Source organism: Cupressus sempervirens, chromosome 8, assembly GCF_028749045.1.
Source record: "Cupressus sempervirens isolate cs-2001-9-10 chromosome 8, ASM2874904v1, whole genome shotgun sequence".
Classification (NCBI taxonomy): Eukaryota; Viridiplantae; Streptophyta; class Pinopsida; order Cupressales; family Cupressaceae; genus Cupressus; species Cupressus sempervirens.
The window spans coordinates 805676179-805820357 of record NC_143125.1 but is presented as its reverse complement, the minus strand read 5'-3'; the positions used below and the strand labels follow the sequence as shown (position 1 = coordinate 805820357).

Genomic DNA, 144179 nt, shown 5'->3' with positions numbered 1-144179 from the left:
AATCTCATTCATGGGTAATGCATCCATGTACATGCTAATCTCATATATGGGAAACATATACAATCTTTCCACATCCCATACACGCGTAGTACATTTTTATAGGACCATTCCATGGTGATACAAATGAATTTTGATCTATGAATGAAATTTTGATGGGTTCACTAGTGGGTTACCACCATGTTAGACCATTCAATGTCATATTTTACAAGTAAATCTTCTAGTGATTCACAGTAGGGTGGCCACTCTACTAGGCAAGGTAATCACTCTTCTGTGCCTTATATCTCTTTTTCTTTCATGTTAGTAGAGATGGATCATGAATCTATTCTACTAATGATATTTCTCTTGCATTTCTTATGTCATCATTTATCCTCTTGTAATAGCTTTCCAAATATAATATTAATGGGTGAGACATTTCTTTAGTCGAGGTCTTTTTCACTGATTGATTTGGGTTTGTACTAACCCCTTATTGTTTCTTTGTTTCTATGCATGGATATGGAGTTAGGACCCTTAGTCTTGGGGGCTTATTCCCTTTGACTAAGTGATGTTTTATCTCATTGTGATTCGCTAAATGCATTTCTTCTTCTCTCTACTTTACCACGAGTGTGGGTTGATCCGCACTCTTGCTAAAGTGGGGGCTAAATGTATTGTCTTAAATTAGAAGTACCTCAATTTAATGATGATTTAGCACCCATTTAGTGTGAAGTCATAATTCATTTGCAGCTCTCCTCCTTCCCTTTTTACCCCTTTCTCCTAGGTGGAATTGGGGTAAGACCTAATTGATCCTCTTTAAAACTCCTATTTTCATGGCATAAAGCTTGAGGTAGTATCTAACCACTTAGGCTCCCTTTTTCTTTCATAATCACTTATAATCTCTTATCTGCATCGTAATAGCTTTATCTTGATTTTTCAGGATCTAGGACATCTTTTGGGACCCTGAGCGAATCTTAGGGAATCTGGATCCTAGTTGATAAGGATGTAGTGTGTCCCTACTAGGATAATTAGGGAAACATTACATCCCTATTGGGCCAATCAAGGACACAATTCATCCTTTCTTGGGCCTTATTTTGGGTCCCTTACTTGGGTCCTGAATTTGAGGTAGTTTCAAGGTGTTAATCCCTAAGTGCGCCAACCTATAAGAGTTAGTCAATTTTGAGCCCATTATAAACCACTCATTTTCTTCATTCTCATCCACAATCTACAAGCATACATGATCCATCAAATTCTTGTCCAAGTGTGTGCACTCAAGCTCTCAAGTTTTCAATAATTTCTTCAAGCATTCAAGGCATTCAAGCAATCTCTCCATTGAAAACTAAGGATTTGTGCATTCAAGATATTGAAGGAGATTAAGTTAGATATTATATTGCATTTTCAACATTCAAATATCTCCCTTCATAGATTCAAAATCCTTTGGTTGCATCTTTACATTCATCCTTTGAAGATTTATATTCATTCCTAAGGTGAATTTCAAGCACATCCATTCATGAAAGTTTTGGTTTCACTTTGATTTCATTTCTAGGATTTAGGAAGTAGAGTCAAATCTATTGCATCTACATACTTGATTACATTTCAAATTCAAGATCATATTCATGGATTTACATTGATTCATGTTAGATCTATCAATGCTACTTGTTAGCGTTCTATCTTTATTTCAATTAGAGGTTAATTCCTAAACTGGGGTTTGACTGAGGCAAACCCCCCAAACAAAAAATAACAAAACCCATTGTTTTGTAGGTTTCAAATCTTGGATTGGTGAATAGGTTGCAAATTTGGAAGCACTTTTCAATATTCTTCAAAATTAAAAAATTAGAATCAATGTCATTCTAATTCTTGCAAGGTTGACTGAGTCACCCTTGATCATCCAGTTTAGCCCTGGTAGATCACCAAACGATTCTTGGGTTTTGTCCATCCCATAGTTTTTGGCCTAAATCCCAAACTATAGCATTTTTTGAACTTATTTGATAACACATTTTTAGGTTTTTATTTCACAAGGTATATCATCTTCCCCTTTTCCATTTCAACATTACATTATTTATCTTCTTTCTTCAAATCTTGTTAAGGTGGAGGATAAGCCTGAGTTATTCACTCCTTTTGCATTAGGTTTATGCATTGATACTTCCTTTTGTGCCGAAAGAATCTAAAATAAAGGGGTGAATATTGGTCTCCCCATTTTTAAATGTGTTAGGGTGGTTGATTCTATTTTACCGGTTACATAATACTAAAAGTATACTCTTATAATTTTATGAAGTCTACGTCATTCTATTAAACTTTGAAGTCTAAATCGTTCTATTGTGCTTTGTGCAAAATAAGAGCTAGAGTTTAAAATTATGTATCAACAGGAGACCTCAATGCAGGTAAAGTTGGAAATATATTTGTAGGTTACATAATGGTTATCTACATAACAACACTAGATAAAATATATTATTATCTTCATGACCAAATCATCCCTGATGGCTTAACCCATAATGAAAAATGCCAACTCATTCATAATGCTTCTCATTATACCCTCATCTCCAGTGACTTGTTTAGGAGGGGTCTAGATGAAATACTTCTTAGGTGCCTAGAGAAAGATGATTCTGAACACGCACTAGATAAAGTCCATGAGGGCATCTATGGGTCTCACTCTAATAGTCTTTCATTAGATTAGAAGTTGCTAAGGGCTGGTTAATATTGGCCTACTATGCAAACAAATATCCTTAGGTATGCCAAATCTTGTAAGAAATGTCAGATACATGACAATCTAGTCCATGCTCCAGAAAAGGAGAATATACCATCAGTTACACATTAGCCTTTTCAATAGTGGGCATTTGAATTAGTAGGTCAAATTCACCCCAACTTATTAGAAGGTCATAATTTAATAATATATTTGTTTCTGGATTTGATTGTATAGAGATTTCTACCATCAAATCTCTACACAATCAAATCCAGAAACAAATATATTATGTAATGGATTGTGGAAATCTGATCTCTTTAATTAAGGTCATAATTTTATCATCATTGTTACATAATATTTTATGAAATGGGTTGAGGTTGTACCATTATCTATTACTATAGGAAAACAAGTCTCTTTGTTTATCCTAAATTCTATCATATGTTTTGGGTTAAGGGCAAAAATAGGTTTTGAAGGGACCTGAAACCCTTTACACCAAATTACATCATATGTTAGTATGGTGTTCCATCCTCCATAATTATTGATAACAAATATCAATAAAAAAATAAAGATCTAAAACAACTATGTAAGAAGTTTAGGATCAAACAACACTAGTCATCCATATATTATTCATATGGGAATGGACAAGTTGAAGCATTAAAAAAAACATAATTGAAAATATTATACGGAATGATTAACAAGTTAGGTAGAGATTGTCATCTTTGAATTAATCATGTACCATGGGCTTACAAAACTGGCATACACACACCTATGAGAGAAATTCCTTTTCACTTGTCTATGGATTGGAGGTTGTTTTACCTCTTGAGGTTGGGATTACTTCATTTAGGGTAGCTCTAATAAGTCTTATGATAGAGGAGTGTTACAAAATTATCCATCTACAAGGGTTGGAACTTCTGGATGAGTATAGACAAGCTGCCTTCAATCATGTGAGGGTTCATTAGAAATGAATGTCATAAAGTTACAATAAGAAAGTTCATCCCAAAGAGTTTAATATTGGAGATATATAATTACATGAGAATCCAAAGAATCAACAAAATAGAGCTCAAAAAGGAGAGTTTGAACGTAATTGGTTGGTTTTGTATATCACTACTGCTACCTTTGAATCTAGTGCTAATCAACTTTCTACATCTAAGGGAGATCAACTCCATGACCCTATCAATGTTCTCGATCACAAGAAGTTATATGCATGACATCTTAGCATTCAAAGTTATTTTGTACATATCTCATGGTTGTGAAAAAATCCAAAAAAATTCATAAATCATTTGGAAAAAATTCCTAAATTGAATAAAATGTCTTAAAAAATGACCATCTTAGTGAATACCTAGCAATAGGTGCTTTGATGAATCACACAAAAAGATTAGAGAAAAAAATCATAGAAAATCCTAGAAAAAAATAAAATCCTTTCAAGTGGCAAAAACCTAGAAACAAGTGGTACTTGAGACCTATGTGCCTCTATCTATTACTTTATAGTCTTCACACTTAACCATTTCACTCTATCTCATGCTTGTCTTTTGGTCTAGAATGGGTCTTTGTCTAGGTCTAGGGAGCACAAATAGTGTCATCTTTGGTCTCTAGGATGCACTCGTATTATGTGACACCACCCAAACAATGTTTTTCAACACTTCCCTTGACATTTGAGTATTTCTTAACACTTATAAGATAGTCTTCATAGGACTTACACTTTGTTAGCAATCTAATTGTGTGATATATCTCGCTTGTATGCATAGATCTGAAGAAGTGAGAAATGTTATTTTTTCTATGATTTTGCACACCATGCTTAAAATAAAATGTCTAAGACTTGTTTGTTGATTTTCTTTGTGTGTGTTGGTGTAAATAAGTATTTACTATTTACACTTTACCTAAGTTTACTTAGGATAATGCATATTCATATGAGTTGTCATGTAGACACCTAGGAGTTTGCATATTCATATGAGATGTCATGTAGACAACACAGTAGTTTGCACTCCAATTAAGCACATGTTGTCTACTACATCTCTTTATGAGATACACCTTTGCATTATTATCCTCTCATTGTGGTACGTACATTCATGCATAATGGAGGATAATCCACTCTTGATGGACATGTGCTTAGTGGTTATTCTCATCTCTTTGCTAATGGAGGATAATCCACTCTTGATGGACATGTGCTTAGTTGTTATTCTCATCTCTTTGCTAACTCCTACTCATATTAGTTGCCTTTATATACAAGGCACTTCTATGTTGTATTTATCCAATTATCTGATTAATCCATTCTCATTTGATATGATATCTTGTCTCTCTTGTGCTATCTCTTGAGCTTCTAGATCTTGACATTTCATTCTTGCCTTAGGCAAAATTCTTACATGGTATCAAAGCTATACCAAATTCTTACATGGTATTAGAGCCAGAGGAGTTTCATTGCATAGCCATTGGAGAGATTTTATTTTGCAAGTCAAGATTAGAGCTTGTTGGTGCAAATCAAATGTTGACATCACATTCAAAAGGTCAAAAAACCCTCAAATCCACTTTTGTTTCATCAAATTTAGACATTATAGGTGAAATCTAGAGTCATTTGATTTTTGAAGGTGTGACGATGATGATTCAAGAAAAATAATTACAGAGTTGATTTTCAAACAACGATATCTCCCTTATACAGACTCCTTTTTTCGAGCATTTTTTTTGTTCTGGGTTAGAATTTTGTGATCTACACATTGGTCTAGATTGTTTGAGATCTTTGTTCCTGAATTTTTTGAAAAAAATGTCAATCCTAATTTTCACAACTTCAAAGGCTTCATTGGGCTCATATGGACACATAGTCAGGTGCTATTTTTTTTGAAAGTGCATAATTTATTGTCTACTTACCATATCTAATATTAGTTTGGAGTAACTTTGAGTAGACATAGTACTTTCAGCATTTGGTCATTTTTGGTCTATTTTGGCACTTGTAATTAAGTAGATCCTTGAGAGGTCTTGTGTCTTATCTTGTTGAGTCATATGTAGCTTCATATTTGCTATTGTAACCATCAAATCAGAAGTCCACTTTGGTTCATTTTGACAAGTGGCAATTGTACAAACATTTAGTATAAAGTGCCAAAAATCTATTTAGGGGGGGTTGCATTGATTAGTACATCATGGATGAGGAAGATTTAATTGCCTTGACAACACAAAACTATAAGCAATGGAGTGAATTATTTCTCACTTATCTTAGTGAGCATAATGCATTGCCATATGTGAAAGGACTTTCATACAATAGTGACACTGTTACAATCATTTATCGTGCACTCTTTCTACATATGGATATGGAGGTTATGGATTCACTTGATGACATGAAGTCAACTGATTTTTATGATATTTGGATCTATCTTTGGGAGATGTTTGGAGATCTGCATGTTCCTCCATTCCCAAAAGACCTTTTACCTCTAGTTGCAGCTACTAATTCTCCTATTGATATTGCATCTACTATTGTTTCTAACGATGCTTGTTCACAGAGTTGTAGATTCACATGATTCAGTGTAGCAAGATATTCATTGTCTTCCAGAGTCATCTCCTTGGGATAACTTCTTAACAAACATTGCAGGTTTGTTTGTGGAGTCCTACATTGAGGATATGGGAGACACTATTGATGATATCCATCTTCTCTTTATTGAGGATGTTCCTTCTTCAATTATTGAGAGGGAACACTCTAATACTCATGATTCTCCACTTGATCTTTCTTTCGAGTCTAATATGTTTGTGGATACTTTCTCACAATATTTGCAGGAGGTCCCTTTCACTTCAAAGAATACATTTGAGTCTTTGGATATTGCTTTACATGAATCTCAAACTTCACTTGAATTGTCATATTGCATGGTTGATCATACTCGTGTGTTGCAAATTCCTATGCAGTTTCCTAAGATAGATTATATTCCGAGAGTTCTTCCTATTGATTTGCAAGGATTCTTTTGTACACCCATGCCACCATTTCTTCCTCAAGGGAGAAATATCATTTAGTTTTCATTGTGTAGCTTCTACATTGATCTAGGAGCATATTTCATGGGTGCATATTCTACAATGAGGGGGAGCTTCTTTGTTTCTCTTCCTACTTATTCTTTTGAGGAGGCATCTTGGTCTTTGGAGTTTGATCCACATTCCTATACGAAGCAGTTACCATTGGTTCCTTGTCTATCACCATCTTCTATTGGACTTGATCTTTGATTGGTTCATGACATCTTCATTATTCAAGGACATGGTGACACATCTTCAGACTTCAGAGACAACATACTTCATATGGATTCCCCTTTCATTTTCCTTCCACAATAGGAAGCCTTCTTGCATTTATATTTGGTGTGTCTTCTTCCTAAAGGGAGAAATGTTGTTTGTAGGCATTGGATTCTCTTTTGTCTTCAAGCACTCATCATTCTTGTAGGAGATCATTCACTATGGGGGGAATTTCAGTTCTCTGTATTTCCTTCTTATGGAGGGATTCTCTATTGTATATGCATGATGCATGTCATAATAGGGGGGTCTTGATTACTCCATCCATACATGCATCTTACTTTATTCTCTCTTTTTGGAGGGGGTTTTTTGCCATGTGGTTTTCCCTCTTTCTCCACTTTATGAGAGATTGCATTGCATGTCACTTGAACTTGTATATTGTACATGGGTACCTAACATGGCCTAGTTGTCGGGACCCATCTTGCATTATTATCTAGCTTTTGTGAGCTTAAGTACATTTCCCTAAGTTGTACTTGGGGGGGGGTGTTGGTGTCAATAAGTATTTACTAATTACACTTTACTTAAGTTTACTTAGGATAATGCATATTCATATGAGTTGTCATGTAGACAACACAGTAGTTTGCACTCCAATTGAGCATATGTTTTCTACTACATCTCTTTATGAGGTACACCTTTTCATTCTTGTACTCTCATTGTTGCACATACATTCATGCACAATGGAGGATAATCCATTCTTGGTGGACATGTGCTTAGTTGTTATGCTTATCTCTTTGCTGACTCCTAGTCATATCAGTTGCCTTTATATACAAGGCACTTCAATGTTGTATTTATCCAATTTTTTGATTAATCTATTCTCCTTTGATCATATCTTGTCTCTCTTCTACTATCTCTTGAGCTTCTAGATCTTGGCATTTCATTCTTTCCTTAGGCAAATTCTTACTCTTGCCTTAGGCAAATTCTTACATGGTATTAGAGCTATACCAAATTCTTATAGTGTGCTTCTTGTTATTGATGTTCCCTACTTAGTTATTTTGGGATGTTACTTGACTAGAGGATTGGGGGCAAGGGGCATATTTTGTTTCTTTTATGCTTATGGGTACAGTTTTGATGACCCTAAGTGTCTTAAGCATATATCTTGCTCTGAACCCTTGGAAAATTTGGTGATATGGAACTATGTCCTTGATTTTTTTATTGGGTTTTCTTTGCAAGACCATACTTATGGTCATCTCGACATTTTGTGTCTCAATGCAAGCAAAAACTTGCTACATTAACTTGGAATCTAACTGCACTATCATCTTGACCTCTCTTAGGTTAGATTCCTACACTACTATCGAATATGGATCATATGCATATCTTCATAGTTGCACTTGTGCTAGTAACTATTTTGCGATTGCAAGATGTCTGTTAATAAGGCTCAATGATAAAAACAAGGACCTCCTTAAATGACCCGTGTCAACCGCACTTTGCATTTTCATCCTAGGTTGAATTTTTAGGCTTTGTAATTTGCATTCAAAGGAGGAGAGAGTCTCCATTATTATCAAATGTGTCATCAACTGTGTTCATTATCATATCCTTTCTTCTCTTCTCAATCATATGTTAGCCTTTTACTCATCACCATTCTTCTATCTAATCTATCCAAATGCTAAGCTTTTAAATTATTTGTAGTTGTCTTGGATTTTTGCAAAAACCTAATTTCAATGTTGTTGATCCATTTTTAGGATCAAAATTGAAATCTAGATTCACCTTGACCTTCAAAATCATGATTTAAAATTTCCTTCTTCTCTATACAATTGACTAACCCTTTTGAGGCAAATCTTTCACATCTTTTGAGGCAATCAACATTTATTTATCATTTCTACCCCTTAATCCTCTCTTCTTTATCATTTCATCCCATTTATTCTTTGTTTGATCTAATTCTACTATTTCATCATCTCAGTCAACCTCGCTTCATCTATCATCATGCACCCTATCTTAGATGATTTAATCAAATCTATCTTGTTTCAACATCTCTTCTATATCACTTTAATTTTGATCTTGAGGGGTTAGGACTACATATTTTTCAATTTAAATTGATTTTCAATTTTGATCGTGAGGGACTAGGACTATGTATTTTTCAATTCTACGGATTGATTATGTTATATCTATCTACTTCTCTTGGGGCAGATGCTTGAAATAATCTATTTTTCTCTTCAGGCATATCAATTATCATCACATCATATCAATTATAATATTGTCTTATCTATCAATATCTATTTTAGTGTTTAATTTTTGCTTCAAAGTATGCATTAAAATTATCTTGCTACCTTGCTAACCTTTGTTCATTGCTAGTTTAGGGTTAGTTGTCTCACTGCACTTCTTTCACTACTAGTTTAGAGTCAGATCTCTTATTAAATTGGCATCATTATTCTTTGACTTAATTTGTTCCTAGATCTCTCACACATTAATCAAAGAGGGGCAAATGTAATTTCCTAAAAATGGTCTAGTAAGCTATGAGCTCCCCTCCTTTTTAGCATTTAAAAAAAAATTCTATACTAGACTACATCTTATGTTTAACCAATGGTGCGTAATTTATCAATCATTTATCCTTTGTCAAAAAACCATTTATCATTTATTTGATTTTATTGAATATTTTGAGCACTTGTCCTAAGTTTTATTTAATTAGAAGAACATTCTCCCTTTTAATTAAATAAAATCCCATTTATCTTATGTGTGCACATAAAAAAGGAATTTCCTAATTAAAAAATAAAAGAAAAATACTTTTTCTCTACATGTTGAAAGCACACTTTCCAAGGTAAGTGGAATTTATTTTGCGTCTTAATATCCTCCACTCATTCTTTTGCCTCTTACCTCTTGAGAATTTTGAGCTCAAAGTTAAAATGAGAATAATTCTCCACCTTTTATTTTGCATCTTAATCTCCAATGGTTCACATCTCTTTAAAAGGAGGTTCTCTCCTCACCCTCTCATATCTTATACTTTCGTAATATTGTTGTTCTTTCATTTAAATTCTTGATCATCTGAGCACCCACTTGTACTCTTTCATTCTTCCATATTAGACTAGTATTTCCCTTCTTACATTTAGCATAAATCTCATTAATTAATTAGAAGGACTTATAATCTTGATCTTTTTAGATTAGCTTTGATTTCTTTGCATTTGCATTTCATCATATATTAGCTCTTACATTATCATCTCAGTTTACTCTCATTTGCATTTGCATTCTCATTTGAAAATTCTTGGGTATTTGCATCTCATTTCTCATACTCCATCTTACAGTTCACCTTGCAAGGGTCACTTATCTTGGTTCATTTGAGAGCCACAAGCACAATATCTCGTTCATTTTCCTTGCACGTTACAAGTAGGAAGTTATAAGCCACTTCTTGAGACTCCCTACTTCATGGATTCTCTCAAGTGTAATGTTTATAGAAGCATACCCCATTTTTGGTAGACAATGAACACCCAAGAGTCCTTCTTGATTATTAGATTTGTCCAATGGATTGGATGTGTGCTCAATATCTTTGCTTAAAGCTTCAAAGAATGGAGTTTGCTTCAAAGATAGAGGATGAATGGTTTGAAGCTATGGAGAGGTGGAGGAAATTTGGCATTATGATGATACTTTGGCTATTATGTGGAGACAAAATGGCATGATAACAATGCAATGTAATGGGGAGAGGGTTCAATAGATAGGTAGAGGGTGGATGAAATGGATGATCAAGATGCAAACTTGGAAACTCCTTCAGGGTGGCCAAGATGCAAGAAAAGGCATAGCCTTGTGACAAGTGTCACAAGGAGAGAGCGTGAGAGGGAATTAGGGTTTTGGAAAGAATGTGATGGCTTTGGGGGATATTAAGGTGACAAACATGTAAGATATGGTTGTAGTATGTAAGAGAGATGTAAGAGTATTTAAGTTTAATGCATTTGGTTGGGTAGTGGGAAGATTTGACATGAGGACTATCTTGGGTTGGGTTAGGATTTATTAATCCTTGTGCTTAAAGTTATGTAAATGACTAGGGCTTTTTAAGACTTGGATTAAGGGGTGATTAGGATGTTAGTGAGAATGTTAGGAGAATACAAGTGGGTCACTTTATTAACTAGGTTTAATTAGTTAAATAAGTGGGCCTAGTATGGGTTAAGGGGTTGGTTTGAGTATGAATTTAGAGGTTAGGATTGGGTTAAGGGTTAGGCTAGGGTCAAGGTTGATTAAAGGGGAAATTAAGAGAGATTTTGGGAAATTTAGTTAAATATGTTTTGTGCAATTATTTATAGTAGAAAAAGGGGGATTTAGTCAATAACCCATTGATTATCACGTTGATTTATTAATTGGACTATGGTCAATTAATTAGATTAATTAAATAGGTGATGACATAACTTGATATGAATATTTAATTAATGATGTCATAGAAGAGAGCTAAATCGGATTATAATTTATGTAATTAGATTTGGGTTCTACACCTCTAGGTTCCTTAATAGACTCTCCTAAGTCTATAGGATATCTTTTAAAGTGTTGACCTATGCAAACTAAGACAGTTAGTCTCATGGAGACTAAAGTCATGAACATTGCATCCCAAATGTGACCTATGTGAAGTGTTCTTGTGAAAGTGATGAAGTCTTGTAAACCTAGTGATTGGTGAGATTGAGTCCATTAGCTTCCTATGCAACTTTGCATCACTCACATTTCAACCATTCCCACATCCTTCTCAACTCCTTCAAGCAATTCAGTGTCAACCAATTATCTTTCCTCTTCTCAATCCCCACCATTAGATTATGCCACCCAGGCTAGGGGTCTCAAAAAATCTAAAAATGGAGCTTCATTTCATGCATTTGTTAATTAGAATTCTTAGTAATCTTTAAGAAACTTAGACATCTTAAGCATTTTATCATAGTAATCAAGCAATTAGCATATAATTTTAAGATTATGATCAAGTCATATTTAACATTCTAAGATTTACATTCTAGTTATTGCATTTGGAATCACATAATCTTCAACACTTTGAAGCATCTTGAATAAGCCAGTTAAATCTAAAAGCTTACCAAATAAAGCACTCAAAGCTAAGAGGACAATGTAGAGAAGTTGCAATGGGTAAGTGAAGGTAAAAATTGTATTCTTAGTTTCTTTTACTTATGTAATCTTCATTGTGTATGCATGTTAGCTTAGATTTAAATGTTTATAACATTTTAGGAATTGATATGCATTTTTGCATACGTGTGTGTAAGCAAAACTACAAGAGACAATGATAAGGGCCAGATAAGCTATCACCTTTACAAGGTGGAATCATATGTCCACCAAAGGTGGATCATCCTCCATTATGCAATGAAGTATGTATTATAATGTTGATAATAATGTGAGTGTTAAAAACTACAATTGATATGCTATAATTAAAGTCAAACCTTATTGGTAAGACATTTACTAACAATGTAGAGTGTCATATCAGTTGATTGATGAAGAGGATTTGAAAATAAGAGATAATAAGGTGAGCTAGTAGAGTTTTTGAGAAAAGAGGAGTAAGTATGATGGGCACTTGATCAGTTAGTCTTTGACAAGATAATATGTTGTTTGATCATTGCATTAAGAAAAGAAGAAAGTTGAGTTGATGTCTAGAAAAGATGATTGGTGAAATACAAGAAGAAGAGTAAAATATTAAGCTTGACTAAGTGATAGTTTTGTTAATGAAGGAGTTGAAGCAAAAGATCAAGGAACTTAAGTAATAGCTAAGAAAAATAGTATTAGTCGAGTGATAAAATGACCAAGCAAGATAAAGAGAAAACTAAAGTAGTGATTGAGCAAAATGAGGGCCGAGCGAGCAAGTGTAAGTTGAGCGAGATAAAATAGTAGAGATCAAGCTACCTAATAATGACCAAGTTGGAGAACATAGTGATGAATGAGTATCGAAAAAATAATGGTCCGTGAAAGAATTAATATTTAAGGTTAATATAGTTAAGTTTACAAATTGATCAAAATGCGTAAATGATAAGGATTGATGAGATGGGGTATTTAATGCATGGATTGAGTTTGTTAAGCGATTTAAGGCAAGTATTTAATGAGAATTTTTCCAAAAGTTTTAAGGAGTAGAAGGAAAAAATGATGGACAAATTCAATGGATTTGATCAAACTCTAAGATCTACGGTGATTTTTAAGTGGTAAAATATCAAAGCTACCTATTTAAGGAGGTACACGATATGTTTTATGTTGTTAATTGATTTGAGAACTTATGAAGAACCTATGGGGAACAGAGTAGTAGAATAAAATTGGGAAGTTGGTTATGAGTGATTTCTTGAAGGGTTGCTAAGCATATTAGAGATGAAGTATATGATGAGGTCCAGTCAATGAACTAGGAATGAATTGAATGGAGACCTAAATTTGTATAGTGAGTTGCATTTTATCATATCAAACCTACTTATTACTTTCTAACCATTGTGGCATTAAAATGCTTTAATAAAGATTGACCTAATAGTCATATTGTAAATCCTTTAATCAAGGCAAAATTCTAATGGAATAATCAAAATTCCTCTAACAAGGCCACTCCTAATAGGGTGATTAAATCCTTTCACAGGGTCACACTTAACAGTGTGTTTTGTAACCTTTAATAAAGTTGGCTCTTAAGCGAGCTCACTTCATAAGATTGAAGAAGTGGCAGTAGGTTACTTGGTGGTTTTTCCCAAATTGGCTTTCCACATTAAATCCTGGTGTCATACATGTGTGAATGTTAATTTTATGTTGCATGTTATTTACAGTTATATTTCTTTTATTCGACATATACTAAATAGAGAACTATGTGTTGGATGAATTAGTTAAATTGTTGACGAGTTATTATATTGGCTGAGTGGATTTATGAGGTTGAATAAGTTGGTTGAAGTTTTAAAATCTCAAATTGGTACATCTGAAGATAAGGATAATTGCTTCACCCCTCCCCCTCACAATTATTCTAATTATTCTAACAATTGGTATTAGAGCCTGTGGTACTTGTTAAGGAAAGTTTGAAGGGATTTAAGCTAAAGACCAAGGTGTATAAGAGAGAGGTACCTAAGCTAAAAAGAGAGAACTTCTTAGCATGAAAACACTTGATGATATTGCATCTATCTAAAGTTGGAGATTATGTACTATACTACATAGACAACTAATACATTGAAGTACCCAAAGCCATGACTATTGAACAAATAAAGGAGAAATAGGAGCACAATCAAATGATGATAGATTTGAAATGCTAAGTTATGTTGAATTTAATAATGTGAAGGATTGCACTAGTGCAAAGTAAATGTGGGATAAGTTGTCAAAAATTGATGGAGGAGACAAAAATGTGTTGAGCGCTAAAGTATAAAGTTTGAGAGATAGGTTTGATGACATGAGAATGAAAGAAGGAGAAATTGTTGCACAGTATTGTGCCCAAATTAAAGAGGTTGTAAATACAATTAGAGGTGATGGATGAGAGATATTTGATGAGACTATGATCAACAAGGTATAGAGGAACTTACTTCATATATATGCAATTAGAGTATTTGTTATACAAGAACTAAGACGTACACCTAGTAATTATCTGACCTTGGATAGTCTAATTGGTAGATTCACTTCATTTGAATTGTCAAAATTTGATAATTATACACTTTCTAGTGTTGAATGTGCTTTCAAGACTCAACTAACCCTTGATGGATCCAAAAGAAGGAAAAGTTCAAAAAGTAAGCCTGTGGACTATGATAGTGAATTAGATGATGATCTTGATGATCTTGAAGCATTATTGGCTACAAGGCTACCAAGAGGAAAAGACAAATACAAAGGTAAACTTCCTATACTTTATTTCGCATGCAACAAAATTGGTCATATTGTTGCAAGATGTCCTAACAGAGATGAGAAGGAGGAAATGAAAGACAACAAATACCAAGGAGGGAGAGACAGCTAAGACAACTAAGGTAACAGAGACTACAAAGGAAAATGTAAAAAAATCTTGTTACATTGTTGAAGAAGATGGTTCTTAAAGTGATTCTAATGAACATGATGTAAAAGTTGTTTATGTTGCAAAGAAAGATGAATCTAATGAAGATTAAAAACTTGATCTAAAATTTCTCTAATAGCACATGTCAGTTGGAATGATAAATGGGTAATTTATAGTGGTTGATCAGATCATATGAATGGTGATACAAGTAAGTTAATATTTAAGGTTAATATAGTTAAGTTTACAAATTGATCAAAATGCGTAAATGATAATAATGGTCCGTGAAAGAATTAATATTTAAGGTTAATATAGTTAAGTTTACAAATTGATCAAAATGCGTAAATGATAAGGATTGATGAGATGGGGTATTTAATGCATGGATTGAGTTTGTTAAGCGATTTAAGGCAAGTATTTAATGAGAATTTTTCCAAAAGTTTTAAGGAGTAGAAGGAAAAAATGATGGACAAATTCAATGGATTTGATCAAACTCTAAGATCTACGGTGATTTTTAAGTGGTAAAATATCAAAGCTACCTATTTAAGGAGGTACACGATATGTTTTATGTTGTTAATTGATTTGAGAACTTATGAAGAACCTATGGGGAACAGAGTAGTAGAATAAAATTGGGAAGTTGGTTATGAGTGATTTCTTGAAGGGTTGCTAAGCATATTAGAGATGAAGTATATGATGAGGTCCAGTCAATGAACTAGGAATGAATTGAATGGAGACCTAAATTTGTATAGTGAGTTGCATTTTATCATATCAAACCTACTTATTACTTTCTAACCATTGTGGCATTAAAATGCTTTAATAAAGATTGACCTAATAGTCATATTGTAAATCCTTTAATCAAGGCAAAATTCTAATGGAATAATCAAAATTCCTCTAACAAGGCCACTCCTAATAGGGTGATTAAATCCTTTCACAGGGTCACACTTAACAGTGTGTTTTGTAACCTTTAATAAAGTTGGCTCTTAAGCGAGCTCACTTCATAAGATTGAAGAAGTGGCAGTAGGTTACTTGGTGGTTTTTCCCAAATTGGCTTTCCACATTAAATCCTGGTGTCATACATGTGTGAATGTTAATTTTATGTTGCATGTTATTTACAGTTATATTTCTTTTATTCGACATATACTAAATAGAGAACTATGTGTTGGATGAATTAGTTAAATTGTTGACGAGTTATTATATTGGCTGAGTGGATTTATGAGGTTGAATAAGTTGGTTGAAGTTTTAAAATCTCAAATTGGTACATCTGAAGATAAGGATAATTGCTTCACCCCTCCCCCTCACAATTATTCTAATTATTCTAACAATTGGTATTAGAGCCTGTGGTACTTGTTAAGGAAAGTTTGAAGGGATTTAAGCTAAAGACCAAGGTGTATAAGAGAGAGGTACCTAAGCTAAAAAGAGAGAACTTCTTAGCATGAAAACACTTGATGATATTGCATCTATCTAAAGTTGGAGATTATGTACTATACTACATAGACAACTAATACATTGAAGTACCCAAAGCCATGACTATTGAACAAATAAAGGAGAAATAGGAGCACAATCAAATGATGATAGATTTGAAATGCTAAGTTATGTTGAATTTAATAATGTGAAGGATTGCACTAGTGCAAAGTAAATGTGGGATAAGTTGTCAAAAATTGATGGAGGAGACAAAAATGTGTTGAGCGCTAAAGTATAAAGTTTGAGAGATAGGTTTGATGACATGAGAATGAAAGAAGGAGAAATTGTTGCACAGTATTGTGCCCAAATTAAAGAGGTTGTAAATACAATTAGAGGTGATGGATGAGAGATATTTGATGAGACTATGATCAACAAGGTATAGAGGAACTTACTTCATATATATGCAATTAGAGTATTTGTTATACAAGAACTAAGACGTACACCTAGTAATTATCTGACCTTGGATAGTCTAATTGGTAGATTCACTTCATTTGAATTGTCAAAATTTGATAATTATACACTTTCTAGTGTTGAATGTGCTTTCAAGACTCAACTAACCCTTGATGGATCCAAAAGAAGGAAAAGTTCAAAAAGTAAGCCTGTGGACTATGATAGTGAATTAGATGATGATCTTGATGATCTTGAAGCATTATTGGCTACAAGGCTACCAAGAGGAAAAGACAAATACAAAGGTAAACTTCCTATACTTTATTTCGCATGCAACAAAATTGGTCATATTGTTGCAAGATGTCCTAACAGAGATGAGAAGGAGGAAATGAAAGACAACAAATACCAAGGAGGGAGAGACAGCTAAGACAACTAAGGTAACAGAGACTACAAAGGAAAATGTAAAAAAATCTTGTTACATTGTTGAAGAAGATGGTTCTTAAAGTGATTCTAATGAACATGATGTAAAAGTTGTTTATGTTGCAAAGAAAGATGAATCTAATGAAGATTAAAAACTTGATCTAAAATTTCTCTAATATCACATGTCAGTTGGAATGATAAATGGGTAATTTATAGTGGTTGATCAGATCATATGAATGGTGATACAAGTAAGTTTGAAAATCTAGAACACTGTAATGGTAATTGTGTTAAGTTTGGAAATGATGCACCATTTGTGTGAAAGGTAAAAGATCAATTATATTGAATGATAAGATTAGATGTGACAATGCATATTGGGTTGATGGATTGAAATATAATTTGTTGAGTGTGGCACAACTAAATAGTTTAGGCTACAAAGTTCAATTCCAAAACTAGAAGGCAAATATCTATGATTCTATTGGTAAATTGGTTAGAAGTGGAGATAAAACAAGAGGTAACTTGTTCTATCTATACCTATCTAAAAATACTTGTCTATTTGCACAATTTGAGGATGTTTGGCTATGGCATAAGAGGCTATGTCATGTGAAATCTGATATTCTGGTAAGCATTAGTAAGATGGAGAGAGCAAGAGGATTGCCAAGATCGAGACAAACTAATAAAGTGATGTGCAAATAATGTAAATGGGAAAAATGACTTAGTCTAGTTTCAAGAAAAAGACCTATTCTTCTTATAGTGTTTTGGAGTTGGTTCATACTCATTGATGTGGTCCTATTGGAGTGCAAAGCTATAATGGTGACAAATACTTTATCCTATTTGTTGATTATTTCTCTAGAATAATGTCTGCGATGTTTCTTAAAGAAAAATCAGATGCTTTTCAAATGTTTAAGTGGTATTTGGCTAAAGTTGAAAAGGAAACATGTAAGAGTCTAAAATGCTTGAGATCAAATAGAGGAGGTGAATTTGTATCTAAAGAGTTTACTATATTCTGGAATGATATAGGAATCAAAAGACAAATGTCAATGCCAAGGACTCCACCTCAAAATGAGATAGATGAAGGAAGGAATAGATCAATCTTGAATTGTGCAAGAACATTGATGATGGAAAATAATGTTTCACAAAAGTATTGGAGAGAAGTTGTAAGCATTGTTGTTTATACATTGAATCGAGTTCAACTCAAGAAAGGTACGAAAAAAAAAAACCTTTTGAATGATGAAATGGTTATGCACCTAATGTCAAATACTTCAAATTTTTTGGAAGCAAATGTAATATATTGAAGGATGTGAAAAAAGGAAAACTTGATGCAAAGAGTGATGAAGGTGTATTCTTAGGATATTCCACTAAAAGCAAGGCATACAAGTGTTTGAATTCTAACACTAACAAAACTGTAGAAAGCGAAAATGCCAGAGTTGATGAATTTGCATAAAAGAATGAAGAATATTGCAAGAAATAACCTAAAGATCACAAAAAATCAGCATACACCTATGAAGGAGAACCTAGTACCTTACTTGAACTAGAGAAGGAGACTGTCGAGCATCAACAAACTAGCATTGTCGAGCATTAACAAAAAAGGTCTACCAAGTCTCAACATGTTGTTGAGCATCAGGCTATAGAAGCTGAGTCACATAAAGTGGAGACCAAACACTAGATAGATAATGTCAAGTTACAACATGAGACACCAGCAAAAAATGTGCAAGATGAACCAAGTGAATTAGCTCAAGGAGAAAGAAGATCTGAACCTGTCTTAGCAAAATATGTGAGAAGACACCATACACTAGATCAAATCATCGGAGTCAAAGATTTAGGAGTCATGATAAGAAACAAGTTGAAGAATGATACATGTTTACTATGTGAGTTTGAGTCAATAATAGTTTTAAAATCCTTTGGAGAATGAAAAGTGAATTAAACAAATGAATGAGGAAATTGATCAAATAGAAAATAAAAAGACATGGACATTGGTACCAAGGCAAAAGGATAAGAATGTAATTGAAACAAAGCGAGTATTTAGAAACAATCTAAATGAGAAAGGTCAAGTTATAAGGAATAGAGAAAGATTGGTTTGCAAGGGATATACATAAGAGGAAGGAATTGACTATGTAGAAACTTTTGCCCCAGTTGCAAGGTTAGAAGGAGTAAGAACATTACTTGCATGTGTTTCTTACAAAGGTTTCAAGATATATCAAATGGATGTCAAATCCACCATTTTGAATGGAATCTTAGAAGAATTCTACATTGAACAACCTAAAAAAATTGTTGAACCTAGCAACATGAACAGAGTATGTAGGTTGCACAAAGCATTGCTCCTAAAGCATGGTATGAAATGTTACACACATTTTTGGTGAAAATTAGTTTTGAAAGAACTAATGATAACAACAATCTATACTTGAAGAGTGAGTTTGAAAATAAGATATTGCTAGCTTAAAAAATGGTTGATGATATCATATTTGGAGGACATGATTTGATGTCTAAATCATTTGCTAAAGAGATGAATAAATAATTTGAGATGTCAATGTTTGGAGATATTCAATTCTTTATTGGTTTTCAAGTTTATCAAATGAAAGGAGGTATACACATTACTCAATCAAAGTATATCAAGGAAATATTGAAGACCTTTGAAATTGAAGATTTAAGACCAGTTGGAACACCTATGGCCATTAGACATAAACTCTTAAAGAATGATGATTCAGCTAAAGTATATAAGACATTATATATATATATATATATATATATATATATATATATATATATATATATATATATATATATATATATATATATATATATATATATATATATATATATATATATATATATATATGTATGTATGAATGATTGGCAAACGGCAATATGTTGTTCATAGCAGACCTGACATTGCATTAGTTGTTGATATTTTGCAATATTTTTGCTAATCCTAATGAAAATCACATGAGGGGTGTGAAAAGGATACTATGATTTCTAAAAGGAACAAAAGACTATGGTTTATGGTATAAGAAGAATGACAAGTTTGAACTGAAAGTTTGTAGAGATGTTGATTGGGTTGGAAACATTGATGACATAAAAAGTACAAGTGGAGGAGCATTCTTTCTAAGAAACAGATTGATTTCATGGACAAGCAAGAAGCAAAATTGTATCACAATCTACAACAAAAGCTGAGTACGTTGCAGCAACAATGAATTGTTCGAACATTGTGTGGATCAAGCAATTGTTAGAAGGAATGAAGGAAGGGATTACTGAACTTGTAGTGATATATTGTGATAACATAAGTGATCTATGTTAGAGTGGGGTTGTCATTGCACCAAAAGACCAATCTATTAATGCCCGATACAACCACTCAACTTATAGTACATAGGAGGTGGTTAAGTCCTTGTCACGAATCCCAAGGGGAGCATTAAACAAATTTTCAACAATCTCCCCCTCAACATTACCTGAGGGTCTAAGAATTCAAACTTGTGACCAAGCTCTGATACCACTCATTAGAGTGGGGTTGTCGTTGCACCAAAAGATCGATTTGTCAATGCCTGATACAACCACTCAACTTATAGTACACAGGAAGTAGTAAAGCCCTTGTCATGAATCCCAAGGGGAGTGCTGAATAAATTTCCAGCAATATAAACATATCCAAGAATCCTGTGATGCACACAAAGACAAATCATATTTCAATCAAGTATCATTACCTAAGGGAATTAGTACAAGACAAAGAAGTGAGACTAGAATATGTAAATTTAAAGGAGAAGATAATTGATATATTCACTAAGGCATTGCCTAAGGATGCATTTGAGTATCTAAGAGGTAAGTTAGGGGTTATTTTCCTATCTGAAGCAAACTGAGAAGAGATCAACATTGCATCAAGTGTTATGATCAAAATATCTTATAGATTGATGCAGGAGGTCACACTTCAGGAGTTGCCTAAAACTATGAAAAGTAGGATATAAGTATGAGATGATAAGGATGCAAGTAGAAGATGATAAAGGAGAGATAATTTAGAAGATCAACCAATATAGAAGATGATGAAACAAGAGTTTGTACATGATGATTATAATTTCGATGATGTCTTTGGTATTGTTGTCAAAAAGGGGGAAAATATATGATAGTTACCATCCAATATTAAGAGGGAAAATATGTGTTACCATTCAATACAAGTTGTACATCAAAGAGGGAGAAGATGAATACTTGAAGATGTGTAAATGTAAGAGGGAGTCATTATAGATGGAGTCAGCATGAAGAATCACAATTGGTATCATAGAGGGAGAAATGCGAAGAAAACATATCAAACGTTGCATGGATGAGAATCACAGTGAAAATAAGGATATTAATGAAGATTTGGTATACAATACAAAGGAAACTGATAGTGAAGATCACGAGAAATTTTTTGCCATTGTATGGTAACTAAAGGTGTTCTCATTAATGCCAAAGAAGGAGATTGTTGGAACAATCATTAAGTTGTCATTGATGTCAAATCTTATTGGCAAGACATTTACTAATAGTGTAGAGTGTTATATTAGTTGATTGATGAAGAGGATTTGAAAACAAGAGATAGCTAGATGAGCTAGTAAAGTCGTTGATAAAAGAGGAGTAAGCATGATGGAATTACAATGGGCACTTGATCAGTTAGTCTTTGAAAAGATAATGTGTTGTTTGATCATTGTATTAAGCAAAGAAGAAAGTTGAGCTGATGCCTAGAAAAGATGATTGATGAAATACAAAGAGGAGAGTAAAACACTAAGCATGACTGAGTGATAGTTTTACTAGGTCAATGAAGGAGTTGAAGCAGAAGATTAAGGAACTTAAGTAATAGCCAGCAAAACAATATTAGCTGAGTGATAGTTACGACCAAGCAAGATAAAGATAAAATTGAAGTAGCGACCGAGTGCAGTGAAGGCTGAGTGAGCAAGTGCAGGCCAAGCGAGACAAAACAATAGAGACCAAGATACCAGTGATGATCAAGTTGTAGAACATAGTGATGATAGAGTGAGCAAAATAACAGTTTGTGAAAGAATCAAGATTTGGAGCCGACAATTGAATTTACAAATTGGTCAATTTATGTAAATGATAAGGATTGATGAGCTAGCGCATTTAATGCATGAATTGAGTTTGTTAAGAGATTTAAGACAAGGATTTAATGAGAAGTTTTCCAGAATTTTCAAGGAGTAGAAGAACAAAATGATGGACATATTCAATGCATTTGATCAAACCCTAAGGCCTACAATGGTGTTTAAGCGACAAAAGATCAAAGCTACCTATTTAAGGAGGCACAAGAGATGTTTTATGTTGTTGATTGATTGGCAAACTTATGAAGAAAATGTGAAGAACAAAGTAGTAGAAGAAAAGTGAGAAGTTTGTGAAGAGTGATTGCTTTAAGGGTTGCCAAGTAGATAAGAGATGAAGTATATCATTTGAAGTCCAATCAATGAACCAAGAACGAGTTGAATGGAGATCTAAATTTGCAAAGTGAGTTGTGTTTTATCAAATCAAACCTAGTTGTTACTTTCTAACTATTGTGGCAATAAAATCATTCAATCAAGGTTGACTCAATAGTCATATTATAAATCCTTTAATCAAGGTGACATTCCAATGAAATGATCTAAAGTCCTCTAGCAAGACCACTCCTAATAGGGTGATTATATCATTTGACAAGATCACACCTAATAGTGTGTTTTGTAACCTTTAATTGTGTTGCCTCTTAACCGAGCTCACTTCAGAAGAGTGAAAAAGTGGTAGCATGTTACTTGACGATTTTCCCAAATTAGGTTTCCACATTAAATCTTGGTGTCATACATGTGTGAATGTTGTTTTTACGTTGATGTTATTTACAGATATATTTTTGTTATTTAACATATACTAAACAAAGAACTAAGTGTTGGATGAATTGCTATATTGGCCGAGTGGATGATTTACAACTTTGAATAAGTTGGTTGAAGTTGTTAAATGTCAAATTGGTACATCTAGCCCTGAGAACTGTTTCACCCCCCTCCTTTGAGTTATTCTAAATATTCTAATAGTGAGATGTGCACTAAAGGTGGATCTCACACATAAATTGGAATGATATAACAACCATCACCACCTAGCATATAATTCTCCAACACCATTTGTTTAATTGAGATGCAAACTATTAGATATATCAATATGAAACTACAATACAAGACATTATCCTAAATAAGCTTAAATAAAATATAATTAGTAATTTAATTACACCAACACATATAATACAAACCTCGCCATAATGTTTTAAAAAAAAAATATTTAAAAAATATTTATCTCATAAAATGTTAAAAGAGAAAATTATGTTAAATCATATAATTGATTTTCTAACTTTATTAAACTTTATTGATTTTCCTTCATCCTCATAATTATTATCATAGAGATGTTGCATAATTTTTTTTTTTTTTTGATGGAGGGTTCAAACCTGCGAGGCACGAAGCCTGCGAGCTACCAACCAGCGAAGGCCACCATTAACTCACCATTAACTTTTAGGTACTCGATCCGAGCCCACACGTGCTTGAATACTGAACAACCAAAGACTGAGGAGCATCCATGCTGCCAAATGCGCCTCTTATGATGTCTATGAGCCTTGCACTCAGCAAGACTTGATCTCTGGTGGGCTCTTTGTGAGCCATTCAACTTCACCAATAGACCAAAGGCCCAACTTCACCAATAGACCAAAGGCCCGTTGTTGCATAATTTTAACTTGAGTAATATAGCTTAAATTCCCACGCGTAACAAATTTACGAGCACCGTCAGTAGGATACGATATATCTTTATAGATTTCCGAGAGCTAAAATAAATTATAAACAAATTTTCAACAATAAATAAAAACCTATATCCCCGACACAGGCGAATATCGAAATTCATTGGAACTGCAACTCATCATCCTTACTCGCGAACGAAGGCCTTCTCTATCTTTAGGGCACAAATTTCATTACTTTGTTCGCTTAGGTCTACGGAATTGTCAGTTTCTTCTTTTTCGGTCACTCAGATCCCCATGTTACTCAATCTATAGGATAACGAATTTCACTTTCTAATGCCTGATTCTTGAGGTGTTGCTGCTACTTTGGTGGATACCAGGAGGAGCTACAGTGGACAATTTAGCTTTAATATCAGGTAAGATGTTTTTCTGAGTTCAGCACACTTAAACCCATACCTACAGAAACGGATGGAATTTTGTAATCGTGTTAGTTGGCTTTACATTTATTTATTCATGTTGGACTGATATTTCTCTTGTGGCTATTGTCATTCAATCCTAAATATAACAGTTTTTCCAAGTTTTTAGTTGAGGCGCCTGGTCTGGGTGTAATGTAGACCAAGTTGGTCATCCATGTTTACAAAAATTAAGAAGGCATTTCTGTTTGTTGCACATTGAATCGTTGAATGAAATTTTTTTGTTTGATGGGTTTATGCTTAGTCATGGCTGGGGATTATATAGGTGATCAATCTTTTCTTGTTGGTATTGCCATTAAGTTTGTAAATACAGAGATTTCGAGTCTGTAATTGATGGGTCTGTTGCGTGTTTTGTGAGAGACATGCGTACCGAGTTTCCTCTGGCGATTAGGATTTTAATTCTGCAAGAAGAACCTTTAATTTTATACTCCTCGTATAAGTCGTTTGGTCCTGTACTGGTTGTTTCCGAATTATTTGTGGTTGGCCACCCTCAAATTCAAAGTTTCAAATATATATATAAAATAATAGAAAGAAATTCCTGACGCCTGAGGTTTTTTGGTTGTCTACCTGGATAGTCTTCCTTCGTCGGCGCGGCTTTGCAGAGTTCTCCCCATGCTCATCTTTTTATAATCGTACTATCTTTTTTGTTTGTTTGAGGAAACTTGAGTTTCTAGCTTGGCTGGAGCCCAAAGAGATCTCTTCCTACAGGGCCACTTTTGGGGGGGTGGCGGGGTGTCTGTCTTCGCTCATTTTTGGCTTGCCTTTGGCGCCCAACTTTTGAAATTTTTAAAATCAAGTTTATGGGAGGGCCCTTCCTAACCCTACCTTGAGCCCCCCTAGGGAAAGGGGCCAGGGCATTCGTCTGGTCCACCCTCAACATTCGGCCCCTACCCCTACTATGGCAAAGGGCCCCCTGCATTTGCCGGCCACAGATTATTGGTTGGGTTTTGATTGGTTCCACATTCTCCTCTAAGAGCGAGGGATAGAACAACTATAGTTGTGGCACGGCCCCAACCCCAACCTGCTAATCTTTATTGCCAGATTCCCTATCCCTATCAAATTGTAGGGTAGGGGGTAACATGCCAACAATAATATACCTCAATTATATAGCCGGGGGGGCCGTGCAGCCCCCCCTTTCAGATTATTGTAGGGCCTTTCTCTAGAATAGTAGGGGCCACCCTACAATAACAACTATGATGGCCCAGTTGTTGTTGTTGTTGTTCATATTGTGCATGGGCATGTCACGTATAGAATCGATCCGCCTCTTTATAGATTATGCTCAATTTTCCTAATGTCTGTATCAGTTTTTGATGACAATTACTTTGTAAGTTGACATCTTATAGAAGAGGCAGTAGTGAAAGTTGTGGAACTTGAACTCTGAAACTCAAAGTTTATGGTTCGAAGTTCACATCCACTGATTCAAAAGTGCAGGTCCAGGTCCAGGTCTAATACCAGAATTCGGTGGTTCAGAACTTGATGTTCTGATTAAATTCATAGATACAGTTCAAAAACACATGTTCAAATTCAAAGCACAGTCCACGGGTTCATAAGTGCAGACCTAGTTCAAAGGTGCAGTTTATAAAGTTCGTCTGTTCAAGTTTGTTGGTTCTCAGCATTCAAAGGATGGGAGTTTGATACATGTCCTTCATTAGTAAACAATCTGTTGTTCTCTGATTCATGAAGCTTGAAACCACAGATGCTTCTGAGGCAATAGCGAACAGAACTATTAATTAAGGAAGAAGACTTACATCTGAAATGAATGTCTCTTTTTGCCTGTAATGACCCATAAAGCATACACAATCATTTCACTTATAACATTACATACACAGCCTGGCTGGCATAAGTAAATCCGAAGTGGTAAGGGCAGGTATAAAAGTCATTATTGGGAGGCATGAAATCATAGAATGTCAAACTCACCAGTTCCCCATTCTGCCCCTTGTGATTGATTTGGTGAAAGCATGCTCACCAACTGTCTCATTAATGGCAATGTTTTAACATTGTTGCTAGATGTGTTGACACCAATTCTAATTTGCATGATAGTGGATACATTAAGCATCGGGCACGACATGATCTTGACAAAGGTCGAGGTTGATGTAATTGAGTTTTCTTAATGGTTCTAGAATTCACAATTCATCTCGTACCTCATGGTAATGATTGTTAATATGTCAGGTTAATGTATGGAAGGAACAAGCATATTGTTTGACAAAATGTCGGCCCAATCATTTACGGAGGCAAATGCAGAGTCTTCCTATGATATGTCTCAATGCGAGTTGTTGAAGATCGTGTTTGAATAAATACCATGGCTCTGTGTGTGTAATATCAAAATGATGCAGATCTAAGTGTCGATGACCACATGTTTGTCGGACTCGGTGGAGGATCCCTTCGGACACACTTGCAACCCGCATTAGTAGGCTCTCTCACTTGTAACCTGAGGAGATATATGGACAGTGGGCACATGTGTAGCTCGGTGAAAATCATTGTAGTCAAAGGTCTTAGAAGAAACAGTGAAATAAATTTCAGTAAACTACGAAAGGGATGATACTGCACATCGATGAATATAAATAAAGAAAGGATTTCAGCTTCCTTGCATGACACAGAGCGGAATACAGGGAAGATGAAAGGTTGAGAACCATTTACATTAAGAGGCCAACATATATTGCTTAACCCATGCCCAATCCTCAATTGGCGTATTTTGGAAATCAAATTCGCAACTTCACCAAGCTATTCTAATAATTGATTTAGCTCGATATGATGGTACATGACTGACAGTCATGGCCATTGAGCATTGTGTATTAGGGAAAGTCATTTCATCTCAAAATGTCGACTTTCCCCTTACAATTCTTGATTCATTACTGATAGCTAAACCTGTTCAACAATCAATGATTCAACATCGGATTCTTGAACCTTGAAATTCCACAATCTCAGATGGAAAATTTAGGAGCAGAGGCGAGTTTTTTTTATTTTGTTTGTTTGACACAATCCATTGAACATGAGCATCCACCTACAAGTTTGGAAGGCATGAGCCTCATAGAGAGTTCCTCTGTAGTCAAATGCAAACAGGCCAAGTGCAAAGGGATGCCTGCAAGTTGTTTGTCATTATGTCAATAATATCAAAGGCATCATTATCTGTTTTTGGAGTTAATTGCAGTGCAATGGAAATGAGCCCTGCACATATAGAGTAAATTCACAGGCCCCACAAAGACATAGTTTGCACTTGCCTAGTCATAAGATATGGTACCCGACAGAAAATTTCGAAGTTGATGGTTGTTAAAACCTCATACATCATCATATACCCCCAAAATTTTTGTTGGTATTGAATATTGAAACTGTTTATGGTTCATTGCAAGACCTACCAGCTGTCACTCTGGCAGTTTATATGAAATCATAGGGAAGTGAGTCAGTGACACATCACATAATCATTAGCTACTAGTAACTACAAAGGGAGTTGCGACATTTGGGCCTGGGCTAGCTTCTAGTTAAATTTCCAATCTCAAAAATAGAGGCTCAACTATCACTTTTGGTTGGGGGCAAATATATACTGTTTGATGTGCCCCGGAAATATCTAATCAGTGGCACGAGAATGTAGTGCATTCTCACAGAAGATTGGAGACCATAAAGCCTTAGAATTGATTGTGAATCCCGATTCATCACTACTGAAGTGGGTTTTTTGCAGAATGTATTAGTAGCATAGGATAATATCATGTAAGCACACCAGCCCAGCAAAGGCACAAGGCCTGCAAGCTCAGTGGCCTAGCAGGTTTTTGAACCTTGGTGGCTTTTTCATCAACAAAATTACTTTAGCATGGCACTATGCCTCAATCGACATTATTGTACTCGTTCGAGAGTTTTTCCATGGGTAGGGTTGGTTTTGCCCTAGTTCGTTGCTATTGTTCCCGCTTTAGTTTTTGTCTCTTGATCCATTCTTGGACATTTATTGATGCTAATATATTTTCTTTCTTTCTTTCCTTTCTAACAGGGATTGATATTTCCAATTGATGGTGACTAATTAATAATTAGGTGTCTTTTCATTGGTCTTGGAGAACATGATTCAATTTCGTAATTCATTTCATTATTCTTTATTTGCAACAGTATTTTTTAAGTGTAACCCCAATAGCTCTTTACCTATGCATGAATATATCATTTGCAAATTATATAGAGCTACTGATATTTTGGTTCAGTTTAGTTAAGCTAATGTTTGGGTTGCCCTATTTTTTAAAGGGGACTGATTTATATGTTTGTATTGGTTTCTCATGTTTTTTGTTTTGTTTTGTTTTTGTGTGTATTTATTTATTTATTTATACAATCCAACCGTGATGTATATGCTGTACTTGTGCATTTGAAGTGCTAAGGGTTCCAGAGTTGGTATGCCTTGTATTTGTATCTTGTTGAAGTTTGGGACCATAACTTAGAACTTTGTCGGATAGGCCTTGAAAGAAAAAGAATTTATTTGTTGTTAGAGGGGTTTGATATATATATATATATAATGCAGGTTTTGTATTGGTTATGTATTTAATAATCTGCCCTAGATTAATGTGTGCTGTTTAAATCACATATCGCAGGCTTAACTTACAATTGCTCAACTTGTCAAGAATCATATTATCTTGATGAAAAGATGAAGCTCTTTGTGAAAAAATATGTAGGCATTTTAATTTTTTATTTAGAGTTTTATCTATACTCCATGGAGATGCATCCCTTATGCTTTTACCCATGTTCTTGTATTGGGGACGAAATTTTGAAGCACCCTTCCCATCTCCAATTTGTGTAGAATTCTAGAGATATTTTTGTGATGGCTCAAAGAGTGGTCGGAGATGTAGGAGACAACCAGGGGACTTTTAACTCTCCCCTACGGCCTAGGCCACTTTTTGTAGGCCAGTTTAAATAAAAGTCTACAAACACATTTTTAAATTTGAAAAAAGGTTGCTTGTGTCCTCAAGGACTCTCAAACCACATTAAGTGACACTAGAGCCTAATTGAAGCATAAAATAACGAAAAAGAAAAAAAAATCATGTCACACTGTAAAGAAAGAGTAGCAAGATAACGAGCAGCTGGTCAATGAATGAACAACAATTGAAAGTGGTCAACGAGTGACAACAATTTGAATATAATATGTATGCACATTTGCAATGAGTGTTTTGACAATGACAAATCACTTTTCCAAATGCTTCTAATTGTATTACACTTCTACGTTATCCTTGATGAATGTTGTGATAGGCGTATTTGAAATTTTTCTATATTTAAAATTTCCCTATTTTTAAACAACCATCCGTTGAAAATGGGCCAAAAAGCATCTCCATACCAAAAACACCTACTTTTGTACCCGTCTCAGTGGAACATAGATTAACATATATTAACATATGTTACATATGGAATTTGCGTCAATTCACTATGAGGTTAAATTTCTCAACACTCCCTCTTTAACAAAGAGAGAATTAAAGCAATTTGATTACAAGATTTGAACACCACCTTAAGTGTGGTCTATGATAGATTTAAGTTATGGTGTCTGGCAAAATCTGGCCTGAATAACCATGATAACACTTGCTCCAACATATTTTGGTGTTAGGAGATAGGTCTACCATTGATAAGATCATCACCTTTCAATAGTTACATTTTGTTCATTATCATAACTTTTGACACTCCGCGACAACAATTTAATGTAGTTTGTTATGATAATAGGTCCAACTATTGATAAGATCGTCACCTTTCAATAGCTCCCCTCTAAATATATACATCAATGAAAAATCATTACCTTTCATGACATAATCACAACAACATCATGTAGCAACTTAGATGATATCCAGCATGAAGCCATAGCTGCTACTAGAGGGTGGAACAAGGGTTTTTACCTCAAATTCTCTCTCACAGAGAAAAGAAAATGCATTACAAGGAATTTCACTTAGAATTTTTTCCTTATGGAGAAGAGATAACACTTCAAAGTTCTCCCTTTGAACAACGATCCTGGGATGTTAGGTCTTTTAGTTACTCTCTTAGCGCTCTCTTCACCTAAGGATGCTTGTCAAACTCCATCTGATATCAACCTTCTGACTTTCTAGTGATAAGTTGTTATTTCCTCATGATGTACACAATATTAGGCCCATCAAAACTAATGCAGTCACACATGTATTTTTGGACTTCCTCTCAGAATTAATTTTCTAAGCTCCTGTGTCATCTTTGAAGAAGTGCCATACTCCCTCTTAATGAAGTAATACTCAATCTCAATTATATTTATCAAAACTAATGCAGTCACACATGTATTTTTGGACTCTCTCAGAAATAATTTTCTAAGCTCTTGTGTCATCATTGAAGAAGTGCCATACTCCCTCTTAATGGAATAATACTCAATCTCAATTATATTTGAGCAAAATCTCATCACGGTATACTCCCTCTCAATAGGAGTCCCTTGTCTTGACTTTATTTATAGTCCCAGATGTTATCACCCATTAAAAATGCCTCAGCAACATTCCTAATGCACCATTCTTCTTTTCCTAAAGGAATATCCCTGTACATCAAGGAACAATAGTATATAAAGGAAAATGACTTATTAATCATATAAGTAAGAGACTATAAACAAGTAAATACAATACTTAGAAATAATAAATACTTATCTCAACTTCTCCGATAGAAGTTACTCCAATGAAGGCTCATATGCATCAAATAAGATGATGTCTTCGTCTAATGGGAATGTAACATTGGTTTTATTCCCCCCACAATGTAAAATTTCCACATAGTCCATTTTATGGAGTTTTCACTCATGCATGAACATCCACCAAGCTAAGCTTTGTAAATTGACATTAGAATTGTAGTCCTTGTGAAAGGCTCGCATTACTTTAATCATCAAAACATATTTCAGCAGATTTGTAGCAAAGACATTGGCATTAAGTCATCTTAGCAATGACATTGGAACCATTTGTGAAGACATTGTTTAATAGGTTCCGTTTGCATTCAAAGCACCCTCGGGTTGACCTTGACATACCTCATTCAACATTGTAGTGCATAGGTCACAAAAATAGGCGATTTGATATTTTATTGTAGTAAACATCAAAATTTCCTACAGTGAGTCATCAAACTTTAAATATGCTACTCAAGAGCTGAAGAATGTAAAATCAAACTAAAATCTTTGCTAGTCTGCAGTTATGTCTTTTGTGGCCTTAGTTTTTATTTCTCTTCACTATTTATTTGCGATCAATGCACTATTATAAAGAGGAGAGGCATTCTATCAATAGTGAGAACAACACGAAGACTCAATCTTCTTATTCAACTTTTGACGACTTATCGCTTTCCATAAAAAGTCAGTGGGATCTATATGCACTATTTCTCCACACATGGGAGTACTTTAAGCATGTGAGTACCTTATGGTGGTGAAAGAAGGGTTCACAAATACACATCCATCTTCATAATACCTTGTAAATCAATTTTAATTATACATGCCTTGAATATGTGGTAACTTGCAGATTCAATTACATGATCGATCTCTTTCTTTTCGCACACAATGTCACACACCCTTAATTAGTTTCTCGTATCACTGTCAATCTTCCTCAATAATCACGGTTGGACTTGATGAAGATACTACTACCTAGGTAATTGATTAATTTCTTTTTATGTTTCCATTGAACAATGATATATATGTGTGTGTGTGTGTGTGTGTACATATATATAATTTAAAAAAATAATGAGAATTAGGTCAGACAGACAGCTTCCAGTTCGACGGACCGACATATGGAGTAGTATATATATGCCCAACGCCAAGGAATATTGTTTGCCCAATTTGAATTTCGCCTTAAGTGGTATAAATTTGATGAATACAAGAGCATATGGGGTCGAGAGTAATCTTGACATGCATAGCCTAGATACAGTGAATTATCCAATCTATAATTCGATGCTATATGAAAGAGACATTTAACATCATCTGATGCATTTGTTTGCACCATCCGTATTTTGGTAATCCTCGTCACTAAGCTTTCTAATGTTTCATAGGCTTAACCAAGGAACAAGATCCTCCAATAGCAGTCTTATGCGATGTCACATGGAGCCAACGATCCAGTAGTGCGATTTGAAAGGCATGGCTTTATCGTCCTCCAAAAAAAAGCATGAAGATCATCGTCCTCCAACAAACAACAACTTGGATTTATGTAGTTGCCAAATATCTCTATCTCTTACAATAATTAATGGGTGCCATCATTTATTTTCATGGACACTCATCTTGCATCATCAATCCCACTATGAAGCATTAAGAAGGGGATCGCAAACATTGATATATGATGGAGAATGAATAGGAGATTATTACGTGTTAAAGTATATAAGTGGACAGAGGAATTAAATATAAGCTAGCACAAGGGATGGGGAAATGATCAATCTTCTTCGGTGTGTACTTAAAACAAGTACTTCAGTTGGCACGAGTTGTTGACATACAATTCAATTTCAGGGATGTCATCCCTGATTCCACTATCGATATTTGTAACTTGTTTATACCCATAAGGCTAAAATGATGGTGCTTTATAGCAAGGAAGTATTGTTGATGTTAGTTTTGTACCAATACACAACATATAGCGATTGAATACTTGATACGAATATCAAACACTCAATCCCTTTCTTGAAAAGTAAATACTCATGAGGACATGAGAAAAACTCTAATGTTCCTTACACCTGTGGAGACTAACTCAGTTATATTAATGTGATTTGCTGGTTAATCATGTAGACACCCTTACGTTGTTCATTTAAGGATTGTCGAACTCTAGTTGTGATGATGATGATGTCTGGGTTTGTAAAGTAAATGAGCGCCAAATAATGTTAATGGTGATGATGGAGGGTATGTCTACCAATGATGCTTCTCCTTTTTTGACTTTTTAAGAATGAACTCCAATTACTCAATTATTTACTACTTTACCTCCACTCCTACGAATGGAAAGATTAGCAAATGGACGGGGATCAAATTTGATGAAAGTTTACCAGTGGCTCTACCTCCACAGATGCAATGATTCAAGGGGAAAAAAAAGAAGACTAGATTACCACGCAAGGCCTCCTAACCAGCCGCTAGGATGCTAGTGTCCTAGTTTATAGATCCCTATCAAACATCCACTAATATCACTATACAACTATCCATCTACTCTTACTCTTAACAACTTTTTTGAAATAAAATCTACTTTAATAACTTCAATGAAATTAACTCTAACTATTGGAAGTAGAAACCATGCAATAACACCAAATGTTTTTAATCACCATGCAAGTCACAACAATGATAAAGAGAGGTAATTTTGGTATTATCTTAAGCAACAATTTTCTTCAACCCTTTACAAATGAGAGCAAATGGCCTTATATAGGGGCCAAAATTACAACCAATGGTAGAGATTAAGAGGCAAAATCAACGATCCATATTAGATCCCAGAAACCCTAATTAGGGTTGCCACCCCATCGACGAATGAGAAGATGCCACCTCATCAATGAACCAATGAGTAAAAAGGAAAAGTGGCAACCAAGGAGAAGGCACCAAAATAGTAGCCAATCAAAATCAGATACATCTCCTACCCAAAAGAAAGGAGAAATTGCCACTTGGGCTTAGATCAAATGATCTTCTAATATAATTCTACCCTTTTCTTTCATCTTTTTAGTGAAGGCAATGATCTTGGTTACTCTGTCATTGACTTCCTTCATGGGAGGGCAAAGCGTGTGCTTCATCTTGAGCTTAGCTGAATTCATCATGTTGCTTGCTACTTGCAGTGTCTTCTCATGATCTTTCTCATATTCTTTCGCATATCTGATAAAGGTACTGAGGGAGGCAAGGTTGCCCAAATGTTTCTTCTTGATGGCAACCTTCCCCAACTTTTCTCAACCTCCTGATTTCTCTTCTTGCTCTTAATCAATCTTTGTTGCTGGCTATTGCCTTCACCTTTTTGTCCGACTGACTCTGCTGGACCTTCCTCTGGTTTCATCTTCTCATAAGTAAGGCGTACCTTTCAACTTTGTAATTGTCTTAACTTCTTATTGTACCATGACTCTGTGTATAGATCCTCTGTCCTTGTAACTGCCTCTAAGGAAGGATCCTGATGATCGTCCCAATCCACTGGACCCAATTGTGTTCTATTTATTGTATCATAATTTCTCTTAGCACATTTTCATCATCTTCCAGTTGATCGGGAATATCAAGTTCTCTCCATCTGATGCCCTCATCATGCTCATTGACAACCTTGAGAAAGCTAGCTTCCTCACATGAAAGTCATCCTGTGCATTGGCCCAAAAATCTTCTATGGTAGGAATATGTTTAAATGTGTTTTCATGAGATGCCTTGATAAGACCATTAGGATTGAATTCTTGTCTTGCTTTATACCATCCTAGATGATACCATTTTAACTCTTTCTCCACAATTGCAAAGGCGATAGGATTGGGGCAAGTATCATTGCTTATTCCAAATGAGAAGGTAATCCCCGTCTCACCTTTAAGTTTCATCATCTTGTCATAATGCTCAAGTTGCCTAGCCAACTCCATCAAAACTACCTTTTTGGGTGGGTACCTTGGAAATCTCTTAGGACAAACTGTACTTCTTGCTACTTTGATATATGTAAATTGCAGAAATTGGATGAACCGACATCCATACTTCATAACTTTTGCTTCCGCTTCCAATTAAAGCCTCTTACCAAGTGTCCCTTGTAATATCCTTACCCGTCTTCATGGCAAAGGTGTCATAAAACATTTAATAATCTTTGGTGTTGTGCAAATGAAGCTGTGGATAACACTCGTGCACCAAACATTGCCCTGACCCATTGCCAATCACTCCTAAAGCCTTAAGCCCAGGATTTTGATATAGTCTTGCAATCAGATAGAAAAGATAAGAGCCCATATAGAATTGCTTTTGATTTTGCACTATCCTAAGTTGCAATTCTAAATTTTCACTTATGATTCTAGCCCAATCAAACTTTCTCTTTCCATTTTCAATTTCATCAATAAAGTAGTATATCCAGTTTTCGAATTGCATATCTTGAGTTACGCCCATGATTCGACTAAGAAGCACAATAAGATCGTTGTACTCTGATTTGAAATATGACTTGGTGAGCGTTGATAATTTAGTGACTCCCTTTTTGCCTCAATGTAATCAATTCTGCTTTAGATGAATGAAATAAGCCTCCTGATTATCCAGAAATAATTTGGCTGCTTGATTCATCATTACCACTGTCATGCCTTTATACTGGGGAGTATTAAATACTTCTTCAACCACTTGTTTGCTGCTGTTGGCTAACACTCTCTTCCCTTCATAAAAAATGACTGATTTAGTAACAATATTAAATCGGGATGCACATTCCATTACCAATTCTGAACAAGGCAAGGTAGGAGGGAAAGCCGCCGCATGTACAATTCTGCTCTTGTAGATCTTTGCCATGGGGGATTGTCCTTCCTTCAATTTGTCGTTCAACTGTACCCTATGCTCCATGGAGTTTCTGGGATGGGGACGTTTTAGGGGACGGGGATGGGTCAAAGCCAAAATTTAGAGGATAGGACCTTAGGGGACGATGATTAAAAACATAGTGGATTTTTTTATATAGAGACAAAATTCAAGTATGCATATCATAACATTGATAAACCATTCATCATAGACATTTTGTCATTTTACAAGATCAATACACGGAAAATTATTAAATGAAAAATATTAAGTACCTCCATTATAACATATCACATACATATGTAGTAAAATCAAAATGCCTAAAGTCTCCAAGTATTATACATGAAATCAAAATAGAATAAAGAGAAGTGCAACTAAAATATTAAGTAGTATATAAAAATACTAAATGCAATGTTTCCTCACTGCTGCTACTGTTGTTGCGTTGCACTATGCTTTTTTTTCCCTCTTAGCAAGTACATCATATCTTAAAATGAGAAGAAGAGTTAGTGTTATAGTGTTTTAATGGACAAATATGGTTTGCACATTTTTATTATGTCTTTAGGACAACTACGGACCCACACAAAAAGTAAAATTTATTGTTTTGCCTTTACCCGACTAGCTGGAAAAAAGGGGGGCTAGAAGTTTGCCGGCCCTGGTACTACTAGCCGTCCCCAAGTTTCTTGCCCAATTTTTTTTGCCGTTTAGCGGACGTTTCCGAATTTGGCAAAAAGGGGACAGCTTTGGGGACGATACAAATTTGTCCCTGCGTTCCCATTTCATCCTCGAGATGGGTATGAGCCAAAAAGCATAGGTGACGTGTCCTCGTGGAACATAGACTGTACCATGTTCACTGTATCGATATTGGTATCACTTATTCACCTCACTTTCGAGAAGAAGGTGGGCTTAGGCATCATGTCTTCTTTGTGTTTTTTGGTATTCGTTCCCTTTGGGTTCTTGCTTGCACTAACATCTACCATTCTAAACACTTATTTCTGCCTCTTCATTCTAAATGATATGGACTACACTTATCAATCTCCAACCTTCTTTCTATCGATGGAATCTAGCTTATTTTTGCCTGTCCAAGTCCTATCTCTACATTTATCAATCTCCAAACTTCTTTCCTAGGGATGGGACTATCACTTATTTCTGCCTCTTCATTACGTTAGGATGGACTACACTTATATCTCCCAACTTCAATTCTAGGGTAGTCTAGCTAATTTTTGCCTCTCCAAATGTCCTATCATGAAATATACACTTGTATCTCCCAACTTCAGCCTATTAATAGAATGATGAAGTGGTGGATGATGAATGCAAGAAGAAAATAAGGGAAACGGACTAAGCAAGAACAAGGAATAGAATCTGCCCTTAAAACCAATCTTCACCTCAAAGAATGAATAGAATTTTACCTTAAATCTGTCTTTACCAATAATCGGGCCCTCTTCAAATTCAGATCAGATTTCAAAAATTTTAAGCCTCTTTCAAAATATGATGCCCTAGCAAAAATTACAGTTTTGTCTACCTTGAAATTGCCCACACTTGCCAAAAATCAGATCTTAAATCATATAGCCTCTTCACCAAATAAAATCGTCAAATTCTAGAAGGAGAAAATAGCTGCCAAAGATGGAGAATCCAAAAAATTGCCCAAGATGAAAAAAATCAGATCTGCTCCAAAATCGTCCTAGGGCAGAAATTTGCCCAAACAAGAAGGAGAAAAATGCCGTCAAGAAATGGTGAATCTGTCCCAAAAAATTGCCCAAGCTGAAATTCACTTCCCTTAGAAGAAAATTGCACATCCAAGGAGGAAGAGGAAAAAAGGAATGAGGAAATAAGAGGAGGGGAAGCCCCTCTTATACAACACATTTTGCCTCTCCAAGTGGGCCGATCTGCCTAGAGGAAAAACAAAATTAAATTAGCCCCTTAATTAATGGCCTAGATTTAAATGCAACATTAAAATTACTTAGCCCATAGTAAAATTGGCTCATTTAATTGCCAATTTTGATAAAAAATTGCAAAATAGAAACAAGGTAAGCCTAGGAGATGCCAAAATTTTCATTTAATAATGTTTTGGCAATAATTCTGATTTATCAATCTCCTTTAATATTTTAAAATCCCCTAGGCAAAATTTCAACTAATTTAATGCGATTTTGCAATTTAATTCAATTTCAATTTTGCAATACAATTTCAATTTTTTTTTGTAAACAAAATAAATCCTTTTCCTAGCAGTCAAAATTCAAACTCTAAATCCAATTTCACTATCAAAAAAATTTTTTTCACCAAAAAAATTCAAGATTTTCCAAAACGGCTAAATCTAATAATTTTTGAGTTTTTCCAATTCTTATGATAGATTTTGGGTTCTCTACGCATCCCTGTCAAACCAGATAAGTTTTCCATCTCGTTGAAGATGTCTCCAATTATCGTACACAGATTGCCAGTTCAGACTAAATCGAGGGTATTGAACATACAGGAAATGGGAGTATGGAACCATAGAATTGTAGGGGGGGGCCCTACCGTGCTTGGGCATGAACTCCATTCTCCTCTGCAAGTGTATTTTGTATTTTGTGCTAAAGTGTTTGTCCCTTCTATCTCTTCTATTGTTTTTCTCGTGACTAGTCAAAATGCATCATTCCCATGTTCTTCCTAACGAGTTCAATGTCTTTCAGTTTTGCCTGCTTGCCTGCTTCCTCCAATTTTTCTGTCATTTTCCTTTGACCTTGACTTTCCTTATCCTTTCGCTCCTTTAGATCTGAATGCAAATCTGAATTTTAGTAAGAATTTCACTGTTTATCTTTTGTCTCTATCAGTTAAGCTCTGATACCATGTTGATTGTTCACAAGATCTCTGACAGAGTAAATTCTCATATTTCTAATAATAATTCATAGTAGGTCTAATATAGAATAGGACTATGTTGAGTAACATTGATCGTTTCTGCAAATGTAATTATATTGCCATTGTTATAGATATTTCCCAAATGCAGATTTGAGGACTTGTAAATATGAGAGGAGACATCTCTATAGTTAATCATTATTAGTTAATATATATTAACAATATAAATCACAATATAACATATGATATATATATATATATATATATATATATATATATATATATATATATATATATATATATATATATATATATATATATGTATGTATGTATGTATGTATAATATATTATATGTGTGTGTGTGTGTGTGTATATGTATTATAATTATAATATATATCTACATTGCATCTTAAGATTAAATCAATTTGATTGTAGCTATAATCTTAACAGATAAAACCTAAGCAATGAGAGATAGGAATAACAATTATTTGTGGTTTGTGTTTTGTTGATAACAAAAAATACATTTTAGGGTTAGCTGGGATTCATTATGTTTTAATGCTCTTTTTTACTTTAAAAAAATTGTTTCTTTTTGAAAATGTGTTTTTCTACCCCTTCATTTGGGTTTGCCTAGGTGTTACCATATATAAAATGGCTTGGGTATATCCATAGATAGTAGGCCTTGTGCATTTGGCTTAGGTATGTCTTACATGTACTTGGGGCTAATATACAAGCCTTGAATTTTATTAGGTCAAATCTAGCCTAGGATCTAAACCTAGACCGATTTGGCTTTTGTATGGTAGGGCATGTTTGTGTAGTGGTAAATTTATAAAATACACTATGAGGCCTTGCATTCTGGTGGTCCCATAGATGTTGGTCCTTAGTGCACCTAGTAACACAACATAAACATGTTGACTCTAGTTGTTCATTCCCATATGTCAAAGCATGCAAGAAGCCTAGGAGGCTATTGGATAGTGAAAGGGAACTACTAGCGATATTTCTATCAATATTCAACTATGTAGTTTTTTATTCAAATTCATTGACCCATGTTGTTAAAATACTATAATGTTTTTGATGGTCATCTTGGTTTAGTTTGTGTCACTTTTTGTTTTTGTTTACATTGGTTTTTTATAGAAACACCGTCTTGTAATCTCTTATAAATAGAGCCTTTTGTCTCTATTGTAAATATTGATTTATAATAATGCGGTATTTAGAGAAGGTGATTATTATTTTTAACTAAGTTATCGGTTCGGGTACGAAACTTGATATGCGGGTTTGAATTTTTTTCAGGGGTTTTGGTTGTGTTTGGGTAGGTATATATATATATATATATTTCACATATATAAATAATAAATATACAAAAAAGTGCACGAAAGATATCGAATTAAATCATTTGATAGTACGATACTTCATCATTGATCAAGATAAATATTAAATGCCAACTGATAGTTTACAAATATTCAAATAAGCCATATCATATATGGTTCACGATTCTAGTGAAAATCAGAAAATCATTACAATTTCAAAATCAAAATGTAGTTCATGATTCATCAATCAGGACTCACTAATCAGAAGCATAAGGATTATAAAAAAAATAATCTTCATCTTCAGCTGCTGCAAATTCAAGATCATTTGAACCCAAGGCGGTGTTAATTGCACTAGATGCACCATGTGTCGGGATGTAAACATCATTATAATCTATAGCAAGTCTAATAAGATCCTCAACGATTACATCCAAGTTGGCACACTGGCTACATCCCAAAGCTTTGTTGCCCCATCCTTGTAGTTTGGATCCTTTTGTGACTCAAGACGTAAGTTGCAATGAACATAAATTAAGTCTTCAACTATTTTTGAACATAATCGGTTAGGCTTCACTGAGTGTATAAAGGAGTATGTATTCTAATTCCGTTCAGCAACAAAAGAACTTGCAACCTGGACAATGTTCACAAAAATGAAAATAGAAATGTGAAGTAGATTAAAAAATGTTTAAGTACTAATTGTAAAATACAAGTGGTTAAAAAACAAACCAAAAAAAACTTACTTGTGAGAGGATTTTGATTGCAAGAGGTTGGAGATTTTTAAATGGTTGACAATAGAGGTACTGCCATGTAATAGCTTCCATGTTGTTTTGGTCATTAATGCTGTTGGACCATGACTTCTTCTTGAGACAAACAAGCCTAACTCCATCCTAACTTTGTCTTTTGCACTTTTCATCTGTGAAGAGTCTTTCAAAAGCTTTTTTGTACCCATTAGCAACTTCTTCATTTGTATATGGTGCTAATCTCCTTGGCATAGAAAGTACTTCCTTGCTATGCTTCCATGTTGTTTTGGTCATTAATAGCTGTTGGACCATGACTTCTTCCTGAGACAAACAAGCCTAACTGCATCCTAACTTTGTCTTCTGCACTTTTCATCTGTGAAGAGTCTTTCAAAATCTTTTTTGTACCCATTAGCAACTTCTTCATTTGTATATGGTGCTAATCTCCTTGGCATAGAAAGTACTTCCTTGCTATAGCACTCGGAGATGGGGCATATGCCTTGAGGTGCAATAGGGTGGTCGTCTTTTTCCAACGATGATGAATGGTTGTTTCCACATTCTTGTACAAGGTTTCACATTCTATGGGGTCATTGTCATGTTTTCATATTGTAACTTTTGCCTTCTACCTTTGTGTCCATGCCATCATAGATATCCTCAAACAAGGTGTATTAGTATCAGAAAATTGGAGCATTGTTATGATAGGCTCAGTGAAACCTAATACATATTGCACCCACCAACTGTTAACTAAGACCTATATGTTGACCTTTTGCGTCCTCTCTAAATGTGAAGCCTCCAATACAACCCATTGGTTGGAAATAACCATTTGGTACAATGCTTCTTGTAGCTGGAGAAGTTGTCTCTTAACAATAGTATGAGGTGCAAATCGGGTCTCAACAACTTAAGTTAGTAACAATAGGTCAATAAATATTAAGCAAATTTATATACAAATTGATAATTGAAGATGACAAAATTTGTTAAATGTAAATAAATAAATTAAATTTAGTTATTACAATTTACCTTCAACCTCTTCCATTTCGAGAAAGTTTTGAATATTGATTGTGACATTTGGTGGTTCATCATAAACATTTGGATCTCCTCCCCCTCTCGGTGTATTTGTTTCACCCACTCTATTTGAGAATTTGTTGCATAGCCAAGTTGAGGGAGTGTATAGTGCATTGTGTCAAAATTTTTTGGTCATATTGGTCCTCAACCAAAGCACCTGCAACCCTACAATTTTTTGCTTTGTTTGTGATTACTAGAACCGCATTCTCACTACTCACCATCTCTATGGACTCAATGAGAGTCCTGGAAATGAAGTGTGCATCTTTCACTTCCGCTTCACAATAAGTAGACTAAAAAACATTGCCTCTTTGGTGGACACTGCAATAACATTAAGCAATGGATAGTTTCTAGTGTCTTTCCATCTGTCGGAAACAATGCAAACATTGCCCCTTTGGTAAACACTGCAATAACATTAAGCAATGGATAGTTTCTAGTGTTTTTCCATTTGTCGGAAACAATGCAAACACTCAAAATGATCCAAGAATCTCTAATTGGTTGAAGAGATTTCTTTATAATAGTCCTCTCTTTTTTCAGTATGGTGGTACACATCTTTTCATACCCAGGACTTGTGTAACCAGCTGGTGCACTATTGATGATTGACACCATTTCCTTCTAATATGGTGAAGTATCCCCTACGAATATTAGACCCAGCTTTTTCCTCAAATTATTTCAGATTCATAAACATAAATTTATATCATAATTTCCAGCAAATAACCAGTTATAACTAGCACCATAAATCAATGTATAACTAGCAAACGTTCATTCCAAAAACTCCAGCATTATACATCAGCAATAACATGGATAATGACTATTTCCAATCTTAAAACAGAAATACAGTTAGATTGGAAACACTGAAACCAGAATACAATGTAAGCACAAGTGAGACACCCGAAATGATGTCTCCAATACGATGGGTTTTTGTCCACTGTCCCCCGGCTTGTGGGTTTTAGTCCTCCAAGCGGCTGAAGCCAAAGCTTCCTAATTTTCTCCAAGAGAAAATCTCAAACCAATTCCATATCAAAAACATATCCCCGAATGAATAAGGCTCTCCTTTTAATCCTCAAAGCTGTGACTCTTCGACTCCCTTCCTGTCTTTTCGTCTTATCCCTCATTGTCACTTTTAGCCCACTTTATAGTATTAAATTGACCTTTTATAAATTTAATTTATGCTCTCATAGTCAATTTTAATATTATATGAATATGTCTTTAAATTTCCTAATGTCTCAAAAAGGGGGCATTACATATGGTGATCTCACAAAGTTAAAAGGAAGACCATTGATATAGAGACAACATCCAATGGCTTGATTAACAATGTCTCTTGCCTCCATTTTAAATGCCGTATCCAGTGGACTTTTTTGTAGTTGGTAATTTCTACTCATTTATCTTCCACTTCCGGTATAGGCAAGACTGGGTGTTGGGAGGCTACAACTGATTGAATGGGCAACCACATTCTTTTCTTTTGAGACGGACCAACATAAAAAGTTTGTTTTGATTTGTTTTGTAATCTATCAACCTCTTGTTCTTATACAAATCTTGCTATTTGTGCAAGAGACAACCCCTTTTTTTTATTTCAGCAAAAAGGTGCTTTAGATTAAATGTCTTTCAATTTCCAGAAAATGTAAATTAGTTTATTTTGAAGCAATGTAACTTTAGATTCAGAATTCTCTGTGTCTGATGGATTAGAGTTGAATACAGCTAGTAGCTCTAGTTTAAAATTCCATGAGTTAATCATGATTAGGTTATGTCTGATCTCTTCTAAATCAGCTTAGTTTTGGTTCAAAGATAAATCCCTTATAGGTGTAGCAGTAAGACATTCAATTTAGAGTTCAGCCTTAAGTAACAACTTCCAAGAGCTCCTAATGGGGGATGATCAGAAATATAAATAACTTTTTTTTGTGTAAAGTCCCTCCAACTTGGAAACATCTTTATCATATACGACATGACACTAGGTTCAATAACTAGAGAGAACCCAGAAGATACTAATTTATTGGCAAACATTGGGTCAATCTAAATTAATTTGATGCTGTTACAAAATGTCCTTGTTCCTTCCCTTAGAGTGATGAGAGAAAACTGTAGTTACCCCAAGTTTTTGGGATGTGGGGACGGGGAAATGGGCTTCCAGGAATGGGGAGATGGGTGATTTTTTTTTTCTCGGAGTAGGCAATGCCTAGTGAGGACAACTATATAAAAATTGGGAAAATTAACCTGTATACAGAAATCCTAAATTTCAAATATATTCATATGATATAACATTGATAAATCTAAAATCATTCATCACAGAACATATCAATTGAGTTAAAACTTAAAATGAGAGTTCAAAATTTAATTTGATACATTCATAATTTCATTCTCATAGATATAATTCATTGAATCTGGAATCAAAATGCCCAAACATTGTAAGTTTCCATAAAATGAAAAGTATCATATCATAAATCAATTATAGTTGAATCCATCTATCATATAATGTCAAAAATCCCCAAATACTTGTACTCAAAGTCTCAAAGTCAAAGCTCAAAAGTGAAATAATGATAGTGTGCTGCTGCCCATAATCTTGATCCATTTTAGTGTCATTGCCGCTATCAACTTGAGCCTCGAAGGTTGCATCATCCAATGGAATGCCAAGCAGTACGTACAGTTTGATGTCCTCATGGCCTTGTGTGGCGTCTTCGAGATAAGTACCAGTACCCACCACAATGCTGGGGACTATCGATACTTTGGCATCTAACGATCCTAAGTCATAGAGCACTACGCATAACCATTAACTTCTCCGCTCGTCTCGCCATAGCCTATTCCTCTTGATGGAGTGGATAAAGCCATATGTAGATCAGTTCCTCTCTACAACAAAGGAACTAGCAACCTGTGAGAGGAGGCAATTGGCAAGTGTCCTCAACTTTGGCATGTTTGACCCATGCCATTGCCACCATCCAATATTGCATATTGTGCCATTACTATTCTTTGCCTTTGGTGTGCTGAAGTTTGGACCTTCAAGTTTTGAGAAGGCAACCCATTGCTCACGAAGTATACCAGGTTGCTTAGGTGAATATATCCTTTGAAGGACCTTCATCAACCCACGTCCCTTTTCGACATCATCATAAGGACGAGAGCTTCCAGGCTTTGGTTCATACCATTTTAGATTTAGTGCAAAGACTGTAATATGAAGTATAGTTTTTGTAGTGTTTGACCTCTACATGGCAATGGGTTTAATATACTCCTCATATAAGTCCAATTAATTATCTTGAGCTAAAATACCTCCATCTTTTGAATCGTGTTGTCAAAAGTCTCATATATCTCTTCAAGACTAGGAGAGTTTGCATCAGCATAACTGATGACAACTACAATAGGATAGATAATGGAGCAAACATATTTGCTAAGAACACAATCAGATTTTTTTTAATAAAATGTTTGAAAATCAGAAATCTAAAATCTGAAAATATGAAAGAAATTTCTAATTTTAAAATTAAATCTGAAAATCAACCATGTCTGGCCTCATAGTGGACCACCAGTCATCATTGAATCCATTGTTTGATGGCGTTTCCTTCAGGAGCGGTGCAGCAGGTGGTCATATATTCCACTCTGATTGCAGTACCATCATTTGTAGAGCATCATGCACCTCAACTCTCTCTCTATCAAAATGAAGCAACTGGCATATCTTGTCTCTATAGGTTTGAGAAATACCTCCTTTGAAAAAGTTGCAAAGAGTGCGAGGTGTGTTGGTTGCAAATGAATATTTGAATATTTGTACCTTGTGCCACCACTTCCATTACCCAATCCAATTTCCCTATGTCCTTCAATGCATGACCACAACATGCAGTCCAAAAGATGTGGTTGTAAGCACCCTCTGCCATCAAACCAACCAATCTATACATATATGTTAAATCGGCGACCATCTGAATAACTTTTAAGGACCCAACCTCTTCTATGGTGTCTCTCAAAATGCTAAATTGAAAGGCTGCATCCTTATGCTTCTCTGAACAATCAACGGCTCTAAGAAAATAAGAGCCAACTGTGCATGTGACTGATGGTGATGAGTGGACCGATGGCTAATATTAGTCCACTTGTCTATCACAATGGAACAACCTCTCCTCATCCATGTATGACTTATGTCCAGCATCACCAGACTCACCTTTGAACATGCTCTGTCAAGGAGGGCAGTTTGTAGTTTATGATCTCCAGGGGATACAAAAGATGGACCAGCATTAGCTGCATCCTTGATCATTGTTTTGAAGGAGAACGGGCCACATGAAATAAATTTGGCATAGGCATAAAAGAAATCACCAATGGAATTTTTTGTTGATTCCCATGCTTGCACATTGAACAAAACCGAATTCGACCATCGGTGACCACTATCATTAGCCTTCCTCTTTTCTTTTTCAAGTTTTTGGCTTCCACACTATTATTGTCAGTACATATAAATAACACAAGAATGATGAGTAGATGGCTGTTAGGGCTGTAGCATTGATAAATGCAGACATTTAGACTTGCTTTCTGCTTCTACATGTAATCTATAGCACTCTAATTTTGCATCCTCCTTCAGATTTTTACAAATTTTTATTCCTTTGCACGAAACACCCAAAAAATGAGACCATTACACTTTTGTATATATGACACATATACACCCTACTTCAACCTGAATTTTTCTTTATGACGCCTATGGATGAGCAAGGCAAAGAAGAGGCTTTTGGGGTTAAAAGAGTCTTCTACAAAGTCTTTTAAGACTACCGAAAGGATTTCAAATTTGTCAGGTGCATCTTGTGCTTCACTGCCAACACTTCTGCTACCATCCCCAATTTTCCCCTGGCCATTCTTCATCATGATTCACTATGACCTCTACCACTGCTGCTGCTTATGTTTAATGAGTGTAATGCAAGCCCAAACTAGTGAAGTATAAGGAGGAAAAAAAATCCAGACATTTGATGGACATTTTTCTGTAAACTATGAAAAAACCTGTGAAAAAAAACCAAATATGAAAGAATGGACTCACCTTCAATGCTTCAACTCCTCCAAATGCTCCTTGGAGCCCTATTGTTACCTTTTTTGATTTCTCTTTGTTGACCCCTGCTGCTTTGAAGTTCTCACTCCTTTCTTGTTGTCTTCAAAGTGAAAATGAATGAGGGAATGAGCATAGAGGTGAGTGTTAGTCATTTTAGGGATGCCTTGTGATGCAGAGGTAAGGGTGGTGTATGGATGGCCCAACTACAAGTTCAGCAATTTGTGTAAGTTGCCTAGTATTCCCAAGGCCTTATGCGCTCAAATACCCTCAAAACCTAACAAGACCTCCTCCCCAAGGTTCTAAATGCTAGGGTTGATATATTTTGATGGTTATGACTTGGATTTAAGGATTCTTAAGGTTTCAAACAGGTTTCAACTCTCCAACCCTTCAAATCTCCCAAAATTGCCTTTTAGGCCTAGTTGCCCCAATTCAGCCTCCAGCGATAAAGATGCTTGTTTTACTTCCAACTTTCCCAAAGAACTAACTCAACTCTATGGCTTTTTGGATACCCATTTGGCCATTCTTCAACATATCCAAAGCTTACATAGGGTTCTTTTGGACCAAATCTGACTGTCCTTATAAGGTGTCTTTAAAATGTATAAAAAGTGAGCAATTTAACAAAGGAACTATAAGTTCTCTTCACTTTGCAGTCTTCCCACTTTAGACAGTATTTTCTTAGGTCTTCAATGTCATAAATCCGAAAGGAATTAGACTCAAAGTGCCCGCAACACCAAAAGCCCCAAATTGCTTCCCTCAAACCCCTAAAACTAGGGCTTTCTAATTAAATGTTATCCCCACACTTCTGGGATCAATCAAAGGTGGATTCACCTTGTCCTTGGCATACTCAATCACTTCCAATCACAAAACAATAGCCTCCAATGGCGAAAATTCTTGCTGCTGCTCCGTACATACACTTTCCTTCACCATTGGCATTTTCACTCCTTTCATGGGTGATCGCCATCAACAAACTCTCATCTGCATATGTCAGGGTTAGTACATCATTGTACAGGTTAGGGATGAGTCATTCCATGAGAATCAGCAAGTCATTCATGGAATGGTCATCCAAAACATCAAGACTATACAAAATCAGCAATAAAGAGCACTATTCCTAATGCTGTCCGCACCAAAATGCAAGACCAGAAATCAGCAAGCAACTTCAAAGCATGTGAAATGGATTCATATACAATATACAGTATTCTCCAATGATATATAACTTCTGAACACAAAACTAAATGAAAAACATTAAGACTTCATTCACAAAATGGAGTTTCTCTTGATTTCCTTGCACAATCTGTACAAATGAATGCTCTACAATTGCTGCCCACCGTACAATGCCTTCAAAGGTTCATAAAACCTCCTTAATAACTACTCCACCAGATTGGAATTAGTTTCCAACCTTAGTTATGCATAAATCAACTTAAAACAACTTTCCTTCCAAAAGAAAGCTAACCGTTGAATTCAAGAATTTGAATTTTCAACTTACATTTTATTGATTAAAACAACAATCTAACTTTGCCCACTTGCCTAATAGGTCAATCCTAGACTCCGAAAGACTCCATTTGAATTCATATGCCCTTTCTACCCTTAAATCCCTATTTGAGATCCTAAGGGCCTTCACAGGCCCTTTAGGATTCATTACATCTTTGCCATTTTGAAAACCTACCAAGGCCATGATAGGCTCTAGAACATGCCACTTTATTGGTTCACAGTCTTCTTTGCCTTTGATCAACCTTCCATTTTCCATGATGATCTTTTCTTGTGCTGATGCTCCTGCATCACATTGAAGTGTGGGGGCCCATGTTGAGAATTTTCTTTTGCAAATAATTCAAAGATTGGCATCACTTTTTAGTTGCTGCTGGTAGGGATGGACGTCTGCCCTTGAGACAGTTGGGGGACGTCTTCGACATCCTTGGCCATACCAGGTAGTGGGGAGAGTCTAATTTCTAGTACCTACATTCACTGTCCTTGAGTTTCGAAAATTGTTTCCATTTTTCTCGTTTGTCTGGGATGGCTTGGAAATCATGGTAGCACTTAGTCAAAAGAATAATAAAGATTTAGTTAAGGGGTGGGATCATGGTCAAGGAGTGACTGTTTATTAAAGAATAGTCACAACCCTTTAGTGACACAACCTTTGTAAAAGGTATGTGAAAGATATAAAATGGAAGATTGAACTCATCTCTATGCATTGAACAGATCAATCTGATTACGTTATTACTCGTGCATACACATATAGGGAATAAAAAAAATGTTGTCCAGTTTTTTGAGCTTGTAGACTGATGTCTCCACCTAGGTTGACTAATGAAGGCTAACAACTTCAGCAGGCATGGATCTATTGCAAAATTCTATACAGTGGAATGAGGCTTGATAATTTTCAGGTCTGTCCCCACTAAGGAAATGAGGAACTGTTTCAGGGAAACATATTCTATCTGTACTCTGTTGGTTTCAGATTCATTGCTTTCTACCTTGTCCATGCAGAAGTACTTTTAACTGTTTGAGACTTATCTATTGTGTCCAGGATTTTATGAAAATCAGCTTCTAAGAAGAAACATTTCATTTTTAATGACCATTTTGGTTTCGTCTTTCAATATCACTATGCTACATTAAACTTTACCTCATTGGGGTCACCCATCTGGGGATTTTTGAGAATGTTATTTTGCTGCGATATTATATTTCAAGTAACTTGGACGAGGACTAACTATTGAAGTTTGATGCTCTTTTATTATTGAACTCGCGCTAGCTTTATGATTGGGAATTGTTGCAACAAAAAGCAGCTTTAACACCCATCAGGATTCAATGTGTAATATCCACTCCAGCAACTGTGAAAGATACATGGAGTTACAAAGAGATGGTGGATAGCCAGTTAAAGGTGTTAGTTATTAGTGGACAAGATGAATATAAGATTTCTTTTTGGAAGATTGTCTAATACTATTTTTCTTAATAATTTATATTTTATTCTATGTACTGGTTAGAGTCTGTTAACATTAAATATTATGATGTGCAACTGCTTCAAAATGATGTGCTCAACCTAGGGTACATATGTCATATACATTTCCATTCACCTATTTTGATAACCCATGTATCAGTGTGTTGTTATATGCATCTTTTACCAACACCATTAATAGCATATATGTCATATCCATATACATTGACCTATTTTGATCACTCGTGGACATTAATATGTTTTATTTCTACTGGTTCTCTGTTTGAGGTAGAAATGAACACCTAGGGTAGGACTATAGGGTCCAACTCTTTCTTACCAGGCTAAAATTGTAGAGGCATGCCCTTTTCTTGTTTTGTGTCCAGTTATCTATAATATAATACAAAGGTTAGATAAGATAAATTATTAATGTCCAACAAGAGACCAACATAACCATTTTTTTTCCCATTGAAATTGTTTGATAGAAGTTGAACATTTTTCTGCTGCTTTTATTAAGTTCCCATGTTTGAAGCGTAGACTATGAACAATGGAGGGCCTGATGGAAAGATGTTGCCAACAGCCTTGTGTACACATGAGTGGTGCCATTGAAGAGGGATATATGTATATGCTCAGTAGATATTGTTGAATAGAATAAGAAGCCTTATAAATCAAAAGTGGTACAATTCTTCACTTGCCATAAATTCTTGGTGAAGATTTCAGTATTGCTATGTGTAAGTATCCCTGCTTGGTTTGATCAAAGAATTCAAACTTGGACTAGCGGAATTTTGTCAAACAGTTTATGAGCAGCCTGGTACGAAAATTCTGATACCACTGTAAAACTTAACACGTACAGCAAGAGCAACTGCTGTTCTATTTCAGAATATATTTAAATTAATAACCGACTGATTTACTCAGCTAATGCAATCCCACTACAATATAGAGAATTAACAATGTAACAACATGTATGGTAGAACGTTCAGCATTCATAATGTGTTCCAGAGGTAAACAATGGGTGATAGACTACCCGAATTTCAAACATATGAAGGATGTTAGCGTAATATACTGAATGTCTACACAAATCAGAGAATGGACATTTACTTGATGCATACAGAACTAACAAAATGGAACCTGGATGATAATCAAGGAGGTGTGGCTGCCAGTATGCCTCCAATTGGGTCTGCCCTTGTGTGAGTATAATTTCAGGTACACTCCACACCAATACCACTGCTACCATTGCATTGACTGTTGGAGCCGACCCTGGTAATGAAGGTGTTTGGTCTGTGATCTCCTCCCTGTCACTTATGGCAGTCAATACTGGTATTGCCGTGACTGGACTGAATGCCTGATGCCGTGGCCAGTAATGCACGTACAAGGGAGTCTTAATTGTTGTGTGTTATCGGGCTGCTGAAGGTAGTTGCCGGCACTTGTTATGATGACTGTGATCCCCTGTAAGCTACTGTAGCCTTCTTCAACAATGCCGCACCCTACTGTTAACTTAATACACCCAGCTTATAATGCACTACCTGCTGAATGGAGCATCCCTTCTCATAAATCAAATACCATTCCTCCCAAATGCTTAATGCTACAGTCTCCTTCAAGTTGCGACAATGATGGATAATATTCTATCGAGTTCCATGCTGCTGACAGTCAATCACGTTGATACTAACACTCTTGTGATTTCCTTGCTGCTATCCTATACTGAGAATCAAATTATGCTAATGTCCATTAGTTTTAAAATGCTCAACTGCTCCTATTTGCTAATAACTTACTTCTTGGAGCGAATTCCACGTAATTTGATTTCTCATACTGCACTCCACTTCTGAAATAAAGACTCCAACGAGAGGCTGGGGTTATGTCCAACTTCTCCAATTATCCCAAGGGGTTTCATCCTCGAGAGTAATTCAGTCACATTTAAGCAATCTTTTATATTTTGGATAATAACATATCTCATGGTCTCAATCCCAATGTAGCTCCACGCTTTTATAACCTCGACATGAGGGAAGACACAAACAACTAGGCAATGTGGGATAAAAAGCCAATTCGTCTTTTAGTTACTTTATAACCTTATAATAACATTAAAATATTTAAATAAATCACGTAAGTCACTTGAACTTTAATATCTCTTGAAATACTTGTTTGATTACCATGCCGTATGAAATAGGAATCTCTCCACATAATTCCCCATGTGACCAAATACACTTTCTAAAAATAGAAAGGGTTCATCTCTATTACTCCTGACTTACTATACATAATAAGTATGGCAAATGCAGTCCAAATGATATCAAACAAAGGCCAAATCCATAAATCCTTGAATGTTGGAGATAAATCAATCCTCAGAAGACCCCAATCTCAAAAAGACAATAACACAGATATACCCACGAAGCCCCAATGTGGGGAAAACCTACAAATGCTGGATCTTCTATTCAGCCTAACATCAAACTTATTCTTCACAATATAATACAAGTTTGCTTCAGCAATGTTGCATAATATAAAGCCCAGCTACTTTACTTAGCTAGCAAGAAAAGAATCTTTCCTTGCTTTCTTTGGCTTTACATTTTACAAAAAATGACCCTAATTTTATGCAACTTCATAAGCATAGAAAAATTCTATCATTAGCCTATGAGGATCCAGTTTAAGGCTAATCCCTAAAATTCTGATGCTGGCAACAAAAGGGGACATTACACTATGTACCCGCTCGACTTTGAGAATCTAGTTTCAGGCATTTGATTTTGGTTTGGTAAGATTGATCTACTGGTTCCATGGATTAGGCTACCTAATTTGTCTTTGCAGATTCTAGAACTAACCCAGGAACCCTTTTTTAGTAAAAAATCATCATTGCATAAAAAATCATCATTCTAAATATCTTAGGAGAAAATTTGATAAAAATTTACACAATCTTTTAAGCAGGTTTCTTAAGTGTCAAAAATATTTACAAATAATGGACTATGGAATTATCATGTCTGTTGGTTTATATAATCTCACCATAATGTCTTAGCAATCAACTGTTGCAGAATTTAAAGAGTTTGACTTCGTGAAATGTCATGGCAACGTTTGTTTTACCTAAGAGGCAACGTTTGTTTGTTTGTATACCTGTACCTACAGATTGCAGAAATCAATGAGCATGCAAATTCCCAGTTTATTCTGACAATCATTTGATTGACAACTTTGTGGTCTGAAATGCTTACTTGTTCTCATGCTTTGTATGTGTTATACATGCAGTACAGATAACCATGGCCTCCCTAGAGGTTATAGATCTAAGCAGTGATGAAGAGGACTGCATGATTGATACAAGTGCTGAAGCTGACGTGACAGAGGCTACATTCCCAGGTTCAGGTACAGATAGCAGGAAGAGTTATTGTGTACCTGGGACTCCCAAACTCGAAGCAATTGAACAGCCTATTAATGAGGCAGATTCTGCTAAAGGAAATCCTTTAGTAGTGAATCCAATTAAACAGGTTCCCAATCTTAGTGCACAGGCTTATAATTCTAGTACACAGTTTGATCACAGAGGCCTAGTGCAAACACCCCACAGAGATGCCCAACGATCAAGTTCTGGATGGCAACAACATTCTGCAGAAACTGGATTATGCAGAGAATTTTGGAAAGCTGGTGATTATGATGTTCGATCAACCGGGAAAACAACCCTTCAAAGTATTAATTCTCTTCAACTTATGCTACCTTATAATGTTCTGTAATTCTGTCAATTCTATCCACTTTTATAATCATACGTATGGTTTGTTGAATTCCACTTCCATTCCATAGTTCTTCTCTAGGTATTAACAATTATTTATATGTAAAATCTCATTTTGTGTTCCAGATGGCATGGATCATGTTCGTGTCCATCCTAAATTTCTTCACTCTAATGCGACTTCTCATAAGTGGGCACTTGGAGGTACACTTGTGAATGATTCGTCCTGTAGCATGTTGATATTTAGGAGTTTGTTATTAAATATTAAACCTTCACGGTGAAGATGTATATTTCTGACATCCTCTTGTTTGTGTTTGTTTTGTTTTATATGGTACATAGCCATAGCAGAGCTGCTTGATAACTCAGTAGACGAGGTAATATTTTTTTAGAGTTTTTATTTTCTTTAAAAATGTGCGGTCTTCCCCCCCATTTCTGTTCATATTTTCTTCTGAACCTTTATTTAACCAGCTTGATGGATGCTGTAAAACACACTTTTCTGTTCCATACCTTGTTTTTCAATTAATGATTGCTCATATCATTGCTTGTTTGCACATTTTGAAAGCAGATAAACAATGGAGCTACATTTGTCAATGTGGACAAGATAGCATGCCCACGGGATAATAGTGCTGCTTTACTTGTTCAAGGTATTTGGGAATCAATATGAATCTGTGTACTAATTTTTTATTTATATTATAGTTTATTAGATTTGTGTTGTGAGGTTTTTCTAACATCAAGTGGTGACTTATTAATGTTAAAGATGATGGAGGAGGAATGGATCCTGATTGCATACGGCAATGCATGAGCTTGGGGTATTCAAGGAAGAACACTAACACCACGATTGGTCAATGTATGTGGTGAATTTTCTATCTATGTTGTTTCTAAATTCTTTTTTACCTTGCTTTTGCAACTGGTTTTATTCAATTTAAAACTCTTGTAGATGCATTCAATTTGTAATTTTCAGATGGAAATGGGTTCAAGACAAGCACAATGAGATTGGGAGCTGATGTCATAGTTTTTAGTACATGTAGTCGTAACAGGTTTGTATGTTATAATATACCATTCCTGTCTGTTCAAAGAGCATCTTTGTAGATTTTGGTTTACATTGACATTTTACTGTCTCAAGCTCATTTGGGCTACTTATGTGAGATGTAATAGGCTATAGGTGTACATGTGCGTACATGATTTGTGATGATATTGAAAATTGTAGTTTTGACATTCATATGAAAGCCCAACAGAATTTATTTTATTTACCTGATTTTGACACTTTCTTGAGATTCTATCAACTAATTGTATCCCAGCAGGCAAATCTGAACATAATAATATAAACATATATGAGGATGCAGGATGATAATGAATCATAGCATTGTGTATTTTGTTAATAATCTTGACTTGGAATTATATGCCTATGTTATACAGCTGATCTTTTCTATCTGCAAAGAATTAATCTGTTTCTTGTGAATATGTATCCTACGCCTAGCTGTGATTATTTAAAGTCTGTACATTATTTTTCCATTAACCACCTGAACTGTTTAGACATCACAAGTTGTAATAACACAAGTTAATATGTGACATGTAGAAGTTTTATAAAAAATGTCTAGAAAAGTTTGACTTGAATAAAAGTGTTTCATACTTCTATAGAATTAGAAGGTATAAGTTTTTGGTTCCCCTTTAATGGAACTTTTCTGTTTAGGTTTACTAGAGTTCTTATAGATGTCTCTTTAGGTCTCTTTTGCAGATATTTTTATTACCTATTTATTTATGTATTGAATAAAATAGCTAATAGTCTTCAATGTCTTTGCATGTATATTAACTAACATTATCCTGTGTTCTTCTTTGCACATCTTCTGAACTCGTCCTTCACATACACAGGGTTGCCCCTAATAGGTATCAATCTAGCCAATACGAAGGAATCATTAGATTGCAAAGTCTGGCCATATTTACTTAACAAGTTAATAAGCAATAAAGAAATTCATGAAAGACTAAACAAACATCCATATTTAGAAACCTAAACAGAAAAAATACATCAAGGGGAAATCAAATACCTCCAACAGAAATATAACACACTTATATCTAAGCTCCTGTATTAGAATTGGGTATGGATACAGTATGGATAGATGTCCCCGGGACAGATAGACATCCCCAGCAGGACAGGCTGCATTTGAAAAAAAACAAAAACATTTTTCCTTTATAAAATCTTTTTTTAAATGCTAAAGTGGGCCCTTCCTTCCAAGTTTGCCCTACTATGGTTATTACTGTTTGGTAGTTAATTCTTGTTATTTGGGGTACTCTGATTAGTATTTGTCAATATTACATTAAGAATCATGAAATTAAGAATGTTATTACAGTCATGCTGCATGCTCTGAATCATATGGCAGACTGTTTGCAAGGTTTTGGGAAATTATGAAAAGTGCATTACAGACCTGCACATGCATCTTTATGTCATTTTATGACAATACATCTGTGCTAGGTTGGCTGTGTTGATTTGGGTCCTTAGTAGAAGATCCGGTGAATATTGGAGGTAGCATCAAGATGCCATCTTGCCGTAACAGGCCCATCTCATGATTGGAACTGTATAGCATACCTGTTTGACTTATTATTAATATCAGTCCACTTACAATGAACTGGAGGTGTATCTTGCTGTAACAGGCCCATCTCATGATCGGAACTGTATTTGACTTCGTATTAATATCAGTCCACTTACAATGAACTGGAGGTGTAGTTTTAGGGGTGTAATGATGTAATCCCAATTCAGATCGTTGGTGAATGTGGTCTAGAGTGAGAAGAGCATTGGGAGACATATACTTGATCCACTATCTATAGCAGTCTTTCTAGAATCAATGGCTCTCCTACAACAGTCAACTACAACACAATTTCCAAGGTTTTTTTATGTTAGCATTTCATAGGAATGTTATTTCATGTACAGGCGATTATCTTCGAAAGCAATTGTAATGCTATGCCTATCAATGTGATAGTTTATACCAGACTTAATTTTAAACTGATAGCAGTGCGCTTCAATTTCGAAGGTAGGTTATTGTTCTTGTCGCTATTGCCAATGAATTTCAAATTATGTTCATGGGCTTATTAATTTTGTATGTTGTTATTCTAATATTACATTGATATTGACAATGAACTCTGAATTATGAATGTGTATTGAGTTTGGCTAATGAAGTGTCGTATGCTAAGGTTCTATCATGCTTATACAGTATGCTTTATCCATGCTTTCAGTTTCATATCAATGTAATGTATATATGCTAATATCCCTATATATCAATGAGAAAAGATTTCCACAATCCATGATAATTATTGTAAGAATTTCTGGGTTTGATTGTGTTTAGACCTTTGCATCAAACCCAGAAATTCTTACAATAATAATCCCTATATATTTTAAAATTTTCATATATTTATAAAGCCTTCCCCAAACTTGGCAAATTTTTTTTGCTGTCCTGGAAACTCGGGGTAACACTGCTTTTCAGACACTGGGAATTGATTAAGTTTAGAATGCTATATATCATGCATATCTGAAATAAAACCATTACAAATGTCAAAATTTGAAATCTAGCTTAGTAATTCAATATCAGAAGGAATGATTTGGATGTCATGAAAGATAATCATTCTTCTTTTCCTACATAATACAATTACCACTCAACAATCAGCACATCATAAAGACCAAAATCATCATCACTATTAGTATTAGATGGTTAAAGCAAATTAGGCGAAGCATATTGATCTTCACTACCACCTGGGCCAAAAGTATGCCTTCTACTTGTCTCACCAAAAATTGAAGATTGTGCAATAGAAGAAAAATTAAGGTCAGTTTTCTCTAGTTCTAGATTCTCCAAATATATTTCCCCATCTTTGCACTCGTAATGTGCAAGTTGGAATGCATGTATATTAACTCTTATTTATTTGATTGTAATCAATTTAGCTTCATTGAGTCGGTGAAGTATGTAATCCAATTTCATTTATATGAAGAAGAACTAACAACCTATTGAAGCAAAGGAAGCTTTTTTAGAGTTGTTATAGTTAATAAATTGTACATCAAACTTCTAATTTGAAATTAATGTTTTTTAGATGAAAAAAATCAAATTTAGGGATTGGGCAAAAATTTATAGACTTGCAATAACATTTAGAGTGCGAGAGAGCTTAGAGGTGTGGCAATTTATGACCATTGAGTTACCACTAATAGCGAGTATTCTTCCTATACTTATCATAGAGAGTGGAAATGCTTTGGCCAATATAGGAAGCAAAATCAACAAATTCAATTGTAATTGTATCCTCCATTTCAGGATTAAGAAAGAGATTAGTAAGTCCTTTCCTGAACCCTTCTCCAAACCCTCTATTATGGTATGGCAGCACCCTTGTTGGCAAGCATTGAGATTATTGCAAGAATCTCTATGTTGTAATATTTGGATGTCAATGCGAAGGCAAGACAATGGAGCAGGGTTATTTTTTTGTTACAAATCAACACAAATTGATTCCATCTCTTTGAAGAAATTTTCTTTAGGATCTTGTCTATTGCATTTATGATGAATTTTATTTTCCCAGTCATTAACTCAATGCCATTGTAGACTTTACCCAAGCATGGCTTATCCATTATAGTATAATGAATCATACTTATGATGGCTTGCTGAAACTAGAAAGATATTCCACACAATTCAATCAAGTGTCATTAGAATCTTTCATTTTACATTGTTTGGGCTCTTAGTGTTGGATTCCTTCCATATGGACCATGATTGGCTAATGACCATGCCAAAAAGTGGCTTTGGATCACTTCCATATGGACCGTGATTGGCTAATGACTATGCTAGAAAGTGCCTTCACAACTTCAAAGTCATCTCAAGAAGATAGCATTGGATGCAAATTTAGGCTCAACCTATGATTTGCAACTGGCCTATGGCATGTGGTGGTTTGTAATGAACATTTGAATCTCTTTGGCCTCAATCTAGACATGTTTGATTCAATCTATTTGTATACCCAATTTCCATAGCTTGAGGTTGAGTTTGAGCACAAGAAAGACAATAAATGTATATCTGATAATTTTTCCTCAACTAACATACTAGCAGCTCTATTATTTTTCTGCATTGTATGTTATGACTTGGACAATAATTTTGAAGACTCACTTTTTGAATATGGTGTATAAGGATGCCAGCAATAAATTGTGCATTCTTATGTGGTCCTCACAATCCATAACTTTATAAGAAATTGTTCCTCTAGAGCACGTTCCAATCACATTGATTAATGTCTTATTTCTAGCACCCTTCCATACATTAGAAATGATAGACACCTCTGTCTCTTTGCATGAGGCCTTGGTGCGAGCCAATGAAATTGCTATATGTTTGACCTCTATTCCTTGAAATGAGATAATACTAATAAATTAAAATATCAAAAAATTAAAAGATTAAGTACATATAATAATGAAATATAAAATGAAAGTTTAAATTAATCTATTGTCTAGTATCATGTGAAGAATCATGGGAATTGAAGGGAAAGGTATATGAGAGAAGTCAGCACCATATGAAGAATTCATTTTATATTTGATTATTACTCACGAACTACGGCCTTCAGCTAATTTGATAACACTTTTGTTATCAACAAACAAAGTGGCCGGTCCTGCTGGTGACATCTGCATATCCCCAAGCATATGACCAAGCCAAACAACTTCACATCCTGCATTAACAGTTTGTTTGTATTCAATCTTTGTGGAAGAGAGAGAAATGTTTTCTGCTTCTTATTGGTCCTTTTGACGACACCAGATCCGAAACTGAACATGTATCCAGAAGTTGACTTTTTATTGTCAACAGAGCTTGCCCAATCTGAATCTGTGAACATATTGAGTCTAGGATTAGAACTTTGAGAGTAAAGAAGTCCATAATCTGTAGTGCCCTTCACATAACGAAGCACACGCTTTGCTACCATCCAATGATCAGCCTTGGGAGTTGTCATAAAGCAGGAGATATAGCTGACTGCTAAGCTGATATCAGGCCAAGTAGCAGAGAGGTAGATGAGGTTGCCTACTAGTTGCCTATATGTAGTATCACCAACGAGAGGAGAATTAGACATGGGTGATAACTTCAGACCTTTTTCCATGGGTGTAGATGGAGGCTTGCAATCTTGCGTACAAAATTTGTCTAACAGAGCCCTAACATATTTGGATTGAGAGATGAATATACCAAAAGGCCGTTGCCAAAGCTCAACACCTAGGCAATAATGCATGAATCTGAGGTTAGTCATATCAAAACATTGGCATAAATTTTGTTTGGTTCCCTGAATCAAAGATGCTGAATTGCCAATGATGAACAAATCATCCACATAAATAACTAGAAGGATGGTGTCACTTTTAGTAGTCTTGATGTACAAATTTGAGTCTGAAGGACTCCTTTGGAAGCCTTGATTACTGAGGTATTTATCAATTTTTATGTACCATGCCTAAGGAGCCTGCTTCAAGCCATAAAGAGCTTTCACCAATCTGAGAACTTGATGTTCTTTACCGGCAACCATGAAACCAAGAGGCTGCATCATGTAGACCTCTTCATGGAGATCACCATTCAGGAATGCACTCTTGACGTCCATATGATGGACCTTCCAACCACACCATATTGCCATGGCTAGGACTAATCTGATTGTGCTCATCTTTGCAATAGGAGCAAAGGTCTTCTCGTAATCAACGTCTTGACACTGAGAAAAGCCCTTTGCAACTAAACAAGCTTTGTACTTATTCAAAGTACCATCAGATTTGAATTTGATTTTGTAAACCCATTTGCAACCAATGGGTTTCTTCCCTGGTGGAAGATTAGAAAGGACCCAAGTGTTATTCTTGAACAGACTCTGGTGTTTAGATGTCATGGCTTGTTCCCACTTTGGAATTCCTTTAGCCCCCGAGTATGTTTGAGGTTCAAACACATTGTGAATGTTGGCCATGAGAGCAAAGTTAGTAGACTTTGTTGGTTTTCTCTTTTTTCGAGCAGTTGTCCCATCAATGAGCTCATCATCACGAAGATCAATAAGTGTCTTAACCCACCACTTAGGCCGAAGAAGAGAATGACCAACATTAGTATCAAGAGTGCTCTATGATTAGGTTCTTGATCAAAAGAATCTGGATCAAACTCAGGTGAAGCATCTACTAATCTGAGTGATCCTGCAGGAGAAGCTAGAGGTGTCTGTATAGGGATCACTGGTATAACTGGAGCTTCAAGAGCTGCTAGAGCCCTCCCATTAGGTGGACCTAATGGAAGCCTTAGTCCCAAATCATGAGCCTTCATAGGTTGGTCTATTGGATTAGGAACAGGAGAAAATGAGATCCCTCCCGACAGACTGAATTTGAATGTCACCTTTGTCGACAATGGTGTACTCTTCTCCGCCACTAAAAATAATAGAATTTGAATAAGGTTGGTAGTTAGTGAACCAGTCTCTGTGCTGGGTAAAATGACGAGAGGCACCTGAATTAGTGTACCAGGCAAACGACTTCACATGATTTGCAGGTCTTTTAGCCATGAAGGTGTAAAAGGAATATTCGTTCTGCTCAGCGTGCTTTGCACTATTCGCGTAACTTGATTGCTTAGATTTGGTAGCTAAGCGTTTCCAACATTCAATCTTCATGTGACCAAACTTGTGGCAATAGTTGCATTGAATATTCTTCTTCCGGGAGCCTTCTAAAGTTGGAGTAGAGGACATTGGCTGAGAAGATTGCTAGGACTTGCCTTTATCCTTTTGAAAGGATTTAACAGCAAGGGCTTGCTCTGTGGAGGTAGAGCTGAAACTGCTACCAAATTGTTGTTTCTACCGATCTTGCTGAAGCAAAAGTGTGTAGAAATCTGTGAATTTCAGATCAACACTGGCAAAACTGATGTTGAGACTCAATAAAATGCTTGTAGGACTTGGGTAAACTCCAGAGAGTTATGACCACAATGTCCTCTTCCTCCATCTTGTGACCAATGGCGAGCAATTGATCACGAATTTCTTGAATCTTATTCAGGTGAGCTTGGAGCAATGTTCGGTCATCCACGATAATAGAAACCATAGTGTTCTTCAACAAGAAAGCTCTGCTTTTGTCAGAAGTCTCATGAAGATTCTTGAGATGTGCCCATATCTTGGCAAGTATCTTGCTAGATGGAATCTAATAGAGTTGATCATCAACTACGAATAATTTGAGACACATCACTATTGTCGTTGGTAGAAATTGTGTATCGGCCGACGGGTCCCTTCGGAAAAGAAATTGTGCATCGATCGACGGGTCCCTTCGGAAAAAGACTTGTTATGTAGCCGACGGGTAAATAGTTTGTAGTGGGCATAATGTATCTGGCCGACAGACTCCTTCGGGAAAGTTCTTCGGAAAGTATTTATAACCCCTTCGGGAAGCATTGTAGATATCATATCATATCATCGAAGCATAATGTACTGTGGGCATATGCGAATAATAATAAGAGTTCTGCTGGTTGCTGTTCATGTTCGTATTCTTTGTCTGTGTGCGTTTCTTAATTAACTTATGCGTAAACATTTGACGCCGTTGCTCGATGGACTTGGTACGCAGGCAGGCGGATATGAATTAAATGCCGAATCAGTTGAACAAAGATAAGAATAAGCTGAAAGAAAAAGATGACATACGTGTTGCGCAGGAAAATTTAATTCTGGCTCAACAGACAGAGTGTCGAAGGAGATTTCAAAAAATTGCCGACGGAAACAAGAGCGCGGAAGGATTGTTGAAGGAGACTCGACAACGGCTTGAGTTTGTGGAAGAAGCGAGGGAGGAGTTTCTGAACCTGCATACGCCACGGGAAGAGAACCCTGACGGAAGGAGATCGACTCGCACGGCTCGGAGTGCCGACGGAGCATGAGTGTGGAGTGACCTCTTCGTCCGAGATATACTTCCGGAACGAATAGCTTCGGTTGATGAACCCTCTTCTTCACCAAACAGCACGAAAGTAGAAAACAGCGTGGGTATTGAAAACAGCGCGGGTATTGAAAATAGTGCGGAAGCAGAAAACAGCGCGGGTGTAGAGAATAGCGTGGGTGTGCAGAATAGCGCGGGTGTTCAAAATAGCGCGGGAGCTCAGAACAGCACGGGTGTTCAAAACAACGCGGGAGTGCAAAACAGCGCAGGTACACAACAAAACCCCCAACAGATAGTGATAATGGCAGGTCCGAAGGAAAAATTGCCTAAATTTGATGGTGATGAAGTAGCTGATCCCATTCGACATTGTAAAACATGTGAAACGATCTGGAGGGCAAATTGCATAACAAATACAATTTCCCGCTACCCTACGGGGTGTTGCAATTGATTGGTTTACTGATGCTGATCCACAAAAATTAAATAGTTGGGATAACATTAAGAAGGAGTTCATCGCAGAATTTCAACTTTTGCGTGATGATAATGAAATTGTAGTCGAGATATTCAATACCAAGCAAAAGAAGAATGAAACAGTATGGGTCTTTGCTAGGAGATTGAAGGACTTAATTAGTAAAATGGAGAATAAACCGGCAGATGGGCTCCAGAAAAGATGGTTCATTGAAGGCCTTCACCCGAAGCTGCGGAAAAAGATGAAGATCGTGCCACCATCAACATACAATGAAGTGTACAATCGGGCAATGAACCTCGAAAGTGACCAGAAGACAAAGAAGAAGAAGAAAAACAGCTTGTCCGATTCAGAAGACGATGCATCTTCAGGAGAGGATAGTAGCGATGACGAGGGAAGCAACAGGAAGGTTCGTGCCCTCCAGAAGGATATGATGCGGATGATGAAGGAATTCAAAAACATGAACAAGGAGACTAAGGGTAATGACCTATGGTGCACAGAGTGTAAGAAAGAAGGCCATACGAAGGGATCCTGCCCGAAAGATCAATTTTGTGAAATTTGCCAGATCCTGGGACACTTGGTAAAGGAATGCCCTTTCAATTTAAAAACAAGGACACCGCAACAAGTGTTCCTGTCACAGGAGGCATCCCCATCAGGAGGGAACGGGAACACCAGTATGGAAGGTGCCACATCAGGTGGATACAGAAACAATCGGCGTGGTCAAAACAACAGCAATAACAACAATGGTGGCAACAACAACAATGGAGGAAGGAGTCGAATTCAGTACGATGCGAATGGTCGGCCAATTGTTCAATGCCGCGCATGCAATCTGTGGGGTCACTTCGCCCGAGAGTGCACAACGACGAACACACCGAAGTTGCTATGCCGATGGTGTGGACCTGGCAATCATGATGATACTAAGTGCCCGAAGTCCGGAGTAAACTTGATTACCGTAGGGACAGACGAGGAAGAAGTTCTGGCAATCAGTCGGAAGCAGGCGAAGCTATACCTTGACCCAACGGAAGAAAAGAAGAGACTAGAGGAAGCAAGGGCAGAGATCCAGAAAGCAACATAGGCAGAAACAGCACACCTGAAGGACCCGCCAAGTACCTCAGTCCGGAACTGTGCAGAACAGAACATTGTACGGCAAATATTGCACGCTGAGATACCTGTTAGGATAAGTGATCTATTGCTCACTATGCCTTAGCTCCGATCGGCACTCACAAACATCGTTCCCGCTGCTCAACTACCAGGAGAACATGGAAGGAAGCAGGAAAGTGGAGCAAGTACAGTGGACAAAAAGGAGAAGGAAAGTGGCGCAAGTGCAGAAGATCCGATGTTGTTAGCCCTCTCATTTGGACGCCATTCGGTAGTCGTCAAAATGGGAATTCTCGGGATTGTATTGACGGAAACAATTGTGGACGGAGGGTCCGATGTCAATGTGTTGCCTGAAGACACTTGGAAAAGGTTGGGATAGCCAACTTTATGGCCGCCTACATTCCAGTTGCTAACGACCGATCAACATGGAATCAAGCTATTGGGAGTCCTGACAGCACAACTAGTGATGATCGGAACACAACCATTCTTGTTGGACTTCGTTGTGATTCCTCTCAGGCGGAAGGGGTACGATGCTATTTTGGGTCGGGGGTGGCTGATCCAAGCAAAAGCAAAGCACGATTGGAAGAAAAATACTTTATCACTCGAAAGCAAAGGCCGGAAGTATGTCATCGATCTGCACACTCAGATGGTCAGGGAAGAAGCCTTATCGTCAGATTCTGAGGGAGAAGAGGATGAAAAGGGGCAAACTATGGAATCGGATTAGGAGGGAGTTTTACGACTGGAAGGAGATGACAATTTGGATTCAGTAAATGGTCTTTACCATTGGCAGATAGAGGATTATGAATTGTTTCCAACTTGCAACGTACTGACAATAGAAGAAAACAATACCGATGCATTTCCAAAGGAGTTCAGTGAAATAAAGGAAGGGGATGCGTCACTCGATGCAACCCCAGCACATCAATTCACTAAAGGAGAACCCATCAAATACAATGAAGTCGCGTTGTAGACCGTGAATTTGGGAGACGAAGTAGAACCATGAAACATACTGGTAGGAGACAATTGGGACCCAGTACTAAAGACAACAACATTCAAGATATTTTTAGAGTACAAGGATGTCTTTGCATGGACATACAAGGACCTGAAGGGCATACCACCTGAATTCTGTGTGCATTGCATTCCATTGATCGAAGGAGCAATACCCGTACGGAAGAGGCCCTACAGAATGAACAAAAATTATGTGGCCCAAGTTATGGAAGAAATCAATCGGATGCTAGAAGCCGGAATTATTTTCAAAGTGCAGACCAGTGAATGGGTATCCTCGATCGTGATCTCCCTGAAGAAGGACTCCATTCAGATCCGAATATGTGTTGATTTTCGATGCCTGAATGCAGTCACCATCAAGGATCCGTTCCTGATCCCATTCACGGATAGCATCCTGGAGGAGGCAGCGGGACATGAGATCTACTTATTTATGGATGGTTTTTCCGGCTATAATCAGATCTCAATCGCAGAGGAGGATAAACTGAAGACGACATTTGTCATAGAAGATGGAGTCTATGCCTATAATCGGATGTCGTTCGGTCTGTGCAATGCGCCTGTGACATTTCAACGGATCATACTACACATTTTTGACAAGATGTCCGTCGAAAACTTCGAGGCATTTTTGGATGATTGGTCAGTGTTCAGTGCGGAGGACAAACATTTGGTAGCCTTAGGCGAGTGTATGGAAAGGTGTCGCCGTGCGTGTTTGGCCTTGAACCCGAAGAAGTGCGGATTTATGGTCCCACATAGAAGTTTGCTCAGGCACATAGTCTGTAAGGAGGGACTGAAGACAGATCCGGACAAAGTACGGGTCATATTAGAGATGTAGCCATCCACCAATATAACAGAGGTAAAATCTTTCCTTGGGCATATAGGGTATTATAGGCGTTTCATCAAAATTTTTGCCAAGATAGCATATCCGTTGGATAGGTTAACTTCCAAGACAGAATCGTTCCGATGGGACAAGGAACAGGATGAAGCATTCCAAGGACTCAAGGTACAATTGGCTACAACACCTATTTTGGCATACCCGGATTGGAAGGAATTTCATGTCCATGTGGATGCATCGAACTATGCGATCGGAGCAACTCTGGCGCAGACGGGAAGCCACGGGTTGGATCATCCGATCTACTTCACCAGTCGATTGCTATCAAAAGCTGAACAAAATTATAGTACAACCGAACAGGAAGCATTGGGGATGGTCTATGCTGTGCAGAAATTCCGACATTACTTGTTGGCCACTCCATTTGTGTTCTATGTTGATCATCAGGCCTTGTTGTATATGATCAACAAACCAGTCATTCAAGGAAGAATCAGCCGATGGTTACTCCTATTGCAGGAGTTTACCTTCAAGATCATTGTACAGCCAGGAAAGAAACATGTAAGTGCGGATCATTTGTCACGTATCAGAACAGGAGAACCGATAGACGGTGAAAATGATGACTTTCCTGATGCACAGCTGTTTCAGATTGCTGCACTACCAGAGTGGTATACAAGCATCGATGAATACTTGTCAACAGGATAGTTTCCAAATGCCATGCCACTGAATGAAAAACGAAAGTTGGTGATACAGAGCAAAACATTTCAGCTGGTTAATGGATTGTTGTATAAAATGGGACCCGATCAGATCCTGAGGCGTTGTGTCCTGAAGGAAGAAATTCCACGAGTATTGAAGGAAGCGCACGAAGGAAAGACAGGAGGACATATGGGGCCGGACACAACTGCGCGAAAAATACTTCTAGCAAGATTATGGTGGCCAATAGTATACAATGACGCCAGGGAATGGGTTGTTGCCTGCGATACATGTTAGCGAGCTGGAAAACCTTTGAAAAGAGATTTCATGCCTCTGAATCCTTCTCATGCTCAGGAGCTCTTTGAACGGTGGGGTTTGGACTTCATAGGACCGCTGAAGACAAGTAGAATCAGAAGGTGCCGTTACATTGTTGTTGCAACGGAATATTTGACTAAATGGGTGGAGGCGCGTGCACTACCGGACAATTTAGCGGTAAGTACAGCAAAGTTTATTTATGAACAAATAATTACTAGATACGGCATTCCGTTACAATTAACAAGTGATAGAGGCGGACATTTTGTAAATCATGTGATCCGACTGCTTACCACGGAGTTCAAAATTTATCATTCGCTATCAAGTTCGTACTACCCAAGGGCAAACGGACAGGCCGAAGCTACCAACAAAATCTTGGTATCAATTATATACAAATCCTGTGCAGTCGAAGGGGAGGAGAAATTACCTTCTGCTCTGTGGGCTTACCGCACGGCATACAAAGTTACAATAGGACACACGTCATTTCAACTGATGTTCGGATAGGAGGCCATTGTACCAGCAGAATTTATGATACCAAGCTTGCGGATAGCACTAGAAAACAAGTTGGGTGACATGGGAAGCTTAAGGGAGCGGCTGTATAAACTGAACAGGTTAGAGGAGAAGCGATTATTAGCACAGTGGACAACTGAAGTAACGCAGAATAGGCGGAAGGCATGGCACAATAAGCACCTGAAGCTAAACAGGTTTTAGCCCGGACAATGGGTATTGAGGTACGACGGCCGGAATGAGATCAAATCGAGCAAGTTCAAGGTTAAGTGGGTCGGGCCGTATCAGATTCGGGAAGTAGGGGACAATGGAGCAATCAAATTATGGACTTTGGATGGACACGAAGTGCCTCAGGCGGTGAATGGGTCGAAGTTGAAGATATATCACGGGCGGAAGACTTTTGCGTCACAAAGTGGCCTTCGGGAGACCCCTTCGTCATTGCAGACCGACGGTGACGACGGTCGAAGGGTAAACTGACTTTGCTATTCTGTCTTTATAAAAATAAAATAAAATAAAAAAAACGGAAAAAGAAAGAAAGTACCGTACGATTTCATATTTGAACTGGAAAGCACCGTACAGTTTCATAATTGCAGGGGACAACATCGTACGGGTTTTTCATCTGAAGGGAAAAGGAAGTAATGTACGGTTTTTTTTATATCTGAAGGATGGTGTACGGTTTTAGTATGATTTTTCAGACAATTTAATAATTGCAGTACGGTTTTTAAAGAATGTACGGATTTCATGTTGTAGTATGGTTTTTAAAGACAACGTACGGATTTCATGTTTGTAGTACGGTTTTTTGTTTGTAGTACAATTTTTAAAGACAATGTACGGATTTCATGTTTGTAGTACGGTTTTTAAAGACAAAGTACGGATTTATATTTGTAGTGCGGGTTTAAGACAATGTACGGTTTCCATCTTGAAAGTTGGTGTATGGTTTTGCTGTGGTACGGCTTCTTGCACTGTACGGTTTTTAAAAGTTGCATATTATAACACTGAGACCACCGTACGGATTTTGATAGCCTCAGAAGGTTAACGTACGAAATTTGGAGCCAAAATTTGTTAATTTCCATTGTACGGATTTTTAAGACTTGGTGGGATATTGTAGTACGGCTTTTCCAGAAGATTGAAATCCAGGAAGTGTCAAGTTTGAAGCCGTACGGATTTCATCACAGAACCTTGTCAAGTTACCATATGCACCTTGCAGGGCACTGTACGGCTTGTTAAAACATCAACCATACAGAAGGCTTCTAGCATTTCAAGCGTACGGATTCCTTCTGAAGAGTAGGGTACGAATTTCATTGTACGGATTATTGAATGCAAGGTCCTCCAGGTTAAGGTACGGAGTTCACCAGTAAGCAAGGCGATATACCATGATCAGTGGAGGGCATTGAAAATACCACCGTACGGTTTGGGGGAAGGCAAACTGTGGTAAGGAATTGTGGTCTTCTGATGGTACGGTTTTTAAAAATTTTCCTTCCAACTTTTCCAGTGTACGGATTTCTCATTCCAAAGGCTGCAATTCACCGTACGGATTTGGGAGACCGTTAGGAAAAAACACAGAGATAAGTAATGGAATTTGCAGGTAAACGGCAGTGGAAAAAACAATTAGCACAGTCTAAAGTTGTGGGAGGCAGGAACATGGCAGGTACAGGTAACCTGAATGAAGGCTCGAGCAGCAGCAAGGAGAAGCGTAAGACTACAGCACCTAAAGCAGCTGAAGTCACACCACAGACTATCCAATTTGAGGGATTAAATGGAACGGATTGCCGGAAATGGTGGCAAGAAACCCCTGATGACCATCCAATTAAAGCAAGCATCAGAAGAGCGCAGGTTGAATGGGCCATTCAGATGCTGGTTTTTTGCATTCGAGATTATGAAGGGTATCTGCGTACCATGATCGAGACATATGGCAGAGCTTCTCGGAGGAGCACATTTCAGTATCTGGGATAGAACTTAGTGGTATCATTCAAGGCAACAGATTTCACACGTGTTTTTGGCATTCCAAGGCAACAGGGCAGAAAGATTCAGCCGAAGAAAATTCCAAAGGATGGGAAGCTATTTTTAATCAAATTTGTATGTGGAGATTTGACTGAAGCAAAACAGGCGGCATTAGCCGAGACATCGAAGGGAAGGGGTTTAAAGAAAACTGACATTCAGGAAGGACCATGGCGGTGTCTGATGGACTCGGTCAAAAGCAGGCTCATGGGATCCTCTAGGGCATCAGATATCACATTTTCGCAAGTATCCATGATGAACGGCATAATGACTGGGAAAGTGTACGATTGGGCGTCTGTGCTGGCTGAACGGATGCATGAATTCATGAATCTCTAGCACAAGACCTTCTATATGCCCCATTACGCCATTGGTCTATTCCTTGATGCCGTAGCACGAATGATTCCAACGAAGGAGTTAGAAGCAAAGCCTGGACCACTGGCTCCAGGAGAACCTCCTATCATGCAATGGAAGCACTTGGACATAATCTCTGGGCAGAAGGGTTCAGTAGGTCAAAAGAGGCCTCGGATGGACATGGCAGATGATACTAATAGCGGCCGACAGGAGACATCTTCTGAGCAGGACAGTGTGGAGGAAGAAGAAGGGGAGGGCGAGGATGATGAAGAGGTTCAGATTGTCACGGCTACCCCCTTTCTATTTTCGCGTACTACAGTTCCTATGACTTCCGAGTTGCTACCTCGAGGTCTACACATGGCTCACATTCCAGGGTTTGGACAGACTCGGCGACCGATATTGATGACTGGAGGATCCCATTAGGCAGTCACACTGGCCGCACCATGGCAACACGGGGTACGGCCTTCTCCTGTCCGACTGGGAGCAGGATTTGCGGTCGGCTTTGCCCACCTGACAACACTCGTCAACCGAGAGACTTCTTCAGCTCCTGAAGCATTTTCGGTAGCAGCACTCGTGGCGCCTGCCATAAGTCAGCCAGCAGCAGTTGTTACCGTAGCACAGTCAGCAGAAGCTCAGGCACTTCCAGTAGGGAACGTACCAGACGGAGGAGTGCAGGAGTGTACGGACCCAGCGCAGCTCGAACAACCAAAGGTCATGGATAGAGCCAGTGTTTTTTTGAGGCAGCAGTTCCCACTTGTCCCTGACAGGCGTGGCCCATCCATTCAGTCCCCCAGCTATTTCGGAGTAGCACTTGTACTAGAGCCTCAGTCTCAGGAGGAGGGAATGCCACATGTCGTGATTGTGCCGACAGCAGAGGAGGCGGCACCAGATGTGGGCATGGCTCCCACTGATGAGGAGGACAATAGTGATACAGAATGGTCATTCGATGACTTTGCCAAGGAGGATTACAGGTCGGATGAGGATAGGTGCAGGGACTACCTCAGGACTATGAAGTTTGCATCGAAGAAAGGGCATGATGTGGCGATTCAGGCTCTCACTCGGCGAAGGGAGTGGCATTTGATCCGAGCGTATATTTGTGGGATTTGTCCTAAGCGATTTCAAACTTGTTTTGTGGATAGAGGTTGGCCGACAGTTGAGACACCGGAGATGTTGGCAGATTGGGCCACTGAGCCCGAATTGGGACCAAGTGACACTCCGATGATGAAGTTGGCACATGAGATCGTGGGACTGTACAAAGAGGTTTACTATGCGCGGCAGCGCGCGGGGGCAGATAGGGCAACAGACAGTGTTGCAGCCCAGAGATCTCCCGCGGTTGAAAAAGAGACAAGAGAAAAGTTAGCCACTGATTTGGCCGACAAGCAGGTAGCTTGGGCAGCAGAGCGGGCAACACTATTAAAGGATATGGCAGCAGTGGTACAGGAGAGGGACGCGGCTATCCGGGATAAAGAAGTGGCAGAGCATGAGTTGTAGTTGGCCAAGAGACAGGCTATGGATGCCGCGCTTCTACTGAAGGAGGCCGTAGAGGTTAATTCACAGATTCAGACAGATCTACGCATTCGGACTGACCAGGTGTATGAGTTACGTCGTCAACAACACTCTTCTGGGACACCTCCTCCTTCTCTCTAGTATTTCTTTTCCTTGATTGTGGGTTGTCTCCTAATTTTGCTAGTCGTCAAGAGACGACTTTCCTTTTTGGGGGGGATGATGTCGTCGGTAGAAATTGTGTATCGGCCGACGGGTCCCTTCGGAAAAGAAATTGTGCATTGGCCGACGGGTCCCTTCGGAAAAAGTCTTGTTATGTAGCCGACGGGGAAATAGTTTGTAGCGGGCATAATGTATCTGGCCGACGGACTCCTTCGGGAAAGTTCTTCGGAAAGTATTTATAACCCCTTCGGGAAGCATTGTAGATATCATATCATATCATCGAAGCATAATGTACTGTGGCCATATGCGAATAATAATAAGAGTTCTGCTGGTTGTTGTTCATGTTCGTATTCTTTGTTTGTGTGCGTTTCTTAATTAACTTATGTGGTAAACAATTGCCTCTTGATTATTCAGATCCCATGTATCCTGATTAGTACCACGGGCAGTCGGATGTTGTGTTACAGCCAGAGCAATCTGATTAGTATTCCGAAATTCAAAAATTGCTATTATCTGTTGCTTCCAAGTGCTATAATTTCGATCATTGAATTTTGAATTGCTCTCGAGCAAAATATTAGTCAGAAATGCCATAGCACATTTTCCAATGAAAAAGCGTGAAAATTTGTCAAGGCATGTACTTTATGGCAACAAAACGGAAGACCTAGAAAAATTTAAGGGGTACCCAAAAGATAGCTCAAAAAACCCAGAATGATTATGTTGTCGGTTTTTGGATCCGGTGGCTCAAAAATCAAGGCACAATGAAAAATCTGACAACCCAGTTGAGTTCTCGAAAAACCCATCAAGTATCTATAATTTGAAATTTTTTTCTAGCCAAAAAATTAGGGGTTTTGAACAAAAACCTAGCCGGCCAACAATGATGAATTTAGGCAAAAAATTTGCAGAACTAGACTAAAAAATGGCTGATTGCAGAGATCTGAGGTCGCGATAGGAGTTGGATGGAAATAATTGTGTTGTCACTTAGTCAGTAAACCACATAATCATCAGGCATTAAAATAATTGATCAAACGAACTCAGAAAAGCACGTGGAATAGCTTGTTGGAAAGCTCTTGGCGAGACGTTTCCAAACCAGCACTGAGATATCAAGAATACTGAGCTCTGTTTACTTACTAAAAATAGTAAGCATCCAAACAACCTGCCAAAACTGCTTTGATGGATTTGAAACTGGAAATGTCTGGGCCAAACCTCGAACTTAACCCCGTAAAGAACCTTTTTGCCCCTGAAACCTAGGCGAAATGTCCCAGAGAAAGGTGACATTACAAAGCCTCCCTTCTTAAAGATTGCTTGCCCTCAAGCAATCCGCTCATACCTGCAGAAACCAAATGACAGGATCCCATACTCGCTTTGAGAACGAGATTCTACTCCTCAGCCGATGTAACTCGACATGCATCTTCCCAAATCTGGAATGATGAAACAGTACAATAAGAATCGATATGCCAAATAACTGAATGCCAGGATCCCAAGGCTCACCATTAAGGGACACCAACTGCCATGTGCTGCTGCCTTGTGTACCAATACCCTCTGTCAGAATGAATACTCACTCCATGAGTGACCCTGTGAGTCTCTACTGTCAAGTGATGATGGGAGCTTGACAATATACCAATATCCACCCTGAGATGACAATGACCAAACTCTCCTCCTAGCTCCCCGATAAAAGGCAATACATAAGGATGCTCCCATGGATCCCAAGTGAGGACTCGTACGTTGTCTGAGATACCATAGACCAGCTCCTGTAATATTTGTATCGATAACAATGATAGATCCAGCCAATTTGATTCCACCATCATACCCCCCTGGTGAAAGCGGAGTAATCCTCATCTCTAGAACTCTGATGCGTCAGAAGGCTAAAACATACAGATCATAATCATATGATTGTGTAACAACACAATATAATCCGCGAAATGTAAGATACTATTAACACCTGGATCCCCTATTACCCAATCAACATGATCCTGGGTAAAGGAAAGAGTGGTTGGTGAATCACCAACATCATGAGTGCTAACACTATCTTTAGTATCCCGCTGAATAAAAAATGTAGACACCTCATGTGGAACATAGGGTAATGTGTGATCTCCCCACTCATCTACAAATAACTCATTGACCCTTGAAGGCCAAATAGAATCAGCGAAAATACTACTAACATACATAGAAAAATCACTGATAGCGGAAATATACCAACAAAGAAAATCATCAATCAACAAGTAGGCCGTGGCCATCTCGTAAGAGTTGGGTGATAAAACTTTGGGTAAGCTGAAGATTCCCTTAGAGCATACTAAGGATAAATCTGAACTTTCTACTCCACTATAAGTACTCTCGCTTATGTCAAAGTCTTTGTAAAAGGATGGTTCACCATTAGTTGAAATCTCTGAATTATCCTTTCTTGTTGTATCAATAACCATGTGCACCTGTGAAAATGTCTAGTTGCTATCATAAAAATCAGAATTTTCAGATCCATCAACTTGCTGATCCATAGAATTTTTCTCACCATAGAAAGTCTCAATTGGGAAATACGTGATTAAATTACATTGTTTGCTTTCACATCTACCCACTTTATGAATTTCTTCAATGATTTGTGCGATTTCTTGTGCCCTTGAACCACTGTTATCTTCTTCATAAGTGGCTGCCCCACTCGTTTGATTTTCAGCTTTGTGGATGGAATAATGTGTTAAGCTTAATTGAAGACATAGCTCATTTACCTCACTCTCCTTGCCCCTTCCAAATTTTATTGCTAGATCTCTATCCATTAATAGTTGCAAGTACTCATATTTTATCATTTTCAAAGTTTCAAAAATAGTATATAAAAGAGGACTTGTGACACCGCATGCATTCCCATGCCCCTCTTCTATCACAATCTTCCGCATGATGTCCTCAATCAAATTGGAAGAATCATCCATCCTTTCAACACTTGGACAATCTTGTCCTCTTTGACCAAAAGCATATCCAATAAGTCAAAAAGTGATAATGTTTTCTGACCATCTCCTTCGAACAGAAGTGGGCTGCTCTCCATAGGATTTTCTGATTTTGCATCACTTAGCGGAACAACATTTTCAGATATGTCCTCTAACTCAACGCGTGCTACATCATCTATCCTGCTAACATTGTGGTCCATTTGCTCCTCAATATTTGACATAATTTCCAGCCTAGTATCACCATAAAATTTATCCAAGTGAATTTCCATGTCACCAAATAAGATGCTGGTGTTTTCCATGTCTAAACAAGATGGGAAGTTGCCAATGTTGGCAGTTTGATCAACTCTTCTACTTGGGCCATCAACATGCTCATTTGAAGGACTAGTGTAAACAGTTCCATAAGATACGTCTGTCTCCCAATTACTTGCTAATATATTTGTGCCATTATTAATACTACTACCAAGTTGATTGATATTTGCCCTATGCAGTTTTCTGTAACTGTCCTCTGCAAGGAGATCTTGAGTCACATCATAGGATTCGTTTCTTATCATATCTGTCTTGTTTTGCAGCTCTAGCTGGAGGTCCACGTAATCAATGAAAGGAAATTCTATTTGAAGCTTTAACGGGAATTTGTTATACTCATCGTATAGTCTCCTTACTTCAATCTTAATATCTAGTCGGAAGTCTTGTCCCACTTCCTCTGCCATGTAGCTTTTCATGTGCCTGAGATGGACCCAATGTAGTAGATTAATTATCCCATTGTGGTTGTTTACTAAAACTAATACTACTGCAATGAGCTTTACTAAATCTGACCACTGAGTTCTGATTCGGGAACTGGGGTATTTTGACAAACAACTAGCATGCAAACAATACTATTCTCTGCTGGAAGTGAATTTGTAGTACCTGATTCAACTGACAATTTGTCAAAGCATATAGTCTGGTTTTTGATTTTTTTTCCTGAATTTAGTTGAGATTGATACCGCTGTTGTGTATTATTGCTGTCAGAATCAATTTAGAAGTTATGTGGCAGGAAACTTTTAATTTGTGGGCACCTTGTAGTGCATAGGAACCTTGAATTGAGCAGGTAACTGATAATGGGGAAACCTATGTCGATATTTGCAAAGAACATCTGTGGTGACTGAAGCGCAAAACCACTGCAATATTTCTTTGCTAGTATTTTGAAATAAGGTTGTCTTTGAACCCAATAGGACCTTTGTTAAACCGTTATTATGCATACATGTCTTTGTGCAATATTATTGCTGTTGTGCTGCAGTAGGTCAGATTTATTAAGTTCCAATGGCACGGCCAAAGGTAATCGCACACCAGTCAAGAGTGATTGCAGTGGTGAATGCACGTTCAACATCTTTATCTTCCTCAGGAGACTCTGGATGGTGAGCAAATCCATGACCTCTACTAGGATAAACTCGGACTTGAGATCCTTTTATTTGACTCTCCATTTTATGCAACAAATCGACAGGACACAGTGGATCATTCTCACCAATTGTAAACAATACAGGTATTTTTTAATTGAGCAGCCAAGGAAGGATCTATTCTACTTCCATAGAAGCAAACTGCTGCACCAAAATGGGACTGTGTATCTCTGGCAAGAGTTTCAACTAAGCGACCACCTCCAAAACAGAAACCCACAATACCTATCTTATTAGATATTCCAATTGCAGAAGATTCATCTAAAGGCCATTTTGCAGACTACACACATTTTATTTGATATTATCTGGTGAAACTGTTTTGCACGATGACTTCAAATGCTTCTAACTCACGATGCCTTGCTAGACGGCTGACTCCCTCTCTTATTGTTTTTACACCCTACGTTGTTCGAGGATGTTGACTAGAGCAAGATGGGACTCCCTTACTCCTTCTGCGACATCCACGATGGAGATCATTGCCTTTATATGTTGTCCAATTTGCGCGTGACATACATAAATTATATGATGCCGCCAATAATTGCAACTATTCCTCAGACGCTATGTTTGCTCCCTACGTATTCCTTCGACCCGATTATTTGAATATCCTCCTTAACTGGTCGGGTGCCAAGCTTATGGTATGCTCGTTCCAATCACGTGGCCGACCCTTATTGTGGTTGAGAGCCCGTCTCCGGCTTCAATCTCCAATCCCATGGACCATACAGTCTTCTCGTGCTTTGCCACGACAATGGACTTCACAAATCGTGTACAGATTGGGGTAGTCCCTCAGCGCAAATATAGTCTGAGCGGATTAAGAAGATAGACGTGCTTCACCCGTATGCACTCCAAACAACCTCCACCCGGTTTTCCTTCAATGTCCTCCGCCCAACACTCCAAACTCTGAGACATTCAATGCTTACCTTCCTTGACTCCGAACTCTACTGTATAGAGCACGACTTGCCCAGTAGTCAACTCTAACAAGTAATAGGGTCAGTGGCCTTTCGGTCTGTAGCCTGTGTTCTCTCACTGCATTTCGTGAGTGTCTTCCACAATGCCGTGAATCAGTTGCTGGCTATCACACCGACTGTTCTCTGTATGCGAAGTAGGGTGGAAACAATGCCTATGTAGGAGTTACTTCCTAACCATATCCCGTGCTGTTTAAACCACTGTCTTTCACGTGTTTCAGCTGGCCGGTTAAGGAGAGGTAAAACCACGAATGGCTTCTGGTCCAAGTTAATAGCTGCTGACTGTGTGACCCATTACCACCCGACTTGTAGGTGCTTTGTGACCCGTTAGGAAATCATATTCATGCCGTGGTGAAGGTTCTTTGGCTACCAAGTCTACCTTAACTCCAACGTCAAGAACAATAGTGTATTTGGCTCTTTAAACTCATGTCAAACTACCAATTGAACATTTCTCACGATTAAACAAGCTAACTGAATGATGTGAGGAAAGTAAAACGACCAACCTGAGTGCTCATGCAAATGTGAAGTCTTCCACAAACTCTGATGTTATCCCACAATATTTCTGAAAAACTTTGATATAGATTTCAATTAAGATCAGGGCTACGTCAAGCTTCTAGTTCCTAAGGGCTTTCATCCTCGAGAAAAAACTCAGTCACATTTAAGCAACCAATATTTCGGATGTTCAATTCATAAATTCTTGTGTATAATAGACCTGTAACTTCAAAGGATTCCTCTTTCTGAATAAACTTCCACAGGATGCTGGGATCTCAAGCTTTGATACCACTGTACTAGCCCTTTTCTGGATATTTACTAAAACCCTTGATATAAACTTACAAATCTTAAACTAAACAGTAAACTAGTATTTGATATAAATTCCAGAACTTAAATCCACTTTATAACCAGCAAATGCACATACGAGAAAACCCAAAAAAACTTGTTTATTCTTCCAATAATCAGAAAGTACATATATAAACTAAAAATTAACACAATTAACTACCAACTCCGTTACTATATTATACAACAACAATACAATAACATGCAACTATCCAAATGATCCAATCTTATAAACAGTAAAATAGGCAAATTAGCAAATGTAGATAAAATTTGTAAGAAGGCTAGGTTTGTGTCCAACCGTCAAATGCTTCTTCAAGGGTTTGCGTCTTCGAAGAAATAACCGGCAATTGTTTCCAGCTCCGAGATTAATATTTGTTTTAAATATTATAATCTTCATTACCTCCCATGAGAAGCTATTTGTACCTTTTATCACTTTTCCCAATGTGATGCACACTCTTTTAAGCAATGTGGGATAAACCACCTTTTTGTCCTTTAGTCACTTAAGTGAACTTGGTACCTTTTTAAAAATAAAATGACAAGTTAAATTAACTTTAATAGTCACTTAGTCAACCACATAATCATTAGGTATTAAAATAACTAATCAAACGAACTCAGATAAGCATGTGCAATAGCTCGTTGGAAAGCTCTCAGCGAGATGCTTCCAAACCAACATTGGGATATTAAGAATACTGAGCTCTGTTTACTTACTGAAAATAGTAAGTATCCAAACAACTTGCCAAAATTGCTCTGATGGATTTGAAACTGGAAATGTTTGGGCCAAACCTTGAAGTGAACCCCGTAAAGAAACTTTTTGCCCCCGAAACCTAGGCGAAGTGAGCCGGCAACACAAAATTATAATGTCCTAGAAAAAGGGGACATTACAAATGAAAGATATAATGATAGTTGTGCGATCTTGGGTTACCACCTTTCTTTAAGTAATTCACACCTGTGGATGAATCTTTAATTTTGGTAATTGTTTAGACTAACTGATGACTTAGCCTTTCTTGACAAGTAATATGTGATCTCTTGAAGCTAATTAATCATTTCTTATAAAGTAACAATAATTAGATGAATGTACCAACCATGATCATTCTTAATATATTGGTCCACCAGTATTGATGTAGTTAGGAATATCTGATAAGATATATGTTTGTATTGAGATCAATGCTAGATCAAAGTAATTGGCATCATACTTTTTGGCAGATTATCATGTCTGTTCATTTGTCACGTATAATATACTTGATCGATAGATTTAGAGGTGTTGATAATCAATTGTTCTTATATGCTTCATTGCCATGTGAAGGTGTTTCATTCTCTAATGAATATTGGTGTTTGTATTTACAGATTGTCTTGGATTAGTATTTAATGTGACCGTTGTCCGTGTGATAGTTGATCCTATAAATTAATTGTGCTCTTTTCTATCATCACTGCTCTATTAATATATCGATGTTTATACCGATTGCCATTTTTCTTTACCACTGATTACTGCTTATACTTCTGATTCTTATATCTCTTGTATTATAATCTATTATTATTTATGTATTCTTTTTTTTATATATTTTAATTTTATTAATATGTATTATCAAATTCTATTTCAGAAAGGGGACATCACATAATATCCATATTTTTTCAACCTCTGTGCTTCCTAATCAAAAACTTTGTGCATTACATCATTTGAAATCAACTTAATGTTGAAAGTTTAACTTCAATTGAATAATATTGAGCATCTGAATATGTTATCTCTGTCTTATATATATATATATGATAATATGCATACGTATATATGTAAATATATGTATACATATAGTTTAGACGAATATGGTTCAGATCAAACATATTACTGCTGTTACCGGTTCACATCGAGTTTTGTCATTTTGATTGCATTGGATTACTTCCAGAATTATCCATCATCTCCGATCAAGGATCAGGTCTTACTTGTATTGCCTTCGATAAGTATTAAGAACATTATGGAACATATCTGCGGGCATGATTAAACCATTGTATGTTTATGGTTAACAAAACATTAGTTTATGGTTAACAAAACATTAGTTTATGACCACGTAGGGTCATGACCCTACGTGGCCAAAGTCATGCCCCTACGGGGTCACAACTCTGCACAATTATATATATAATTGTTCTCATCGGTGGACAAGGCAATATGAAAGACTAACATACTTGTAGTCCTAGGATTAATAAAGAAACATTGCAAATTATTAAATACATTCCTGTCAGCATTCGGCATTCCAGTCACAGCATATCAGAAACATATTTGAAGGTATCTACCTATCACATTCAAGATACTCAAGTAAAAGTCTGATATAAATCTGTTACTATTTCTATTAAGGATCTATATAATTTAACATGGTATCAGAGCCATACTGATAAGAAATTTTATTCAGAACTTATATAAAATTTATATTTTATTTAGACTTTACCATTTTTTTAAATTCTTCAAAAATAGTTAACCATGTAAGGTTAGAGGATAGATTGGAGGGGGCTTCAACCGTTTCTTCATGGAAGATTCCTGTCGTGATAATCCTAAGAGAAATGGAATTAGAAGAATGTGTAGAAACAAATAAAACTATTCCAGAAAATGATCTAGACGTGGAAAAGGCAAAACAATAAAGCCATGAAAATAATTATAGACTCTGTTAAAGCTCATGTTCTCCCGTCTATTTCTAGCCTTTCCACAACATTTGAAATGTTTTGCACTATCAAGAATAATTTGAAATTAATAATACTAGCAGGTTGCTGACATTAAAATAGGATTTATTATACATAAAAATGAATAGTGCAGAAACTATTACTTCCCATTTTCTAGGAATCTTTGAACTAAAAGACCAACTTGCCACAATTGGAAGTCAAGTTGATGATAAAGAACTTACCATGATTGCCCTAAGGGGACTTCCTCTATCTTGGGAAACTTTTATTCAAGGACTAAGCTCTCGACTTGAGCTTCCAAAATTTGAATTACTCAAGAATGAATGCACTCAAGAGGAATCAAGATTAGTCTCAAGGGGAATAAGCCTAAATCAAGAGGGAGACATTCATGAACTTCCAACAAGTTTCAACCGAAATAAGAAAGAATCCAACAAACCTTATAAGAAAAGAGATTGGTTAAAAGTGAGATGTTTTAAATGCGACAAAATTGGTCACTCTCATAATGTCTTCCTTGAACGTAAAAGAATTCAAGCTGCTCTAGCAGAAATAAAAGAAGAAAAGGAGGAAGTAGAAGAAAATCATGCATTTTATCTAGCACTCTCCAGTGAGTTAAACTCGAACAAAAACACTTGGATCATAGACAGTGGAGCATCTCGACACATAACAGGTTTTAGAGACAATCAAAAACTTTTCAGATTGCCACTCATAAGAGGTAACCATCGGGGATAACTCTACACATCCAATTAAAGGTATTAGGTTTTGCTCTATTCAACTAGATTCTAGCATTACTCTTCACTCAACAATGTTTTATATGTACCTAGATTTAAAAGAAATCTATTTTCTATATCTGGCCTTTCTGATCAAGGATACATAATTGTTTTTCAAGAAGATAGAGTTTTGTCTTGGCCTAAAAATACTAACATCAAGAAAGCTATCACTATTGGTGTTAGAGATGGGAGTTTATATAAACTCTTTAATCAACACAATTTTGCACTAAGTCATGAAATCTCAGAGTCTACAAAAATATGGCATAGGAGACTAGGTCACCTACATTTCCAAGCACTATCAACAATAGGAAAAATTGTCAAAGGATTACCTAATCTAAAATCAGATCACTTAGGTGTCTGCAAAGGCTGTGCCCTAGGTAAAAATTTCAAGAAAACCTTTCCCAAAAGTGTTCATAAATCTAAAGCAATTCTTGAACTCATTCACTCTGACTTATGTGGTCCCATGTTTGTACCCTCTCTAAATGGGTGCCTCTATTATGTAATCTTTATTGATGATTAATCTAGAATAACTTGGATCTATTTCCTAAAACAAAAGGAATCTAGTGAAGTACTCTCAAAATTCAAAGAATTCAAAGCTCTAGTAGAATATCAGTCAAGAAAGAAAATCAAAACTTTAAGATCAGATAATGAGGAGAGTATATCTCTGAAATTTTTAAAGGGAGTTTTTTGTACCTTATAATCCTCAATGGAATGGAGTTGTAGAACGCAAGAATAGATCAATTGTTGAATCAGCTAAAGCTATGATGCATGATTAAAACCTTCATACTTCGTTCCGAGCTGAAGCATCTAACACTGCTCTTTACATTCAAAATCGATGTCTGCACTCAATCTTAGACAATACCACTTCAAAAGAAGTATTTACAGGCATCAAACTAGATCTAAGTCACCTAAGAATATTTGGGTGTCCAGTCTATGTACGCATTCCTAAAGAAAAGAGAACAAAGTTAGAACCATTCGGATAGAAAGGAATTCTCATCGGGTATAGTGAAAACTCAAAAGGCTACAGAGTCTATATCCCAGGTCAAAGAACAATTGAAATCAGCAGGGATGTTAAATTTGAAGAAGACGTTGCCTTCAACCTTTCTAAAAATAATGATGAGATATTCATAGAACCTACCACTAAGACAAATGAAGATCATCCGATAGAGAATGAGAGGGAGAACGACCTATACTTGCTTTTGATGATGTTGAAAATAACAACAATAAAAGAAGGCAACTTTGGGCCTTAAAATTCATAGAAGAAAATCATGTTGAACTTGATGAAGTATTAAAAGAAAGCAAGAAAACAAGAACTCGGTCTTGTTACGTTGCATTAGTAACAGAACTTATCAAATCAAAACCTTCTAACATTAAAGAAGCCTTATCAAGTCAACCTTGGAAGGAAGCCATGATTGAAGAATACAATTCAATATAAAAAAATGATGTATGGGACATTGTACTTAGACGTAAAAACAAATCAGTAGTTCCTTCCAAGTGGCTATACAAAATCAAGCATGCACCTGATTACAACATTGAGAAATACAAAGCTAGATTTGTAGCACGAGGTTTTTCATAGAAGGAAGGTATTGATTATGAGGAAACTTTTGCTCCAGTTGCTAGGTATACATCAATTAGAACCATCTTGGCCATTGCAACATCTAAAGGATGGGAAGTCCATCAAATGATTGTTAAGACAACTTTTCTAAATGGTGACATTGAAGGAGAAGTGTATATTGAACAACCTAAAGGGTTTATTGCTTACAACAAGAATACTCGCTGAAACAAGCTCCAAGAGCGTGGTATGAAAGAATAGACAATTATCTTACAAATCTAGGGTATTCTAAAAATGAAGCTGATCCTAATCTATATTTCAAAGTAGATGGAAATGATATGATTATTCTGTGTTATATGTTGATTGACTTATTAATTATAGGTGATGAAATTTAATAAGCAAATGCAAACAAGAATTGACAGCTGAATTTTACATGAAAGACTTAGGTCTTCTTCACTACTTCCTAGGACTGAAGTTTGGAAAAAGGGAAACTACATCTTTCTAAACCAAGGAAAATATACTATTGATATTCTAACTAAGTTTGGAATGATGGACTATAGACCAACTTCTACTCCTATGGAACTTAATCTACATAAACTGAAGGATGACATGAATAAATCTGAACTTGCTGATCCTACTCTCTACAGACAAATCATTGGCTCATTGATGTATTTAGTAAATACTCGTCTTGACATATGCTATGCTAGTAACAACTTGAGTCAATTCATGGTTACACCCAAGAAGATTCACTTGATGGCAGCTAAACATATTCTAAGATATCTAAGAGGAACTATTGGCATGGGAATCATATATGATGAAGTCGAGATAAATCTTCATGGTTTTTCAAATTCATATTGGGCTAGCAGTTCTACTAATTGTAAGAGTACTTCAGGGTGTTGCTCCAGTCTTGTGTTTGGGATGATTTCCTGGTTCAGCAAGAAACAATCCTCAGTTGCACTAAGCTCTACAGAAGTAGAATACATAGCCACCTTCTTTGGAGCCAGAGAAGCTGTATGGCTACAAAATTTCTTATTTGATTTGTTCAAAGAAGCCTTGAAGCCTACCATCATTCATTGTGATAACTAGAGTTGTATTAAACTATCAGCTAATCCAGTGTTTCACAATCGGTCAAAGCATATTGAAATTCCCTATCACTACATTAGAGATATGATAGATTGAGATATCATTAAACTTGAGTACATCAGTACTAATGAACATACAACTGATATTTTTACCAAGGCTCTTGCTAAAGTGAAGTTGGTATACTTCGGAGAAAAAATCGGTATGATTAAATTGTAATTTTGAACATTGAATTTAATTTCAATTCATGTGTTTATGCTTCTATGATTGTTGCTTCAGATATGTAATGAAAGGTGACGATCTTTTATGGACATATATACAGAAGGTAATCTTTGTAAGGTGATGATCTTACAAATGATAGGCCTGTTATTATGATTGCTGGTCCGGATATTTCGGAAGTCACGAATAACAAATTCATTATGATTACTCTACATATTGTTTCGGACAATTAGAGATCATAATTTATGTTATGGTAGTGTTCATAGCATTGTGATTTATGTTATTTGACGAGTCTCTATTTCTTAGAGTGGTAGTGTCAAATAATGTATTATGTGTGGATATTCTAATATCTGGATTCTTTATTACTTCTCCCTTGCTAAAGAAGGAGTGTTGAAAGCTTAGTTCAGTTGAATAATATTGAGCATTTGAATATGTTATCTTTGTCTTGTGTGTGTGTGTGTGTGTGTGTGATAATATGCATACGTATATATGTACAAATATGTATACATATAGTTTAGACGGATATGGTTCAGATCAAACATATTACTGCTGTTACTGATTCACATCGGGTTTTGTCATTTCGACTGCATTGGATTACTTCCAGAATTATTCATCATCTCTGATTAGGGATCGGGTCTTACGTGTATTGCCTTCAATAAGTATTAAGATCATTAGCGAACATATCTTCAGGGTTAACAAAACATTAGTTTATGACCACATATTCATGCCCCTATGGGGTCACAACTCTTCACAATTATATATATAATTGTTCTCATCGGTGGACAAGGCAATATGAAAGACATAACATACTTGCAGTCCCCGGATTAATAAAGAAACATTGCAGATTACAAAATACATTCCTGTCAGCATTTGGCATTCCAGTCACAGCATATCAAAAACATATTTGAAGGCATCTACCTGCCACATTCAAGATACTCAAGTCTGATATAAATCTGTTACTATTTCTGTTAGGGATTTTATAAAATTTAACACTTAAAGAGCCACTGGGATTTTGTTCGCATCTTGACATTTGGAGTTTTGTGGTCACTTTATCAATCTCAAAAGCAGCTTCTTTATAAACCTCTACCTCATCATTGAATACTAAAGATTTCTTGTAGTTATTTGCTTCCTTACTTCCACTTATTATTGAAAACCCCTTCTTTTTTTCATAAGTATGATACATTTCCATTACACAATGCCTTTTATGCGGGCATTGACAATTAGAAGCCCAGGAAGCACAAGAATAAATGCAATCCTATTAAATTCATAGCATAACAACCCTCAATAGAAAAACAAACAAGGGTAACAAAGCATAAAACCAAATCAAGGAAGATTAAGCACACAACATAAGAGAAGAAGAGAAGAGAGGAGAGCGAGGGAGGATGAGATCCCATGACACAAAACAACCCTCAGTAGAAAAACAGTAAGTGTAACAAAGCATAAAAACACATCAAGGAAGATTATGGACATAAGAGAAGAAGAAAGGAGATCAAGGGAGGATGACTTTTTATCTTCCTAAGTTTTGTAACTCCTCTCTCCTTTCTAAAATGAGATGATTTTTCTGTTAGAGTATCATGTTTTCTTATGTTTATTTTATTTGGTTAGTTCAAATAGAAGAGAATTGCATTACTTTCAATTTCTAATTTCTGATGCATCCTTTGCTAATGGCCTTCACAGGAATGCATCGTAATCATGCAATAATTGACTAATATTATGTGTTTTTTGTATTAGTAAGTTGCATAACTTCACTTTTTTTTATGAATCTCAGCATTATAACCCAAAGCATTGGACTTCTTTCCTACACCTTCTTAAGGGAAACTGGACATGAAGATATTGTTGTCCCAATGGTAATTAATATTCAAAGATACAATCTTTTCTTTTGTTTTGAGAACCAACTGTTTTATATAGAGTTGCAGAAATCTGTGGCATGTGCCACTTTCAGATTACCATCATATACATTGCTTGATGTTTTTATTTGCTATAGTGCTTTGTATCAAGCCCTGATATATTTTCCAAACTAACTTTAGGTGGATTATGAAACACCTCTTGGTGGACAACGGAAAAGATTGATTCGTTCCACTCCAGAGGATTGGTCTCACAATTTATCAACATTATTGCAATGGTCTCCTTACACATCAGAATCTGATATACTCAAACAAGTAAGATACACATTTTATTAATCTAGAATTTTTGAGGACAGTTTTCAAGTGCTTGAAGGTTGTGCCTGTGTGAATGTGCTGCTCTTATTACAGTAATAAAATTTCTGATACTGCCGTGTAGATTAAAAATATTCAACTCCGATCTTCATATCTAATTTTGTTACCCATTTGGAATTTTATCATGATTCAAGCTTGGAAGGTGTTGTCAGCAAGTATTTGATAGGAACACCTTCTGAGACGATGAGTGCGGGAAACATGGATTGTAGCCTTATAATTGTTCATTTTATTCTTATGTATTCTATTTGGTAATATTAGTAATGAGGTTTGTTTCTGTTTTCTCCTCCAATTCTGTATTCCTGAATTTGCAGGATATATGATATCTCATAATGTTCCCTTTGCACCTTATTTAATGTGTATTATATGAACTGTGATTCATCCTGTGGCATATCTGTGGAAGCCATTTCATCTAAATACTGATACCGAAATTTGCAATGTTTATTTGAATTTTACATTTTTTAAGGCAAATATGTCTGTATGGTAACATTACAGACTCCAGTTCTGGTACAGGCAGTGTCCAGTTTTGGCTGGCTCTAGTGATCCGGGCTTGGGGGTGGGACCATCGGGATACAATACAATACATCAAATTTAGTTTTGGACTGCACCTGACTTTCTGAACCTTGTTAACAACATTTCAGTTATAGTTTAGGATCAACTTTAGGATCTGTTTTGAGGAAGTCAATTATAGTTTAGAAATATTGTTGGCTAATCTATAAGCTATTCGCCTCAGGTGGTAGTCTACCAATGCATGTCTCATCATCATCATTTTCCAAGAGGCAATAATGAAATAAATATTAAATAATCAATCTTGAATTTTATGAAATGGCTTGATGCAAATGTTCAAGGAATTTTGGGCATCACCTTGGCCACACAAAGGCCTCCCCAAGAAACAAGACAGAGTAACACTAGCTCCTCATACAAGGACAAGAACTAACAACCAAACATGAAAATTGAAATGGGATGGCTTGCTTTTTTGACACCAACGTGAGAATCTGCCAAAAACAAACATAAGAATTTCAATTGTTATGAGAATCCAATATAGGTTTATCCTTAAGCTAAGTCACAAGGTTCGAATTCAATTTAGAGTTTGACGATCTAAAATTCAAATGAAATTTGGCAAGGATAAAAATTGGGAAAAAAAAGTTAACATTAAATCTAAGTTATATATATTTATGTATTTTTAAATATTAAATATTAGTAATATATCCACAAAATTGTCAAAATGAAGAATAGTTTAACAGTGCTAAATAATTTAACTGAATAACTTAATATCATTTTAAAATAAAATGATATTATATTAAATAACAGGATTATATTAAATATCATAAAAATCAGATGAAATTCGAAAAGAGTAAAAATTCACTGAAATTTGAATCTCATGGATGAAATTCGACATACCCTGTTACTTAGCCTATAAGCATTTATAAATATAATTGACATGTATAATTATTAATAAACCAATCCTATCATTTCCAATAATCATAATTTTAGTTTACAATTATCATAACTATCATACTTTTAACAATGAAAAAATCCCATGATTTTGTTATTTTTAAAAAATGGATAAGAAACTTAGAGATTTCTTCAAATTGCCAACTAAATAGAGCACGAATTTTATTATAAAAAAATTCACGAAAAATAACCTTTGCTTCGATGCCATAAAATGATCGAGATAATCAATATATTACAAAGTTGCGGAAGACTTCTTATATAGGCAATTACAAAAGATCTTTCCATAAGTGAAATGTTTGAGAACCAAAGACAAATGAAAGTTACCAAAAATTAAGTGGACAGCTTAAATGGCCATTATAAACAAAATATAACAATATTACTCTAATAAAACTAGCATGATTTGGGAACAAGATGTAATTATTAGTAATTAATAATACTGATCTAGCATAAATGGGAAAAAATTTATACATCCCATAATATATACTCAGAAATACAATGCTAATACATAATCTATTTGGAAATACCTCAAGGGTCATTGAAAGTATACCACAAAAACATATAGACTACTTTGTTAGGACACCTTGATGGTATAACAAACCGCATTGTTAAATTTGGTGAAATGGATCTTATCATGTGAATCCCACAATATGTTGATAAAACACTCAAAAGGAACATATATTTATATCTAAGTTGTCGATTTGGGTTTGAGGATGGATTTGGGCAAAAAAAAATTCCTATTTGGGTTCGTGGGTGGGTTCGTGAGTATAGATATATACATACACACTCACGAATAGTTACACCGCCGTGTGAGATGCAGGGACGGGGGGACAAGTTTCCGAGATGGGGGGCAGAGGGGCCTTGATTTGGGGACAGGGGGAGCAGGGGTGTATATACTATTACTATACATATGATACTTAAAATGCTAGTTATGAAAAGATGTACTACAATTATACAATATAAGATAAAAAGATGAAAAAAACAGTAAATTTAAACATTGAACATTGCATTGAAGTTTTCAATTGGAACATCATGATTCATGATCAAATGACAAACAAACAATTAACATTGAACATTGTACATCAGCAAATAATAAATATTAGTCTATATATCATAACTATAGCAAATTACAACCAAAAATCAGAATTGGCAAGGCTTATTTATTATTATTATTATTTGGTTTTTTAAAACTTTTTTTGTTATTTCTTACATACTGAAATAAACTCGGAATAGCCCAAATCCTACAGAACCATTGAAAGTCAATTTTCGTTTTCTACTCTTTTTAAATTTTTTTTTTATAATTATTAGCCAGGGACCTGGATCCGGACCCAAGCATGAATCCGAACCCAGACGATTGCAGATTCAGACCTGAGCTCTAGGGTTCGAACCCAGTAATGTAGATTTATATCAATAAAAAAATACACAATGCAAACACAAGAGTGGGCATGATGTACATTCTTTATCCCACTTCTATTGTGGACATAGAGCAAAATGGTTAAATATATGAAGATTCAAGGAGCTTTCTATTTATGGACAATCACAATGACTTAAAGATCTGAAATAGATTGCTGTAAATTTACATTATTTACCTGCAATTTCATTATATAGATATTAAATGTAAATGAAGATTATAGAAAGAAAAAGGAAACAAACTAAATTAACGTCGATAGATGACAAAGGAAAAAGTTACAAGACAACACAGGATCACCAAAACAAGTGGAGAAGAAGTGGTTACAAATAGCCTAGTAAGGGGAACAAGAACCCCAAAGGACAGAACAGCCGTAGAGGAAAACTGAATAAGTTTTGATGAATGAAAAGATGTACAAGGAACCTTCTGGGAGGAGGGAGCCTATAGAAAGCCCATGTAACTGTCTTATTAAACATGGGCAACATTGCACAATTTTTTCAATACCCAATGTATCAGAACCAGATTATAAATTGCTTCCAAGTGGTCACCCTTTTATTTATTCTTTATCAGTACCTAAAGCACAGGTGAATTGGCAAAGTTTGTGTTGATCCCAAATCTGGTCAGAAGGCAGAACCCTAAGGGATGCATAATTTAAAAATTGATTTACAAGATAAAGTTAGAAAGTCTCCTTATTCCAATAAAGGTCTTGTACACCCAAGAAGGGTCTTGGATATGCAAGAACATAAAGCTTCAATGCTATGTTTACCTGTTTTTTTAATTTGTTTTTTTTCATGTTTACCCTTGTTGGGATATGTTTGTGCTTGTGGTTTTATTTTCCTATTATGTATGTCTTGGTAGTATTTGATGTTTTTTGGGACACATTTTAAAGTCCAAATTTGTTTTGTAAGACTGTAGTGCACCTTGCAGATAAAATTCTCTTGGAGAAGTGTTTTTGAGGATTAGGATTAAAATTCTCTTGTATAAGTGTTTTTGAGGATTAGGATTATTTTCTTATGCTTTTGCTCCATAATTGGGCAGTTTGATGATATTGGATCACATGGCACAAAGGTTATTGTTTATAACCTATGGCTTAATGATGATGGTGAAATGGAGCTTGACTTTGAGTCGGACAAAGAGGTAGATAATGACACTTTATGCAAAATTTTAAGTGAGTTTTTGATAATGACGTTTTATGCAATATTTGCCTTAGGTGATGTCAATATATTTCAGAAATAGTAAATGATGATTAATATGTGTATGGATAGTAATCTTAAGACAAATTCCAATGATCATTTACGACTGGAGAGTGGACTTTTGAAATATATGCAGGATATTCAATTGAGGGGTGAGCCCACTGATAAACAGTTGAGTCAACAACATATTGCAAACCGATTACGCTATTCCCTGCGTGTAAGAGCTTTCATTTTATAAAGGATCTTTGATTTGGTGGAACAGAAGCTTCAGGTTTCATTAACATTACTAAGTTGTTTACTCTGACATAAACCATAGTCTGATATGCTGTATTCTTTTCATTTGCAGGTATATTCTTCTATATTATATCTCCAGATCCCAGATAATTTCAAAATTATTTTACGTGGCCGGATAGTAGAACATCATAAGATTGCCAATGATCTCAAGTTTCCTGAATATATTTTGTACAAACCACAAGTTGGGAATAACAAGGAGGTATGCATTAGAGCAGTTGAATTGATTTGTAAATGATAATTAAATGTCACAAAAAGGATTTTATTCCCAGGAATTCAATCTCTTTATGGTTGTGGATATTGTTTAATTTTTTACTGGTTTTCTTATTTATTTTTTAAACATATCTACATATGTTTTTGCCTTCCCAGGTTTCTGTTATCACTACAATTGGGTTTACAAAAGAAGCTCCTCTTGTAAATGTACATGGTTTCAATGTTTATCATAAGAATCGCCTTATAATGGTAAGCTGTCTGTTAGATTAGAAACTGATTTTTTTTTGAAATTTAAATATGAATATGTAGCATCCTGTTTTTTGCATTGATTGCGGTCATGGACAGATTTCTTCAAAGGTTCATCAAAATTGTAAAACTATCAAATTAAATGTGTTTTTCGTTTCAGATAGCTAGACGATTAGCTTATTATGCTCTTGTATGTTGATTCTTGGAAGACTAAAAAATGCTATATCTGCAATCTATTTTTTATTACGAAGTAATTGGAAAATATTTGCTTGTTATTAATCGAGACTGAGAGGTCTATCTATACAAAATAATAAAGTGATGTTTCCTTAGGAAACAATCATAAAGAATATAAATATTCTATTCTAGCTAAAAGAAAGCTAAAAAGCTAATAGATAACTATAACTAACTAAATATTAGAAATGTTCTATTATTTACAGAAGATTACAATAGATTAGCATTAACTAATAATAGACGTTTATCTATTATCATAATACTCTCCCTTGATGGTTAATCTATCCAGAGCACGAAGCTGTCAAAAAGTGTAAATGGCAGATTCTGTATGCTCAAGGGGCTTAGCACTATTCGCTATGGGCTACAAATTGGATTGCTTAGATAAGGCAGCTAAGTGCTTTTGACATTCAACCTTCATGTGCCCAAACTTGTGGCAATAGTTGCATTGAATGTTTTTCTTCTAGGAGTCTTCTGAATCTGGACCAGAGGATCTTTGTTGAGAAGACTACTGATGGTCCTTTGGATAAGGCTCCAAAACTTTGTAGATGAGCATAATGCTCCAAAACAAACTGCAAAGCGCCTAGATTTTTAAGGTGAAAAATCAATAAAAACCCAATATGATTTTTGTGGTGAAAAATCAATCAAAACCCAACATGATTTTTGAGGTGAAAAAACAATCAAAACCCAACATTACAAAGCTTCAATTTTTTTATAGGAAAAATGGTAAAACCCAACAGATAATTTGAGGAAAAAATTACAAATCCACAAAATAATCCCCCACACAACTTTGTGAATTACAAAATCAGAAATTTTTAAAGGAAAAATTATAGAAACCCATAAAAAAATTTTAGGGAAAAAAATATGAAAACTCATAAGAATTTTTTTTTTGAAGAAAAAAATTATGAAAACCCACTAGAATTTTTAAGGGAGGCAAAACACAAGACTTTGCATGGTTAAGCAACACATGCAAACAACATGCAAGTACATGCAACAAACATGCAAGTACATGCAACCCTAAAAAAGTAGAGACCTAGAAGATTTGAAGGGTGACCTAGAAGAGAGCTCGAAAAACCCAGAAAGAATATGTTGTTGATTTTTGGATTGGTTGGCTCAAAAATTGAGGCACAAAATTTGAGACACCCAGAAAAATCTGACAACCCAGTTGAGCTCTCGAAAAACCCATCAAGAATTTGGAATTGGAAAACTTTTTCCAAATTCGAAAATTAGGGTTTTGAACAAAAATGACCTTGCTGCAAAAAAAATCACAAAAAAATGGTAGAAATGTGCAAAAAAAGAAACAGAATTAGATAGAAATAATTTCAACTAAGAAATTATAATAATCTTCAAAAAAATTTGAAGTATTGTCTCTAATAACATATTACGAAGTAACTGGAAAATATTTGCTTGTTATTAACAGAGATCAAGAGGTCTATATATATACAAAAGAATAAAGCGATGTTTCTTTAGGAAACAATCATAAAGAATACAACGAGAGGTCTATTTATACAAAAGAATAAAGCAATGTATGCTCATCTTCTCCTAATTTCTTGCAATAAACACATTTATCTTCTTTTGTTAAGATTCCTTTTTTGAAGAATTGTAGGGCTTAGCTCTACATTGTAAAGGAGATTCCTTAATGTACTCTTCAAACTTAGAATACTTATTTTGGTTGTTACCTTGCCACGTGAAACTTTAGGATGTGGATCTATTTTGGGAAGTGCTTGAGGCCCGAAAGGCATAAATATGCCCATCTTGCCAACTTTTCTTTTTCCTCTGTGAGTTTAGCTGCAAAACCACTAAGAGAAGACTTTGTGTGCCCTACCTAGAGTATTTATAGTACCATATTGTAGAATCATATATTGAATAATCAAGACCTAGCTTAGAGAAAATAGAGAAAATCAATTGTTCAATCCTCTATTGCAACCCTGCATTCTTATAATTACAATCCAAGAGAGTTTTTTTTTTTTGAAGAAATTGTGAATATTGTCGAAACACCTAGGATGTAGACACATTAGGTCATTTCCAATCTAAACTTCCTCATCTTACTTGGCTTATCAAAGAGACTCTTCAAGGTAGTACAAATTTCATTACGATTTTGCAAGGTACAATATCATATCTCTATCATGAGAAACAAGCATAATGAGTACTAAGTCACAGGATTCGCCGAATTTCATCCTTTTGATTCGAATTTCAGCAAATTTTAACTCTTTCTGAATGTCATCCGAATTTTATGAATTTTAACATAATACTGTAATTGAATATAATATTATTTAATTTTAAAATGATATTGAGTTATTTAGTTAAAGTATTTAACAATGTTGAACTATTTTAACAATTTTGTGGATATATTTGTAATATTTAAAAATATATAAATATATATAATTAAATTTTAATGTCGAATTTTTTTTCCGAACTTTTACCCTTGCTAGATTTCATTCGAATTTTATGATTGACGGACTCAAATTCGAATTCGAACCTTGTGAGTTAGAATGAGTATACAAAGAGCTTCATCTCTTCAGTCGAATTATTTTTCTCTTTTTTGCAGCACTTGTGGGCTATGGATCATGGTCAAAAGTTGTATGGTTTAAGTGCAATTTCAATAGTAAAATCTCCATATGCAATTACCATTTACGACTACTTATGTGGAGTGAGTGTAATATCCCCCTGTCAAAATAAGATCCATATAATTAAAATATAAATGAATAGATTGTTAAAGTTGTATCTTCAGTCGGATAAATTGGATGTGAAATTCATTGTTGTTATTGGTAAATCATCATTTTCTATATATATGTATTCATGTAACAATAATATATATTAGTATATATAATAATACTTTGAAGATAACGAAATTGCCCCATATTAAATAACTAAGCAGATGAAAAATAAACAGTATATGAAAGATAGAATCTTCTCGCAGACTTGAATCCTCCCAGCCATGGCTAGATATGTGGTGTTCCACTTATTAAGTTTCTCAGTCACCTTATCCTTAATCCAGCACCACATGTTGTTAATATTAGGATTAATAGCAAAAGGGATACCCAGATAGTTGACAATGTGATTTGGACCAAAAGAATAGATTTACTGATAGAAATCTTGCTGCCTGATGCTTTGCAAAAGAAATCGAACTTAGTCATGAGATGAGCCATATTTTCTTCCTCGAGAGCAAAAAGGATAGCAGTATCATCAGTGAACTGAATGTTGGTAATTTCTTCTTTGTTGGGTAAAACAGGGCCTCTGATCATCATGGAGGGGGAATGATCTCTCAGCAAAAAATGCAAGGAGACAGCAGCAATAACAAATAAGGAAGGAGCCAATGGGCCTCCTCGCCTGATTGATCTAGATAGACAAAAAGAACCAGCTCTATCCCCATTAACTTCTACAGATGCTGAAGCATCTTTCAATAAGGTAGAGACCATATGACAAAATAATTACGGGAAACCAAGGGCCTCAACCATCATCTAAATAAATCCCCATTCAATCCTGTCATAAGCTTTTTCATAGTCTATGAGGAGCATACCAACATTCTGTCCAGAAGATTTAGTCCACTCCATGGCTTCCCAGTAGGTAATAAGGTTTTCCATTTTTCAAAATATAGCGCCCTTTAACAAATCCAGTCTGTGTAGGACTGATAATCTTGGGAAGAATATTCTTCATCCTTCGTGCAAGAACTTTGGCTAAGATCTTATATGACACATTGAGTTCAATCCTTTCATAAGCTTTTTCATAGTCTATGAGGAGCATACCAACATTATGTCCAGAAGATTTAGTCTACTCCATGGCTTCCCAGTAGGGAATAAGGTTTTCCATTTTCCAAAATATAGCGCCCTTTATCAAATCTAGTCTGTGTAGGATTGATAATCTTAGGAAGAATATTCTTCACCCTTCCAGAACTTTGGCTAAGATCTTATATGATACATTAAGTAATGTGATTAGTCTCCAATTTTTAATAAGAGTTTTATCCCTAGTTTTTGGAATGAGTTTAATAAGCCCCGCATTGATCTCTGGTCCTCAAGATCCTCTGTTAAGGTCAAATTCATATAACTTTTTGAGTTCAGAGCTGATCCACTCCATGTTAACTTTGTAAAAATCTGCTGGTAAGCCGTTTGGCCCGGGGGCTTTCTCTAAGGCCATACCCTGTATAGCACCTTTGATTTCCTCTAAACTGATAGGATCTTCTAGAGGTAGTGAATCTTCTTTTGAGAGTTTTCTTGGAATAATAGAACAAATACTTTCCCTGGCTCCTTTCATACAATTGTTGACATCCTCCGAACTGGAAAGAGTTTTATAATATATGGAGAAGGCTTCAAGGATAGACCCCGAATCTGTAATAGTGTTCCCCTCCTTACACAAACAATCAATCCTATCCTTTGTTTCTTTAGATTTTAAAATCTTAAAGAACAACTTAGAACCTCTGTCTCCAAACTTTAACCAAATAAGCCTTGATCTAATTCTGGCTCCATGAGCTTTCCTAGATTGAAGCTTCCTAAGGTTGTGCTTTGCTTTGGCCACCGACTCTACCATTGAATTATTGCAAGGAAAGGTTTGAGCAGAAACTTCAGCCTCATGGAGGAAGGAGACCAACTTGAACTCTTGGGCCCTAGCATCCTTAGCTCTTTTCCTGCCCACTGATTTAAGCAAATTCTGCCATGAACTCAGGTCTTGGGCCCATTTACTTGCAGGATCTTTATGATGCCAAATAGAGGAGTTGTACCAGTTAATGATTGAGATTGCAGCCTGAACATTCTCATCATCAAGAAGAGAAGTGTTCAAGCAAATGTGTTATGCCTCTCATGATGCTGAATAGGTTGGCCAATCCAAAAGATTTCCACCAAGATGGGATGATGATCAGAAAGTGAAAAGGGAACAACTTGAACTAGATTATCATCTTTTGGTTTGGAGCAACCGAAGGCATCTTTGTTATAATACACTCTGTCAAGTCTAGAGTAGATTCTCTCATCTCCTTTCTGAAAATTAGACCATGTAAACCAAATGCCTTTAGAATGAGCTTTAAGCCCAGCAAGGGGATCAACCAGATTAAGTTTATTAATCATTCTGTTCCAGATATATTCTTCATTAGCTTTCCACTCAAACTTGCAACTGCCACTCTTGCCTTGAGCATATTCTAACATATTGAAATCTCCAGCCATGGTCCATGGAAGATCAGGAAGAGAATGGAGCCAATTCTAGAGGTTAGTCCTATCAACGGATTCAATAGGAGCATAAATAGAATACACCCCAAATTCAAAGTCTTTAACTTTGAAAGAAACCCATGTAATCCGACTACAAGTAGAACACCCCCAATGATAGATAAACTTCTTCATTTTAGGTCCTACCAAAATGGAGGTGCCTTCTTTACCTTTTTGGTGATTAGTGGAGAAAATTGAAGCATCCTTCCAAATGCATCTCAAGGCAATTTCCACTGCAAAGCCAACAACCTTAACTTCTTGTAATAACAAGATATCAACATCTTGAACCCATCTCAAAAATCTTTTAACAATGTACTTTCTGTTAGAGGATTCCAATCCTTTGACATTCCAGTATACCAATTTAAACATATCCATAGCAGATGTTCAAATATCAGTTTCTATAGGAGATTGGAATCCTTTATAGCAGTTTGGGAGCTTCTCCTGAGCTATTTTAGAGGATTTAGGATTTACTTTAGATTATCTAGGTCCCCCTCTTATCCTCACTACATCTCCCTTACCAAGAATGAAGGGCTTTGACATACCTGGCTTTTTTAGTTTGTTTGCTTTATATTTAGCTTCTGGATCCAGAGAACACTCCCTTACTACAAGAGTCCTATCCTTTCCATCTAGGGGAACATTAATCTGCAACTTCTCTTCAACTTGATGAGCATCTCTAGGGTGTTTGACAGGAATACAATCTTGGGTAAAAGGAGGAGGGATTGGAGGAGGAGCCGGGATAATAACAAGCTCAAAGTCATGTAACGTCTCCTTAGGAAGAAGATAGTCTGCAACTAGAGGAATGATAATGTCCTTTGCTTCAGCGACATCCTCCACCCTCTGTTCATCTAGATCATCCTCTAGCAAGGCTCTGACAAGAGGAAGAGAAGGTACAAACAAAACGTTCCTCAAGATGGAAGGGGAGGAAAGGAAAGAAACCTCACCAAGCCCTTTCATTAATGATTCTAAGAGCCAATTGTTGGGCATTAAGGCGGGTCGGAAGGGGCTAGGGAGAAGCAACACCCAGGCTAAAATTCTTGTTAGGGACATTGAAATTTAGATCAAAATTAGCTCTTGGGGAGGATCTTTATGAGAAGTAGCACCATTAGAGCAATCAACAAATTGCAATTTTAAATCATCAAGAGGCATGAATGTCATCCACATTATCCATCCATGCTTGGTTGGCTAGGTCTAGCTGAGGCAAGGTAACTTGGAGAATGTCAGAAATAGAGTTTACATTCTTCAGAGAAATGGAGGATTTGAGTTTCGGAAGAGAGTATTCAGCATGGGGATTATGGCCACTTGAAGGGTTTTGGTTACCAGAATAGAGGGAGGTAACTGGAGGTTTCTAGATAAAAATATTATTATTTTCCTTTTTAAGAATAGGACAGCCGTTTTCTTCTATGCCCTTCTTTCCTGCACAGATAGCATGAATTCAACCCACCCATGTATGAGACTGGACATTCCACAGGGGAGTTACCCAACTCTAACCAAATGACCTCGGTAGCATCTAAGCCTAGGTAAATAGAGATCATAACACGAACATCAGAATTAGGGATTAAAGTATTAGAATGATCAAATTTCAAAACCTTGCCTATTGGCTCCAAAAATTGGGGAATGAAATCCAAACAAATGGTGGGAGGTTGCTCACCGTAAATCACCTAGGGGAAGATAATACAAGAATTTCGTCATTGACAACCTCCATAGACCAAGGTAGAGTCCTAAATTCACAACAACCTACTCTCCAAAATTGCCTTTCAACAATGGCTTTTGTGATTCTAGGTTAGAGAAAATTAGAATAAAAAGGCCTTTTTGAACCATTCGACAAAAGGAATAATGGAACCCTAGCTTTTTCCCCCAAATATCATGTAACCAATTATTCATAGAACTCCTCGAGGGCAAGGAAGACGGGTCCATAGCAGTAAAGAAAATAGCACAATTTTTAAGTCTATTCTTTTCCTTGTTCAACTTAGACTGCATTTGTTCATTAGGTTTAACAATGAACTTAGGAGAAGCTAGATTCTTACTTCCATCTCCATCTCTCTAGTCGGCATCTGAAACGAAAGCGGTGGTGTCTGAAGTTGAGAGGCATTTAATGAACTTTGTTCTTGGTTTGATGACGCGGGATCCTTGCAAGGCTTGTTTGAAGGACTTGCGAGCCTGGTCTTGTTCAAAGAGGGGCTGACCATGACGGTTATCCTTAACACCTTCCTTATCAAGCACATGGGCACCCGGCTAAGACGACGAGGGTTTCTCAGAAGAAAAACCAAGTGGAGCGAATACATCAGAAGAAACGGGGGGGAGAATGAGTGGAGCCATTGAAGGACGTAGCATTAAAACCAATCACAGGGGACAAAGAAGCCATTAAATGGCAGTACGACACAATAAAGAGGGCTCTATGGAGCTAAGTTGCAGAACCCTCTTGCTTGGTTCCCACGAATTCCACCCAAAGATAAATATAAATTGGAAAACCATCAATAGGATTATACTTCTGTATTAAGGAATTACGAGGGCAATACTCATCATAGATGGGACAATTAGCTATTGAGACATTGTTCTTAGCATACAAGGAGGAAATTTGACTTTTATCCATACTTCCCAAATTAAATACAAACATTATTGAGCAAATCAACATGGTTACGGGAGGTCACAATACACGTGGAAAAAATCTAAGATAATTATAAATTCCATAAATAGTTATGTAAGACTTGTGATCATAGATGGAAGGTTGTACGTTCGAATCTGGAGTGTGATCGGTCACAAGAGACATCAGTTTGAGTTTTGAGAAGAAAAGGAGAACAAATCCTAGTCAGCATTGAAGTTAGCACTGATTAGATGAAGTAAGAAGAGGAGTGAATGAAATAGGGATGAGGAATTAATGTGCATAGCAATTTAGACATCATTCACCCACCACGCCACCAACTAACAGGAAAGTTGCTCGCGTGAGCAAGGAAAAAGATGGAGATTGAGATTAGAGGGAGGCTGACATTTGAAGCAACCTTAAAAGAGAGGGAGCCTATAGAGGATATAATTCAGTCAACCTTTGGTGATCTTGATCATATTAATTCAGAGGGAGTAAACCATGTTGTGATGGATTTGCTAATAATATAAATTTGGAATACATAGATTGCAAGATCTTCATTCATGTCGCACAATCATACTCAATTAAGATATTGGCGTATTGTGGACGAGTTTGAGAAAATGGAAGGACATGTTTGCTTCTACTATTAAGCTAAATGAATGTTTGGACCTTCAGTGGATAAAAAGAGCAAGTTGGAACGTAGAGAGGAGTTGTCATATTTGATACAAAATTGTTCAACAATATAAGAATGAGTGGAAATTTTACATTGTGGGGGGAATAATAGTCAATGTTCCATTCTCACTTGAACCTTATTTAGAGGGGAGATGTTCCATTCTCAAATAATTTAAAAAAGACAATTTCTAAATCTTCATGTGCAGAGAAGAATTCTTATCATTTACATTTATCTACTCTTTGCAGTCTCTCTTATTTGTAATTCTATACGTACTATAAGGGTTATTTGCCTTGATCTTTTCCTTTATGGTTGAGGATATTCTTACAAGAAAAGAAGGTTGGTACTTTACATAATGCTACCTAATGTTGTGCAAACTCAATCTAATGATAGTAGCGACAAAGACCTTGATGATCAAGATGGATAAAATGAAGCTCTTGAAGCAAACATCTTCGATGATTGAGATTATGAGATTCTTCTACATTAATAGGGAGTATAACACTTCTTCTAAAGCAACGAAGGAGCTTAGAAGATTGATACTAAGAGGGAGTCTAAAAATACATTTATGTGACTGCATAATTTTGGTGGGCCTAGCCCTATATACATCATGAGGAAGTAACGACTTATCACTGAAGATTGAAAGATTAATATCAGATTCAGAAAGAGTCTGAGAGGTATCGTTAGGTGAAGAGAGTCTTAAAGGGAACAACTACATGACCTGACTTCCTAGGATCATTGTTTAGAGGGAGAAATTTTGAGATGCAATCCTTTGTGGATGATATCTTCTCTATGAGGAGAAGTTCTAAGTGAAATTCTTTGTAATGTGCTCTCCTATATTGGAGAGAAGTCTAAGGTGAAAACCCTTCTTCCACCCTCTAGTAGTAGCTATGTTAGGTCCACCTTTTGACTTGGTTCATGGTGGATATCATGTGAGTTACCACATGATGCTATTATGATTAGGTCATGAAAGGTGACAATCTTTCATTGATGTATATATTTACAGGGGAGCTATTGAAAGGTGACTATCTTATCAATAGCTAGACTTGTTATCATAACAGACTACATTAAGTTGTTGTCTTAGAGTGTCGGAAGTTATGATAATGAACATAAGGTAACTATTGTAAGGTGATGATCTTATGAATAGTTGACCTATCTCCTAACATCAAAATGTGTTGGAGCAAGTAGTATCTTGGTTCTTCGGGCTGAATTTTGCCGGACGCCTTGATAACCAACTTATCATGGTTATTTGGGCTGGATTTTGCCGGACACCTTGATAATCAACTCATCATGGTTCTTCGGGCTAGATCTTGCTGGACACCATAACTTAAGTCTATTATAGACCACACTTAAGGTGGTATTCAAATCTTGTATTATAATTGCTCAAATTTAGCTTCATAGGTAATTGAATCAAATTCCATATGTAATATATGTCTATATATATATATGTGTTGATGGATTTATGTTGATATCCTTATATATGTCATTCTAGGAATATCATACTGAGTTGATATATCTTCATATACTTGAGAGCACAAGGTGTTCTACAAATCCTCCCAAGCTAAGAGGGTGTCTTAAAGTTGTACCTTCATTCGGATAAATTTGATCTGAAATTCATTGTTGTTATTTTTAAATCATCATTTTCTATATATACGTATTCATGTAACAATAATAAATATTAGTATATATATTATAGTATATATAACACACACACACACACACACACACACACACACATGTAAACATATGTATACATATGTACATATATATTATACTAATTAGTATTATGAAATATATATGTAAGAATTTGGTATAGCTTTGATACCATGTAAGAATTTGCCTTAGGGCAAGATTCACCCAAGATTGTAGACCTCGAACACAAGCACAACTGTAGACCAAAAATGAGTATGATCAATATATCAGAGTATGTCCTCATACGTTGCTCTGAATTGTATGTAATGATTGTACACACTAGGAGTACCTGTATATAAAGGCCTCTCAGGAAGCACCTAGAATATCTCTAGAAAGGGCCAGGAAATAAGCATGACAACTAAGCACATGTTTTATCCATCATTCTAGATGATAGGATAAGGATGATGAGGTGTATCTCAAGTGGAGATATTGTAGAGACTATGTGCTTCATTAGTGTGGTAACTTCTATGTTGTAGACACCATGTGTATAAAAGAGGTGCGAACTCCTGTGATGTCAACATGACAACTCACAAGAGTGCACATACTTCTCGATGACTAAATAAATAAATAAAATAATACATTAACCTAAGTAAACTTAAGTAAGTGTAAATAGTAAATACGTATTTACACTAACAATATATATATATATATATATAATGATGATTAAACCATGGAGACATGTCTCTTCATCTCTCCTCTCATATTTATATGAGATCCAAATCTGCATTTGGAACATATCAATCACAATGGTCATATTATTACATTTGCAGAAAAAATCCATGTTACTTAACATAGATAAATAAAATAATAATACTAATACAATATTAATAATGGTATAGTTATAATTTATTATAATCAAATTATAATATTGTAGAATATATTAAATAAGTATGAAAATTAAATAATAATAAATCTCAACAAATAATAATAAAATAATAAATAATCTAGGCTTCGACTCATTAGCTATTGTCTTACAGAGTTAAATATTTGTTTGGTATTGGTTGTACATTAATACTTCCTCTATCGCTGAGACAATTATTCTTAGTTACTGGATTCGTGTATCAGACCCCGGATCCCAAGAAAGGCTTAAGGGTTTGGCTTTGTAAAAGCTTGAGGGAAACCGTTGAGTTTGGTGTCCAAGCTACTTGTTGCATCTCAACATTCTCATAGACTGGAATAATAATGAGGATAGCATGGGCTTCTCAATTCATATATAGTTTATTACAAATTTACCTATAAGGGTAGTCTCAAGAGAGAGAATAAAGGTATATTTTGGGAGAGGCTAGTGTAAATCCAGCCAATTTGTTAGTCCAAGAGAGGATAGGGATCAGTGACCCCAAGCGCCTTGTAGGCAAGTCCTAAGAAAAGTTTAAGGGCTTGGATCTATAAACTTTGAGGAAAGCTGTTGAATTTGGTGTCTAATCAATTTGTTTACAACCTAAGCATTCTTCTCTACTAGAATAATAATAATAGAAAGACAAAACAAGCATCCCACTGAGTTGGCCACCTCATGTGGATGCTTAAAAACTACCACTGAGGCCAAGGGGGCCAAAGTTCCACTCTTGGACTTATTATGGGATTGGCTTAGAGTCACGACACACATTTTCTTTGAAACTTATACATACACATGCATTAATGATCACTTGTGGGTGCAGGATTCTATTGAAGAAGTAAACTTTGTAAATCATTTTCTCGACTCTAGTAAATTGTAATGCATTAATCAAGAATCCATGGATTGTGTCCATAGCATCTTTGCTTCTTATTTTCATGCATTCATATGTCTGCATTGTGTTTTCATGAATTTACGTGTCTACTTCACATTTTGATGTACTTGAGTGTGTACTTCGTGTTTTCATGCATAGTGATGTATACTCCATAAATCCCTTATGTCTTTTTTTATCCAATTATATGCCTCGTATGATGGCTTTACGAGAAAAGTTATTTATAAATGAGTTTTGGTTGGGGACAAGCAAAATTTGAGGGGAGGATTGTAATATTCTTGTCAAAATAAAGATCTATATAATTAAAATAGAAATGAATAGATAAATAAAATAATAATATAATAGTAATAATGATATAGTTATAATTTATTATAATCATATTATAATATTGCGTAATATATTAATATTAAAATATAAGAGTTAAATATTTTTATATAAAAGTTTAGAACGATAAAATGTAACATTTAGATTAATAATGATAATATATATATATATATATATATATATATATATATATATATATAATGCCTAAAATATAAAATAATATTAGTATTAATAATAAATATTAACATAACAACAAAATTAATGTTAATGAATAAAATAATTAATTAAATGAAAAGGCACACCTTTTCTCATACAAAGGTATTAAAGAGATTAAATCACTCAAAAAAGACATTGCGAAGGAAAAAGAATATATATGGAATTAGTCTGCAAAGTTCTATCCAGAAATTTAAGATAAATTACGTAAGGTCCTTACAAGGGACATAACACTTGGAAGTTCCATCTTAGAGAATTCCATGATGAGACGAGAAAATGCAACAAAATTTCCCTCAAAATTCAATAATCAATCTCTTTGAGCAAAACTAGTAACTTCAAAATAAATAAATGGAGTAACAAACAACAAATTATTAAAAAATATCTCAACCACGATAAAGTTAGCGACATGAGCTTGTCGACAATATATGGCTCACCAAAAATGGACCTTGTTTGCAAATTTTGTGCATATTTGCAAAAAAGGTTTGTTAAAGGCACTTTGGAGTAAAATTTAGCACCAGTGCACCACAAGGACACTTCAGCAACAAAAATAATGCATGTGATAGTAAAAGAATTGAATATGGTGGGCATTTACATTGCAAGCCCCATCGTGTTGGGGTAAGCGGACCCCACTCATGCGCACATGGGCTCAAATTTGCATCACCAACACAAGCATTCAACTCTAAATTTATCAATTGGACACCAGTGTATGTAATGAACAAAACAACTCGTGGGATTATTACCAACACTATTCAATTGGCAAAATGGTTCCACCTGCTCTAAACGCCTCCTCTGGATTCAAAACCCTAAACCTGAAATAAATATCACATCAAATAACATATTTGATAGAAAAAATTAATTTTTGCTTAATCAACAATATCAGTCAAACAAAAATGCTCGATACCAACAACAATATAAACTCAGACTTGAATGCAGGTCCAAACAATGGAACTGCCTGGTAAAAAGAATTATACCGAAAGGTCATGATGCTGCGTTTCAAGGAATTTGAATGGCTTGTAAAACGCCAGGATAGGCTGACCTGCAAGACTATTGCACCATGCAAATATGTAATGCCTATCGAACACATAGAAAAAAGTTAAAAACCTTTTGACCAAGGGTAAATAGGCTGATAGATGCCCAGGTCGATCAAAAGAACTCAGTGCGTTCCAAAAATGAAAATGTGGTTCAGGAGAAGAACGTGGAACAAAGAAACTGCCTGCAAATAGGTAACCAGACTTGCCAAAAACGAAACAAAATTATCCACCAAAGATAACTATTTGTGATTAGATCGTCGTTCCAAGCACTAACCATGAACAATTTGCCTCACTAGAGAGCTTGATAAACAAAGTAGGGGTGTAAGCAAAAAATACTAATTCTCTGATATAAGTTTGATTGTACACGAGGCCTATTTAAAGTTCTTTTTTCATCTGTAATTTTTCTTTGATCACACTTTTTGCACAATTTTCATTAAATCAAATTCTTATTTTTAATTAGTGACTTAGAAGCATCTACATGCTATTGTTTGAGTGTTTTCTAATCAAAGTTTCTTTAGGTTATGGTTAGTTTTGTATCACATAGATTTGTCTGGTAGACCAGATTTCAGCTGTTTTCTGCTTTTTGCTTATTATATTGTTCTTAAATTTCTTCTCTATTATGCATATCTATTAATGCAGCCCTTCTGGAAAGTTTTTCATGAAAACAGCAGCAGAGGAAGAGGTGTTGTAGGTAATTCTTTTTCAGCCATATCTCAGTATGTTTCTCTTTTATGAGAATTGATTTTATTATTAAGTGAATTGTGTGTTGCCAAATGTTAAATCTGAACTCTGAATACAGGTGTGCTTGAAGCCAATTTTATTGAGCCTGCACATGACAAACAGGATTTTGAAAGAACTGCAGTGTTGCTTAGACTGGAGACTCGACTGAAATTAATGACAATAGAATATTGGTGAGTATTTACCTGTTTTCTGACTGAAGCATATATGCACAGATCTTTGAGTGATGATATTTGGTGCATCTCTTGAAGTTGCTGTGCATATTTAAATGAAAAAACTCATAAATCCTTGTGAATGGTTTATATATTATACGAGTTTCTGCAATTTGGAAATCAAACCTGAGATAGCTTAGCTGTAAGGATCACAGACTTGACTGTAAAATGTCCTTGCATTCATGGATGCTCTCTGAGCATGTTTGTTTTACTTTCTTATTAAGGAGATCAGATTTTTGCAATTAACAAATATTAAATATTGATTACTATCGTTCTCGATTAGATTGTATAGAAGCTTTTTGTATCAATACTATACTTAATCTAATTTAGAAACAGAATAATTAATTAGTTGTCTATTTTTGTATTTTTTATTGTTTGTGAGTTCTTGTACCATATGTATTTGTATATTTGCCCTTTTGATATACATTTGTATTGTATTGGTCAATTGAATAGTAATATAATTATTAGTTCTATTCGGATTAAATCATCTGTGGACAAGTTTACTATTTTTTTAAGATTGATTTTTATTTTTATTTTGGTCCCATAGACCTGTGGGTGGTCTTTTGTTGGACATTAATAAATTTATCTTATCTTATCTATAACAAATATCCATTTAGATGCAGGATGTTTATGGTAACTATACATGCAATATTTTGTTAAGTTGTGAAGTGCGCATGTGTTATGCAAACTCACAATCATTTTGAACAACTATATGGTAATCGACTCATAATGTAGTTTCTCAGGTATTCACTTACAGACTTGTTGCTTTTAAAGTCTCCAATCATATTGCTATTTTAGGCTACGACTAGGTTCATTGTTAGGTCCTAGCGTAATTCTATTTGTACAAGATAAATTTAGACTGTAGCAACTGGTTTTTCTTACTGTTGTGTGCTGGACCAACAACCTTATGGAGATTGCAAGATTTTGGATATATGGTATTGTATTAAAGTCATAAACATACTACTGAAATCTTCTAATAAGGTGTTTTAATAAACTATATGTGACATTAATGTCACTCTGTTGTGGTTGATTTCTGGTTTATATGCTATGTGTTAAATGTTTCACAGGAATTTACATTGTGCACTAATTGGCTACCATCCAAGCACTGCAAAACTCAACAAGTCACGAAATGTCCCCAGTGGTACCTCAGGGCCAACATCCAGTCAACCTGCAGTAGCATCACCCCTTAACCACGCTGGAGGGCCTTATGATGCTGTAAGGCAGACCATTGCAAGCTCTTCTTCTTTCCCAGGTATTAGCTCTGGAGCAATGGGAAGTACACCTCTAAGTCAAATGGCATCAGCTTCATCAAATTTTGTGGCAGCTGGGGTACATATGGAGCAAAGGAACACTGAGAATTTTGAAACAAAACCAACAATATTGAGGCCAGGTGTAGTAAATCTGACTCCATTTAGTTCTGTGCCACCAAATTTGACCGACGATTTTAAACCTTCTATAACCAGAATACCTCCAGTTAGTGGCATATCTCCCAATACTAGCATGCCCGAGGAGATACCCAGTGTTCAATTAAACCCATCCATTACTGCTTCTGTAGGGAGAACTGCAAATGCCCCTGCTTCACCTCCTCCTACTCCTCCACAACAGAGTTCAGATGTTGAAATAAATGACCAAGGAAGAAATGAAGACTCTGACAGCAGTCTTAGAAGAAAACAACCTTCTAATGGTTCCTTATCTGCACTGGTCAATGGTTGTCCAAGTACCTTGCTAAAAACAAAGAGGAAGATTTCAGAGGTAGCTTTGTCTGATGAGTCAGAAGTATCCAAGAGACAGGCTTCTGGAACCAGAAATATTGTGGAAAATCATGACCACTCAAACATTCAGGTTAAGTTGCCTGTTCTCTGAATTATCTTTTGTATTATTATACTGATATTATTATGTTTCCTTTGCTTGGTTTTATTTTCAATTCCTGCATGTTCCTATTATGTAATCTTGGTTAAGCATTCTTACCATGCAATATAGTTATCTGTCGGTGAATACCAAATAGATTTGTAGTGTCAAATCTTCAAAAGCTAACTTTTACAAAATTGGCCGAGTTGAATAAGAGGAGGATGATGTTGGTGTTTTACCTTTTTTGTAATTCTCTTCTTCACTTACAATCTGCAATTGAGTTGTCTCCAGTTTCAATGGCAACAATTTGGGTAGCAACAAGGTTAGCAACTCGTCTTCTTCTTAAACAAAAATCTAACCTCTGGGGGTTTTTGCATGATAAAGAAGCACTTGTGATTTTCCAGATTAGTTCTTTTTTTCCTATTCATTTATGTTTACCAGCTTGTTACTTTTGGCTACAAATGCTTTCATAGGTTTCTTCATGTATTTATTCATATGGATGAATTGAGATAGAAGTGAATGTTCATTATCAACGCATATATTCGTTAATTTATTATTTTAACTCCGTCTTAGTTTGCAATAGACCTTGGTAGAAGGGGGCAAAAATATTTGTCTGTAGCATCATTCAACCTTTCAGCACGTGACCGAACTGTTATGTCTTCATGTAAGGTCTCCAGAATAATAGACACATCTGCAAATATAGAAATGTATTGATTCGTGCCTACTCTACCATCGCCATTAAATTTAGAGAGATTTTTGAGGGAGCTATGAGGTAGAGATTGAAGCTGTATTCTCAAGGCAAGGGGATCACTTGCTGCAGCTTCTAGTAGGGCCATGCAGATTTTTGTGACCACTCCAACATGCAGGGCAAAACACTGAAGCATTCCAAGATGAAACACCAAATAGCAAATCTTCTCTTGAAAAAAGACACCGCATATGCTAAAGATTGCAAAGAAGATTATATGGGTGACTCCAAGGTTCATGTTCTTGTTAGACACAACTCAGATTATGATTTGGTTTGCTGGTAACCATGCAGGGACTTACACTATTCATGCAATGGAATATCAGCTTTCTAATGTGGATGATTTGGCAATGATAGTCTTCCACTACTTCTAACAAAACAAAGTGTTGAAAGATAAGGATTTAGGATTCTAATTTAACTTTAATAACGGAAACAAATATTAATGGTGAGGTGACACTAAGGAGGATGCAATCATTTAAGGATGCATGGATGATTTTCATTTCATCAACAATTATTCAAATACCCAATGAAGGCGCAACCCAAATGAACATCTCTAACTAAAGTTAAGTGCTTGCACTCCTTCTTGCAATCAACCAGTACCAAAAGGCACGAACATAAGTTTCTTCATGATTCACCAACAACAATATCTTGCATTCATCCACTTTAAGTACTTCTACTCAACATAAATAAACTCCTAATCTAAGTGAGCAAATTTAGAAAACATGCTAACTCCCAAACTTCACAAGCATTCACTATGATAAAAACAATGAATTAGGATAGAATTTGATAGTATTATTGCAATAATCTTTTCAAGTCCCCACTTTACAAATGAGAAGACCTTGCCTTTTACAATTGTTCCAAGTACAATGAATGACCTTGATTGATTCAAGATTAGTGGCCACAATTATATCAACATAGCCCTAATGTAACTACCACTCACAAGCATCAAATGATATCCAATTACAATAAGGCGCCAACTTCTTTAAAAAAGGATAAACAAAAACACATTTCCCTTTACCCCACCAACAGTCATCACAAGGCAAAGGAAAAGGGGAGGAGCAACATGACCGACCTTCACCGTAGAGCTTGTGGAATGAAGCCCTCAATCCTTGCTTGCAAAATTGTGTTGATTATGGCTTTAGACCAATCTTCCTTTGCCTTGTTTGATTCCTCTCGAGCTCACAGCAACTCCACAAGGTGAACTTTATCTTCGGCTGTCCACCCAAACCTAACATTCATCTAAGAGATGTCTTGATCAATGATGTGCTACGTAACCAATAGCCTTACAATAAACCATGCCTTCCTTGCTTCTTAAAACCACTTGTGCCTTAGATTTTCCACAAAACTCCACACAAGGGCGTGTATTTTGTGCCTGAGATCTTCTCAATGCTCGTAACCCTTTCCCCCAAATTAACTCCAATGCTAGGAACAAAGTTGGCCAAAATCTCCTCAAGCCCTATTAAGGTTTCCATTGGGATCAATTGATGCATCATGTAACGTACAATGTCCTTCCTTTCACCCAATTGTAGTACCCAAGCTAAAATAATTGAGTAGATGTCTGTGTTTGTTTGGTAACAATTCTCTAATTGATAAAACATTTCAAGCAAAAGCCAGTCAACGTAACTTACTCAGACTATGTAAACTCCTCTTCATGACAATCACAAACCGTTTGTGCATTGAGGACATTGATCTTGACTTGTTGAGCCTCCATAGGTCCTCTTATGACGTTTTGGGCCTTCTTATGAAGTGCAACATACATCTTTTATAGCTTTTTTGAGTCATCTAATCTTGTGGTATGTAATGGGTTTCATTGCTTGCTTGGCTCCCACTTTTTCACTTGTAGATGTAATGATGGTGGGGCTAGTGTTGTGGATTATGCTTTCTTATCTCAATTGTTCATCCCCCTAATTCATTAGCTCTCCATCACCCCATACCGTTGGGTGACTACCCCCTTCTTTGCCTCTCCATCTCTTGCACCCGCTCCCCCCCTCTCTTCCTCTCTCTCTCTCTCCCCTCACCTTTCCTCCCTCTCCTTCCGTCTCCACTCCCCTCTTACCTCCTCTGCTCGTCACCCTCTTTACACCCTGCTATACTTTGATGGGGGTGATCCCATTCTCTTCCTCTCATCTTAGTCAACTCCTTTGGATGGATCCAGTCACTAGTTCCCTTGCTTGTATCTCCATGTCATTCTCCCACCTTTCCGCTATTGTTTGGGAGGCTGCCCTATTTTCTTTCCCCCATTCGTTCACCCCATCAGATCCCCCTTCCAAGCCTAAACACCCTTGTCCCACGAATTGTTGGTATTATGATGACTGTGATGCTTTCCACTCTCGCCTTTGCCTTGCCTTCATTCATTGTCAACCCTCCTTCCTCGCCATGAAGTTTTCCTACCAACTCCTCTGTCAGAAGAAACGCCTCTTCATTTCCAAGCTTAGAGTTTCCCTTTGCTCTTCCCTCTTCCATTCTCCCAAGTCCTTTTAGTGCGCCATTTTTCCCTATCATTCACTCTCCACCCTAGGTTTGAGAAAAGGTCATCGTTTCCCACATTTCCTCTCTTTATGATATTCATGTTTAGCCTCCTATCCAGATCACCCCCCTCTGCGTGCCATCTCTTCACTTGTTTGACTACTTCAGAGGCTATTAGATACATAAGCATTGGTAGACCTGTTGATGAGGAGAGCTTTTAGGATGAGCTCTTAAAGATTGGTGTCATCCTCTTGTGTAATTCTTTCAGAGCTCTTCAACCATGTGATTTGTTGGGGATTTCCACCCTCTTGGTCCCTCACTCAATCTACAATAGGCCTTGCCTTTGACTCCAATAATTATAGGACTTTTATGGCTGACCACACTTTCTCAAAGCTATATGCCATGGTTCTGAATATTCTCTTTTCTAAAGAACTTGATTAGGGACATATGAGGGCAAGTGGCAAGGTTGGTTTCAGACAGGTCTATCAGAGTATGGATCATATTTTGACTCTCTACACTATCATTGAGGAGGCTTGCTCTCATTCCTTGAAGGTTTACTATTGCTTTGCTGACTTTCCCAAAGCCTTGACATGGTCCCTTGGTGAGTCCTTTTTAAGACTTTGGGATATTGGCATCTCTTATGTTCTCGTCACCAACATTATGAGATTATACAAGGTTCTTTTGGACCATCCTAGGATATGTATTGGCCTCTCTGATTTCATTAGTAGTCCCATTGGGGTGAAGCAGGGTGCCCCTTATCGCCTACTTTGTTCAAGATTATGTTGACAAGCTAGTTGAGTTCCTCCATGAGCACCTTCCGAGGGATGATGGTTACATTCTCCATCATGTGTTGATTCGTTTGTGTATGATGTGGTCCTTTTGGCCTATGCTTGCAAGGTTCTTCAAAGATAGTTGGATTGCTTGGCTTCTTTTAGTGATATGAGGAGGTTGACTGTGAATCTAGGTAAAATTGAAAGTAATGGCATCGAATTGCCTTTAAACCTCTCACCTTCATTTTACTTTTAGTAGCTTTGACCTTGAGATATTTTGATCTTAGACTTGCTTGGGGGTGACATTTTTTGGTCCTTGCTTTAGCTTGAGGCTCGCAATATAGTTCTGTACTAACAAATGTTTTAGATCCCTTTCTCCTCTTGCGAGTCAATGCATCAGACATCATTTCGAGGACATCTTGTTGAAGATGTCCTTTCTTAATACACCTGTTTGGCTCGTTGTTCTTTATGGCTTTGTGGTTTTGAGGTCTTCTCTTCTAGAGTCAGATTGGGCTTCTAGTGAGAGGTTTCAGATTCTCCTTCGACCATTCATTAGATGTAGACACTCTACTCCTCACGACATTGTTCTTGTAGAGTTTAGGGTCCTTCCTTTTAGGCTCGAGGCCATTTTTGAACTTGTTTGGTTCTTGCATTGTCTTTGTGGTTTTGCTGATTGCTGTGAGGGTTGTCAAGGATATCTGTACCTCGCCTAATGGTCCTAAGAGTCCCTTGTTCATTCAACTACCCTTCCAGTTAGTCTTGCGGCTAATTTGCTAGTTTTGTGACCCATATGAGTTCCATTGGGATTGATATTGACCATTTTCCCGTGTTCTAGTACTCTTTGGATGCCCCTCCACACCTCCTCTCCCTAGGGCGCTGAGCAGATGCATTAGAGATGATATCTATAGGTACTACATTCACACCACGTAGGTTAACCCTCCTTGGGCACTTTCTACATATTTGTGATGGCATAATTGTTTGCCTTACACTTCTCGTCACTAGTTATACTCCCTAAGGATTCACTTGGGGTTGTTTAGAGTGGGCTGCCACCATCTCCATGTTGAGACCAGCCATTAGTTAGATTGGGGTGCCAACTTTGTACTCTTAGCAAGGTGTTCGCAAAGGAGTACATTATATCCACTATCCTATCTACTATGAGATTTGAGGTAGTTTCTATTGTCTCTTAGGGAGGCTCAATCTCTCTCCTCCTTTAGGTTTACTGATCAGAGATGTGTTGCTCTTTATCTATAGGAGGCCATCCATCTACAAGATCACTCTTTTTAGTGCCCTTTGACCGATCAACTTATTGTGTCTTTCTTTCTTGGTACGGTGCATGGTACCAAGAGGGACCTTGCATTGCCTACTCATTCTGGGTCCGTGAGGACTTGCAAATCCTACTTTCAGAGATCCATTTCTTCTAGTCAAGTGGGACACCTCCAGAGACAACATCATCGACACTGCCTCCCTACTACTTTTAAGGATTATACTTCAGTTTTGGGATTTTCCTCTGCCACTTTGGCTCCCTAGTTGTTTAGTGGCTTGGGGTTGACTCTTTGCCCCTCCCACTCTCCTCGTGTTCTTTAGGGTCTTGGTTTTTGGTCTCTTCCTTTCTTCTATCACTCTTTTTCTTTTCTCTTTCGTCATCGTTTGGTATTCCTGTTGTTGGTTGCTCTCTTGTTTGCTCTTCGGTCATATTCTTGTTGTTGGTTGCTCTCTTGTTTGCTCTTCGGTCACCATTTGGTATTTCTATTGTTGGTTGCTCTCTTGTTTGCTCTTTGGTAACCTTGACCTGTTTGTGGTCACCTGTTGGACATTAATAAAATCTAACTTTATCTTTATTCCTTCACTTTGCCGTATTCAAGGGATTCTTTTCTTCTACTTCTTTTAGTTGTGCTTGTTCTTGTTTTTGTGCTCTACTTCTAGTATAATACTTGTGTGGACCAATCTCTCAAGAGGTGATAATATTAATTCAAATACTTGCATTGTTACTACTGATTACTACTATATGACCCACATGCAACGATTATATTTGACATCCAACAGAAAATCTTGACATGCAATTGAAAATCTTTGACATGCAACTGAAACCCTCCCAAGGTAGCAGGGTCACCTTGCTCAGATATCGCTGAAATATCTTAAACTATGATATTGTCTCAAATTGGATTTGGATTTCAATTCTTGAAATGTTTTGCTTCATTTCATTGCAAAGTAACATGCAAACATGCCAACTAAATAGGAAAAAGAAACGATATAAAGGAAATAAGCAATTTTAAAGAGAACTCTATTGAAAATGATTCTGATATTAAACATGCATGGTTGTTACATAAATATTCTGCTGAAACATACATGCAATGAACCCACACGATTCCACTCAAATATCATCAAAGCCCTTATGAGAGATGATCTTTTATAGTAGTATAGCTGTCCACAAAAGTGAACAATGTAATGCATTTGTGAATCTTGAAGCAAATCCACCAAGGGGGCTGATTTGGATTCTCATCAAATCAACAAACCATCTAGGTTTCCATCCTGGGGTTTTACTGAGCCTTTTAGCTCACAAAGAAAATACCTAAAATAAAAGTAATGATCTCCAAATTGCCTTCACAATTCCTTTCTTCCTTTTATAATAACGTTCTCTCTATCTGAGATATACTTTATTTCATTTCCCTTCAAAATGCAACTTTGCATTTTCATTTGAAGTTGACGTTATAATAAAGTCTATTAAGTTATTGACTTTTGATAGTACTTATTTTATTGAAATCACTTTTTATTAAATTAATTAAAATAAAGTCATCCTTTTCATATTTAATTTATTTGAACAACTTTAAATATTTAATTTATTAATTTATTTCGCCAATGTTTGGGGACATTACTAATGGATTGATAAAAATAAAGAGCTAGTTGCAAATGTGATCATGATATCAAGGAGTGGCTAATGTTTAATGTTTGTCCATCCATCCATATTGAGCAACATGTCCTTAGCTAGTTTTGCCTCCTATCCTCCATCAACAATCTTGCTTTTGAATATGCTCTCATGGAGGTGGTTTATAGCATATGTTCTCCAAGGAGGAACACATGTTTTTTCAACCTTTGGTTTCATCATGTTGACAATGTGTTACATGAAAGGGATCATGTGTGTAAATTTTTTTGGCAGTTGAATAATTTGTCTTTTCATGTGATGCACATTCAACATCCTTGCAGCTGCCACTTGCCTGTCACTAGTCTTCTTCTTTCCACTTGTAAAACCTTTAACATTAACATTCAAATTTAAATAAGTAATTTATCAATTTATTTCACCAATGTTTAGGGACTTCACAAATGGATTAATAAAAATAAAGAGCTAGTTGCATATGTGATTATGATATCAAGGAATGGTTAATGTTTATTGTTTGTCCATTCATCCATACTGAGCAACACATCCTTAGCTAGGTTCGCCTCCTATCCTCCATCAACAAGCTTGCTTTTGAATACTCTCTCAAGGAGGTGGTTTATAGTCTATGTTCTCCAAGGAGGGCATACGAGGAACACACATTTAAAAAAAAAACATTTGTTTCAAAATATTGACAATGTATCACATGAAAGGGATGATATGTGCATAAACATTTTTTGGCAATTAAATAATTTGTCTTTTCTTGTAATTGCACATTCAACACCCTTGCAAGTGCCCCTTGCTTGTCACTAGTCTTCCTCTTTCCACTTGTAAAACCTTCAACATTAACTGAAGCCGGATCCAATATTATGCAAAGGGTTGGTCAATGATTCAATGTTGAGCCTATAATTAAGGGGGGCACTGTGCCCATGACTACACAAAGGAGGAAACCCCTTATCATTTGTGTAGATGGTGTGATTTGGGTGACTACAAAGATGCCAACTATCGGAAGCTTGGAGTTAATTTACTAAACAGTGAGAAGATTAGTGCGAATGAAGGAGTGTTGGCGATCACCTCGCCGCAGGCCAAAAAGGTGACGTATCCTGACCTTTGTAGAGAACAAGAGTGTATGGGAAGCTAAGGAAGACATTCTGAAGGAACTGATGACTCAACAAAGGGAGACACATGAGATGACAACCACCTCATATGAGACAAAAGTAGAACAAAACATTTTGAGGCAAATGCTGTAGATGGAAGTACTCGTAAAGATCAAAGACCTCCTTGAGACAATGCCGTAGTTAAAAATGACCTTGCTTAGCACCATACCGATACCAAGCCATATGATAGAGTGCATAGATGTTCACATTGACCTTTCAATGGAATTAATGTCACTTAAGGTAAACAATGGTTGATACCTCACGATTGTGGAGATGGGCATCCTCAGGACCATAATCAAAGACACAATCGTCGATGGAGGGTTGGGGGTGAATGTATTGCCGCTAGAGATATGCAAGAAATTGGGGAAGTTGACACAATGGCCACAAACTTTTAATCTAGTGGGTGCCAATCAACATGACATCAAGCTGAAATATTGATGGTGTAATGGTGACAATTGCTACCCAACCCTTTGTCCTATATTTTGTTGCAATCCCCTTGAAGAAGAAAGGATATGATGCCATCTTGGGAAGAGGGCGGCTTGTTATGGCAAGGGTGAACAATAATTGGAAGAGGAACACTTTGTCAGTGGAGGGCGGAGGAAAGAAACATGTCATCACCCTCAGAACCTAGATGGCAAGTGAAATAAGTAGGCTAGATGACGAAAAGTGTTAGATGGAGCCAAATGAAGAAGGCATACTAGAACTTCAGGGATGCTTGAAAGATGACATTGATTCCATGAATGGATGTTTTCATTGGCAAATGAGAGACTAGGAGCTATTCTAGTGCAACATGTTGCAGGTAGAAGAGGAGTCGAAGGACTTGTTTCCACTAGAGCACAAGGAGTAAGGAGTACAAGGAAGGAGAGGCTTGAGTGAACGAGACTTTGACACACAAGTTTGACAAAGAGAGACCCATATAGTACGAGGAACCCTCATTGCAAGCCACAAACCTCAGAGATGAGGCAAACCCTAGAAACATATTGGTAGGGGATGACTGGAATCAAATGTTGAAGCAGTAACATTTAAAATTTTAATGGAGTAGAAGGATGTATTTGAATTTTGCATGGATGTACAAGGACCTGAAGGGAGTACCTCCAAAGTTAAGCTTACACCTCATTCCATTAGTTCCTAGAGCTGGTTGGTATGGAAGAGGTCATACCGAATGTAATAAGATCTATGCCGCGAAAGTTAATGAAGAGACAGAGCAAATGTTGGAGGTGGGTATCATTTTAAGGGTGTAGACAAGCTAATGGGTATCCCGTATCTTTATATTAGTAAAGGAGGCAAATTAGATCCGCATTTTTGTGTGTACTTTAGGTGCCTAATCGCTGCCACCATTAAAGATCCCTTCCCCATTCAAACAATATCTTGGAGGATGTGGGCCAATATGAAATGTATTCATTCATGGATGGGTTTTGGGGGTATAACTAAATCTCCATCGTGGAAGAGGATAAACTAAAGACAACATTCATGGTGGAGGATGGAGTTTGTGCATATAACCAGATACCCTTGGAACTTTGTAATCCGTTAGTGACCTTTCAGAGGATAATCTTGCACATCTTTGACAAGATATTGGCGGGAAACTTCAAGGCTTTTGTGGATGATTAGTCCATCTATAGCAGGCATAAGACACACTTGGTAGCCCTTCAAAAGTGCATGGAGAGGTGTCGTAGAGCAAGATTGACACCAAATCTTAAGAAGTGCAAATTCATGGTGCCATAGGGAAAGTTGTTGGTACACATCGTCTGTAAGGCTGGATTGAAAACAAACCCTGACAAGGTGAGGGTGATCGTGGAGATGGAGCATCCCATGAATGTCATTGTAGTGCAGTCATTCCTTGGCCACATTGGGTACTATAGAAGACTTATCAAAAACTTTTATTAAGTCTCATACCCATTGGACAAATTAACGTAGAAGGGCGAGCCTTACACTTGGGGGATAGTGTAAGGAAAAGCACTTTTGAAGAGTTGAAGACAACATTGTGGGTGCACCCACTTGGGGGCTGGTGTAAGGAGAAGCCCTTTTGAAGAGTTGAAGACAACAATAGTGGGTGCACCAATCTTTACATACCCAAATTGGGATAAGGAATTCTACGTCCACGCGAATGCTTTAAATATTTCTATAGATACTATGTTGGCTCAAGTGGGTGACCAGTTGTCGAATCTTGAAAAGAACTATAGTACAATCGAGAAGGAGGCTCTCGGGATGACTTGTGTAGTTTAGAAGTTTAGGCACTATTTATTGGTGACCCGTTTACATTCTAGGTAGACCACCAGGGACCAATGTATCTGGTAAATAAACCTTCACAATCTTGTACTACTAGGGAAGAGACATATGATTGCATACCAGTTGTCAAGGATAAGATCCAAAGAGCTGGTAGAAGGCATTAATGACGATTTCCTAGATGCCCACTTGTTTTACACTGCACTACTATTGATGTGGTACACCAGCATCGAAGAGTATCTCTCAATGTTGTAGTTCCCAAAGGGATATGGTGCCAGACGGAAGAAGGAAGCTTGTTCTCAGGAGTAGACCATTTCAATTGATTAACAAACTATTGTATAGAATGGGGCTTGACTAGGTGCTACAAAGATGTGTCACGAAGGAGGAAGTCCTGGGTGTTTTGAGGAAAGCACATGAAGGTCTAAAAGGTGAACACATGGGACCAGACACAACGACACAAAAGGTGTTGCTTGTAGGCCTCTGGTAGCCCACATTATACAACAATGCTCGAGACTGGGTCATGGGGTGTGATACATGTCAGCAAGATGGAAAGGCACTGAAGGGGGATTTCATGTTGCTCAACCTCTTGCACACTAAGGAGTTGTTTGGATGACGGGGATTGGATTTTATTAGACCACTAAAGGTTAGTCAGACTTAGAGGTACTGATACATTGTGGTGGCGACAAAATATCTAACCAAGTGGGTAGAAGCATTAGCCCTACTTGATTTTTTTGCATTGAGTACAACGAAGTTTATTTACGATAAAATCATCTTGTGATGCAATATCCTCATTTAGTTGACGAGTGATCAAGGACACTTCGCTAATCTTGTCATCATGCAGTTACCCACAAAGTTTAAACTTTGACGCGGTCCTTGGTTGGAGAAACTTCAGAGATCGGTCCTATTGTCCAACAAGAGCAAACACAATGTAAACAAGTAGTATGTGGAAAGAACCAAGCGAGATCAACATTCATTAACATAAATCAGATATACAAAACACTCAACAATTGACCTTATTATGCTAGGCGCATACATGCCAACTTGCGTACAATCTTCGATCAGATACCTTAGATCCAATTCTAGAGAACTGAAATCCTTATTGAGGAATTGATATTCCTTGAGATATATTACACTACAATATATAGGCATTACGACATGCAGGTTTGCCTCATGATCCAAACATTCCCAAAGAATGGGAAACATATTATAACAAACAGGTCTTGTTTCAAATGATATCGAACGAGTGACATAACACATTTGAAAGCTTACGGTTCTAGATTTAGGTGCTCACATATTCTAAGAACATTGCTGAAAGCGCTACTAAAGATGCACAATCACAAATTTCTATTGCGAGATCAAAATCCACTGAAGGTCATGAAAATGGACAAGAACGCTCCTACCCAAGAGAGAGAACAAACCATAATAGTATAACTTGAGCAACAAAGAACCCGTCAATTTGCAAACCTAGGAATACGAATCAAACTAGCTCTAGATCATGATTCAAATGTTGCAAGTGTTGACTTGAACAAACAAGGATCATTGAAACGATCAACAAAGTGGAAAACTAGGAAAATTGAAAAACTGAAAACAAAATATTTTTGGTTGATACAAGATTGCTCCAAACTCAAGATGCTCCTGCATCAAACACCTGGGGATGATAAGAATGTGAGAAGAATTTAGAAGATCCAACTCAGCATGAGAAATCCATGAAGAATCCTCTACTAGTCTCTCCTTCCACTTTGGTAGTCCTTGAAAATTCTTATGCAGAAGATACCATGAATTTTCAAATTGTCCTTCAAAAGGCACCCTAAAGAGCATGTTCATGCCATTTGGGAAGAAGAGATCAAGGGTACCTACAAAATAGCCAAATTTCGTTGTTCGGAGAAGATAGAGAAGGCACCTCACGAAGTAGCGATATTCACTACTTCAGGTTGGCTATATTAAAGAGCTTGCAAAACAACGATTTTTTTGCGAAACTGCATGTACTAACACAAGGTAGCTGCGAAGTGGTGACTTTTCGCCATTTTGGGAAAACTATTAAGTGGGTAGTGTGAAATGGCAATTTTTGCTGCTTCGGAAGTGGTAGCCGGGTGACATAGCAAAAATGCAAAACTGACTAGTGAACATCTCAAAAGGCAAATAAGTCATTTCAAGTACTTTAAAGTATGAAGCAATAATTGCAAGAGTGTTTGAGATGGGGTAAGCGAAGTGGAAAGTGGCCACTTGTGTGAAATGTCTCAAATCATAAATGTAAGTTAAATAAGAAATAAAGACAACTTATTAAGGGAAAGAAATCATTCTACGGAAAGAAATCATTCTACACGAAGTATCGCTCTAGGATGAGGAGGAATTTGGACATCGAGCAAGTGAGCTGCGTCATTGCATTTGCAAATTCTGAAAACCATAAGTTAAATCCTCTACTTGAATTTGAGCTTCTGTTAAAATGGCACCCAAAAAAGAAGTTAGTATTAAGAAAGAAGTAGTTGTTAGAATAAAGGAGAAAACATAGAAAAAACCATCCAGAAAACACTCCTAGAATTATCTAGATTTCTCTGCTACTGGAACTATGTCCATATTTTTTGATGAGTTTAATGGGTGTAAGGATGCAAGTCATCCAATTTATGGTAGGTTCTTATTTTGGTACTTTTATGCGAACAAGAATGAAAAAGAACCTAGAAATAATGCCTAGAAACTAGACCTAGGCAAGATGATAGTTCCACATGTGTTTGTAGATATTGAACTCATCAATATTTTAGCCGAGCCTTACGAACCAACAACAAACGGTTAGGAAATCAGATGGAATGCCCTTGCTGGTCATAACTAGGTCATGCATTGAAGAATGTTTTGGTTTAAGCACTTAGGCTCTAACCAAAATGACAGACCAGTTCACAATTGACTATGAAAGAATGATGATATTTAGGCTCACAAAAATTGCCCATTTTATGAATAGAGGTAATAAATAGATAATGTCAGTTGAGAATGTGGGCCCTCATTCCGTGGATAGATTTATGAGTTTCTTAAAAAATACCTATTATGGATTGGCTTAGTTGTTTGGAGAAGATTCAAAAGAGAAGATTCCCTTAATCACATGTACATGTCTTTGACGATTCAAAGCCCTCACTATGACCTAGAGTTTGGCTTTGCTAGCAAAATTGAGAGAACACTACATACACAACTAGCGAGGTGGAAGACCACCAAATCTTTTAAAAATTGTTTTCTGCTATGTCATTTGCCAGTGTCTCAAAATGCTGACCAGTTTAGGAATTCCTTGAAGCTGATCACAACTAATGACCAAGGTAGCCCATTACTCATCTAGATGTGGTGTAGAGCTTGGGATAAGCATGTTAAGGATGGAGATTATAAAGTGTTCAGATATGTGTTTGTTGTATGGATTACTAGATTGCTAGGAGGATCAATTACTAGGATACCCAAACAGATCAAAATCTTGTTGAGACTGAAAGAATACTTGTTTGATAAGAAGTATGAATTCAATTTTTGGGGATTGGGTATGCAAACCTAAATGTACACTAATCAGGCTATATGGATATAGGTAGCAGCCTCATATATTACCCTAATTTGTGTATGATAAGGTAGGTTTTTTGGAATTCATCTGACAACTATTGTGGATAGAGAGGGACATTACAACTCCTAGGAGAAAGGGGAATCATATGCCCCACTTCATTAAATTTGATGGTTTCATAATAGACTATTTAAATATAAAAGAGACTCATATTATGAATAACTTTGGATTTCAAAGTGATAAAGCAAGGCAATATGATCTCGAGGGACACAAAGTCTTTTATTGCAAGATATGACCATCAATTTAACATTGAAGAAGAAATCACCAGAAAGTATGATCATATTCTTGAAATAATGTAGAGGGTGAAGAAGTGGGGAATTCTATCAAACATAGAAAATCAAAGGCTTAGTAAGGGAGTCCCTCGTTTTTAAAATGAAATTGAGTTGGAGGCGATCAGGGTTGACAAGTAAATTCAGGTTTTTGATAAGTCATATCAAGAGCATGTGAAACAAAAGGGAAAAGAAATTGAACAACCACAGCCTTCACCAACCCAAATTAAAAGGAAATTGTTGACAAGAGACTTAGTATCTTTTGCCTATGAACAAAAGGCCAGTATATCTGAAGAAGACAATTACCCCGTAGCCATCTATGATGGTTCAAATGAAGGAGAAAGGTCAAAGGAAGTTGCACATATTCTTAGGAGCTTGAAGGAGGATGCTGCAACTAAAGAGCCACAGTCGGCACTAGTGTTCTAGGATCGAGTACATGGTTATCATGTACTTATAATGGAGAATGATTGCCCAATTGATACATAAGATGAGAGAGAGGCCATCTCACAGAGATTTATTGAGCAGGAGGACTCCACTGAGGCCCAAGAGTTTAAGGACTTCTGGAATAAATAGAAAATGAAGGATTTTGATGAAAGAAAAAGGAGAAGATTGGAGGGAGTTGATGAATCACGACATGTTGTCATAGTGCAACAAATGATTGATGAGTTGCATTTGGATGACATAACTTGCCCAGAGGAGGGAGATAGGGAGTTAGTGCGTAAAAGTGACATCCTTTTGTGCTTGGGCCGACTCTCAAAGAATTATTCTTATTAGATCAGGTGAGAAAAGAAGAAGATGCAACATTTGCCAATGAAATTGAGGCATTTGAAAAAATAGAGTGGTTTGGGTTATTACAATAATAGATAAGTTGTCTAGTATTAGTTAATGGTTATCTATTGTAAATATCTAATAAGCTTCAGTTTGCTTTCGTTTTTTGCTTTCTCTAGAATAGAATGTTTCTATTTTTTACGATCGTTTCCTAAGGAAACATCGTCTCATTTTTTTGTATAAATTGACCTTTCGGTCTCTGTTAATATCAAGCAATTATTTACCAATTACTTCGCAATATGGTATCAAAACTTATTTCTTAATTTTTTCGAAAATTATAATTTCTTTTCCGAAATTGTCAGAGCCAAAATTTGAAATTATTCTATGATCCTTACTTTCTAATCTCAAAACCTTGAGATTTTCGACTAGGTTTTTTTGGCTGAGGTTTTTGAAAATCATGGATTGTTTTTGTAAAAATCACGGCTTTGTTTTTGGAGATTCGCGGCCTAATCGTGGTCGATTTGACTGCAAATCACGATTTTTCCTTGGCCGCTGAATTCATTACTGGTATCGTCTTGTTTTTTGGCCGAATTCCTCTGCAAAATTGCGGGAAAAAACGTTTGGTTTCTTGGCTGTCATTTTCAGACGGCTTTGCAAAACGCTGCTGGTTAAAACTCAGTAGTATCAGCCATTTGTGGAGTTATAATGCCAATCTTCAGTGCGGCCTTTGCATCTAGTAGAGCTCTAAAACAAAAACGACCATTTCTTTCCAAGAAATTGCCTTTTTTTTGCAGATTCGACCTCCATGGCCGCTTACTGAACTTTTGCTCGAAACCCTAATTTTTGGGGTTGAAAAAATATTTTGATTTCAGAATCTTGGTGGCTTTTTCAAGAGCTCAATTGGGTTGCCGTTCGTTTTTCTGGGTGCCTTGATTTTCGTGCCAACAGATCTAGAAAATGATAGCATACTCTTGGGTTTTTCAAGCTCTCTTCTGGTCACTCTCCGAATCTTCTAGGTCTTTAGTATTTTTGCCTCGAAGAATGTGCCTTCACAGATTTTCACAATTTTTCATTGAAAAACGTGCCATGGCATCTCTGATAGATATTTTGCTTGAGCATAACTCCAAATTTAATGGTCGAAATTATGGCACTTGGAAGCAGCGGATCATCACAATTTTTGAATATCGGAACACTGATCAACTTGTTCTGGGTGTTACAAAGCGTTCGACTTCTCCGGGTCCTGATCAAGATACATGGGATCTGAATAATCGAGAGTTAGTGATGCTTCTCAAATTATCCATGGTTGATGTCCTGATCAAGATACATGGGATCGAAATAATTGAGAGGCAGTGATGCTTCTCAAATTATCCGTGGCTGATGATCAACTTTCTTAGATTCCATCCGGCAAGACAGCTGCCAAGATCTAGACACATCTCAAAGGTCTTCATGAGACTTCTGACAAAAGCAGAGCCTTCTTTCTGAAAAACACTCTGTTTTCTATTGTCATGGATGAGCGCACCTCGCTCTAGGCACACTTGAATCAGATTTAGAAAATCTGTGATCAGTTACTTGCCATTGGTCGCAAGATGGAGGAAGAGGATGTTGTCATGAGCAGCAAATGATTGATGAGTTGCATTTGGATCACATAACTTGCCCAGAGGAGAGAGATAGGGAGTTAGTGCGTAAAAGTGACATCCTTATTATGCCTGGGCTGACTCTCAAAGAATTATTCTTATTAGATTAGGTGAGAAAAGAAGAAGTTGCAACATTTGCTAATGAAATTGAGACACTTGGAAAAATAGAGGGGTTTGGGTTTGATCCTAAAATAGAGACTTTGGCTACTTGGGTCACATTCAAGGGTGATAAACCTAAATTAGTAGACATCTCCAGAGGGGCACAGGGAATGAGAGTGGTTTAGAGGATTGACAACACTGATCCCTTGGTTTTTGCTACTGAGTGATGCACAGGGCTATGTTTAATAGGGCTCAGATGAAGTATATGAAAGAAAGGATTGAAGAGTTGCAGATAAGGGAGATGGACATGAATTTGATAATCAATAAAATGGATGTAGAGACTAGGAGGCTAGAAAGTGACCTAAATACTTTTCTCACACAAACAATGTAAAGTAAGATAATTCAACTTTTTCTAGAGCTAAATAAATGCAAGATAAAGTATATGTAAAGTAAGATAAAGTAAGATGGACATGAGTTCCAAAGCTAAATACTTGCAGTCTCAAGAGCATCAATTTAGAATTTTGCATAAGTAAGATAAGTTAGTTTTCATTAGGTATACTTGCCTAGGTTGGCAGAGCCTTGAGTGAAGAGGATTTTTGATCATTAAGCAACAATCCTAGTCGTTGGCTAAATTGTGTTGAATTACCGATCATTGAGTAAGCAAGGCTCGTAGGTTTTTCAACCAACAATTTGAGGAACCAACACACTTGACCAGATACTCTTTATATTCCTTACCTCTTGTACTCTTTCCAACTCTATTCTTCACTTTCTCTATATGGTCCAACTGCTTCTTAACATATTGTTCTTTGACCTTTGCTTCATCATCTGAACTTTCTTCAGCCTCATTGTATTCATACAAATCCAAAATATTGAATATAGGTGAAATATTTATATCATCAACTCAACTTTACAAGTGTTCCTAGAATCAAATCTTTTCGGAATCCTACAAGGTCAAAACTTCATCATCGTCAATTTGTTATAAGTTCCAACTAGAAATCTTCCTTCTTTCAAATGAACCATAACTTCACCCTACTGAGATTTTTTTTAGTCTTTTAGTTTGATCAGCCTTCTTCTTATACTTCTGATTCATATCTTCCAATTGATGCTTAACGTCTTCATGCAATGTCTTCATGTAATTCACAAATTCTTTCGCTTCAGCACTCCGCTTATCCTCTAGCTTAAGATCTTTTAACTCTGGAACTTCTTTAGGACTCATGCTAGTAACTACTGCAAATGGTATACAACACAAATTCCTTCAGCAACAAGTAATGTCTCCACTTCTTCAAGGCTTGAACCATGACATAGAACTTTTGATCATAAACTGAATATTTTCTCTTGGCAACTTTAACTTTTAATAGACCTACATTCTTTACTTAACACAACTCCATTTGCATTCCCGCTTGCATCACACTCCACTTGAAATACCTTATTGAAACCCGGTATGGCCAAAATTGGTTGTTCAACAACTTTTTTGCTTCAATAACTTAGAACTCCGGTCAGCTCCATGTGTCCATCTGAAATTCTTCTGATTACCTCTCAGTCTCTATCACAGGGTTATGAACTGAACTATAATTCATGTTAAACTTGTGGTAAAAACTAGCCAATCTATGTAATAATCTAACTTCTCCAACATTCTCTGGTGTAAAAATTACCTTAACCTTTTTAAGATCCATCTTCAAACCTTTAAGCTGAAACCATAGATCGTAGATACACACTCTCTTCCCTCATAAAATAATATTTCTTGATATTGATCAACAACTTTTCTTCCTACAATCTTTGCAACACTTGTTTCGGATGCAACAAATGTTCCTCTTTACTCTTACTGAAATCAAAATATCATCCAGGTACACAATCACAAATTTACCGAAAGATTTTTTGAATAGTTCATTCATCAACCTCATGAAATTTCTAATTCTAATCTGATGATAACCACTCTTTAAATCAATCTTGGTAAAATACTTTGCTCACTCAAACAATCCATTCTATCATCCAGTCTAGGTAAAGGAAATCTATACCTCACTGTAATCTTGTTGATAGCTTTGGAATCAATACACATTCGTCATTCTCCATTCTTTTTAGGTACCAATACTGCAGGTACTGCACAAGGCTCAAACTTTCTCTGATAAAACCTTTCCTAATAATTCTTGCACTCGTCTATTCAATTCTTCACTTTGTGCTGATGTCATCCAAGGCGGCACTTTATTCGGTAAACTTTCATACATACAATGACTAATTACAGGAGGTTCATCCAACACCTTGTCACAGATGATGTCTTCAAATTGTTTTAGTAACTCTGTTATTTCCTTAGGATGTCCCTTTATTATACACAAACCAGGTTTCTTCGGAATTAATGCATAACACATTCTTTCTTTCTTCATATCATTCAAGAATTCCCTGCCTTTAAGGAAACAGATCCTCACTTTTGTGCAATTTCCTTTCTTTGGATCTCCAATCAAAGGTAACAATACTTGCTTCATCCCATTTGCTATTGTAGTATATCATTCAATGTACCGTCATGTATAGCTGTCAATCATACTATCATGGTCTACCCAACAAAATATGACAACATTCCATTGGCATAATACCACAAAGAACATCATCATGATAGGATCTAATCTTAAATTTCACAGCACAGTTGCTTACTTACCAGAACCTTATGATTATCTGAACTTCCACTTTTAATGATGACCTTGCAACATTTTCCTCCAACTTTACATCTGGTTTTGAACAAACTCTTGCTCAATTGCTGTTTTTTATCAGGTTCTTCATTATATAATGCTCTTCTAATCTTTAGGGCTTCTTCATCTTCCAGTTAATTCAAAGAATCAAGTGATGCCTTCTCCATAAATGCATTCCTATCACTGTTACAATATTGTTTGAATTTTTGTGTGTGAACTTGAATGCTCTATGTCCTCTACACTTGAAACAAGTGCCTTTGAACAAACTCTTATCTTCTCCTTTATAAAACATTACCTCCAGGGTAACCTCTTCTTCCCCAGTATGAATTCTCTTCTTTCCATTTTGATTTAGCTTTATTTGGATCTCAATAAGATCTTCCTCCTTCGGTAAATGTTCTTTCTCTTTTGAAATTTACCACCCCTTCGTCTCTGTCTATATTCCTATCTTTTGTTCAATTTCTCCTCAACCTTTAGGGCAAACCAATAAGCTTCCTCAATACTTTCCATCTTAACCAAATTAATTTCATTGGGAGTAGATGTCCTCAAGCCATTAAGATATCTTGTAATTCTTTCCACCTCATTATCCATATGGCTAGATCGGATACATAAGACTCCTTTTGCTTTAAATTCTGCATCTTCCTCAACAAACTAACTTGATAACCTCTAGGCAAGAATTTACCCTTCAACTTATTCACCATCTTATTCCAAGTCTTGATCTTCTCCTCTCCTCTTCTTTGTCTATTGGTTTGTAAATGTTCCCACCATAGCAATGCATGTCCTTTCAATTTGGTACTAGTAATTTTCACCATCTTATTTGCATTCATACTTTTCATACTCGAAATACTTTTCCATCCTAGTAATACAATCAAGCAATTCATCCGAATCTAGCCAAGATGCTTAGAAATCTTTCATCCCCTTGTTCAAGTACAGGCTCAACATTTCTTGCAACAACTTCCTTAGTTTCTTCATCACTCGCGTCTTTGATAGGTCTTCCTCTTCTTTGGGCAGTTTCAACTACTTCAAGTTTAGCCAAAATTTGCCTCAACATATCCATTATTGCTGGATCCACATCTTTCCTTCCTTGGACCATATTTGTGACTCTCTACAATTGTAGGTTGGATCTCAACTTTGCCTCCCTATAACCAAACTCAATTAAGGCTTCATAACTTTGGATTCACAACAAATGTTCACAAGGAACCCAACCTTAGCTTTGATACCACTTAATGTAGTCCTTGGTGGGAGAGACCTCAAAGAGATCGGTCCAATTGTGCAACAGTAGGGAACACAACGAAAACAAGTATTTGGAGAGAACCAAGAAAGATCAACACATTCACAAAAAGTAGATATACAAAAGGTTTGACAATTAGCCCTCTTATATGCAAGCTTATACATGCCTGCTTTCTTACAATCTTCTGTGAGATATCTTAGATCCAATTCTAGAGAACTATACTCCTTATTGAGGAACTGATACCCCTTAAGATCATTACATTACAATATATATGCATCAGGACATGAAGGTCAGCCTTAAGATCTAAACATTCACAAAGAACAAGAAACATATTACAACAAATAGGTCTATTCCCAAATCATAAGGAACAAGTGATATAACACATTTGGAAGCTTGCGGTTCCAAATTTAGATCCTCTCATGATCCAAGAACATAGCTGAAACAACCATCGAAGATCCACAATTGTACATTCCATTGCAAGATCAAAATCCACCAATTGTCATGAAAACTAGCAAGAATATGCTACCCAAGAGAGAGTGAATCATACCTCAAGCAAAAGAGAATCCATTGAGTTGCGAAACTAGGTGTAAGAACCGGACTAGGTCTAGTGTTGATCAATAGGTGTAAGAACCGGACAAGTGTCGACTTGAACAAAACAAAGATTGTTGAAATGATCGACATACTAGAAAAGTGGCAATATTGAGAAGATGAATACAAAATGTTTTTTTGGTTGATGGAAGATTGCTCTGTACCCAAAATGCTTTTGCATCAAAATTTATCATTCTCTATCCAAACCTTATGATCCCAGAGCATATGAGCAAGTTGAAGCCACAAAAAAGATTTTGGTGTCCATGATCTATAAGTTGCGCGTGGTCGAACAAGATGATTAGGAGGCAAAGTTGCCTTTGGTATTGTGAGCCTATTGCACAACCTACAAGGTGACCATTGGCTAGACATCATTCCAGTTGATTTACGACCAGGAATCCATCATACCAGATGAGTTTATGGCACTCAACCTTTGCGTAGTGATTGATAACAAACTTGGCAACATGGAGAATTTAAGGGAGAGGTTTTATGCTTTAAACAAGCTTAATGAGCAACAAATGATGGTGTAGTGGGTGACAAAAGTAGCCAGCAATAGTGGAAAGTGTGGTATGATAAACCTCTAAGATGACTGCAATTTACTCTTGTACAACTAGTGTTGAAGTACAATGGGCGGAATGAGATGAAGCCAAGAAAATTCAATGTGATAATGTTTGGGTCCCTACAAAGTCCAAGAAGTTGTGGAGAACATGGTGATAAAATTGTGACGTTGGATGGGCAAGAGGTTCCAAATGCGGTGAATGGGTCGAAATTGAAGTTGTATCATCAACGTCACTAGAAAAGTGACCTAGTTTCACTGGAAAGGCCCATTTTGAGGTTGTCAAAGCATTATCGAGCACAATATGGTGTCAATATTGTACGGTCGCTTAAAAAAACACCCCAAGTGAAAAAATATAGTATATGATAGTAAGGCATGACAGAATAAACAAGAAAAAAAGGGTTTGTGATGCTGGGCAAGCTTAAAACTAACAAAAGAAGAATTCAAATGCCTTAGTGCCTATAGTTAACATAGTGTCACATGGCATTCAACACCCAAAGTGCTGTCGAAAGAAGGAACAATCCTAGGATGAAGGAAATAATAAAGGGAGTATCGTACACAAACAATGAAAGGAAGTGCGACATATGAGTTGAGTGTTGACTTGTGCCTATGGGTAAGAATATAATGGGTATGGTGCTGGTTTAATCTGTGCACCACTAGAGATTGAGGCATATGGAGATACAAAAAAGAAGACGATGCCAAGAAGAAAGGACACAAGGCCAAATGAATAAAATAAATAAACTGCAACATACAGACAAAGAACAAATATTTGTTTTGGTCTACCACAAACCGTGGATATCGCCATATGGAGATTGTGTAGACATAGAATTGATATCGGCTGACAGAGCTAGGGTTGTACAGGAAAAAATAGGAATCTTATACAAGTCTTACACCAAAAGGAGGGAGAATCATTCCCATACAACAATTATTATAATGAGAGTTCTCAATACCATTCGAAAAGGATAAAGAAGCGATAGTTATTGATGGATCCTAGAATAACAAAGAAGAAAGATTGGAAACAACCAAGGTTGCATGGGGATTGGAGTACTTGGGTACTTAGGGTTATGGTACGGGTACAAAGACGACTATTTTTTAAAATAGGAGATGGGGGTACTTGGTTATGTTAAACTTTTTTTAATTATAATTTAAGACTTCTAGAAAATGTGAAATTATAAGGAATCGCAATGGTTTTTCACAACAAGAGCAGTGATAAAGTTTGCAAATGTAATGTATTATTTTCAGTTTCAGATTTGCTATATGCTTGTAATAATAATATATGATAAATGTTTAGATGCATAATAGAGAAGGTAGAACAAGAAGATCAGAAATGATATAACAATGATAAACTGCAAATGATAAATTTCTGATTTGAACAGTGATAAAGTTTATTGTTAATCAGTATTGTACCAAAGTTTCAAACTGATTACATATTGAATTAAGCGTAATAAACAACAAGCTGATACACAAACAAAATTCAGAGAATAAAAATTAGGAATCTTAATCAAGGTCATTAGCTATGATGCTCTACATTGAGTACCCGATGCTTGGGTACACGTACTAGGAGTGTGGGTACATGTACCCATGCAACTTATGAAAAAACTAGTTTCAGGCATCACCATCTAGTAGTTCTTCTGCAATGAATAAGGCTACCAGAGTGCTTCCTTCTGGCGTGAAGATTGTAGGTAGAAACGACACAAACTTAGGCAAGAAGAAGTAGCTGAAGTCAAATGTAAAAGTGTAAGCCTGTAAAGATATTATCACACCAAAAATGTTGCATTTGAAGGGTTAATGTGCTGGAGTCCAGAAAGTTGTGGCGGGAGACGCTGAAAAATGATATTATGAAGGAGCACATGAAACGTGCAAACCCTGCATTGGGCCATTCATATGCTAAATTTTTGCATTAGGGATTTGGAAGGAGTTTTTTAGATGATAAATTCTTTCGACAAACACAATTGCAAGAGCATTTTTGGATACCTTGGACACTCTCAATGTCACTTTTTTAACAGCCAACTTCAGGAGAATTTTTGGCATTGTAGGAAAGAAAGGGAGAAAGATTGATACCAAGTTGAAAAAGATGTCTAGAGAGGACAAGGATAAATTAATAAAAACGATTTCCAGAGACTTAAAACCACCAGAGATGGATTCCATGGACAAAACTTCTAAGAGCCATGGAATTAAGAAGTCCTTTGCACTTGGTGAGTGGCGGTGTCTGATGGACATCATCCAAATTAGGCTCACAAGTTCTAGCAGAGCCTACGACATTGTGCTTCCTCAGATCATCCTAATGGATGGCATCAAGAATGGTGTTGTATATGATTGGGTGTCCATATTGGTTCAAAGGATGTATGAGTTCATGACACTCTACAAGATTGTTCTACATGCCGCATTATGCTATTGGCTTTTTGCTCGACGCTACCCCCATGTAGATATCGCACAACGCGTTGGGGATAAAGCCGCAGGATAGTGTGATACTTGATGAACCATCTATTCTCTACTAGCAATATTTGGACACGAGTGGCACACAAACAACACAAAGGAGAAAGTGCCAGGTGGTATTAGAATCTAAGTCAAAGGATGATGTTGACAATGGCTAGGTGGACTCTAGTGAGGCTTCTGGAGCAAGTGAAGGTAGCTTCTAGGTGTTTGGCGCAAATAGCTAGGCAAGTAAGGGATAGACAGTAGATTTGATAGTAGATGCAAGATAGGTCACACCCACACCCTCATATGGTGATATTTCTCAAGTTCTGTCTATTTTGCCACTTTTCTCTGGAGTAGCCTCATTAATGTTACCTACATCAGTTGGAGCCATGATGCTAGCAGTCACAATACTTGAACTTGGGCAATTGAGGGCCCCAATACATAACAATGGAAACCATTGCTAAAGATAGAGGTAGTAGAGGCAATTGTGGGTACAGTTGCTCAGCTTGCGGAGGCAGTTAATGTTACTGAGGAGTTGGAGTTTGTACTTGGCAACCATTAGGCAACAAATGAGTGAGGAGGCATCACAGGATGGTGTGGTGGAGATATTAGCCAGTGTTGGTATGGAGGTAGGACAACTTACATTGACATAGATGTTGGTTGGTGGTACTTAATCACAGGGATGGATAGATATGAGCACTTGGCTGACTCGTTTCCAAATGGCACCAATAGCACCATTTGGACCTACTACCCTCTATCCTTGGTCAAAGATACCCCCTCACGGGATAGTTGATCTCGAGGGAGAGAGTTCATCTATCATTAGGGAGTTGGAGAGGGAGTACCACTCAGGCCGTTGGCAATGACTCTTCACGTTGTAGGCATTTTGGAGCCTTGGAGGGAGTTGAGCGACTTAGAGTAGTATATTACAAAGATGGCTGTTGGAGTGAGAAGTATAGTGGTTAATGCTCGATCATAAGGTCACATGGTGGTGGAGCACCCGGTGGAGCAGTTGTTGGAGTTTATTAGCGAGGGTTGTACTCGAGAGTTTCACTGATGTTTTGAGCCCCAAGTTGGCCAGGCACAAAGTCTTTGGGTATGTTGGAGAGTTGGAGTCTTCTGCAAAGTGTGGAGGAGAGTTGAGTCCAAGCACTATTGAGAAGGATTGAGAAAACCTTTTGTGAGGGTAACAATGAGCAAAGGAGGCCCAACATTTGGCATCTGGGGCTAAGGCCCAATGGCTGGCTGTAGTGATTGCCCACAAGAAGTTGTACACCCAATTCCAAGAGGTGGAGGAATAGTATCAAGAAGGGGATGAGTTGGCTCATCAGAGGGGTGTGTGGGTAGTAGAGATGGCTGCTATGATGGCACAATTGGAGGTAGAGAGGTAGAAAGGGCAGCTATTGAGGCACTAGTAGAGGAGCATGTAGAGCGGGCCATAGTTGAGGCTCGCCTAGCCAATGCCTTGGAGACAGTCAACAAAAAAGATAAGGAGAGTCTCGAAGCCGCTTTTATGGTCAAAACAACTATGGAGCGATATTTGGTATATGAGTGGGACTTGAAGCTGCACATAGAGCAGGTGTACCGGTTGTGAGCTTGGCTAGCACCCATTGACACCTTCATCAAGGACACCCTCTCAGCCCCCTACTCAGTCCTGGATTTTTGTATAGTTGGTGTAGATTTGTCATTGTCCCCATTTTGTTGTGCGTCGTCAAGAGACGACTTTCTTTTTTAGGGGGGATGATGTTAGATCATTAGAAATTGTTGATACTTGTTAGTTAGTCGAAGGGTAGGTAGTTGGGATTGTAGTGACGCTTGGCATTGCAATCCTTCGACCCTTTTATATGTTATGTATTTACACCCGAGAGGCATCAGATCATATCATAGGAGAGTAGTTGTTGGCTTCGTGGTAATTGCTGTCATACTTGGTGTGGACACTGTAAGCATTTGATGAATCAATAAAGAAGCTTGTGAGTTCTCTGTAACATTGTACTTTGTGTTCTTTGGTTACATTGCTAGTTATTCGCATATGCATTAAGTGAGTCACTATGGGGCAAACAAGATCAATTTTATGGGTCAATAAAAATTCACTTAACAAAGTTGGACCTTTCTCATGGTTGTAAGTTTTGTTTTGGGCCTCAACATGTTTCTGAAAACCTTGTCCGGTTCTGATGACAGTTTTGAAACTGATCTCAATGACTGGCATAAAAGAAAGATATACAATTGAAGCTTTTGAGAAATACACGAGTTTCACTGGGGTTTTAAAGAGTTTTGAGAATCTTGCTGGAAACCTATGATGTGAAAACTTTATCAGGTCCTGACATAAGTTTGGAAACTGACAGTAAGCCAACGCACAGGAAGAAAAGACAAACTTTTATAGCAAGATGACTATTGGAGTTTAGAGGGTTTTGAGAGCCTTGTTCTAACAAACGTTTGACAACCCTTAGGAATCTCTGCTAGCATAACCAAGAAAGACTTAAGAAAAGTTGGCTGACTATGATAAAAGCAACAAGCATGTTCGTTCCATGCCAACATTTTCACCACATTCACTGCTGTTAATGACATTTGGAAAAGAATCAGATTGCAAACTGAATATAGAAGCCCAAAAGACTGCGATAACTCTTGAACTTCAATTTTTTTTTAAAGTCTGAAAGAAAACAATTCTAAATAAAATAGACTTACCTCACAGCTTCTGCTCTTCTTCTTCTCACAGCTTTAACATTGTTATCCTCTCCTTTCCTTGTCATTGCCCAAAGTTCCCTACTCACAAATGTCGAAACAGAAACGATGTAAGGCAAATGTTCATTTTGGCTGTGTTTTCATATTTCTAGAGGGAGGGATGCAACTAGGATTAGAGTTTCTAAGGAATGCATGGCTCTTGTTGACCTTTCCATACACTGCTGTTGCTTTTTTCCCCAAAAATATTAAAAAATAATAATTTATAACTGTATTCATTTGGAGACAGCCGGATGACCCAAGATGACAGGCAGTTCTTTCCAGACAGGCACAGGGAATTGGAGATGGCCTGGTGACATTTCTTGGGCTTCCTAGTTTCTCCAAAACATTAGAGGAATGGTTGACAGGACCTGAAAAAACCTGGGGACATGTCCCCATGTTATCTTTGAAAAATATGTATGCCTCAGTGTATATAGCTTTTGGCATTTGCAGGGATGGTAATAACTTGAGTGTTAATTTTGGATTAAAATTGTTTTTACAGTGACCTAATTGCTTATTTCTGTTCATGTCAACATTTGGATATGCATAATTTAGTATCGGTTGTCTTAAGTTCAAGTAGAGAAGGAATTTTGTGTTAACTTTTAGTCACAAATGGTGTGGTTATTAATTACAATCATTTTATTTTGCCAGCAGACATTGGCTGACATGGAAACTGGAAGCATCCCTATAACAGAGCAGCAATCTATTAGGGAGGATGAAATTGTCAATTGTCGAGAGCTTGAAGTGCTTCTAGAAGAAAACAGAAAGTTGCAAACACAGTATGTCAAACAAACTTATCTTTTTTAGTTAAGTAGTTCATGACAATGAATGTGATGTATCATGCAGTGATAAGCATTTCCTTTCTAAATTTTTAGATGCCTAATAGAACAATTGGTACACTATTGAAAGATGATTAATGTATTAAAATAGAACCCAAGAATTGAACTATTGACCTGCCATCAATATCTAATATACGCGTCTTTTCTTCATAGTAAAGAAATCAATGATGCCTAAACTTTGTACTGTAAAGTAAATCAATTAAAATAAAGTGAAAATACCAAATACCAAATTTCACCTTCTTCTTGTTTACTTGATATATAATAGTTCAGATCACTAGCTTCAATTTTCCTTCACCACTGTTTTTCATGTTGTATTTCATAACAACCAAAGGAAATATACATATTTCAATAGAGCATTAATCACTATTGTCAACTCCCGATTTTTTTGTTTTTAATTTTTTTTTCTTCGTTACATGGAGTTGGTACTTCCTTACAGTTTGAAAGTTTTTTAATGTTAGACATATTAGAACGGATTCTTAAATCTTTAAAGCTGTTTCTGAATTTCCAATTATTATTTAAATCACACAGCTGTGCTTATTGTACTACTTTTTTACGGAAGAAGCTCCTTATCATAATTTGTATTTGCTATTATGTTTTAACTCGGGACAGATCCATAGTTATGGTTTCTTAAAATTCATGCCTTTATTCTTTTCTGTTCTACCTTCCTTGATCATATAATCAAAGCTGGGTATTCATTCAGTACTGTGTGGCATATTGTGTCTAATATTTAAACTTTTTTCTAGTTGATTATTATTTTAATTACTGGATTTTGACAACAGTTTAGTGAATATTTATGATTTTATGGCAATCTGCTAATTTTTGTTGATTTTCACTTTTTGGTTATTTGTTTGGTTGTCTGTATATCCTTTTGTAAATTTTTTATTCTTTTTCAAATTGCAATGTAGACTCACATGAATGGTTTGCATAAGCTTGTTTATTTGTCTAATGCTTGTAAATTTGTTAAGTTTGTAGTGTGTCAGTGACCCATGCTTGTAAATCTTGTATGTTTCTACTGTATGTATTGTTTTTGTAAATTTAATAAGTTTTTGGTCTATAAGTATTATATGCTCAAAAAATTCACACGTTTCTAGTTCTACTGTACAAATTTCCCATCCATGTAAATTTTGTAATTTTGTACAACCATCTGAAGGATTGTCACTAGTTTGTACAACCATTTGAAGGAATCTAAACGAGTTTGCATCTGATCAGCCATTTAAACCTATATCATATATATATTTAAAATATTGTAGGTAAATCATACATTCTATGCATTGTATTACTATTCTTATTAAACTTAGTTGAATCTGACAGATTTCCATTCACCAATATGCCAAGTTGCCAACTATTTTATGTTTTTGAAGTCAATGTCTACTATCTTGGATGTGGCAGTGCAGGTTGATATGCACTGGTTGAAGTTCAATTTTAATCTGAAGATCATCTTAGAAATGGAAAGGACCCAACAAGAATAGTGTTAAATTTCTGCATAAATTTCTTAACATTCAGATGGTTTTGATTTGTTGGTTCCATGTCAAATTGGTTTATGAATGCTTTACATAGAACAGAAGGTTGAATAGCTAATTGAAGATTTGTAATTAACCAATTTCTTCCTCTTTCCTTCATGTTACATTAGATATTACCATCCAACATGCTGTTCATAAACGCAGTTAACATGAAACGTAGGTCAATGTGGCAGAGTCAGTTTATGCTCTGGGCTGACTATGCCAGAGCATGTGCTGGTAGGGATGCGCTGTGTTAAACTCTTATCACCCTTCTTAATTCTGTTCATATAGATCAAGTCAATCTAGGTGTGTCGCACATTTGTTCTTCTGGATTCTTAGCTTTGAGTGAGTCCATGTAGGAAACAAAATTATTTACCATTGCAGGTTGTCAGCCTTGTACAGAAAAGAATTATTCTCTCTTTGCCTGTTGACTGTTGTGATCATATTCTCTTACTGTGCAAGTAACACAACTTTTAAAGATCATTGAGATGTATTAACATAATTCAAAGTCAGTTTATGCTCTCGGCTGACTATGTCACAGCATGTGCTGGTAGGGATGCACTGTGTTAAACTCTTATCACCCTTGTACTGTTCTTATTGCCTTACTGAATAGTGAATTCTATTTATATAATATCAAGTCACACTAGGTGTGCCACACATTTGATCTTCTGGATTCTTAGCTTTGAGTTAGCACATGTGAAAAACACAATTATTTACCATTGCAGGTTATCAGTCAGCTCCAGAAAAACTTTATTCTCTCCTTGACTGTTATCTTGATTGTTGTGATCGTATTCTATTACTGTGTATGTCACACAACTTTTAAAGATCATCGAATTGTGTAAACAAAATTCAAAGTCTGATGATCATTGAAACGTATTAATAATTCGAAATGTGAGAATCTACTATGTAAATTATTTTTATCTATTATTGTGGGGGAAGAGAGAGATAACCACCTTGCACATGTACTCAAGGGTTTATGGGGGTTCTGAACAAGATGGCTTTCCATGACATCTTTGGGACTTTTATTTGAAGTACAGCATAGCATTGCTCTTTGGAGATGTTTAGCTAGATCTTATATGTTTTAAATTTTAATTGGAAACTCGAGCACTTATATTTAAACTTCTTGTATGGTTTTCGTGGTCTTTTGGAGATGAACTGTAATATAATACATGGTGTCCTTGCTTTACTAATGCCAGGGGAATTGTGGGGTGTGTTTTATTACTTTTCCTGATATATCCATAATTTATGCTTTCTTCCCTTTCAGGTGCCTTGAATACGATGCTAATGAAAAAGAACTTCAAGAGAGGGTAAATTGAACTTATATTTTCACTTACTAGTTATTATATCTCTTAGTCTTTATGTGACAAGACTAGTATAGCTAGAAATCAAAGATATGGACTCATTATGCCTATTGTTCATATTCTACAGGTCAGGGGTTTGGAGAATGAGCTCCAAGAAGTTCAGCGAGAGTATGCAAAACTATTAATTGAATCTCAATCCCTGAGCATTGTGAAAGAAGAAACTTAACTGGACAGCAAAAGCCTGGTTCAGTCTCATTTTTTCCATTGGAAATGTTTACAACTTTTACCATCTGGCATATTGTTTTTTGCTATCATTTTCTCTGCAGAAAATGATGTCATATTGTTGATAGCTCAAACTTGGATAGATCCTTGTTTTCCAAATGGTATCAGTTCATTTGGTATATAGCTCACTATTCAGGTCAATGTCCTCATGACCTGTTTACTTTGGGTTTCTTAATTGGAATCCTAATAAAATATGCTTTGGGCATTGTTTTCTAATTTACACCAAAAATGAAAGCGGTGTCCTTGGTTGAAGCTATCTTCAGCTGTGCAGGGGCAGCATAATGTAAAATATTCCTGAACTATTTTGGTCATATATAGTATCTCTATAATCTTATTAGTGTATTTAAAGATGGAACTGGTTACCTCTTTGGCAGCTTGGGTTCAAACCAAAGACTATTGGCCAAGGGTTTAGTTTGTACAGGTATTGCTATTAGCTGACTTGAGAGTCAAAATCGAAGTGGAGTTGATAGCCAATTATTGAGTCTTGTTGGCTCATATATGTGCACCTCATACATCAACAATAGTGGTTAACTCCAATCGCTTTAATGAATGCACACAGTTTAATTCTCGAAAGGCTGATTTAAATTGAGTTTAGCTATTTGAATTGAAAATACACAAATTGAGTGCTTTTCTTTTAATTAATGTACTTGCGTGTTTAATTTCCCCTTGAAGTCCATCAATTGAAAAAAAATTAGGTAGCACCAATATATTTGGGAAGGGCGTACATCAAGTCTAGATGGAAGCTAAATGCATATTGTGAATTACCTTGGTTGGAAAATTAGTTTTAGATGAAGCTTTTCTAGCTAAGTGAAAAATGTGACATGCATAATTTTGGTTTCCTTAGATATATTCTATATATACTGAAGAGCTTTAGTGCACGCACCCACCATAGGTAGAAATATATTGCAACTTTAATTGTAAGAGAACCCAAGCCCCGAACTCTATTCAAGCTACTTTCTATGCTTAGCAATATTTATATCTTACCTAAGTAGATGCTTTAAACTACATTCCAATATTTATTGCATCTTTGATGCTTACGTAGTGTTTCAAAGAAGCAAACTGTTATCTGACCTCTGAACCTTATACAACCATAAACCTTAAGTTCATTAAATTGATTGCCTTTTTTGTTGAAAAGATTTTGTAGTTTCTCCACGTGGCTTCCACATTAGCATGGAATCATGTTTCTCTTTACCAAATCAGTTAATTCTTTAGCTAATATAAAAACTCATATTTGAAATATTTTTGATGAAAATACTTTTTCTATTAATTAAATATTATAGATACATATCCACGAAAAAAAAGGGTCGAGGGATACAAGATCACCCCTCGAGTTCATCGGCACAAAACCAAATAAGACAACTATTCATTAAAAAAAATGTTAACAAAATATAGAAGGCCATCAAGCTGCACGAGTAGTGCCAGCCGAGGGAGGGTCTTTATCATTAGAACCTCAGAAGTCCTTGGGGTTCGCAGTTAGCTCAAGGGGAGCCCAACCGTCATCAGGGGTGGCAACATTAGTTTCTTTTTCTCCCTCCGGCCTTTGTGGAGAGATGACCAAGTCCAGTCGAGGGAAAGCCCACTTGGGGTCTCTGTGTAGACGACTACCCCACATCAAGGGCAGCAAGAGTCATAGGGGATCGACCCAACCCCAGCCTCCGTGGAGGCGAGCCGAGCAGCGATGACCATCAAAGCCGCCACTGGGAGAGTGACGATGAGGTTGCAACCTAGGAGTATGCGAGCGACGTGTAGAGCTGCTCTGACCTCTTCGACTACCAGGAGGAGTGTGATCATCGGATAAGGCATTCTGTGACATGCAAACAATTGTACAAGGGGCATCTTGTCATGCCCAAACTACGAGGGCAAAAACACACAATTTTTTTTAAAAATTAATAATTATTATAATGCTCAAGTTAATAAGATTGCGATCACATTTCAAGAAAAGATTCTCTACATAACATCATAAGTTTATAAACTCTTGTGGAGGAATACATCGTTAAGATTTTGAAACTTTCGTTAAAAGATTGATATTGATCATTAATCCCATTATTATATCAATCTCTCAACAATATATATAAAAAAATTATTTAAATAACAATGTCAATGAGTACGGGTTTAAAATTAATTGAAAATATTTAATCAAGTTCCACTATAAATCTCTTGGGCAATTATTAGTTGACAATTTAACAGGTATATATAAAAAAAAATCACTTAAAGGAAAACAATTAACTAGAATTAAAATTGAATATATATATATCAGATTTATTAACTTTAAGCATTCCGACTATTTTCACATATAAATAAACCATCGAAATCTTCTAAATTTAAATTTAATCAATTAACAATTAAATAAATTCTAACTAATTATGAAATCTAAAGCTTTCAAAAATTAATTACACAACCAAATAATAATTAAATAATGCTAACTTCTAAACAAAATTAACTAACTAAATCATAAAACTATCTAACTACCCTTTAGATTAAACTAAATAATATTAAAAGCAAGCTAAAATAACTTAATATAAAACTAACTACTTTATCATTACAAAACTATATTAAAACTAACAACTATCTAAGTCATTTAATATGCCAAAAATTTAAATACATAAAATAAAACAAACCAACTAACTTAACTTAATCTAAATTAACATCTAACAGTAACTTATTTAAAAACATACTAACTACAAAAAAAAAAAAAAAAAAAAACTTAAATACTAAACTAACCTATATACTAACCTAACCCCTAACACCTAACTAACCACTAAACCCTACTCTACTATCTATCCTACACTCTACTTCCCCACCCTACAATCCTATGCCCACCCTATACCCTAAGCCCTGCACTTCCCAAGGGACATGCACTTCCCAAAGTGCTGTCCTTGGGACAACGCTTTGCCCCAAATTTTATACCTGCGCAGGCCAAAATGGCAAGGGGAGAAAGTGGTTTGAAAAATTTATTAAAAAAAAACTTAACAAAGCTTAAACCTCCCATCCAAGAACATGGAAAGCGCGCCATGTAAGACGGGGATGAGATGTGGTGACAAGTGACGTCACCCTCCCATCAAAGCAAATGACTTTTGCTAAATCAAAAACTATTTAAAATAAATCACCAAGAAGCTCATGCCTAAGGGGACTTGGGTAAGAATTTAAGACAAAGTTTATTAGGTAAAGATAGATTTTTTGATATTTAGTTTTTTTTTAACAATGTTAATATTCTATTTTTGTATTCTTACATTCATTTATAAATTGCTTAATTCCTATTTTATATTCTTAAATCAAAATATAAAAGAAATCTTTTAAAAGATTCTCTGTTGCAAGAAGACATTTAATTTCCAAGCCCATACAAAATCCAGAGGGCTTTTGCTCTTGGGCAAACATTTTTTTTTTGCCAAAATTTTTCTAAGTATGGATTTACAAGGCAATATATATATATATATATATATATATATATATATATATATATATATATATATATATATATATATATATATATATATATATATATATATTCAAGGTGAATATTTTTGAAAAGAATTAAAACATGGTTACCATAGTTTGTGGCACATTAACACCATATTTGTTTTTATCTCCCATACAACTTGAATTGCAATATATCAACCATAGCCATTATTTTCTTTCGTTAACATAATTTTCTTTTTGAACATATAAGGAAACTTGAAATTTTGCCAAATTAAATCAACATCATTATTTCCATTCTATTTTTGATGCACATCCATCTAAATTTAAATCACGATTAAATTACATGATAACCAATTATACTCAAACACCAGTTTTATTGGCAAAACTGATTCAAAGGCTCAGCTGGGAAAGAACCGGGAAGAAAACCTGGCTTCGTTGCCATTACAACAAAGTTTACAATACAAATTACATAGGATAACAATCCCAAATTTCAACAATTTAATATAATTTTCTTCATGACCCTCATCAAGGGATTCATAACAATTTTTGCAACACATCTCAAGAACCATGGAGGGAATAGAATTTGATCAGGTGACCACAAGCATGACCAAGAACAATTCAATCATGCATATTCACACAAGGTTATCACTATATGATTCACAATGAATGAACACTAGGGAAAGGTGGATTTTTCCAACCAGGAGAAGTCAAGCACAACACCAAACAGATGCCCAATCGGAGCTATAAACCAAGAACTTTCGTTCTTCCATTTCAACATACCATAATCATACAAGGTTTGTGCTGACAGGTAGGGGCCCATAACACCCTACCTTTTCTCTCTCTTCTCATCCTGAGAAGAGACTCTACACTGGTTGGAGTCCAACTAAATAGACCTTTCCCAAAATTGGTCACTTCTGCCCTATCCAAGGGTGAGTAATACCAAAACACCCATGCAAGAAAATCTCAAAATTTCAAACATAAACATGAAAAGAAGTCATCCAAAATAACATGATTTTCAAATCTTCCCAACATGCCCACAAACATACAAACATTCAAACAACAACAAGGTAGCATAAGCATGAAACAAGAATGAAATCTGAACAAGGGAGATGACAATTCCTACCTTCCCAAAGAGGTAATGGCAATGAACAAGTTTGAGTAGAGCTTTCCCCTTCCTTGCTCCAATCTTCCAAGACTCCTCTCTAAATGTAGAAATTGGGTAACAACCTCCACTAAATCAAGAAGGGCCTCTAAATAGGCCTCAAACTCAACCACCAAAAGGATCAATAACTTCACCCAACCACCTACAAATCTAGAAGCTCCTAACTCAATCCACGCTATGGTTAAACACTAAGTGGAGGTGAGGTAACTCATGATAGTCATAGTCCATTTTTGCACAAAGGCAAAATGAGACTTTTTGAGTGACCTCAAAAGTCAAAAAAAGGGGCTTAGGGGTTGGAAAAGACCCCTAACCCATACCCATACCTTTTGGGTATGATAATTTCATGTTTTAAGCCTTAGGAAAAAGGTTTAGAGCCAAACAAAAGGTAGGAATAAAATGAGACCATCTAACAATTCTAACAATGCAGATTAAGCACTAATCTGGATTAAGGATGACTAAACTTGATTAAGAATCAAATAGAAAACTGACACTAACTTAAACCAACTTGGGTCCAAAGGTTACACAACTAACCCTAAACAACACACTGAAGAACATAAACAATTCACGAGTGTCAAGCGACACTAAAAGAACATAGTTACGAACATTGACATTCACTAAACATAGAGAGATACATACATACATCTCACAATACAACACTTGAATTACGAACAACAAGGTTTCCAAAATTAACACATAGAGATCAGTTCTGTTCCTCCGTCGATTTTCTCGGTTAAAAATATCTTCACACTCATTGCACACATCAGTAGTCCCGAAAATCACATGTACATATATACGTGTCAGAAATTCACATAAATTGAAACATACATCAATCAGGGTTTCTTTCACCCTACTTAATTCTTAACCATTTAAAATATCTTAAATCAAAGTATCAATCCTACATTTACTGATTTCATCGACATACATATACATAAAACATTAAATGACAAACATTAAATATCTGAAAATAACATCACACAACATGAAATAATAAAATATGTTCTAAGCATCAGATAATGTCTCGACATCTCGAGTCGTGAGTATCAAAAAAGATAAAGTAACACTAAGGCTACAAAGGGTTGGGGTGAGGCCTCACACATCTCTCCAATGTGCTAAAAGCTCTTGTAGGTGACCAACCTCCAGTATGACCTTATTTGTCTGTACTTGGATCTACATCATGACATTATTGCAAATACATGCTTTAGAGTACATAGCAACATGTATATCAAGAAAGTTGTGAGAATACAACAACATTGCAATCCTTCCAAATAGTAAATAAAATCTCCATTCTAAAAGCATTCCATATTTGAGAATATTTAAAGGGAAGCTTGGGGGAATTTCCCAGCACAACCATATGCCAGGCAAAAGCCTCTGGATGGAAAGGCTTGGAAAAATCATAGATCCAGAGCTAATAATTTTGGGCTCGTTTGCAGAACCAAAAAACATGAAGGAAGTTTTCGGGCGGGCCACAGAAAGGACATCTAGGATCCGAAACTCCTAGATGCCAGAGTTGAGGGCCCAACGATAGCCCTTGGAAAAGGAGACACCAAGCAAAGTGAGCAATCTGTGGCTCCTTGATGTTGTGTTGTACTGTAGCAAATCTAAGACTCCAAGTCTTGTGAGAGGACTGAAAATGCCAACAATGATTGAGAGTATCAACCATCAGAATGTGGGGAACCAACCACCGATAGCCCAACTTGGGTTTGTAATTGGTCATAACAGTGGTAGGATACCACTTCCAATCTTTCCACCTAGGGTAAGACGAGTGAATACCAAGCTTGTGCAATAGATGGGTAGGCACTGTAGAAACTAGAAGATCCATTGTATGTCGATTTGGACAGATAAGCTTGAATTGCACCTGCAGGTGCTCCTATGAGTGAAGGCTCATAGATGTCTTGGAAAACAAATATTTGGGTGTCTTGATTCCTCTTCAAAATAAGAAAAGTGCACTGGGTCCTTGAATTTTAGCTAGCGGAACACCTTGAACAACAAACAATGGAGACCACAGGTTTTGCTAGTTCATAGATAACCCATCAACAAGGATATGAAAACCAATCCCCTTCTAGGCAAGTCAGTTGATCGGAAAGCTTGAGGAAATGCAATATTGCAATAGGAGTTTCCAGGCCTCATCGCCAGTGAGAGCCCAAATGACCCGCTTAGCATAGAGGGAAATCCCCTGCTTGTGAGTGGAAAGCAACCCAAGACCACTAGAGTCTT

At 36.4% G+C, this 144179-nt stretch overlaps 1 protein-coding gene and 1 pseudogene across 2 annotated transcripts; one reads left to right on the top strand and one right to left on the bottom strand.

The window, feature by feature from the left end:
* The first annotated feature begins 23897 nt into the window (after positions 1–23897).
* On the top strand, positions 23898–137959 carry LOC149544847 (protein MICRORCHIDIA 2-like). Of its 2 annotated transcripts, none has more exons than XM_089795426.1 (19): positions 23898–24158; positions 52632–53058; positions 53225–53299; positions 53435–53469; positions 53661–53739; positions 53853–53942; positions 54057–54132; positions 85023–85101; positions 85282–85413; positions 89366–89464; positions 89657–89737; positions 89867–90013; positions 90181–90273; positions 104553–104604; positions 104713–104824; positions 105931–106705; positions 134120–134244; positions 137068–137110; positions 137232–137959. In XM_089795426.1, exons 2-19 carry the CDS (start codon positions 52638–52640, stop codon positions 137328–137330), a joined length of 2613 nt encoding a protein of 870 aa, XP_089651552.1. In that variant the 5' UTR covers positions 23898–24158; positions 52632–52637; the 3' UTR covers positions 137331–137959. The 2 variants fall into 2 exon arrangements, with proteins under 2 accessions (XP_089651552.1, XP_089651551.1); XM_089795425.1 differs by having other exon boundaries at positions 52627–53058.
* Positions 75012–75656, bottom strand: LOC149544848 (uncharacterized; annotated as a pseudogene).
* Positions 137960–144179: the final 6220 nt, after the last annotated feature.

Coding starts and splice junctions, on each gene's coding strand:
- LOC149544847 (XM_089795426.1), top strand. CDS start 52,638: ATGGCCTCCCTAGAGGTTATAGATCTAAGCAGTGATGAAGAGGACTGC. Junction 53,300..53,434: donor TCATAAGTGGGCACTTGGAG/GTACACTTGTGA, acceptor TATGGTACATAG/CCATAGCAGAGCTGCTTGAT. Junction 53,740..53,852: donor TGCTGCTTTACTTGTTCAAG/GTATTTGGGAAT, acceptor TTAATGTTAAAG/ATGATGGAGGAGGAATGGAT.